Genomic DNA, 141,191 nt, shown 5'->3' with positions numbered 1-141,191 from the left:
CCTTCCACAGAGAAGTCTGGGGAAATTATTTTTGTTAGAGCCGGGTTTGTTGGGAAAATGCTGATGAAGTGAAACATAAACACATTGTGTTGGAATTTTCATGGGAAAATATTGCTGAAGGGTTTCAGCATGCCTGGAATGCATCTCTCCAGTACTAACCCTCTCACTCCATCTTGTATTCATATATAGCGCAGCTATAATATTCCAAAGGAAACATTTTAACTTTAGCCAATTAAAAATTAAGGTCAAAATGGAATGTACATGAAGTCTCTCAGTTTTCAACTTTTTTCGCAACCTGGGAAAACATTGCATTTTGCAACCTCAGTATTTCCTACTGGCAGCAGCTCAAACGTATGACCACTGCTGGAATTTCTGTTTGTCCTTCCAAATGAAATGTATTTATTTCCTTCTCCCTATCGTTACTAATGAATCAAACATCTCCATGATAACATGCTGTGGAATTAATTACTGAGTAAAAGAGCCAGAACAACGTAACATTTACTTGGTTTCCAAGTAGGAAACTAGTGGAATTTTACTGTCACAAAAATGTAGAAAATCTTGGAAGAACCTGCAGGTGTTAAGCTCAGAAGGACGAATGCAAATATTTGGAATAGTCTAGATGCTGTGTGGAAAAATTGCCCCTTAAATTCATATCCCCCAAAATCATTCTTGAATAGCATATGGTTTTGAAGCAGTGCTGCTTGTAATGGCTAGTACAAGACTCTGTCATCAGAAGATGAAAATCCTCAAGTTCTTGTTTTCATTTTTATAATAATGGAATGGAGAAATAAAAACCAGTCTGTAACTATCTAGCAAAGAAAGTGTGGTAAGGACAGCATTTCAGCTTATCTCCAAGTGTAGTGCCTTTCCCACAGCAGTGCAGGAACTTTCTAAAAATCTATTTTAAACATGAGCTCCTGGAGTTAGATGATACTTTCTGTGTAGGAATTTGTTCTGAGGTATATGGTCAGAACCTTTAGCAGCCTGAGAGTCGCCGATGTGGTCCTTGCTCTGAGCGGGCGTACATCTCTTTTCTCTTCACTGCGGACGTTGGCTGGTGAATAGACCTATGAGTGCGCATACACATATGGACACACACATGCACACACACGGTTATGGTGGATTGCTGCAATGTTATGCCATTTTTATATATGTGTGTGTATATAGATATAAAATAATATCTAATAGTTATATAGTTGCTGGAAAATTGCACAATCCAGAAGGCTGAGATGGCTCTTATCTCCTCTGAAAGGTACTGCTAAAACAGGAAAACCAATGCCCATTCTCCAAGACTTTACTTCCCTCTTGGCTAACACAAGGCTTGTTGGGGAAAAATTTGGCTCCAAATCCAGGTGTGATCTCCTTGCCAAAGAATAACTCAGGTGCAGCCAGCGTGAATAGGTTGGGTGAAAAGTGATGTGTGCTTCATAGAAACTATTAATAATCAACTCCCTTAGACTGATAGGTTTGTCATCTAAATAACTGGCAGAGCACAGGGATGTTTTAGTCATTTAGAAAATGCCAAAAATCCCGCTGGCTTTCCCCCACTGCTTGTGGTTAGATTGTGTATGAGGTTTTGACATTATTTTCCTAGAAGAGAGAGAGATTACATAAGAGGGCTGGCAGCCTATAAAAATGTCCTCGCTCAGCATGGGTAGGAACCAGGTTAGACTACTTTGAAGGCAGCTGAAGCCTGTAGCCTCACAGAAAAAAATTAGTCTGGGGAGAAATGTCCTCTCTGAGAGACATACTGTAAGATCACCTTGCAGAGGAGTGTTTCTAACAGCTTTTTCTGATAGCATTCCCAGTTGGACAGAAAGCATCTGGACCTCCTGGGATCATGAGGAAGACAAAGTATTCCTGGGGAGACTTCACAGGAAAAGGCAGCAAGTGGGAGAAAACGGCTGGGGAAAATGCAAGGATGCTGCCTAAGGCTGCGCATGAGGAGAGAAAGACGCAGGAGACAAAGAGGAGAGGGAAACTGAAAACCATGGCAGGCAAATTGCTAGAGGCTGTGGCTCGTGGGAAAGAGGCAGTGGAGGAGAAGGCTAGCAGTGAGGATGTGGCAGGGAATTTGCTGAAGATGGCAACCAGTGGGAAGGAAGCAGAGGGAGGGGCACCTGCAGGTAACCTTGAAGTCCTCTGTGTGTCCAGTCCTGGACCTTCTTGCCTTTCCCAGCCCTGCAGGCTCTTGTTTTCATTAGCGTCTGGTGTAGGTGCTTTACACTTTCCTCCTCCTCCTCCTTCACCTGAGTTCTTGTCTTTTCTGAACTGTACACTTGCTCCTCTGGAAACTTCTGTATTTTACTTTCCTTTTACCTCACAAGTATTTCTCTTTGCTGTCCTTATTTTAATCCTTGCAAAGACTCCCAATGTGTCCTGTGAGAAAGACGATGCACGTGTGACTGACACCCTGTCAGGTGTGACTGTACTGTCCTTCCACAGATGGGGAAAGGGAGGTAGGTTATACATGGGCCAACTGTACCAAGTAAACATTTCCTATGTGTTGCATGTGTTGAGGCAGGATGAGTGCAGCTTGCTAGACCCCTCCTGAGCAGCTTGCCCATTGCTTTGCTGAAGATCCTTGTGTCAACCCTTCTCCACTTTGTGTCATGCTCCTCCCTCCAGTTCTCTTTGATTTAATTCTTACTCCACAGACAAGGTATTTTCATAGAGGAAAGTTAAGATACAGGTGAAAGATAACGGAAGCCCATACTCTTTCATTCTTTACTCTGCACCCAAAGCTGTAGCCTGAATTGATTTCAGAGGTCCCACTTCTTCTGTCCTTGCTTACCTTTCCCTGGGTTCTCATCAAGTTTGATTTTTCGTCTGGGATCTGCTCCAGATACCTTTGGGCAAATCCTGTTAACCCTTTGTTGCTCAATTTTGTAATCTGTAAAATGCACAGGAAGAAAAAACACAGCTCTTTGCAGCTGTTGTGGGATTACTTTGAACTCTTAGTGGTGGGCTGGATGTGATGGGTAAGATACTTTGGTAAGATACTTTGGAAAAAAGCAGCAGTGAAAAACTTCTCCTTCCAGCTTCTGAACTCTAAAGATTTTGTAACTGCCTTGACGGGCTGTCTGGTGATGAGGGCAATGGCTCAGTCACCACAGCTTCTTGCAGATGTGGAAGTCATGGGGAGTTACATGAATCCCCTTTGTGAGACACTGCAGGTAGGTAGCCAACCTTCAGTTTTCATCTTCAGGCAAAATTGTATGCGTAGTTGTTTGGCCTAGTTAAAAAGCCCTGTCAAGGGAAAGCCCTGGACTGCAGTGAGCAGCTGTGGTCTACAATGAGTGCTCGCTGGCAGGAGTGAGATCCTCTGCATAGCCATGCCAGACTGAACAGGAGAGAGGGACCTTACAAAAGAGTTTGCAGCACTTTGGTCCTGCCAGGGTTTCTGTAGAGAAGACAGAGAATTCCTTCTAGGCTTGATTTTCAGCTGTTGGCTCTTTAAGATGATGTCCTTTCTCTAATGCTTTTCTTCTGGAAAAAAGATACTTTCCCTAAGGAAAGATTGTCATTAATGAACCTGCATTGCCCACAAGAGGAGGTCTACTGAGATGATGACAGAAAGCTGCAGAAGACTAGTTTGCAGGCTTAGTTAGCCTGGAGGGGAAAGATGAAGGAAAGAAAGAGGAAAGTGCTTGCCTTGAGGAAACTGAGAAGTGCTAGTGCTAGACCTTAAGCGAGGTGATCTTGAGTAGATCGTGAAGATTTTTGGGATACATGTAAAGTACATACTTCAGTAGTCAGATGTTGAAGTGATGGGTCCTACTGAGGAGTGAACAAAGTTGTGTTGTTACTCTATTGCAGAGGAAACCATCTGCAGATTCATTGAGCAAGGAAAATTTTTTGAAGCTTGTGATCATATTTATGATCTGGAGCATTCTGGAAAAGATGATGTGGGAAAGTCTGAATCACTTTATAGACTACTGGCTGAACGAATGTGGACTGTGGTGGGAGAAGCGCTCAGTGGAAGTGGTAGGATGTCCCTGGAGCCGTTGCAGTCAGTGGGGGAATCACTGAAGTGGGAGAAGCAGAAGGAAGTGGAGTGGCTTGGCAGCAGCCAAGATATGGAGTCTGTTTCTACCTGGAGTCCAAACTTCTGGAAGAAAGATCTGGAGGAAAAACTAATACAGTACATGATGGCCCAGATTGCACCCTTTGGTTCCTCTAGTAACACAGATGAGACTGCACTAAAACAGCACCTGAGTCACCTGGAAATGACGTTTCTCCCCAGCCTGGAGCACAGAAGTGGTTTCTTCAAGGAAGCAGGACTGCTCGTCACCTACGCCCGCTGCTGTCATGCCTCTTTGTCTTCTCACCTTTCCACCCTTACTGACAGTAACCATTTCAGCTTCAGCCAATGTCTTTTAGTTTATGAATGGGGCCTTAAAATGTACAAAAGGTATGTTTGAAGGACTTCTTTTTCTCTACATTTTTCTATGTCTGTTCTGAGCACAACCCCTGCTTCTTTTTGATGCTCAGGACTCTTACTGGATTTAGACTTGGCCACTGCCTATTTTACCTTCTGTGCTCTCAAAGCCTTTTTTCATTGTAGTACTGCCTCTTTCTAAATCCTTAGTGTTGGGCTCAAGGGCTTACCTGAGGTAGGCAGGTATTTTTCTGCTGGACTCCTGTTGGACATGCATAGTGTCCTGCTTTCCCGAACAATAACTTTTCTCACATTAAACCTTTTTTAGGAAGGTCTAGAATACTGTGATTACTCCAGAATAATTTTCTCTTGCCTTTATGTCGGCATTATGCTTTATGAACTTCTCTTGTCATCTCCTTAGTTCTCTTACTGCTTTATCTGGCTTGTAGTTTGACCAATCGTTTCCATATTTCCTGTATTAGTGTTCAGATCACAGGAAAAACATATAGCAGATCATTAAATTCCTGCCCAAGTTTGGGAAAACGGATGTGGTTTTCCCCATGATCTGAAGAGCAACACATCTGGGACATTTTGGCCCAATGTGAATTCAAAGCCTGTGGTTGTCATCAAAGCCTGAAGCTTTCTTGTGATTTCTTTTTGTGTGACAGTGGTAGATGAGGTGTTTGATTCTCTGTGTCCATGGCTACTTTGCTACTTGACAGCTCCAATCTACTTATGTCCTAATAGTTTTCAGCCTTTTTGGGCTATTTGATTGCTTCCATCCAAGCCTAGAGCTTCTCTGTTCTTTGTATTAATTACACTTCTAAACCCTCGATTAGCTCATAAATAGTTCATCAGGTGGGCTCTTCTCCTCACCAGCTCCCAAAGGAGGGAGGCAGGGTAGTGGGTACGTGCTGGTGCATACTGTCCTCAGACACATGGGAGATGTGGTGAGGATTCATCCCTTCTACTGCTGCTTTTATGGGTTTAAAATGGTAAAACTTTGGTTTTAGATAAGAGCAATGGATTGATGAAATACTGAAAACCTACATGAAATTGGAGGTGAATAATTACATAATGTAAATATATAATGAAAAGCTCAAAGGTAGGAAAAAAATGTGTTATGTAATTGCTGAATTCCTTCCAGAAAATAAAAAAGCAAGAGCAGCCTGTGATTGTATTAGGGTCAGAAGATAGTGAAGAAAGTAGAAATGAGAAGAGCAGAGATGCCAGGCTTAACTATTTGTATTTTCCTCTTTGAATACAGTTTCCACCTTAATGAAAGCTCCTGTGTGGATGCAGTTGTCCTGGTATATAGCTGCTTTTTCTTCAGCTCAGAGACAGTATGGGACACTTGTAAAATTGTGCGTCCATGGAAGTGTGTTTGGGTGACTCTGCCCAAGCCCGAGAAGGAATTCAGCAGCAGGACTGAGGGAAGGGGAGAGCAAAATGTGTAGTTTGGGCAGCAAACATAGGAAGACGGAAAAGAAACAGCACAAAAGCATAGCTGGCAAAAGGGCATGATAAAGATCATCTACCAGGTTGTGGCTGCAAACATTGTTGGGTGCTGGCAGGGCACACTGTTTGCTTAGCGTGAGGTTGTGGTGCCAGGCAGGGGGTGCCAGGTGGGCGACAGGCTGTGGACCAGTGGGAAAGGCCTCTGGTTGAGCTCTTGTTTCTGTACGCAGTGGCAGCGAGACATGTCTGGGACCCAAGCAGACCCCCCAGCACAGCCTTTCCCTTGGTGTACAGTGTCTTGTGTGGATTATTTTGAAGACTGAAGAAAAGTTACTTGCAGTCACCCGGGTAAGAACTCAGGAGTTTTACCTCGATCTGCCTTTTTTATTCCTATGGTTTTAAAATAAGGAATGTCATTGTTAAATTAGCTGCTCCCTTGCTAGCTGAGCCTGCTCTGCTCAGATGGGTATGAGCCCCAAGGTCTCCATCTTGGCCATGTTTCATTGCAGAGCCTAAGTGTGAAGATCCATGACTGTTTTCTGCCAAAAGGATGCTGCCCTGTCCTTGCTCCTTAGCAAAGAGATGCTGGGGCATTTGCAAATCTCTCTTCATCCTGTTGCTGCACCTTTATAGTGCTGCAGTCTAGTCTGCTCAGAAGCCAATGCATCTGGAGGAAAGGGAGGGTATGGGTGAAATCCACTTCCTTACTGAAGGCCATTTCAAGATGCTGTTCATCTTCTCTCCAGCTGTTAATGAGCCCATAGTGTGCAGCAGTTGGTTTTTTTATAGCCCCTTTGCCTCAGCTGTGCAGATATTGAGGCTGCTGGATTTGTCTGTATGTGGACCCCTCACAGCCCTTTCCAGCCAGCTGGACTGACATTGCTGAGGTTATAGCAAAGATTATTTCCAAAGCCCAGCTGAAGAAATCGTGCAGCTGGTGCACACCTGGCAAGGTTGGAGCAGGGCATCCTGACTTGAGATCCCATAGGAGACTTTAGCTCCAGGGCTGCAGGACCTCTTTCTTTTCTCAGCGAAGCTGCCCCTTTGAAGAATGCTGTCCCAGCCCATGGAATACAAATGAAGCAGGGAGGATGCACTGTAGTGATGAGGACCTCCAGACAAGACCATGCTATCTGGAAACTCAACGGGGCCTTATAGATTCAGCTAAAGCCGAAATGCAGCAGCAGGATTTACCACAATCATCTCTCTTGCTTTCCCTTTCCACTAGCCCTTGGGAAGCAGAGGAGGGGAAATTCCACGGCAAACTGCTGAATCACCCCACGGAAAGTACTCTAAATTGCAGAGATTTTCCTCAAGATCTATTCCTTGAAGGAAAATGTGAAGGTAGTCACAAACATGGAAGCAAAGGTGCCAGCTGGTGACAATATGCTTAAAACCTACTGATTTCAGTGTTTAACATTACACATCTTTATGGGCTGTTTCTAATCATTACCCTGGGGAAAACCACATGTTCTTAAGGTCTGTTTTTAGCATGTATTTCAGTGAAGGAAATGACTTTACTCAGGGTAGGGCTAGTGAGGTGATCTTAGAGCATGTCACTGAGTCATTGACAAACCCTCACAGATGCTGACTAACAGTGATGGAGACTTTAACTCTTTTTCTTTTTTTTTTAAGTTCCCTCTAATGTAATAGCTGGAGAAAGCCTTTGTTTAACCATGGGCTTTCTGCTTTCCTGATACACCATGCGCTGAGCAGGCTCACCTAGATCTGGCGGTGGTTACAAGCTTTTGTGCCATGCTGCCCTGAATTGGCTGCATTTTTTCATGCAGCCTTGGATCTGGAAGCATCACAGCTTTACATGGTGCTGCACTGTACATGAAGAACAGAGCTGGAATTGCTGGATAGTGTCGTACGGCAGCATCCCAGCTTGCTTCATACCTGGCCAGCTTAGGACCAGCTCCAGGTTCAAGCTAATGAGCTTAAGTGGATATGAGCTGACTCCATATGGAAAAATTATGGATGTCTCTTCACTCAGCTCAGTGGCATAGCTTATAAAACTGCTTTATCCCTCTATTTCTTTTTCCAGGATACTCCAGCCCTTCATTATTCTAAATATACAGGAAGCTGCTAGTGAGCAAATATCCTGTCAGTTACCCCTGAGTGACTGTAATACATAATTGTGACTGTAAGTCACATGGTGCGAGTTTTGCCACTTCAATGATGACTAAATTTTTCTAAGTGAAAAGGGACTGACCAGATTAAGCCATGGTCTGCTTTGCCTAGGAATACGTGGCTTGTCACTGGAAGTGCCAGCCTGGTATCTGTGCAAACTGAAAGCACTTTAAACAGAAATGAACAATGAGAACTGTGACCACATCTGAAGGTGCTGAGAGCTCTGATGCCACGTGGGGTTCAAAACCACTTCCAAACACCACTGTGGGGAACTCAGCCAGCTCTGCAGGCAGGCTGCATTCCCTCAGCCCAGACATGTCTAGGGCAAGGGGTCTTTGTGCCTCTTGAGGTTGCAAGATTGGTGAACTGGAAATGATGGAAAAGTGACTGGGTTGTCAGTCTGTCACCCCTGCCCTTGCTGTATTGGGCATTTGATATGAGTGCAAGGCAAACCTTCTGTACTGAGAGGTTGAAAATGAACCTCCTGTCCCCTGCTTCTGCAGCCTCAGCTCAAAACTGGCTTTGTCCAAAAATGGAGATGGCAGGACTGGACATACATACCTGGACAAAAGCTGGAGGAGAGTTTAGACTGACCTGCAAAGGATCACTTGGGTCTTTGTCTTCTTCCCTCCCTCCCTCCCTCCCTTCCTCTATTTTTTCAAGTAGACAAAGGAGGACTGTTCATGTGCTTTGGAGAATTTGGGTCAAGGACCTGTTGCTACCCAAGCTAATAAGGCTGTGCAGTTGTTCTGCCCACCTGCCCGTTGGTGTGCCAACAGTGTGCTCCCACCCATGTTAGCCTCTTTCTCTTGACCACACTTGATAACAATGTAGAGGTCTCATGGATGTTAAATTCTTGGATGTTTCAAAACAGCAGCTGGGCAGATGAGGGACCCAAGTTATAACTAAGCCTCTTGTATTTTCTGAGGGGCAGTGGTTGGCTGGGCAGTCAGCACCAGCAGGCTGGTGAAATTAAGAAACAGCATGGGGTACCATATCTTGGTCAGACAGAGAGGGACAAGGAGGAAACTGGAGGTTATTTATGGGCCTGTTTGTTACAGCAGAAATTCTGGTCCTCTCCATGTTGGAGATTTGGTGCCTGAGGTGCTGGTGCCACCGTAAGAGCTACAAGCTCTTGGTAACTCAGACACATTGCCTGATCTAAAGGAACTAAGTACCATGGCTCAACAAGTTATTGCCTTGCAGTAAATGCATGCTCTGTCCCATTGGGGAGCAAGACCTTCATGTTGGCTTAAGCTGATACATTTTACTGTGCAACTGGGGCAGGCTAGAAGTGTTTGTGCTGCTCAGCTGGGATGTGTTATCTCAGCACATTGTGTTCACACAATTGCTTACAGTCAGGTGATGGCACTCGGGAAGAAAGGAATTTTTCTTGGGTTGTTTGTATCTTTGATTAACACTTTTCAGTGAATGCGGCAGAGCAGTTGTTTTGAGTATACTCTTGATGGCATTCTTCAGTGACAGCCACAAATTTCCTAATTCATTAGTCAGAAAAGAACAAAGACAAAAGTGGAAGATCAGACTATTTCCTTGGAGGAAGATGCAGGAATGAAAGAATAAAGAAGCAAGCCAGGCTTTTAAGTTTAAAGCTTCTATAAAGGTCAGATCATGTTTCAAGCACAGAGTTCTTTCTCTGCAGTGTTAGTTTTGTTTTTACAGTCCATTCAAAATAACACAAGCCAGCCAAATCTTGGGAAATTTCCCATCATGCAGCCCCATGGAGCTCATCCCTCTGTGGCAGTAGCTCTAAACACTAACCCGACTCCTCTTTGCACTCACAGGTCCCTGGCTCAAGTGAGGGAATGCTTTTAATTAGCACTGGCTGGTTTATGTGGGTGCTGGTTGAAGCTAGGAAGGGTGGAAAACCTCAGCTACAGTAGCTGGCAGCAGAGTGTTGTGTCTAAGCGTTGTTTTGCTGTGTAGGCCCCTTCATTTGAGCCAAAATAGCTAGGGAAGACTGTAGATAACCCGAGCTGACGCTAGGATGAAAGAAAGCTACAAATCATTTAAACTCAAATAAACAATGTAGAACAAAACAGAACAATGTTATCAGGTCAGCTGGAACTGACTATCAGGTCAGCCAGGTTTTGGGTTAAACAACATGGCCAAAAAAAATAGAGGCAGAAATTCATCTAGTCCAAATGCATAATGAGAGACTGGGAAACCTCACTCATGATGTATCTCAACTGTTCTTTTTTCTTTTCTTTTAATATTTAGAAGGAAGTAGGGAAAGCCCTGAAAGAAGCATTTGATATTGGGAAACCCCCTTTTGCAGATGCTGCAGTCATTCAGGTAAATGTGGGGTGGAATTAAAAAGCTCTTGTATTTTGGGGCAACTGTGTTTTTGCACACAAGTATGTAGGTATTTGGCAAGACCCAGTTTTGCATGTCTTGGGCTAAGCTGGTGAGTTGAAAGATTGCAAGTTAGCTGCCATACTTAAACTACATCTGTTTGCTCCCAAACCTGTTTTTCCCTTGTGCATATGTGAAGAAAACTAAACTAAATAAAAAAGGATGAGCCTGAGATTAGCTGATTCAAGCTGAAGATGCAGTTTCATATATGCATTTGGATTTTCACATAACCTTTTGGAAAGTCATGGTGTATGTTAAACAGTCTGCTCTGTATGAGTTTTGCAGAGTACTTTTATAAAAGCAGCGAGAGTTGCCAAGCCATGGCAGGTCCCTATATCTGGCAGTGCAAATGCGGGTGGCTTGCTGCCTGCTTGTGTGCTGGGTACAGCTGTGACTGCTGCCCGGACAGGTTAGGCAGCACAAGAGACTACTTCAGAGCACGGCAAAGCCGAGTGCTTGAAGAGCATCGCAGAAGCACACTCTGCTGATTTATGAGCAGTACATACAATGGCCAGAGAGTGTTTGGATCAAGACCTGCAGAAGGCTTAAAATAAATCCTGGAGTTTATATGTGGACTCAAGTGATGCTACAGATCAGGGGCAGGCTGTGGCTGCCTTGACTGTATCCTTTTTCTCCACTGCCACCACCCCAGAGGCAGTCATGTTTCTGGTCATGAGAGAGGGAAGTAGCCCCATGGTCCTTTGGGATGGCAGACAGCATCAGGCACCCCAATGGATGCTGGTAGTAGGCATCACAGATCAACAGCAGCTGGCCTTCCTTGTAAGGACATAGCTTTAGCTGGGAAAAACTGGCTTTTCTGGTCCAACTCAGACCCAGGCACCAAGTGCAGGAGCTCACGAAGGGGACTGCCACCTCCTCGCCCTGCCCTGTGCCCGCTGGAGTGGTGGAACAGTAATGTATTCAGTGATGTACCTGTGCTAGGGTGGCTTTTAGCTACACAGCTGGCTGTTTCTTTTTTTTTCCTGCTTCTGGCTGACAGAGCAAAGGTTTCTAAAGGGGACCAGGCCAAAGCCTGATTTTAATGCTGTGGTCCTCATATTTGCAACATCTGGCCATGCTTCAGCATGGCTGTTTTTGCTCTGTTTTCTATGTCACTGACGGGTTTGAATGCTCTGGGATAGGTGATGGAAAAGCCTGGATAAATAGGCAAGCCTCATGAAATTACCACCTCCTCAATTTTCTCAGGCTGACACTTAAAGATCAGATAGAAAATGAACAAGGTGTCATGGAAACTCATCAGCCATAGTTTTCTGACATTTTGGTGTGGCATATTTTATCCTGTCCCTTTGGGTGAACCTTTACATCTGTTGTGAGCAGTGGAAAAACCCATTCATGGTGTGAGTCACCCTTTGTCTCTGGCTGACACTTCCCAGAGCACTGGGAGAGCACAGCATATGAGTCCATCTGTCTCCTTTTATCCATCTGGCTCTCCTCCCCTTGCAAGCTTTTGTTTCCACAGAGCAAATAATGGGCAGCATTAAGTTGCCACCTGCTCAAGCCTGCCCAATATGGGGTGGTTTATTAGCTGTCTGGCACAACCCACCTCCTGTAGGCACCTGGGCCTCCTAGCTGGGGCCAGTGGGGTGAGACAGGCGCTGTGGTGTTTAACACACATTGCTATGTCAGGCGTGAGCAGTGGTGGCTGGGAAGATGACACCTGTCTTCTTCAGACATCCCTGGTAGAGACCCTAGCAGAGGCCTAGAGAGCACTGTTGGAGCTGCCTAACCTTTTTTTTTTAGCAGCTGCACCCAAATTTATCTGTGAGGGTGAGTCACATAGAAGTGCAGGTGCTCCCGCAGATGTCAGGTCTTTGTATGAGCTGAGCTGCCAGGCTGGACATTGCTAGCGGAGAGCGTTTGTAGGGAAAGGCTTTCCCCTGAGTGCAGGACTTGACTCCAACCGCAATGAAAGCAAACTGAAACAGAAGTTGTTGCCTAGAAGGCAGAAAGATTTGCAGCAGGGTGAGGAATGGGTTGTATTCCTTTCACTGCTTAGGGAACAAATGGTTTTGTCCTGTTCTCTCATGCCTTGAAATCCACAGATACTAACAGAGAAGATGGAGGCTGCCTGGCATGTCAGTGAGAGCCTGGGCGAGAAGGTGGAAGCTGTGTGCCTGGAGGAGTGCCTGAGGTTCCTGGAGAGGTAGGAGGGATGCTGTTTTCCTCCTTGGCAATGTCCTCAGTGCTCAAAAGAAAGAAATCCTGATGACGCGACTGGCAATGCTGTATTCACCCAGATCTGCCATTGCCCCTCTTTAGTTTGATGGCTGTTTCCCATCAAGCTGTAACTGGAGGGACAGCACTTTGCTGCTGTTTATGTGCTCAGCATTTGCTGTCGGACTAAAGCTGAGGGAACAAAGTGCACCCAGACTTGCCTGGACAGGTTAAAACCTTGGGGGATGTTTATTCTAGAGAGGAGCAGACCTTAAGAACAACCAGAAAGAGGGGCAGTGACGTAGCTGGTGCCCAGGCTTGGCCCTTCCTACCCTGGCTGTGCTTCCCAGGCATGGTGCTTTCTGCTTCTCAGAGGATGATGAATGTCTTCTCATCTTCTGTCCTTTTACCACTTCTTTTGGCTCCCTTTATCTGCTTTTTGCTCTTGGGCATCTCCCTCCCTGTGTATACCCCCACAGCACAATATGCCAGTGCTGCTGGTTGTAGATGACTATTTCAGAAGGTGGTTTGATTTAAGATCCTTGGTCCTTCACATTATGAGGGGAAAGAAATTTCTGTAAAATGGAGTTGCCCAGGAGCCATCTGTGTGACTGAAGCTGTGACAAAGCAGTTGACAGACTTTGTGGGCTATTCATACACACTGAGGCTTTATTCTGCAGCTTTATCGGCAAAGCCTGAGATGCGTCCCAGAAGCAAGTGTTGCAGCAACAGCAATGGTAAAATGAATGTCCTGCATCTAGAATCCTAACAGTGGCACCCAAGCAGCTTGAGGGCTCTCCCTGTGCCACTCCTGTGCTCTCCTTCTTCACCAGCTGGGCAGGACAGAGACTGTCTTTGTCCTGCTTTAGATCCCCACCTTGGGGAGTGAAAATGTGCTGAGAAAACAAATAATCACAGAATATTTCTCCCATTTCGTGCTGGGCTAATGCTGTCAGGAGCATTACAGAGCATGCTAGCTTAAAGATATGTCTTCCTCTTTTAATTTAGCTATGAAAATGAAGTAAGAAGCTTTCTCCAGCTTGATGGCTGCCCTGGGATCTGCAGCAGCTTACAAATCCTGGAGAACTGCTGTACTCTCAGGTTAGAAAACAGACCCTATTGGCATGTGGAGCAAAACAAAATTTCTGCTGTCTGATCTTCTTCCAACTCTGCTATGGGGTCAGCCTTGCGTCCAGCTGGATCTGGTTGTCCAGCCCCATGCACACCAACACTTAAGCATGGAGGGAGCCAGCTGTGGTCAGCCAGACCCCTTCAGAGCTGCCCAGCTGCCCGGCAAGAGAGAGGGGGCTGGGACTGTGCTGTTGGCAGCCCGGTACTGCTGCTTCTCACCTGCTCCCAGACCCTGCAGGTGCAGGGGGCATGGCCTGTGGTCCACCATCTCCTTCATCCCCTGGTGCCCTGAGCAGTAGGCAGGCAGCAATGCCACGTTGCATGTGGGGACATTATCCTGCCCAGCCCTACCATGTGTTGCAATATGGTCCTCTCCTGGGCCTGATTCTCCCTCATTAAGAAAGCCTCATAAATGTTGCCCTGAGATGTGTGTGCTTGTGCACTTCAAGGTAAGCCCAATCTTAAGTGCTTTGCTGAATGAAACCCTGTCAAACATGCCAGGCTTTCTCTGGTGTTGCTAGGAAGGAGGGAGGAAATAAAGCACAGAGGGTGGGGGAGGCTGTTTGCACCTATGAGCTAATTTCAGAAGTGCTTGCAGTAATGGAGAAAACAAGGTTGTTTCTCTTCTTCCTGTCTAAAATTATCTGGGAATCTCTGGAGTCAGCAAAATGCCCAAATCCAGCATATGCACAGTGCTTACTTGACATTGGAACCTTGCATTGAGCCTAGGTAGCTGTTTTGTTTCTTTTATTTGCATGTTGCTCATGCTGGATCCTAGACTGAATAATTATGAGGCTCTTTTATGTAATTCTGTACAGTGATACTGAGAATGAAGTTATACACTGAGCTTTTCCAGAAAGTAAAATGTCCATTTTCAAGCTGGTGATCATTTTAACCAGGATTTGCTGACTTGAAGATTGTTCTGATGGAAGAAATTGTTTCTCTCGTATTTGTAGAGTGTTGGAGGCACACAGGATGCTCACCCAGCCTCCATTTGCCAAGGCCACTTCATTCCTACTCATTTTTGAAAATACTAGAATTTTTACTTATCTAATTTCACTAGTGGTGGTTCAAGTGGCATTCGTGTGCACTGAGCTTTCATGTCCTTGTGGCAGTATCTTAATGAGAGCTATCCAAAAGATGGGTGCACATAAGTGGGTTGCTGAGCTAGCCCTGTACCTGAGCATGTGTCCATTAAATTAAACAGGCAGTCGTGTTCGTTACTGTAGGAAGAGTTTTGATCTGAGAGAATAGCCTGATTTGATCTGATCAATACTTTCCATATTCCCCCCCACCCCCTTTTTTTTTTAACAGGACTGTCTGGCATAAGCTAACATACATTTGCAGTGCCAGCACTGGTCAGGATGTTAAGGTAAATGGATTTCTAGACAGGATGGAAGATGAGATTACAGAGCATTTTCTGCAGAGGGTCACTTCTAAAGTCAAGGTATGGGAGACCCATGTTAACATTGAATATTTTTAGACTGTAGGGCAGGCATGCACTTTACTGTCATGTCCTGATTTGGAGAGAGTGAAACTATAGTAGGATCTTCAGGCCCATTACCTTCCTCTGCCTTGACTGAAGCTGTATATTGACAGCTTCATCTTTTCCAGTTCTTGGGATCCCAGTTCCAATGTTTGTAGCATTTGCTGTTGTGCTACAAATGGGTACACCTTGCTGCCCCTGGGCACCCAGACATGAAGAGTTGAGCCTCACCTGCTACCTACTCACTGCCAGCAGCCCAGCATCTTCCTGGGGCAGTGATAACTCATGGAGCCCAAGGCTGTGGTGGGTAGTCAGGATGTAGAGAAGGATGACCAGAAATGTATCCCTCCCTTAGGCTAAGTTCCCCTCCCTTCACACTTTCTAATATTAGGCTATTAGCCCAGACACCCACCTTCATATCCTGAGCTCCATGTCTAGATAACACACAGTTGCAGGCTCCTAGTGTGTGGTGGTGTGCATGTCCTTGGGAAGCTCCCCTGAGCATCTTCAGGCTCATCACACAGGCTCCCTCGAGCATGCTGAAGGCAGCAAAAGGAAAATGACAAAAGAAACCCTGGGCACACTGTGCAGTTTTGATTTCCAGAGCTCACTGTCAGCCTGTCCCATGGGCGGGAGCTGGGGGTGGTTCTGACAGGGAGCACAGACAACCCTGGGGAGGAACAGGAGAGCTAGCGCTCAGGTTTCAGTCCTCCTCTGGCTGTGTCAACATGGGCTTCAAATCATGAAAGACAGAGTTTATCCCCTGCCTGCCTGCTAAATGGTCCTTATACTTTCCCATTGAATAAGAGGCAATGGCCATGCTGGGAGCAGGATGCCAGAGCAGAAGGGTGCAGAATGGCTGGGTCTTCCTGCACTCCCCATCTGTAGGGGCACATTTTACATAGACCCCAGATTAGAGCTATTGCCACCCATTTTTCATAGTTTTTGATCTTCCAGGTTTGGGCTTAAGAACTTAATACATCCTTCCTGAATATGAATTGTTTCTTTCTTTCATGTTTCACTTTTCTTTGAAATAAAGGCACAGTATGCTGCAGCTCATGGAGGAGTCTGTTTCTGGGAGCAGAAGGAGCAAAAGCACAATAACCTATGTCTGTCGTCTGTGTGGTGTCTCTACATGTGCACCCTTTGACTCTGTCTGTCCCTTTTCCTCAGGGAACACTGAAGGAGCACTTCAAAAAGTGTGACAGTGGTTTTGACCACATCCTTGAATCCTTAAAGCAAAGCTTTTTGGCATTAGGGAAGAAAAAACCAGACATGTATGAGGTAAGAAATAAGTAAGAAAAAGGTATTACTTAGGAAATCACTAAAACTAGTCCTTGAACCTCTGATTGTACAGTATTTTAACATTAATCCAAACGACAATTTTGTCTCTTGTTGGAAGGGCTTTTAAAGATCTAATTGTCTCATACCAGTTCCTCTATCCAACAGAGTTGGATACCTTCCTCACTGTGACAGCTAGGACCTTTCTGTAATCTCAGCAGAGAAACCAACAAGTGAAGAAATGTGGAAACCCAATGTAACTCCCAAATACAGAGCAGGAGCATTGGGCCATCTCTGATCCTACCACCGCCCCAATACCATTATATTGTAAATCTTCTCAGCTCCTCATGTGCTTCAACCTTAGTTGTAAGGAATATTTATCCCTTTGATGGAGATTGGACACAGGGAGAAGCGAAAGGTCCAGATCCCCAAAGGACATAGTGTCTCAGGCACTTAAATATGCCAGGGTTGGCAAAGAACAACCTCACAGAGTACCTAAGTTTTTTCAGCTTTATAGTAGCCTAAACAACTTGTCTAGGGTCTCATGACACCCTTGAGTCTGGCTCTTCAGCAGTGAGATTGGTACCTGGGCTATCCTCTTCTGCATGCAGGTTGGATTTGCTGCTGCTACCAGTGCTTCACATGTCCCCGTAAGCACTGGACTCCCTTTCTCTTACCCTCCTAGGTCTGCAGGCCCTTTGTCAGTGCTGATTTTAATTAACATTTTGAAATGTGGAAAAAGGTAATGGAACAGAAAAAATTAGGAGCTATTCTGCTGTTGTTCAGAGTCTGTCACTGGACATTATGTCACATTAGTGCTGGGGAAAGCAGCAGCTCTGTGGTGGAGTGCTGTGCCAGAGCTCTCTGTCTCTTGCTTTGTCTCTTTTGGACAGGGCTGGGGATTTCCTGTACCTTTGGACTGCAGCCTAAAACTGCTCTGATTTCAATTGCTAATGAAAATGAGCTTTCTGTGCAGCAGCCCATCTCCTCTTAGAAACACTCCCTTCCCCTTCAGGCGCTGCATTGTCTCGGCACCAGGGTTTCTCAGCAGGTAGTGGGTGGCTCAGAGATGCCCAGGTGTCTCTGTGCCCAGCCACAACTGTGTGCCCAAGGGTATGGCCCTGGGATGTGTCTAGTGGGGATGCTCCAGGAAGGCTGGATCTGGCTTTGTCTGTAGTCCAAACTGTCCCCAAGTGACGTGTTTGTCAGCCTGGGGCTAAGCCAAGTGTCACTGCTGTTCTGCAGTGTGAGTGACCTCTGGCTCAGCTAACTTGTTCCATTGCTTTTGCTTGGATGTCTCCACACTTATCAACATTTATGTCATCCACATACAGCTTGGAGGTACTCCATGTGTTAGACCAGACATTTTAAAGGGATACTTAAGCAGAGAAACAGGACACCCATCTGCATGGACCCTATATCCCCTGTCTACACAGGTCAGAGTCCTATAGGTATGGTCTGGTCCTTGCTCACTACAGGGAAGTTTATTTGGTCTTCTTTGCTCTGGAACAGGCTCTCGTCAAGGCTGTCAATGTCATCATTGTTACAGAATATGTGCAGGCCCTCCTGACCACTTCCAGGAAACCATCTTCTGTGCAGAGGAGGAGGATTGTCAGCAAGATGGAAGAAGATCATAGGATGCTGCAAACTGTCTTTAAAGAGTGCTTAGTAAGTCTTTGATATGGTTATGGTTTTCCTCTCTGTCATCAAGAACAGTACCAGCAGAGGAAAAGGCTCTGAAAGCAACAGAAAAGCTTAAGGCGTCTTACCACACTGGTATTCAGCTTCACAGAAATGACAATCAGATGTGCTGACAGCCCTTCTGATCTGCCAGAAGCTGTTAGTTTATAGTTTTGAAATGTGTGACTAGAGGAAGCAAGATTCACACTCCTGCCACTGAAATAAGAATAAGGCATGATCCTCTGAGTTGGTAAGACAGCTCCAAAGCTGTCAGCTCCCCCAGGCAAGCCTTTGGTACATGGCACAGGGGTGCAGAAGCAGAAGAGCTATGTTCCCCCCAGTGCTTTCCCTTGAGCCTCTGGGTTGATGGAGCACATCAGCTGCTCCACATCTTCCAGGGCTTCACCTTCCCTGTGGATTACCCTGTATGCTGCTCCTCCTTGGACGCGGGGTATGCATTGTTACCCCTCTGTCAGGCCTCCTCCCTCCCTGCAGGCCCTCCCCAGCCCCTCAGAGCTGGGCTGATGGCTGTGTGAGCCATTTCCCTGTGCTGCAGTGTTTCCTCATGGGTGGAAACATGCTGATGCTGTTGTGGTTGGTGATGGTTGCAGAGAGGAGGTAAAGATGCCTTGCAAAAGGGACTGGTCAGGTGTAAAAGCAGAGCCACACCTCTGAAGAAAACTTGTGGAAAAATGCTAGGTCATATTTGCAGAAGCAACTTTGGAAGCTTAAACAGCCTCTTTGCTTAATTTGTAATCTGGTGTAGCTGGCAGTGCTGCACACGGCATCTGTGGATGCCACCAGGCTGTCACATGGGTCCCCTGATTGCCCAAGGGCAAGGATTGCAATGCCAGCAGCATCCCCTCCTGCTGCTGCTCCAGCCAGAGAATCGCTGCTGTGCAATAGCCCCTGGCGCAGCTCTTCTGCAATTGCAGGCTGAGAGCACCCAGGCATAGCACTTTGTAAGAGGCTGGACTGAGTGTCAGAGCAATGATTGCAAAGGTAGTCTGGTAACAGGACTCAGATGTGACACAGCAGATAAAAAGCCTTGCCTTTATTGGTTTTAATAATTTCGCAAATTTGGAGTCATTCTTAGAACTTATGAATTTAAGTGCTAGGGACTGGAAATCTATTTTCTCCCAGCTGAGCCCCCCTGCAAGTCATTTTTCAACAATTCTGACCTCGTCCAAAGAATAAAATGAAATCAGAATGATCGTCTGTAGGCTCCTCTAAAAACCTCTCAGACCCATTACAATTAATGCATTAGTTTCATGGTGGAAAGCTGGAAGCTGGCAGTGCTCTTAGCTGAAGATCCACCTCTCCTGGAGTGATCAATCACCGACAAGTCAATGCTTTGAGCAATCGAGCCATTGGGAATAGCAGGAGGATTCTCTAATCTTAGCTCTGAAGTCTACCAGTAATGCTGTGCTCAGCATCAGCTTTGGATGTAATGTGCAAGGAAAGCTGGTTTTATAGTGTAAAGGAGATACAGGAAATCTAATTATGTACTAAAACCCTACATTGAGCTTGGGTGAAAAAAGGTCTGCATCTAGTTAGCACTGTTTCCCTTGCATCCCTGGCTGTGCACTTTCTTATTGATGTGGGAACACCGAAAATCTCAGGGAGGAAACGTATAAGCGATTTGCAAGGGACAGGCTGATACTCAGTCAAATGAGGTACACAGTTATGCATGCAAAATATGTACTCTGCTACAGAGTGAATTTATCATGCAGTTGCTGCAGAGGCTGCACCTGCTCCCTGCCCTGCTCTGCCCTCTCTTCAGGTTCTTCCTTCCCCTCCAACCTTAAAGCACATTAGGAAATACCTTGCTTCTCTCCTAAGAGCGCTACCTGTCAAAGGCACTTAAGCACTGCTGACAAGATGCCTCTTTTTTGTCCTTTTAGATTGCAGGCTGTTTACCCCTGACCTTGCCTGTCTATATAGCCCTTAACTAAATCTGACACCTTCAAATTAATTAGCATTTGTAATAGCGAGCTTGCCAAGCATGAAGTCTTCCAGTATCAGTGCGTTGGGAGCTAAGTACAGCTTGTGTGCTGTGCAGAGCTAGGCATGCTGTTTGTCTGCAGTGTGGAGGAAGAGAGGGAAGGCTGTCTTTTAATATTACTATTATTTTTAATTTATGTTCAATGCGGAGGTGAGCTGCACTGAGACTGCAGCCTGCTGTTTCTAATGCCCTGTGGAGATCAGAGGAGCCTGGGCTTCTCCTGCCCCAGTTTGGCAGCCTGTTCTCCAGGTTTGCTTTGTCACAGAGTCTCTGTTGACGTGATGGCATCAATAATTCAGAGAAGCAATTTAATCGCATTACTGCACTGATGAAAAATATGAACAGGACCTGAAGCTTTCTCTTGGAAGATCTTCCACATTCTGCTTCCTCCGGCTTTGCTAAAAATGCTGTGTTTCTGGATGAGGCTTTCTTCTTCTGTGTGCTCTAGTTCAGAGGGAGCTGACCGTATGCAGCATCTACCAGCCATGTCATATCCTTTTCAGTGTCCGGCCCTACTTACTCTTTTTTCTGTTTTTCTGTTAGGGGATCTGTGTCCCCTCACCCTCTCCCCAAGGTCACTTTTCTGTCCCTGGGCTTGCTCCAGGACAGCAGAAATGCCATCATGTTTGGCCAACAGAGCTTGTTTTCACTAGATATTGGGCTGTGCTTACCTCTGGAAGGAAACCACTTCCCAAAGGGTGACACGGCCTTGAGAGGACAGGTGAGGTAGGGAAAAATGAGGTACATTTGCCCTCTTTGTCAAAGAAAGTGCAGGAGGGGATTCTGCACTGCTGAAGGTAGTCACCCAGCAGCCCTGGAAGCAGTCTGTGGTTACACCCCAGTTTCTTTCCTCCTAACCTGGAGGGAAAACAAGCTTCTGTACGTACACAAACAGTCCTGCAAAGCTCCTAAGCCACACAGTGAGATCCCCAGTCTGGTACGAGTCCAGCTCATAATGTTGTATGCTGTGTCCCTTGTCCCGAGCACAGCTTTGCTTTTCTTCCCAGGGTCCTGCGGCTGGTCCCCTTAAGGATCCTATAAAAGCAATTTTAGAACTTATTCAGACTTCTGATGCTGAGGGGATGAAAATAGCCCTGCTGCCCATTCTCAAAGAATTTCCTGATCTAAGGTAAGGTCTTTTATTGGTTTGACTTCTGTAGTTTCTTAACTGATTACTTGCCACCAGAAGACCTATAGCAGTATTAGTCCCGCAATACTTTCTCTTTGCAGCATGCTGGGCCTGGCGCAATGCTTATCTTTGAATGCACTCGATGCTGGCTATTTGCAGGTGCTGATTAACATGGTTTATAACTTTGCCAGACATTAGCCAGTGGAGTTGAGATGTCCTTCTGTAAAGGTGAAGGATGGATGAAATGGCTGTCAATAAAAACAAAGCAGGAATGCTGCAGAAAAATACTACCTGAATAGACAATTTTACAGGCACATGTGTGCCAAATGTAGGTTTCAAGAACATTCTTAACTCAGGCATTTCATAACTTCCGAGCACTTGGCTGTTGGCCTTAAACCTTCACCAATCCTTTCCTAGGTATAACTGTTTCCACAAAATCCTAGGTGTATTCAGCAAGAATATACACTTCCATTTTTCACAGGAAGCTGTTAACAGAAATCAAACACAACTTTTATTATGAAGGTGAGATCTTAGCTAACTGCATTTGTTCCAAGTCTGTGGTTTATTACATCCATCTTTTGTTCTGATGTCTTGTCCTAGTGACTGTATTTTTCCAAGTTAACATGATTACAGTGTAGAGCTCTCTGTCACAGGATGCTGTGAAGGCCAAAAGTGTGAATAGCTTCAAATGGGGAGCAGACAATTTGTGGTAGATAATTATTTCAGTGCCTATTCAACATGACAGTCATGATATAACCCCCAGCAAAGGAAGTCCCTAAACTGCAGACTTCCAGAAGGGGGGAGGAAAGAAAAAAATGACAAAGAGACATCATGTTATGCTTTGTCTGGTTTCTGTATTCCTTTCCTAAGCATTTGCTACTTTTGAAGATGCGCTTGAGCTAAAAAGCTGCTTATCTGATACAGCATAGCAATTCTTATTCTCTTACTATATATATACACACACGTATAAAAATAGTTAAATATATATCTATAACTGTATTTTTATATATTTATGGTATAGGAAGTGGGCATAGGAAGTACTCAGGAGAACATTATTTTGATCCAGATCTTAGAGTTGGTCATCCTGGTGTGAGTAGATGCACCGCTTTTGATTTCAGCAGATTCCTGATTGTTTAAAACTGCTCAGATACACTTGCCCTGTTTGTTAATCAGATTAATATGTTGTGGCCCCATGCAGTGAAGCAATGCTATATAGAACAAAAATCCTATAGCCTTCCAGAAGAACAAGAAGTAGCTCCATTTGAGAGGAGAAAAGATACCAAAAGTGCTTCCAAATGGTCAAGTGCAGAGTTACACGAAACCTATTATGGTGAATACAGATCTTTTTCTGGGAGAAACCTGAGGTGAAGATTTCCAGTTTCAGGGGGGGTGCTGTGTGCACTGGGCTTGGGACCCATGAGCTCAGCCATATCCCACACAGCTCTTGTGATACAGCCTCCTCCTTGCTAGGTGGCCAGAGGGCATCAAAAAGCAGCTCAGCAGCTTCCAAGCCTTGGTCTGGCCCAGCAAAACTGAGTAATAGGAAGCAAGCTTTTTTCCTTGACTCTTTCACTGACCTGCCCTCTTATCCTTTTGGAAAGGAAGGAACATCTGAGTGCAGTGCTGGACATCAAAGGTTCACTCAGCCGAGAAGACAGAGCTGCTCTCTTGAAGGCGTTTCACGATAACTGCAGGGAATCAGAAACAGAAGCAAACTTGCTTTTTGCAGACATAGAAGTAAAATCTAGAAAATATGGACTCTGTGGCTGCTTCTGCTGTTAGAAAAGGTAGGTGTGCATGTGAGTGTGCTTGTGTGTAACATGCATACCTGCACAGCACAGGCATTCCTGCTTTCAGGGAGGTGGAACCACCCTGGCTGTAGCGTCACCTCCCTGAGGTCCTTGTTGCTGTATATGCTGGTTCTACTTCCCTCTCTCCACCTGCAAATTTCCACATCATGAAGCACGGTGCTGTAGGCAGGGCAGGGTGCTGAATGTTTAGCTGCATGATTCAGGTTACTGCAGGAACAAAGGATAAGACAGGGTTCTTCCTCCCTGTCCTTTGCTCCTGTCTGTGTGCGCCGCAGCTGCCCCTCAGCAGTATCTCCTGCCTCCCAGCTCCTACCGTGTGTGCATGGGCTGGGTCTCCCAGTTAAGTGCTGCTGCCTCCTGGGAGGGCATGCTGAAGGATTTTAATCCTGCATGGTCTCCCTGCTTTCCTGGTGCAGAGGGGAGGGGTATGTCGGCCCCACTGCTGCCCCCTCCATGACAGCTGTATTAATTAAACTGGGCTCGGTGCTGTCCAGGTGACTGTGCTGTGGGCACCAGAGGCCAGCGTGTCCCCTTTGTGCTGGCAGCAGGAGCAGCTGGTGGCAGAAGGTAGGAGGGATAAAAGTCAGAGGGATGACTGTCACTGTAATGTCTTAAATCCCCTTGGTGTGAATTGCCAGGGCTCATCTGGAGCACCTGCAATCTCCTTTCAGTCTCCCAAGTGATTCTTTCACAGTCACAAATTGGGAATTTTGGGGGGTAAGCTGCAGCACATCTTGAAACTAAGCAGGTCCTCATGGTTTAAAAATAATCCTTAGTGAAGAAAATTCAGCTGTTTTCTTCACTTGAAATAAACTGCAACTTCTTTTTAGTCCGAATTTGTCCAGCTCCAGCTCATGCCAGAGAATTTTATCTTTGTCAGGCCAGAGCCCTTGGCTATCAGAAATAGTCTCGCTTGGTTAATATTTACAGATTGTCATCAGTCTGTTGGATAAGCTGAATAGACTGAGTGTCTCAGGTTGAGAAGCACAGCCCCTTTCCACCTCCTCCACCACTCTCTGGTGTCACCATTTATTTATAGTTCCCATGTTAGCAGATCAAGAATGAGTTACGCAGGGCTCTGACCTGGGGCCTCCAGGCACAAGCAGACAGCAGGCTACCCTGTTAGCAGGGAGAGAAAGCAATTAAAGAAACAATTAATAAGCACACAAACTTTCCCTTCCTAATGAAAACTGATTCTGATATAATGAACTGGCAATCAGCCACCCACTTTTATACCCTCCTTTAAAGAAATTACCCATGGAACTGCCTTTGCTTTAAACAAGATATTCAGGAACATGTTTTTAAAACACTGTAAGTCACTGAATCTCCTATTTCCTGAAATCCCCTGGGTAAATAGGCTCCCAAATCCCAGAAGACCTGGCTATGTCTGCAGTGCATGTGTGCAGCACAGGTTGGTAGCCTCACCTGAGCTCAGGGGTAACAGCAACAGTGAAATCAGCATTGGGATGTGCTCAAAGGGAGGTAGCCTTCCTCCTTCATCCCAGTCCCGCAATTTTGCTGCCATGCACTGGGGTATGACCTGTAGGTATATCAGGAATCATCTGCTTTCTCCTAGCCAGGAATGCAATAGTTGCATGGATTTGTCCCTTCTGTATGCAGAGGTAGGAGGACTTTGGAAAATGTTTGGTTGTTTCATGTTAGGATGAAGTGACCTCCCAGAAGAAGAGTGGGAAGGTTTGGCTAGAGTGTTGAGGGAGCAGCAAGGTGCCCACGGTTGTGGGCCCATGGATTGTGTTAGCCAGAACAGGAGATTTTCAGCAGCTAAATGTCAATACAGCTTCATGCAGGAGTCTGTGCGTAGGAGGGATGTTTTTGCTGTTTGACTCTTGCACGTGTTCTGAAGAGTGCTATTTAATTACCCAGCTTTTTTCTTACTTTTCCTCAGGCCTGCTATGAGAAACTTGAGGTCTGGCTCCCATGTGGCAGCATCTGAAATCACAGCTCCTTGAAAGCTTCAGGGACCTGTGCAGCTGGATGCACAGAGAAGCCTGACAGCTATGGAAGACACAGTTCCTGTGCTTTTGCAGGAAAACCACGTGGCCCAAATCCTAATCTTCTATGTGAAGTCCAGGTGCAAGATGAATGGGATATGGCAGAAAGACATTCCTTCAAAATTTCCTAGAGATTGCTGCCTAGCTGAGTCCTGGTGGTTATTCCCAGGATGCGGCACATGTGGAGGAGGAAGAAGGTTCCCCCTCACCAAATTTCTCTCTGCTTCCATCCCTTGTTTCATGCAATCTCACAGGAAACCACGGACTGCTGCACCACATGGTGTTCTAGCAGATGACACGGCGTCACAACCTCTCCCAGGGACCCAGGACCCTCCATTAGGGAATCCTGCCTAGCCCATGGTGCTGGTGGGTGCCTCCGGGTTTGGGCACCTGGATCCAGCCCCCAAAGCCTGACCTTCACCAGGAGGGGTGCACACAGAGCTGCCTCTTCCCTCGTTCCCCACACACGAAGGCTGTGACCCGCTTTGGGGGTAGCCTGCTGTGGTACTGACTGTGGGATGTGGAGCTCTTCCCATATAAGTTTTACAGCTGGCTCTGGAGCCTTGCATTCATTTTTATACCTCAGTTACTGGAAATTTCCTCTTGGAGAGGGAGGGGAAGGTCTCATGGGAAGCAGGCAGTGAATGGAGCTGTTTGTCCCAGCCTCTGGGCAAGGTCTGTGCTGTTTTCAGATGTAAATAGGCAGTTCAGGGAAAACATTGACTTTTCTTCCCAGTTATCTATGGACCGGTCACAACCTCCTAGCTGGATTTCGTTCAAGGCCCTCCTTTGGTATTGTGTTAATATAGGCCATTGCCACTCCTTTCTGGCTGTATAAACAAGCAAAGAAGGCTCTGCTACCTCAGACGTGCCAGTGCTTTTCTGAGTGGCCACTCCCCCTCGAATCTGCTTCCCTAACAAGAAAAGAGGAAAATTTGTGCATAACCCATCAGTGTGTAAAGGTGGGGACTTGTCTGACCCTGGGACCCTGAGAAAGCACAGACCTGGGTGGGTGCTGCCGTGCTCTGCAGTGCCGTGCTGTCGCTCCAAGGGTGTGGGTGTCCTGGCTTAGGGGCAGCTGCTCTGCCTAGAGCCCATTGTGCAGATGGGGTCCTGTGAGCTTGACAGGAGCCGGGGCGGGTTTATAATTGTTGTGAGCTTTGCTCCTGGCACAGTGCTGAGTGTGGGGCAAGTGGCAGGGAAGCGGGAAGGAACAGGCTGCTCTGTCTCCGGGGAGTCCTCTCTGAGGTTTCAAGGCACCATGAGACCTCGGCGTCGTTGCACTCTGTCCCTCACATCATTAAAGGGCAAGGAGAGTGTACTGTGGCCTGCCTGCCCTTCCTGACCACACATCTTCTTCAAGGGCCCTGTCCCTGTGTCCCTTGCATTTTATAGCTGTCCATTGCAGCTTTGGTGAGAACTTTCCTGGGACTTGGGAAAGCTGGGGGAGCTGGACAAGCTGCAGCCTGGCCAGGTGGGCACGGGTCGGGTGGGCTGTGGGGCTGGGTGGACACCTGCCCTCCGAAGGGTGCCAGCCCTGCCAGGCATGCTGGGCCAGTCACCCTCCCCTCCCGCCTAATTGCACCTTTTTTTCAAGGGTGGGAAGGGATGACAGACGACTGCAACAGCAGGGGCAGAATCAGCCTCTGCCAATGGGGATTTCAAGCAACGAGTCTTCCAGAGAAAATAAATAAAAATCTCTCTGACATTTCGATTACCATTGGGCTAAAAATAATCCCACAGCATGTGGATGGCTCCTGCCATATATATGTCGATGGCTACGTGCATCTCTGCCATTTGACATTCACAGTCAGACGAGGGTATATTCTGCTTGCAAGCGATGGCTGGGAGCCATGGGGGTTGCCAGGCTTGCCGCTACTGACCCTGTGGCTGAGATGGCTGAGGACAAGCTCGATGCCATCACGGCTGCCGCTGTGCCTGTCCTCGCTGGGCAGGCAGGGGACGGGCAGCGCCTCCTGCTCTGTGAGTGTGCGTAGAGAAGCATCAAGTTTCTCCACCCTGTGCATAGCATCCACTTATGGACGGGGCAAATAAAGACATAAGATTTGGTGTGGAGGCAGATGGTGTGGGAGGGATGTCCTCAGCCACCCGCAAGTCGCCTGGCAAGAGCAGATGGTATGTGGGGAGGCCCCAGGTGGGTCCCTGGGAGAGGAGGTAGCGGCAGGGGGGATGCTGGGTTGATACCTGGGGCTATCTGGGGTGGTCAGGGAGGGGAGGGAAGGAGTGGGGAAGGGGAGTGAGGGATTTCCCTTCTTTGGGGGGATTTTAGCCTACTTTGCCACGTGTCCTGACCTTACCCAGTGACCCAGCCTCCTCCTTTCTAGCCTTCACCCTAGGTTGGGGTTAAAGTGCTCGGGTGGGATTTGTGCTGTGCTCTGTGGAGGGCTGGGAAGCAGGATCACACTCAGGATCCTTCCACAGGATTATCTCATGGCCTCAGGAAGTGATCAGGGGCAGCACTGCCCTTGCTATCAGCCTACCAGGGCCACCATGGCGCTGCAATGAGCATCTCCCACTTGCCCTTGTATGTGGCAGCCCCCACAGTGGTTCCACCACTGCAGGACAGGATTGCTCAGAGCTCAGCACCCAGAGGCTTCCTGCACAAAGACCCTCTCCCACTTCTTCTGTGCCCAAGGTTTCACAAGGATCCCCTTGATGCCAGGGTCATGTCACTGTCATGCTCATCCATCACCTGGACATGCCAGCCCTGGGGATATGGGCAGCAGGGAGTGACACACTGCTTCTGGTGGTGTGACCCTCTGGCTTTTTTGGGAGCTCCTCTCCATCCATTGCCTCTCTGGCTCTGCACCGGGCTGACGGGTTGTGTGGTGAGCAGTGATTTGTCACCCATGTACCCCACATTGCTCGGGGCTGGGGTTTGGCTTGTCACTTTGAAGTGCTGTGTGCGTCAGAGCCTCCCCAACCACCCCTGTCATTTGAGCTCCTGTCTCAGAGGGTCACCTTCAGTGCTCAATGCTGAAGACAGTGGAAAACAGATGCTCCTTCATTATGCTGCAAGGTCTGAGGAAAGACCTGACATTTGCTTAGGTGCCACCTGCACTTTCCTAGTTTACTTAGTGGCTTTGCCAAGGATATATGACAGTGAAGGGAGGGCTTGATGGCAAAAAAACCAGGTAATAATGAGGGTTTGGGACATGCTGACTTCTGTTGGATAGCAAATGTGCACAAGGAAGATCAGTCCCTAAACCCATGAGACCTCAGAAAGGGCAAGCCACTTGCTGATTGCAAAATGATATAGGAAGTATTTTATTCCCTTTCTTCCTCCCCCGCCAAGAGGAGCATGTTGATGCTGAGAAACTCGTACACTGATCCCAATGTTAACTGGAATAACTTGCAGGCACCTTTGAGGCTTTCCTCTCCAGCCCCAGGCTCTGCCAGCACCCATCTGGGAAGCAATGCCCAACCCACGGGTGGTGATGGGTCACGTGTGGGATTTACAGCACATTGCAAGCCACCACGGGTAATTCCCTCGCTGGGAAACACCCCAGCACAATGCTGAAGGTTTGGTTTTAAGGCTTAAATGTCTGCCTGTACCCCAGCACCCCATGGCTGGTGCCGGAAGGAGGAGAAGGAGGCACCGGCATGGGCTGAGGTCTCTTGCTCTGCAGGAAGGGTTGGGCTGGGTCTCCCCAGTTTCCCCCAGTGGCCCTGGGGACACCCCGGCCTGGGAAGGGTACACAACTGGTGCCATCTAGTGGCACTGGGACACGGAAATGGCCGTGGCTCTTTTATATTTATTATTTGTATTATTATTACGGGGTATTACAGGGGTATATGCCTGCATGACGTATCAGTAGTGTGGGCTGTGAGTGGCCCCTTACCGGGGTGCGAGACTTGCAGGAAAACAAAAAGTTGGGAATACTGATGTAAAGTAGGATGTGCAGAGCATATAGATATTTCTGCCAACAAAGTAACTGGCAGTTTTGTGGGAAGATTGTGAAGAAAGCGATGAGCAGAATTGTCAGGATGTGTCCTCTGTTTTATAAAAACAGCTGAGGCTTATAAAAACAGCACAGAGGAGAGGTTGAGAGGCAGCACTGCAGAACTAGGACCCAAGCAACTGATTTCTTCCCTCTCCACAGCAGTCACAGTTCCTGCTGCAGTGAAGGGCTTTAGGATAAGGTTTTAATTGGCTTAATCTGACCTAAGGCTATATTGGCACCAGAAGTTTGGCTCCTGCCCCCACCACCTCCATTGTATTGGCTTTAAGGGTCAGCTCCACTTCTGTGACGGCAAATTAACAGCCAAAATTAATAGTTCTGCATGGGTTTGCCTCTCCTCTTTCCTTCTCAGGGGCTCTGGGGCAGTTACCTCTCTCCGAGCTCCAGCTGCCAGCTCCACACCTAACTCTCCTGTCTCCTATTGCCATCCCAAAGCTTGTGGTTTTCAGGCTGTTCCCAGTCGCCCTCCCTGAGCTGCCCTCTTGCCCGCAGTGGACAGAGCTGTTCCGTCACTGGCAGTTTGGTTGCTGCTGCCCGCAGCATTGCGGAGAGTGTGGGCTGCGGTGCTGCCTGTGCCTGCCTGTCCTGGTTCATGCAGCCTGTGCAGGGGCCATTGCACAGATGGGCAATGGTTTTAAAGCAGCTGCTGGGAAAAACCCTGTGTTTCAGGGCTGGGACAAAGTATTTGCAAGGACTTTTGCAAGAGCAGACTGTTTGGAGCAGTTTGTTATATCATATATCCTTGCAGGGTTTTGAAAAATGTGAAGCAAATCTTGGTTCACAGATGAGTATCAGATTTTTTCCTTCACTGGATTATACCCTCTGAACTTCTCCACGCTGATCTTTTGTGCCTAACCAAACAGGCTTGTGCTATGACAAATGATGTCATTTTATTCCCCTCCAGACTGCCCAGTGCTGAGAAAGATTTGAATCTCCATTCCCAGACACTAGCTGTGGCCATGGCCCATTTTTCTTGCCAATGGCTGGGATCTGTGAGGTCTCATCCATCATGAATCAAACTTGAGAGGGAGCGCTGGGTGTGGCCAGGGCAAGGATGAGCCCACGCTGAGGTGTTGCAGCCCAGAAAGGAGATGGGGAAGCCGCTAAACTTTTCTAAACACGAGCTCTTCCTTAAAGCTCTGTGGAGGGAGGAGCAACTTCTGTGCCCGGGCTGAGGGCTGTGCTCTGCCTGTTGTGAAGCACCTATGTAAAGATCAGCGTGGAAGAAGCTTTGGCATTGCTCAAGCTTGCGTTTTGCAATCCTACCACATATGTCAGCGGCCTCACCCTTGCTGCACTGGTGACGACATACCAGGAGTGGCCTGGTGTAGGTGGCAGCACCCACCTGTGCGTGCAGCTCTGAGCTGCAGCTACCCCAGGGCTCCCTCGTCCCCCCTGGTCTGAGCCACTTGTTGCACCCTCACGTCTGCCCCCTGTGGCTCTAGGCAAGGCTGTTTGCTCAGGGCAGCCAGGGGCTGGTTTGGAGACGGCCTGTCAGTGGAGCTGGGGAGGCTGGGTGCTGCTGCCTGCCCTGGGTGCTGCTGTGGAGATTGCAATGGTGCCTGGGGCTGAGACCAAGGTGCACACCGCAACGGGCAGGACACAGCCACAACTGCAGCACTTGTCTGCAGCTCCATCCTGTGCACTGTGGGGGACAGGAAAGGGCTGATTCCCAACTGTGGCGATCATGACCCCTCTCCTGTGGGTACTATGACCTGCCTGTCTTGAGAGGTGACTCGGGCAATTCCTGCTTGGGAAGCTGGACATCTCCTGACCCCCCTGGTGGTTTGTACCCCAAGTGTGCACTGGTGACGCAAAGCCCCCGCTGGGGCCGGCTCAGCCAATAACCCACGTGGCGATGGCCTCAGTGGCCTTACTGTAGCCGTGTTTCATGATCCTTTCATGATGAACTGTCTTTTGCAGGTTGTCTGGGTGCCTGGGATGTGGCCCCAGGCTGGCTGCCAGGACACACAGGTGATGGGCTCTATTGGTTCACCTTCAGAGCAGCAGCTCAAAGATAACTGCAAAGACAGAGACCTCCCCCTGCCCAGGTGCGGCCCTGGGCTGGGGGTACTGCAATCTCCCCTCGCCTGTAATTGATTTCAGCTGTTGATAAGGTCTGGTTTTACCCCTCAACGCTGTGCTAGCCGGTCCCCGGGCAGAGGGGCTGCTCTCGGGCGGGCCCCAGGCACAGCCCTACGTGTAGTTACCTCGACCCCCCAAAAGCGAGGAGGTCTTGCTGCCCCAGCCTGAGGCCGAGCTGCGGTCCCCCCCTCGGATGCCTGCTCTTTGCTGGTGAGGCGTCCGTGTGAGGTTGGGACCCGCCACTAGATGGGGGTCAAACCTGCGGGAACAGCCGAAGCCGCGCGCTGCGGCGGGGCACGGCCACGCGTGGCGCCGGCGGCGCTGCGGGACGCGGCCGTGCGTGGGCGGCGCCCCCGGGGAGGGCGGCGAGGGAGGGGTGCCCGCCACCCCGGGGGGCGCTGGGGCAGCGGTGACCTGCGTGCGGGGGATTTCTCCTTCCAAACCCGTGCCCGGTGCCAGGCTGACTCTCGCCCCATTGCTAACTGGGAACTGTTGTTCTTGAGCCCAGCCCCACAGTCTTCCAGCTTAAAAACACAGGACAGCAAAGCTGCACTCCCTTGCAGGGGGAAATCTGCCCCGTGTTTGGAGCACTGCAGGTCTGATGCATACTCGAGTCCTGCCCCAACACCCAGTGCAGGCCCTGGGGTGGGCTCCCTGGTCCCCCAGCTCTCGAGGGGCTGCAGAGTCGCTCGCTGGCAGGGGCACCTCGTTTTCTCCTGCCTGGGTACTGCAGAGCAGGGCTCGGCAGCGGGAGCAGCTCTGCGCTGCGGCAGAGGGGTCACTGCGGGTGTGCTTACTTCTATTGTGCTTACACTTACGTCTCCTCTAAAATCCCCACCAGCTTGCCTGTCCCCATCCTGGCCCTGTCCTGTGGCCAAGCCTCACCTGATCCCAGAGGCTTTTCAGCTGAAGCCTGTTCCTTCCCTGCCCTGGGGAAAGCTCCGAAGCCAGGCTCCCCTGCTGCAGGGGGTTTGCTCATCCTGGGGCTGTGTCTGTCCTGGCTGCCCCTGGGCCCCTGCTCAGCCCTGTGCCCAGCGCACGGCACTTGCCAGTGCTTCAGTCCTGGGGGATCCCATAGCAGGTGTCTGTGCTGCGAGGGGAGAAATGCCACGAGAAACAGGGAGCACTAATTCGAAGCCTAAACCTACGGTGGTTTCTTTATAGAGGCTGTCCCCATCCGGTGGGGGTGTAACAGGGAGCTTCCTGCTCTGTTTTATGTCCCGCATAGTCATTGACAACCAACCCTGTCAGCAGCTCCTTCTTGGCTCCTTCTTAAACAAAAGAGGCCCAGGCAGGCAGAGCTCAGGCTATGAGATCATAGTTAAAAATAGTCACAGCCGAGATGTTTTCCTCAGAACTGCCTGATATCCACACGGACCGGGATTACTGTGTGGGCACAGTGGGAAATGTCTCTGCATATCAGACACTTGTTGCAGGGAGGGAGGAGAGGTGACAGTGACTGCAGGAGCCAAGTGCCCATGTCCTGTGGGGCAGATGGTGGGCTTGAGGCAGAGCCCTGGCACTGTTTCTCCTATTGTCTGCTCAAAAACCAGGGCCTCAGAGCTGTGGAGCTGTCAGCAAACCTTGTGCATTCACAATATATGAGGAAGCCCTGAGGGAGTAACTTCCTGAGAGTGATTGGGGAAGAGCTGCCATCAGGGCTTGGGATCAAAGCCAGCATAGAGTTGAATTTCCCTGAAGAGAGCCTTGCCTTGCCTTGCCTTTTCCCTATTGCATTTCTTTCTAGAAGCATTTTTTAACCTGTTTGAGGACGAACATCTTATCTAGCCCTACCATCTTTCATAAATTAAGCTATGTTGTTGCCTTCAACGCTTACTCAGACATCATGTTTCTGGATTGTCACTCATTCTCTCTCTTTTCTCTTGGACTCTGGAGTGCCAAGAGCCTACAATGTACAGTAGCTGAGCTCCGACAATGACAGCTGGAGCAGGGGGGTTTCTTTCCCTGTTGCCTAGGTGTCACTCGTGTTCGCAAGTCCCAGCTAGAGGTTTCCTTTTTCACAGCAACGTGTTGACACAACCCATTCATGACCCTTCATTACTCCAGAGTGTTTGGGTTTTTGCAGAGTTATTAGTGAATGGGCAATTTCCTCCCTGTATTTGTGCAGTTGCTTACTTATGTGTCGTTGCTGTATGGTGTTCTTGTTGAATTGCATCCTATTGATTTTGGTTTGGGTTTTTTTTTTTTTTTTTTTCTAGATAACTGCAAGGTCAGATCCTGTCCCCTATCCCTGGCCACCACGCTTGCAGCTCCAGTCATGAATCTCCATCCAGTTTTGTGTCTGCCTCCCAGGAGCTTTGCAAAAGCAGACCCACAGCTCGAGATCTGTATGCCCGAAGAGGTGTGCCATGCTTCCCAGACCTGTGCCAAGCCACAGCCAGCAGTGACACCCCTCCTGTTCTGCTGCTTCATCCCTGATGCCACTGTCAGGGGCAGTGCTTGGCATCATCAGGGACCATGGTCCCTACCTTGCTTATTTACACAAATGGTACTTGACATGGTGTCAAAAACCTTACTAAAGTCGAGTCCCAAAATATGCAGCTGCTCTGCTCTCAGGGAGAGGAAACTCCTGTCATGGAGGGAAAGCAAATAGATTTTTACAGAACAAATTTGATTAAAAAAATCTTGGTATCGTTCGCATTCTTAAAGCTCTTTAATTCTACCAATATATTTCCAGGAAATAACCTCAGGGCTTATTCCTCCCCTCTTTTAAGATCAGCACTGCTTCCCCGTGCCCAGGGAGCCACCTGCCTCTTGGCCATCCCGGGGGATGGCTGCGAGATGGCTTTGACCAATTTTCCAAACACCCTGTGCTGGGACAAGGTAGGTGGATGATATCCATCTCTGGAAGCCTCCAGTTTATTTAGGCTACAGTTAGAAGCACGGTTTGTTAGAATTATCTTATTTAATTTATTTTTCGGTGGTGTTGTTGGCGTAAGCAGCCTCCACTGCATGTCCTCCCCCCAGTGCTACTGCAGCTGTTGGGGGCTGAGAAGGGGGTAGCGGTCATGGGGGGTGACAGAGGCTGCTTAAGCCAAAGCTGCTGCTGGAGCAGACGCACCTCCCAGTACTTACAGTTGTGTTCCCCTGGTGCTTCTCATCCCTCGGTACTGGCATGTGCTTTGGCTTTCCAGTTGCTCCTCAGATGCTTGTGCCACAGTTTTACATGAATCCCCTGGAATTTTAAGAACTTTTTTTTGTTTCTGTAATTCTGTCTGGGATTAAGGAATTTATGATTCAGCTGAATTCCCATCACGCTGTACATCCTCCTTCTGCACTGGGAGATTTCTTTGTGAGTTAAATATTATTTCCTGAGGAGCTGCCTGCTTCTCTAAATTCCACTTTCCCCTTAGACCAACCTGCCCTGGGGTCTTTCCTATTGCATCTGTCTCCTGCAGCCTGCCCCACCAACTTCATTTTTCCATCTCCTCCTGTCCTGAGAGTCAGCATTTCTCTGGTGTCCCCATCCCTGTTGCCTACCTTCCTCTGCCCAGGGCTGAATTCCTTCTCCCACTTCATGAAGAAGGGGATCAGGAAAGCAGTGCTGAGTCCTGCTTATTCAGTGAAGGGGTGAGGAGCACTTCCCAAGCCATCCACGGAGGCTCAGGCTCGTGAAAGGCCCATGAGAGGGTAGAAGCAGGACAGCCCAAAGGTATGGCTAGGTTGAGCCTCTCTGGAAGGTGGGGGAGCAGAGCAGCGTGCCCTGGAAGGAAAAGGGGATTGGTCCAAAATAGAAGACTGGGGTGTATAAGAGGTCTGAGAAAGACAACAGCCCAGAGGCTGAGGGTAGCCAGGAGGCCTCATGCACATGGGTGCCTCTAATGCTGCCAGCCTCTGGCGCAGCACAGGGCTGTTTTGGGAATGGGAACTACCTTGAGTGGGTGAACGTCAGATAAATCACTTCTGTAGGCTGAAAAGGCTGCAGCATGCTTGGGGAGACCTTGGCATATGAGTGCATGGTCCTGGGAAGAGCAGCCAGACAACAACACTGTGCCTCAGTTTCCATTTTAAAGCTGCAGCAGTGCTGCTACCTGTCCTACATTTTGTCATGACTGTCCCAGCAGTAGAAAGGTGCAGGGTCTGTCCTGTCTCACTGCAAGACTGTGCAGGTAAACCCAAGCTGGTGTGTAGCTCATGTGTGACCTGGTCTTCAGCAGAGGTTGAGCTGCCAAACCCTCTGGGGTTAAGGTGTGTGTTTAGAGCTTTCCCTCTCCTATCCCAGCAGAGTGCTGGGGTTGAATTCAAGGGCTGGCACTGCTGGAAGAATGCAGGAAAAGCAGCAATTCTGGGAAATCACTCCAAGCCTCTGTATACCGTCAAGGCTGCCAGGCATGATGCAAGCTCATATTTCTGCATGCTTTTTTAAGGAATGTGTCGAAGCAAGGCTGTAGCTACCAAAGGCAGCAGAGCATGGCTGGAGTATATTTCATTGGAAAAGCTGTGTTCTTTCCAGAGGACCAGCTCTTCCATCAATGGAGAAATGTCAGAGTGCTGCCCCGAAGGAACAGCACTCTGGATTCGCTTAGACACCATCTGATTTCCATTTTCATAAATGTGGAGATGTTTATGTTAGCTTCCAATGTTTTGCACAATGCTGGACTCCCATAGTTTCAGCATTGATGAAATTCCCCTTTTGCCTCAGATAGGATGCAGCTGGGTTCCTCCCTCTTGGGGTTAAGTGAGGGCTGGGGACAAGTTTCTCTGCTGGGCTGCCAGCATAGGCAGGGCAGCACTGCTGCACCACTGAAGAGCTGTTACTAGACACCAACAGCAAAGGCCATTCTTGAGCCTGAGCTGCCACCTCCAGCATCTCCCCCAGGACTGTGCTGGGGGCCAAGGCCAGTGGGCTGGGAGACAGGGGCAGCAGCCTGTCCTCTGACAGCCACTAGTTTTAGAAAACCACAATTCCTGGCAGGAAGGATCTCCACCAAAGTCCTCCATGTCTGAAGACACAAGCAAGAGAGAGTTGCCCCAGTAATAGGTATGTTATAAGTGAGAAGGTCCAGCTGAGGCGTCTCAACCATGTGGCCAATGAACAGAGGTTGCAGAGGCTAGGCTTGCTTTACCTGACAAAGAGCAGGACAAAGGACAGTTTGATAGCAGCCTACGAGAAGGGTGGTTACAACACTGACAGAGTCAAGCTTCTCAGTAGCAGCAGGTGATACACCAAGGGGGAATGGACATAGGTTGTGGTTTGGAAAGTTCAGGTTCTACATCAGGGGAAAACTTCTTCCCTAGAAGGTGATGCAGCCCAGAGAGCTGGTGGACTCTTCTCTTAGAGGTAGGTTTTCAAGACTTTGGCTGGGCAAAACCGTGGGATGACCTGAGCTAGTACTGGTGATGGTCCTGCATTGAATGGGAGGGTGGACTGGAGGCCCTCAGAGCCCCTTTCTGGCAGTGCCATCACCCTGTGAGCCCTGTGGCCAGGCCAAGCTCACTTACAGCTTGTCTGAGTGTTTATGTGCAATGGATCATCACTTCTTACCTGCCTGAATAGACATAGGAGGTGAAGGCTCTGAGGACTTTGTCTGAAGAGTTCTTTTCCCAAGCATGGTATAACAGGGAGGTTGATGGAGCAGAGAGCCGGGGTGAAGAACACTCTTAGCCTTCTGTAATTTTTAAACATTGACCTACTCTACTCAGAAAAAGAGCAAATAAGGAGAGGGGAAACATAATTAAGAATAGACTAGAGGGGTTTGCATCTCCTCAAAGTCATGAGTCTGTTTTCTTCACCACACACCACTCCAGGATGGGGACAGATGGAAAGCCAAAGTCCCTGCCGGGGACCAGATAAGAGTAGAGTGGAAGGACAGGAATTTTCTTGTGCCACTGGATGCTCCTTCCCAGTCTGGAACTTGTTGGCATTGAGGACCTACATTTTTCTATTGCTTCCTGGGAAGCAAGACCTCCCAAGACCCTGTGGCAAGAGTGGTATTTCCCACAAGGCTCTGCTTTCTCAAGGCATTGACCCAAGAAGTGATGCTTGCTTGGAATGTTTGTTCTTGTTGACATGAATGGAGCATAAACACATGTTCTAACTGCACACAGGGACGGGAGGCAGGGCTCCAAACTCCCATGAAACCAGAACTCTGCAGTGAAAGATTTGGGAGTTTTTGGTAAGCTAAAGCTGACTTGAATTTATAAGTGCACTTCCTCTCTTGTAAAGATATTTTCTATATTTAACATAGCCTTGTTTTGTTTTTCTGCTGGGTCAGAAGAAGAAAATGCACAGAAGATATTTTGGGGGAAGAACTATGAGAAGACTGATTTACTGATCTGAATTCCCGGACTGCTTTTGAGCTTGAAAATGAGTGCGACTGAGGTTTGGCAGTCTGAGGGGTGACCTTTCATAGAGGCACTCACTGCTTCTTCTGAACCTCTGGGCACTACATCAAAATTATGAAAATAAACACGAAATTCAGATAGTATGGAGCCAAATGGCACAAGCCATGAGCCTCAAAAAACTGGGGAGTCTGGGAGCAGGTGCAGGATAGATGCATGGGTCAAGCCAAACATGTCTCCAGCACAGTGTCCGATCCCTGACAGTGGCCAGAATAGTCACCCAGGGAAAGCAGAAGGGATGGGAGAAGCATAATCCACCCCCATATACTCTCCCACACATCAGCAATTTGTGGCTTACACATTTTCCAAGCCGGAGCAGTGCCTGTATTTAAAAACCTTTGACGTTATTTTGTTCCTCTTGCCCCCTCTCTGTCCCTCTATGGCTGCTTTCTGCATACAGCTTAGCTTTTAGCAACCACAGCATCCTGCAGCAGGAGCTGCTGCAGCCTAATTACACAGTGAGTGAAAAAAGCTTGTTTTCTGTTTTTGTGTCTTGCACCTACTACCATCATCTGATACCTCTTGTGTAGGAAGAGACAGTTCTCCTCCTTCCTCCCTCTCTAGGCCTCCATTATTTTGCAGACCTGCATCCTCAGTTGTCACGTTTCCAGCCTGAAGGATCCTGTCCTGCTCACCCAGAAGCACTGTCATGACTCTGCTAACCCCACACCTCTGCTCTGGACCTTCTGCAGGCACATCTTTGAGATGGAGGGACCCAAACTGTGCACAGTCCTTGAGCTGGGCCTGCCATGAATTTGTGTTATGGCACAATTTATTGTTCCTGATCTGTTCACTTTTTCTTCTCATAGAAACTCCTAGCATTCAAATTGAGATTTCTGCCTACTTCCTTGCATTAGGTAACATTTCCACAGCCCTGTCTCCCCATGGTCTCATTTGCCTTCCTTGTTTTCTATGTAAAACAAGGATTTTGCATCCCTTTGTGTAGATCTCCTCTGCCACTTGAACACCTGCTTGCTCAGCCTCATAAGGTCACTTTTACTGCCATAAGTAATTTGGTGTCATTCGCAAATGGTAGGGTCCCCTGCCTGTCCACCGCTGCCCAGGTTCCTGCAGACACCCCTCCAAGGTGAAAATTGCTTATTTATTTCCCATCTCTTCTCTGTTACTCGTCCCTGTGAGGACCTTCTCACTCATCCTATTGCTTCCTGTCTTCTCTCAGAGACTCTGGCAACAACTTGTCAAATGCTTTTTGGAAACCTCAGTAGGTTACAGCAGCCACATCTTTGCGCTCCCTTTCTCACCCCCTCCAAGAACACCAGTGGGTTTGTGAGGTGCCATTTCTCCTTGCCGAGCAGAGCTGGCTCTTCCTCGGTGCATCACTGTGAGAAAGGTGACAAAGGCTCCTGCCAGGCGCCTGTGCCACCCGTCGGGAGGGTGCCAGGCTCTGTGGGTGTCTTCCAAGTTATTTGGAAACATCCAAGGGCTGCCCTTGCTGCCGGGGCTGTGCCTGCCACCATGCAGACCCTGTACCAGAGGGAGCCTGCCCCTGTCCCCGTGAGGAGACCTTCCTGGGTATGGGGCCACCATGCAAAGTGGGTACAGCTGCTTCGTGCTTCTCCAAGGCCCACCCAACAGTTTCACATTGGTTGATGCAGAAAATCCTTCCCACATGAATCTGCTGGAGAGATGGAGCTGCCAGCTTTCCTAAGGCTTTTACATGTGTCTGTCTGGGTGTGTCACATCCCTCCTTTCCCCATCCCCATGTTATATTTGAGCTTTGTATCTCAATGTGCAGGGGTCCCTCCTTGTTGTCCCCAAGGTTTTGAGATATGTTTCATGAAAACCACAGAGATGCAGATGGGGACGTGCTGGTGAGGCTGCTGCCTTACAACAGAGATGTCTCAGCTGTGGTCTGGAGGACAGCCCATGGGGAGATGGGGACAATCTGCTGCACCCATGATGATGGCCTTCCTCCTTCCTTCTAACCCTGGAGGTTGTTCACTCAGTTTCAAACAAACAGGATTTGAAGGTAAAGCTGGAAGCACAGAGAGGGGGCCCCAGCTCGCAGACCCTGTTGGGAGGTGCTTTTTTTTAAACTGGAAGATCAATATTTGGGGGAGATGTTGTGGCAGGCAGAAAGGGTGTCTGTGGAAGAGACACAGAGATGACAACTAAGGAAAAATCTCAAATGCTTTTCTGGAGTTACTTATTGGTAAAAACAGTCGTTCTAGTTGTGATGGGGAAATGGCCCAGTTGTGAGTGGGAGGGAGTACTTGTGCTTGGGGACACCGTTCATTTGACAGTCATCCTCTCCTGGTGTGCCCCACATGGGGCTGGTCTCTGACTGCTGCTGGCTTGCAGCAGTGCAAAGCCCATGGATTCAAGGGAGGCACTCCGGAGCAAGATGCAGACAACTTTGGATCCAGAAAAGTGATTTAAATAGTCAGAATTCCGGGAGATCCCAGGGACAAAATTGCCCCAGAGCTGTAGATTTTCTTCAGGTGGGTCCTGGGGTCCAGGCAGATGTGGAGGTAGGCAGCTGCCCTGGGGCAGGGGGTGCAGTTTGGGTTATCACACGTTGCCCAGCTTGGCCAAAGACACGGTGACTTTTCTCTGTCCCTTCCTTTCTGTGGCATAGTTAAAAACTTGCATGTTCCAATCTGCAAAAGATAATTTACAAATGAAGTAAAACCTGTAAGGCTGTGATACCCAGTCCTCAGCCAAAGTGACCCTTTGCTGGAATACACCAAAGTGTTCCACGAAGAAAATTCTGCCCCAAAACATACTAGTTGGCTGGAGCTAACCTTTTCAGGAAAAAGGCAGTGTTTCAAGACCTAATGGCCTTCTACACCGTGTTCCTTTCCTGGCACAGACAGCTTAAGCACATTTCCTGGCCCACGTGTCCAATTAACCTGTACTGGTTGTATTGCAGGTTCAACATGTGTCCAGCAGTGCAGGGGGTGTTGCAGGCATCCCAGCTCAATCTGAGCAGACGCAGTCAGGGAAAATAGAAAACTTGCTGTTAAATCCTGTGATATTAGTTCACTGGATTTGCTTGAGGTCAGAGGCTTTCAGATAGAGAAGTGAAAAAAGTAAAATGGGTCAAGGCAACAAACAGGAAAACCAAGGGTTATCTACTGAGCAATCAATGACAGCGACACAGGGAAAGTACAGGGGAAGTAAGCTGTTGTGGCAGAGCTATGGGCTCATTGCAATAATGAGAGATTGCGAGCCCATTACACGCTCTCTGATTCCCATGTCCGTGGTTTCTGCTAGTCTGTTTTTAAGGGTGAAGACTGGCTCTTTGGAGGCCTCAGGTATGCATCAGGGGGGTGTAGGGCAGCAAGTGTAGAAGGAAAATACTATATCTAGGTCCTTCTGCAAGGGCAGTGGGGTGTAGTTAACCGTGTTGGAGCAGGAACTGCTCTTTCAGGTTGACTCTCCATTTTGCACAGAGACCCCGCTATGCATCTGGTTACAAATGATGATAGAGGTGCTGGGAGGACAGGAGATGAACAGGGATGGTGGCAATATATGTAACTGCATCATCTGATGAAAGCCCTGGAATGGCTATTGTCTAATACAACTGAAATCATCCATGTACTGTGTGATTAAACTGGTTTATGTTATTCATCGGGTGTCCATTCCTCATGCACACTGCTATCCTTGCCACATAAGTTTTGCAACAGTTAAAGAAAAAAGCAAACCACCACTGGAAACAACCAGCCATTAGTGGTGGCCAGGGAAGGAATGTGAGACCCAGGCATGCCCACAGTGATGCTCTCTGCCACGTCTGGCCCCCTGCAGCATGTGACACAGGGACTTCCTGAGCCACAGCTTGCATCTTCTTGCTGGTGTCTTTTGCATCACAGTGCCATCAGTATTGCATAAGGGATGTCAGAAGGGAGGAAGGCAGGAGACTATTCTCCATTTCCAAACTCACTGCCTTAGCCTGATTGAAAATCTAAGCTGGTCTGGTGCCCAAAGAGTGAACAGTGACCTTTGGGCCTGGCCTCAAGTCTGCATCGGGCTGCAAGCTCACAGCATGTGTCCTAAGGCAGGTCACATCTGTGTTTCTTCTCCTGGTCTGTAAAATGCAGCTCAGTTCTTTTGCCTAGCGCACAGAAAGGATAAATATTCAACACTGGGCTGTGATTTTGGGCATGAGGGACCATCTAAATAGATGGCTGTTTCAAGGAGGAACAAGGCCAAATACCTCTTCCCCCAGTGAAACAGCAGTGTGGTTTGAGTCAGTTTGAGCATAATGTGAATTCCTTCAGGGTTATTGCTATGCATCTGCCTTGAAAAAAGTGCAGTCCGCTTCTTTAGGAATTCTTTGGCTTGACTCAACCGAAGCATGTTTCAATGGGACCAGGCAAGTGTGTTGTACTGGAGATATAAATCAGAGAGCGCACTGTAGTAAAGGCTTTTAAGCCCAGTCCTATCCAGCTTATCTACATGCTTAAATCTATGAAGAAACACATGACTCAAAAATCACTTGTGTGGTTAAAACTAAGTATAGTTGTAGAAATATGGACTCTATTATATTAACTCAACTTACAGGTTTTTGACTGAACTATGCAAGCTGTTTGGGTTTGATTTCTCCCAGCCATTGTTAATGTAATGAGATTTGAGATTGCTCAAAGTTCTCTTGCCAATGCTTTCCTGTAATAAGGGATAAATTAAAGCAAACAAACCCAAAGCAAAGCAAACACGATTCAACTGCGCGGAGGAAAGCCAATAAAAATAAAGCCTGATGTTCTTATTTTTTGCTTGATGTGGGCTGACCAGGTGGATGCACATTGTGGCTGTGTCAGCTGGACTGGAGCACAGTGAAATTTGTGCCTGCTGCTCTGCTGTGCTGCTGGAGATGCTTGACAGCTCTACTTATATTTGAAAAGCAGGTTTGGCTAGGCACCAAGCCAGCCTCACATGATGGCTGCTCCCCCAAAGAGTTACAGGCTAAAGCATGCATTGGACAGGAGAGAAAAGTGAGAGAGCAGAGGGCAGAGGAAACATGAGACCAAGGACTCAGGGCATGTGCATTCCTGGGGTGATGAAATCACCACCTGTCTTGCTTCTGTGCAGGGTAAACACAGCGCCCACAGTCCCACAGCGGAGGCTGGAGGGAGGCTGAGGACAGCACTTGCCCAGCTGCTGGTCTGATGGATGCTCAGCTGCCGTGGGTTCCCGACGCACTTCTGTGCTCCATTTGCCCACAATGATCTCTACGTAGTTCTTGGGAGGAGCAGTTTTTAGCCAAAGGTGCAACTACTACCCAGGCTAAGACCGCAGAGGTTTCCTCCTCTTCAGAGTGGAGCAGCCATGTCTGGGACTTCAAAAGGTTGCACAGTGCTGATGAATTACCTGTCTCCTCCATGTGATAAGGGAGAAAGACCGATCTGCTTTCTAGAGCTACCAGATCCCCTCTGAGACCAACACCATGAGTCCCTGACACATGGCTTCGGGAGGGAGCTTGGTGCGCATGTTGTCTTCTTGCAGCAAGAAGGCAATCTTTGTCCCAGCCCTTGGCAGGATGCACTCTGAGCTCCCCACATTGCACAAATACAGCTTATCCCTAGGTTTCCTTTCCCTCCCAGCTTAGCTTGGCTGTTGTCAGAAGTAAGTGAGATAACAGCATCTGTCAGGGCTGGGTGGGGATGGAGGTGGCTGATCACCACTCATCAGCTGTTGCTGCATGTGCCTGGTGGCCAGCAGAGCTGCTGGAGCAGGATCAATGCCCGCTGGGAGCAGTGCCTTTGGGGTCCCAGCAGACACAGCTCAGCATATTTCTGGATTGATATAAGTCAGGGGCACTTCTGTCCGATGCATGTGAACGCTCTCTTAGTCTGTGGTCATCTCCCTCTCCTTCCTGCTCCCCCCTCAACTGATCTGCATAATGTGCAGTGTTTAGACATTTTGGTCTGGCTAGAAGAGATGTGATGCTTGGTGACCTTCATTAATTATATTACTTTAATTCAGTTGGATGAAGGACAGACAATGATGGGAGAGCAGACACATGCTGAGCAATGCACTCCTCTACCATAAAGAAAATGCCTTCATCTGGGCAAACGGCAGCTACAATCAGAGCTAGGAAAGAGCACTGGCGAAGCAGCTCAAGACAGGCCTGTTTTCTGGAAGCTGTAGCTGAAGGCAGGGTTGAGTTTAGGACAGGACACTGTTGTTTGTGGGACTGGTCGCTCACAGACTGGTGAAGATGCAACTGCAGGGCTGTGGTTCCTGAGGCTGAGGGGCAGCAGAGGGCAGGGTAGGGTACTCCATCCTCCAGGTTCCTGCTGCTGTTTAGCTAAAGTTTGGCTCAGCACACACTGCTGCCTGACACTTCTTGCTTGAGAGCATTTTGGCCTCCGATTGCCTTCTGTGTGCAGCAGAGCTGTCGCTGAAAGCACCGAAGCTTTGCAGATTGACAAAGAAATCCTGGCTGGGAAAGGAAACCTCTGCCTCAAGTTGTGGAAATACCACGCCATTTCTTGGCATGCTTGGTACTATATAGCAGGAGGGAAGTAATGCATTCTCTGCTTGTTTTTTTCCAAGAGAAGCGAAGCTGCATTAAGAACTGTTGACCACGCGGAAACACAGGAGAGTCAGATGGTCTGAATCTTGACAACATATCGTCTGTCACTGACAGTGCTCATGTTACCTTTGGTGACGGTTGCCCTGCCTGCAGATCAATGGAAAACAAGTATTTGCTTCTAGCTAATTGCGTCACTGCCAAATATAGAACCACACGTCCTAAGCTGGTCATCGTCTGACCTTGAAGGCTGTGCCTCTCTGGCTTTCAGCTGCAGCTGTGACATCCCTCCCATGGCTCTGCCCGTGTCCAGGCACTTGCCCCCAGCTCATGCTGTGTACTGGAGAGCCACCAGGCCCCAGGAGACACCTTTGCTGCCCTCATGTGTCGTGACTGTGGCTAGGAGTATTTGGGGGAGCTTGATACTGTGTTATGGTGCTTCACCCCCCTGATTGTGGGTTTGCTGTGTCTTTGGAGGAGGAATGCCATCGTCTGTCTGGATAACCCATTGCTACCCAGTCACCTCACGCTGCAGCCACCCAAGCCAGGTTAAAGTAAGAGCACAAGCACGGTCAGATATTCATAATTTGTTCTTCCTCCTGAGAATACCTTTGCAAATGAAGACATGAAAGACATGCAAGCATTGCTGTCTGCGCTAATGCTACACCAGCAAGGTCCCCTGCCTCTTCCTGCTCCTGGCTTGTGCCTGTTGGGAGCCTCTGACAGAGACTCACCTGCAGGAATGAGCAGTAAAGAGCTTTTCTCAGAGACCAGTTCTGGGTCCCCCTTCCTGGTGCTGGTGTCAGATCACCTTCCTCTCCCATGGCACAACCATCCTCCTCTGACATCTTCCCAGCACATCCAGGTAAGTATCACCTTCCTCCTGGGAACTCTTCCTGTTCCCTCCTTATCCAGGAGATAGACAACCACTTGATTATGGCAGTGGTCATTTCCCATCCTTACATATGTAGGCAGGGATTTCCCTCTTGCAGTGGCAGTCCAGCAAGCAACTCTTTGCTGCTGGGAGAGGTCACCCTGCCCCCAGCCTGTGGGTGACTTCTCAGCCTGTTCGAGAGAGGAACACCTCCTTCACCAGACCTCACAGGCTGCCCTGATGACACATAGATGAAACACCTAAACAGAACAACGATGTAGCTCATCACTGGCTCCTGAGACCAGTCACATCAGCCTCTGCGGGCTGACGTCTGCCCTTGTCCTTTTGGGCATACCCTGCATATATTTGTCTTTGTCTACCAAAAGCTTCAGAATTCAGAGAATTCAGAATTTCAGGCCTCCCAGTTTGTCAGTCTGGAAGTAGAGGTAAGATCGTAACATGTTTTCTAGTTATTAAATTATTTTGTACATTAGGTGGGAATTGCATGAATGAAACACTGAGATTCTTGACAGCTCACAAACCTGGAGAAGACAGAGAAGTCCTCTGCACATTATTTGTATTCCTTTCATAATATGTCAAAGCTCCTACAACATTGTGACCTTGCATCGCCTGATTTTTCTGATGTTTTCCTTCAAGGAAAGGTTACCATGCTGGGAATCATCTAAGCACACACTGTGGCAGACCATAGGAAGAGGAAGGGGGTTTCACATATTGGCACAACTAGCTCTCAGGTCTTAGGCTTCATGGTTTGAGTTTGCCAAACAAAATACCCTGATTTGGCCACTTTCTGTGGAGAAAAATGTTGAATTTCCAGAAAACAGCGTTCTTTGAAGGGCTGAAACTGGGCAAAGGGCTGGATACAGAGTGTCTGTAAGAAAAACAGTTGTGATTGTTGTGATTGTAGTAGTGTCTGTGTGGGGCCACTATGTACATGTGTGATGCAGGAGTCTTAGGCTAAGAAATGATCTAAGTATCCATTACAACTCCAGGTATTAGCTCTCAAAACCCTGTAGATTTTACTGCCTCCATTTTTGTCTTGAAAGCACCCCTATGAAGATTTTTTTCTGTGTATAGAGGCAGACAGATTGCAGAAATCTAATGCAGAATGCTAATTTGCATGTTAACATGGAAGCATTATTCGTCTACTACTGAAAGAATAAATTTGTTTTTCAAGTCAAGCTATATTGAAATGTATGAAAATGGACAATTAGTATCATTTTGAATAATAAACTGAAGCTTGTGGTATAGAGTTGTTCATATGAGACAGTAGAAACTTACACTGGGAAGAACAACATCATACCTGGGTAGAAATAGTGTTATTTTGTGCAGAAATAGGGTTTTGTACAGAAAGTTTTACATGAAAAGATAGGGTTTTGACCCTTGTGCACAGGGGACACGGAGGCTGAGATTTTGAGGCAGGGAGAAGGAATGTAGAACCTTTTCCTTTTCTTAACTGTGGTTTCTACCCAAGAAAAGTTGGCTTAAAAGGTTGTTCTGGACAATGGATGAATCTGGTCTTTCTTCAAAAGCTGCTATTGATTTCATGCTGTACGTGCTGATCTAACAAAATGTTCCCTAAGTAAATACAATTTGAGCTCCTTGACAGAGGCTCTGTAGAGTAACCAAATCAAACAAAAATGGGAGCTTGGACAGTTCATGCATTCCACAGTAATACTTCAGTCTTTGTGATATTTTAATGGATCAGAAGGGGATGCTGAGCTGGGCAGTTAAACAAAGACTAACAAAAGACTTTTGAGTACAGCCAGAGACATGGCAGGTACTTGAAGGCTGCTCTCCCACCTTCTCAGTCTCTACTTCTGCAGCCTTGTTTCTCTAGGGCACCTCCTATGTTTCTCTTACTGATATACAGCAAAGGTTATCTGGATTACTGCTCACGCTGTGTTTTGCCAGCTCCAGGATTAATAGTTTTACCTGTGAGATCTTCACAAGCTGTCAAGGTTCCTCCAGGAGCAGATCTATCCCACTCAGGATGTGCAAGAGTTGCCCTGGTTTGGTTTGTGCCCCTTTTTCAGTAACTCTTCTGCAGGTCTCTTTGCCCCATAAGATCACAGGGTTGGTCTGTGGATCCTACCTGCTCCTCTTGAGTTACCCCAAGCCCTGTGATCTCTCAGAGGAAGAATGGGATGCCCCTTCCCAAGCAACCGGGGGGAGGGAGACGAGACTGCTCAGAGCTGCTTTCTGCAAACCACCCACCTCTGAATGAAGTGTGGCCTCTGCAGATGACATTTCCTTCATACCTGCTTGCTGACCAAGGGACCTCAAGGCAGGTGTGGTCCCAGAGTGCCTGCACAAGCTTGTCACAGGCAAGTGGCTGCCAGGATCCTGCTGGGATGAATGCCTTTCTTGGGGCATTGGAAATACCTCTGTCACTCCCCACATGCTAAACAGAGGGAGTGTGTAACTTCAGCCAACCTTTTTGGGTCTGTATAACCTCATGCATATTGCAAAGGGGCTGTGTCCAGCACGTGAAGTTGGGGTTGGGACCTTCCTAAAGACAAGGGGTCCACTGTGCAGGAGTGTGAAGATGACAGTCCCTGCCCCACAGCTCAGGTGGCTGTCACCACTTCTTGTAGGGTAGAGGGAACTGCAATGGAACCAAAGAACAGAAACAAGCCTCCATTAACTAGGACATAGCACTATTAACTTTATCCTGATATTTTCTCTAAGCTGTACTCTTGGTTTAGCTCTCAGGCTGCACTGCTCTTCCCAGTGGGACTTGGGGGTTGGCCTCCAGCTTTTGGGATAGGGCTCAAAAGCTCTTGAAGATTCCAGGACCAATATTGTTCTACCCGAGACTTTGTTATAATCTCCTCCCTTTCAGAGCTAATCTCTTCCCATCACAGCTGTTCCAACATTAATGAGTACTTTTGAGAGCTCAGCTTTTCTGCTAAATGATAGGTTTTCCTCTTTTATTAGTCCATTAGGAGAGTTATTACAGCTCAAGTGCTCTGTCCTATTTGGATGAAAACTACTTAGATAAATAGCAATGAATTCCTTGTCCTCAAATTATGGTCTTTCTGGGTGCTCGTACATGATGTGCCCTGGTGTGTCCCATCTGCTGAATGAAGGGTGGGAGGATTAGGAGAACATAGTCCAAGGGCAGTAGTGGGTAGTGTTGGGAGGGGAGCTGGGATGAGCATCTAAGACCTGTGGAGAGGTGAAAGAAGCAACTGAAAGCCTCTCAGGGGACAGGACCCAAAGAAGAGATGAAAAATGGGTTTGTAGGGAAGCCTCCAATCTGGCTGTTCAAAAAGATTTTTTTTTAAATCTGATTTCTAGAGGAGAAAGGTAGCAAGGAGAAATGGTGTCCAGCAGGTATGAACATTGGCTTCACAGTAGCCTTAAAATCTTCATATTGCTTTGAAAAATGCAATTAACCTCCTCTAGTAATGTGCATTGAAACAGCCTGATGTGTGTGTCTGCTCTATTGCATTTCCTCTGGTTTTCTCCCCAGGAGGTGACATTTGTCTCCGTCCCCAGCAGTGTGGAGTCGCACCTTTCCTAAGGGGGAAATCTGTGGTTGCTACACTGATGAGTAACTCTTGAAATCCCCCAATGTTGGCTGCTATCTCTACTATTTTGACTACAAAGAGCTACTTTGTGTTTCGAGGATATCAGTATGGGTGGTGTGGCCACATCCTTTTTTAAGTCATGCAGGAAGGCTGCAATTACTCTCATGAGTTTCAATCTGCAGTGTGGCAAAGCACAATTTTGCTAGTGTCACACCCAGTCTGTAGCCCGTTCCCAAAATATCCTTCCTCCCCAACGCTCAGTGATGCTGACTCCTGCCCGTTTGGTCCCCAGCACTGGCTTTTGTCCCAAGCTGTGCAAAGTGGAGGCAGGTGCTGGGGCAGCCCATGAAGCTGTGCTGGGAGATGCAGGACCTGCAGCCTGTGAGCCCTAATTCCCCTGGGGAAGGAGGCTCTTGCTGTCCACACTCACTGCAGGTGCACCTTTCCTTTGAATGCTCCACGCATTGCCAGACTTCACGGTCTCTTCCCACTGGATTTGGGTTTCCAGGTTTTCTCCTATTGAAGTTCATACCAGATAAACTAAATACAATATTTGCAAATGGAGCTCAGCAAATTGCTGCCACACCTTTTGTCAATATGTAATTGCACATACCCCTTGTGCTTTACATCGGTTCGTAGGTGAGGAACTGTGTCTCCTGTGCATGTCAATGAAGCCAGGACTGTACAGCTGGCGATGTGGGCTGAATTCAGAAAGGCCCAATTACCAAAGCATTTTGGTCTAGTGTGTCTCTCTTAAAATCTGCACGTCAATAAATCCTATGGCCTTTAGTCCAGTGCTGTCATCTCTCAGGGGCTCCTGGTGAGAAGATCCAGCCTCAAAGGGGAGGCATGGCAGGCATTCTGGTTTCTTAACTCTTCACTTCTAGTTCTAGACAGCCCAAAGTTTCTCAGCAGGTTCTAGCAGAATGGTTCTTCTTTTTTTCATCATGCCCACCCTTGAGAGGAGCCCAGGAGTTCTCTGGCTATTTCTGGCTTCCCCTGCAGCAAGGGTAGAGGTTCCCTGGGTGTCAGTGGGGGCTTGGCATACAGCAGATGGCTTCTGCAGGAGCAGAAGAGGCGAGCAGAGCCTTGGTCCACCCTCTGATATGCTGTGCTTTGTGCCCCTTTGTCTTTTGCACCACAAATTGCCAGTCTAAAGCCAAATGATGGAAGTCCCTAGTGGGATAGATGGGTAGGGAGCAAGGAGTGTGCATGTATGTGTGCACAGTCCATGTCCAATGCTGTGGCTGTTGCAGGCTGACGTCCTGGTGGCACCGGTGACAACAGACTCGGTGAGCTGGCAATGCCACAGCAACTGTGCCCAGGAACCAGCTTTCTGAACTGTTTATAAAGCTGGATTTATTTTTTTAATTTTAGCTATCTGCTCTGCCTCCAAGGAGGGGCTGAGAGAAGCATCAGCAGAGGTTGCGTGATAAAGAATATCCAGCCACACTGACCTCAGAAAATTTTATTTAGTTAGTTTGTAAGAGGGCTATTCATCAGTATGAATCTAACACTTATCAGAAAACATTCGTGCAAACTCCTGAAAGTACCCGGTTATGTTTAATATGCCACATATAAAAAAATGCCATTGTAAATGTTGAGTCATATAGGAAGATAAATATATTAGTTTAGTGGGCTCATTAGAGCTGAAAGCTGGGCTTTTATAGCAGGATGAAGAGAATTGCACAACACAGTTCCCTATGGCTTATGAAATGTGTATGAAAATCATTTTCGCCTACCCATCCTAATTATGATATATAAATAGATTAACTATTTTCCCTCAAGCACTTATGTAGCTGGAGTCTTTTTTTTTTTTTAAAGACCAGCACAATCACTTGTATGATGCATTTCTGTAGGCCCTTAACAGATATCTAGGTTAAAATGCAATGATTTATAGCAATAATATGACCTTTCACTAATTGGGAAAGAAAGTGTTGCACAATAGGTGACAGTTGTCATGAGTGCTCAGCACTTTCAGAAGTAATTTTAAATTATGTGTATATATGAGGTTTTGTGGGAGCGTGAGTGTGCTTATGGAAGGGGAAGGAGATTTGCACTACCCATGGCTAGACAGCAGACTGAAACCAAAGCACTGTTTTTCACCCAGTGTACAATTTTGTCACATAACCTGTTGGCAGAGGACTCTGCTGCATCTGTCTCACCGCAGACAGCAGCAAAGCCACAGGTTTGATAGCAGCTGCTAGGAGGGTAAATGGGGGCCAGCAGGGCTGGCTGGGGCCGAATTCCGGTGCTCTGTATCTGCTAAAGACTCGTATGAACAGGAGGAGACAACTGAGATGGAGGAATGGGGGCTCCAAAGCAGTAAGGATGAGACGTATGGCAAATATATATCTTTTTATTATTCAGCATTGAGACTGTGGTAGTGCTTATAGGCTGATGTTTTGGATCTTGTTATACCAGATACCATAAACACAGTGCACATGATAGTCCTTGCCTAAGAGACTAAGGAAAGCCAAGCTATGGAGCCTACACACAGCACAAACAGAGTGTGCCTTTGCTTCTCCAGCTTGTCTGTAGTCCAGCAAGACCCTCCGTACCCAGAACTGGTGGGTCACATTGACTGGAGCAGGCTGGGAGTAGTGGAAGAATTGGCTCTTTGAAGGAGTACGTAGGACTACATGTGGCAACGCAGTAAACAACAGCTAGAGACAGAATAAATGCGTCAGTTCTCTAGCATATTTGAATACTGTTTAAATATAAACATTGCAAATGAATATCTCTGAGAAAATAAAATTGGATGCAAAAATACACCAATGATATACTGTATACGCGTATAAATACATTATATGGTTTGCACAGTCATTATGCGTCTTCCTTCTGGACTGACTTTCTACAGACTGATACAAAATTTGAAACAAAGGAAAACAGAAGGGAAAGCTCTTCAACTAAACACATTGTTGTTTTGGCAAGTGATTTGCTTCCCAAAAAACTGGGCTGTAAAAACAAAACAGTTTCACAACAGACCCATTTGCGTTTTCACATCATGTCTACCTCACAGCAAGAGGAGAAAGTGAGCAAGGAAACGGTGATGCATACAGGATGCTTGATACATTATAATGGCATTTGAGACGAGTTCCACCACCCACTCAAAGCCTATGATGTTAAATGGGGTCTGGAAAAGTCCCCTCCTTGATGAGGAGGGCTTAAGTAGTTTCCAAAGTGCTTTACTAGATGCTGGTGCTTAGCCCACGCGACCCACTGCAGTAGGCGGTTTGCTCCTAACCCTCTGTTAGCAGGGTGCCACTCCAGTGAGGGTGCACTGGATGGGGTCACTGCAGAGGGGCTAGCGGCTGCCAGGGATGTTGGGTGCTCCCACCTCATGGAGGTGAAGGAAGCACACGCTGCCCTAGCCAGACTGCTGCTGCGGGGCCAGCTGGCTCTCTTCCAGGGCTGGTTCAGAAGCCCTGATGCCCCTGGGCTGCTGTATGGGGCAGAGCGTGCAGCCGGGGCCACTCCAAGCTCCAGATCTGCGGGTGCTGCAGCTCAGTGGGACAGCAGGAGTCCCAGTATGGCTGAGGGACAGCTCCTCCTGACCAGAAACTTGGTGCCTCTCCCATCAGCCTAACGCAGCCACCCCTGCCCAGCTCAGAGGAAGGCAGGTGGGGTTCAAGCATGCTCACACGGGCCTTTTCCAACATCTCTAAATTTTGGCTTCAGTTTTTTCTTCCCTCCATATCCTTAGAAGACAAAAAGCTACATAGAAGGTGCCTGCTCAGTCTGGGCTAGCTGGGGAGTCAGTGACGTGGCCTTCGCAGCACCCTGTGAGGTAGACAGAGGTCAGAGCACCAAGGCAGTGTCCAGGCAGAGAATGTGGTGGTACCCAGGAGATCTTGGAGGGAGTCTGTGAGTGCTGCGAGGAGCAGCGCCAGTCCTTGCAAGCACTGCTCCTCCTATGGGTGCCCCCTTTACCCAGCTGTGCGTGGAGGACAGTGATTCCCACAGAGATGCTGAGCACCAGTTTAGGTCAAAGTACTTTCCGTAGGAAAAGGCAGTGGTGTGTGCTGTGCATCACTCTGGGGGACTGTCTCCATTGCCGCATAGCCCACAGTCCGGCACAAGGGTGTGCCAAGGGGTGCCTTGGCCTAGGACACGTTTATGTTGGAGAAGAGCGGGACCACGGGTGGCGTGGATGCTGTGCTGTCTGCCAAGTAGCCCAGGATGCTTTTGAGTTCACCACGTGACAAATTGGCTTTGATGTGCAGGAACGCTTCCAGGTGCCTTTTGCTGTGGAAGAGAAATGGGCAGGTGTTATCTTCTCCTGCAGATCTCATCTCAGCGTGCCGGGTCCCTTGTGCCGGGATGCAGCCCCCAACCTGTGGTGGGTGCTGAGGTCCCCGGCAGATGCCAGCTCAGCATCTGGCGATCCTACATGGGATCCAGCACTGCCCTGGGAGGTTTGGGGTAGAGTAGGGAACCTCCAAGACAAAGGAGAAAATCAGACCAGAATTTGGAATATATAAATAGGCCTTTTTTAATAGTTTACTTTGGTGTCCAATGACACTGGAATTGTCACAGCCTGGCAGGCAGCCCCCACCCATTTTTATAGACTCAGGCTATATGAACCTCACCTATACTCATTCCTGGCTCAGTTAAAATTATATATGAGTACCTGCAAATCTGCTTCAGTATCTCTTACCGGATATCTGGGTATGTTGTGGCAAGTGTTGCAACTTCAATTTTAATAGCACCTAAATCCTGAAGTCGGATTATTTCAGCCAGTTTGGGGAGCGCTGAATTCAGCCACGTGGCTTGAGAACCCTGCCAGAAGAAGAAGCAGTCAGCAGGGCATCATGGAGGTGCAAACCTCTGCCCAGCCCAGGAGCTGTGTTTCACCAGGGGTGCCACCGATCCAGCTCCTGAGGCTGTTTCATGGTGAAGGGGAAGGACACAGCAGCAATTTTATGTGCCTCCTTATTTTCAGTGATGTTTCTAGTTCAGTTATTGCCTGCTACAGCCTTGGAGAAATTGGATTAGTTTTGTGGTGGTTTTTAATCCTCTTCCACAAGTGGTGTAGGGTTTGCTATAAAACTGAGGTTTCTGCATCCAACTTGACAGACTCTCTCTGCTCTTCCCTCCCATCGTGTTTTCTTTTCCTTGTGTTTCTATGCTGCCTGGTGTGTGTACAAGGTCTGAGGGACAAGGTAATGCACTAGCCTGTGCTGCTCTCTCCCAGCTCCACACACAACCCTGCCTTTAGCATCTCCAGGCATTGCCAAAATCCTTTCCCTGCCCACTCAGGTAAAAGCCCCAGCTGGACCTGTTATCTGGCTGTTGGATATCCCAAGGCTCTGGCTGCCTGACTTCCTGCCCACACCAAGTGATGCTCAGGCTTGTCCCTTCTCCTGTCAAACATGCACGGGGTGGTGGAGGACAGGGCTTGACTTTCCTTTTTTGCAGGTAAGTTTAGAGGCGTGAAAGGAGGGATGTGATCTCAGAGGATAGAGAATGGTGTTTCAGCCATGCAGAAAAAGCAAGTGTCTCTGGTGGAGGAAACCCTTGTGTACCAGAGACCCCACACTGCCCACTCCAGCCCCTGCCTGACCTAAAAGCAGCAGATTGAGGGAAATCGAGGGTGAAGGGAAAGAGTTAAAACCCAGACTCCATGTAAGTTTTACTGAAACCGGAGAACTGCAGTGTTTAGCTAAATCTTCTGACCCTATTAATATAAATCTTCAAAAGGAAACCACTGCCTACAGGACAAAAGAGGATGAAGTCATCACTCTCCCTCTGGGGGAGGGCAGGCCGGTGGCAGGGGAGCCTTCCTGCCTGCAGCCACTTGAAGACCTCTTTCTGCCTACGGTCCTTTCTTCCAGGAAATTAAGCTGAGTTGGAAAGCTTAATGGGAGGCATTGGAAAATTTATTTTCCTGTTTTTCAGTGTACCCATGCTCTGTGCTGGTGTGGACAGAGTGAGCACTCACGTACATTGCTGGTGCAGAAGGCTTCCAGGTCGGCAGCGTTCCTGGAGATGTGTTGGGCCAGATTTTGCTGTTGTGCTGGAGTTTTCAGGCAGACTTTCCTCTTCAGCAGCCTCACGATGTACTCTTTAACCAAACGGGCATGGATCTTCTCGACAATAGCCTGTTGGGAAGGAGAGGAGGGATGACCCGTCTATTTTTTGCTTGGGGACAAAAAAAACATGGGTGGATGGAGGACAAAAACATCTTGGGTGTTGTAAGACATGCCCCACCAAATGCCTGCTGCTGATCACACCTGAGCAACAGTGCTGGTTGCCAACCTCCCCGTGACTGGTTATGTGACATCCTAGATGCTGAGGATTCCTTTGTACTCAAATTAATGAAATGTGGGAATTTCCAAATGTTGTTTCTTTCTGGGAAGCACTGAAGGCATAGAAAAGATAACTTGTTAGAGAAGAAGTAGCAGTGCTCCAGAGAACAGGAATTCATCCTGTTCCTCACCCTAATATACAAAATATCATAATTTTGTTTCAGCTACTAAAAAGACAAAGGCAGGAAATCAAAGATTTTTTTTTATATGTTGATGTTTCATATATAATCCAGCACCACTGAAAATGTGGTTGTGGCTCAGTTATCTGGGATTTGTCCCAGTTGCATCCGTCTCCTCTGGTCCTTAGGGCAATCAGAGGAGCCATGAGACAGAACCATGCGATTGTATCCATGTTTCAAGGTTGCTAAACCAAACCCATACATAAATAAAGCCATATTTTGGGTGATCCCTAGAGCACTTTCTCTACAGCAAGGGTGGTTTTCTCTGTAAACACTGCAGCAGAGCTACAGAAGCCTGCTTCTGCTGGAGAAGAGTAAGATTTATATGGCTAATCTAGGTAAACTGCATGCTGATGGAAATCCTACCCGAGAGAGCTCTCTGACACCAGACCAGAGCATCAGCTTAATGCAGGTCGAGGCAACTCCAGTCACAGAGGATCAGAGCTTAAAACGCAGCCTTGGCATCCCAGAATCCCTCTGATACTTATCTTGGACTTACATGGTAGAAAGGGTCCTTTAGGGTCCGGAAGTCTGAAATATGTTTGCTGGTGGTGTTAATGATCTCGTTCATAATTTCATTGCTGGAGTCCCACTTATTTTCTGTAAACTTCTTATAAATTGGCTGAAAAAAGGAAAATCTGCTTAGTTCCCTCAAACAAATTCCATGCATACATATATTTAGCATTTCTATATGTACAGTATCCTACATAGCGACAGCGTGGGGTGCAGTCCTGTGCAGGGACGTGTGACAATAACTTACAGGGCCAGGGGAAGAGGGGACTGTATTGGGTTTGTGCCCTGTTCTTGGTTCCTCATGATAAAGGAGGCTGTGGGCTTGAAAGGCTCATATTGGAGATGCTTTTTTTATTTCCACATTTTTAATGTGTTGTCCACACCATCTTTTCTGTTTAGAGAATTATGGAACCATCAGGGAAAAAAATGAATCATTATGAGATGTTTTCAGTCACAATTTTTCTTGGCTACAGTAAATAAATATGAAAATAAAAAAGCTCCCCTGCTCTGTCAGATGCCTTCCAAAAGGCCTTACAGAGAAGGCAGGAAAGATTGTGGCTGAACATTTCTGACTCCTATGCCTTCCCCTCCACCACACTTGCTTAACTTAAAAAGCCTGTGTTATATCTATATTAAAAAAAAAAAGGAAAAAAAAAAGGAAATAAAGGACTGAAACCAGAAGTGCCTTTCAGGCTGCCTTTATGAAGAAGCCAAAAGCTGCGTAATTGCTGTTCGTGTCGTTTGTGATTGCTTCCTAGTGTTTGGCGTGTAAACAGTTGCAGGTTGAGACTCTCCCTCCTGCAGCAGATATCTTAGATGTGATCAGCATGTTTTATGTTTGCCTGCACAGTCATGCCTATGTAGCTGCACCCATTTTACCTGCAGGCGAGGTGATTCAGACTTTCCTGACTGATGCTGAGAGGTGACCTGCCCCACAGCCCTTCTGAACTTTGCTGCATTTGAATCGGACATTTGGGCAACTGATAGCGCAGTGAGGAACATGCCTGGCACTGGCACAGGCTGGGCCATGGGGCAGGAGGGTGTGGGGCGTGGATACAGTACCTTCAGCTGGACAAACAGTTGTTGAAGCAGCACATCAAAGCCGCTGTTTTCAATGTCGCTGAGTGTACTGAGGATACTGGCTTTATTGTCATCCTTTTCTGCCATGTTTTTCTCTGTGTAGTCTCTGCAAGGAAATATCAGCAAGGTGAGAATAACCTGTCCTCAAGAGAGACATTTAGAGAGAAATTCAGAGGTCTCCAAACCTTCCTCTGCAGGCAGGTGGACCTTCCTCTGCCCACTCTGGAGTACCTCTCCTCTATCACACTATTATCCATTGCCTGCAGAGGAAGAAGCAAAGCCTTTTCTTTCAGACCCTTACCTAAAATTCCAGCAGTTGTTAATATTTGCAATCAGTATAGGCTTGTAGTATCTGTGCTTCTTGCTTTTCTCCTTAAAGTCTTCAAAAGCATCCTTGTAGCTGGAGGGGAGATGGGAAGAGGAGAGGTGGATGAGTGTGAGCCCCGGGCAGCGCTGTCAGCCCTGCTGCCCGACGCTGCCTTACCGCACCTTTTCAGGAAGGCAGGCAGCTCCTTTGACAGGCGATGCGACAGCTCCTCACCCACTGCCGTGCTGATGTCCTTGGCTCGCTTCTGGCCGCTGTAGATACTCTAACAAACAAAAAAGATCCATTTTAAATGCCGCCTGCTCCAAAAATGCCAGGTTTGCTGGTTAAAAAGGCTGCAGCTCCTTCTATGTATTATTTTCCTTTTTATTCTCATTTGTGCTGTGGAGGAGAGGCTGGGAGCAGTGGCTGGAGCTGCTGGCACCAAGGCAGGCAGCGAAGCAGCCACTGTGGCTGAGCCAGTGCAAGGAGTGGTACGTACACCCAGCTCTCCTGCATCCCCCCCCAGGACTGAGCCAGGGACTGTGCAGAGCAGCTGTACTTATTTGATGGGTTCAAGCCAATTTTGAACCCCATTTTCAAATGGGGAGAAAGTTGAAGAAGAAGCTTAAAAGACTGTCTATAAAAATAGATGAGAAAGAGGAAAGTGACACTTTCTGCCTTTTTTGCTGGTTGTCATATGATTGCATTAAAAAAATTTAAGCAGAACAACCTTGATATATGGAAAGTTTATTTTTTTTTAAAATAAACTCTACTAATCCTCTGCAGCCAGAGGAGGGAGAGCATTGAGCGCAGGGAAAGGATGTGAGCGCTCGGAGAAGCTCTGCCTGTTAAAGTCTCCCTGGGATCAAGCAGGGCAACAGCATTTCACTGCTCCCTCGCTCGGCTAAACCTGTCTCTTTTCTCTCTCCTGCTACATTATCTAGTGCCTAATGGCTTGGCTTTGGCTGGGGGTGCAGAAGAGACCACACGGGGAGAAATGAAGGCAGCTTTCCTGCTCATTTTGCTTACAGAGAAGTTTGTTTCCATCACGTGCTAGACCGGGACCGTACCAGACCATGTGTTAGGGCTCTGCTATACCACCCACTTCTACTACCACCCTACACAAGCAACTTGGCCTTTTGCTTTCCCAAATTGACTCATTAGTCTCACACCCTATATACAGGCAGGATGCTGTTGTTTATTTTCAATATATAACTTTATTACCTGGATAACAAATATTGCTAGTAGTTCACTCTGAAAATGTCCATTTAGTTTCTCTGGTTCTTTGTCTTCTTTCCATCTTTGGATTTCTTTATCTAAACATTTGCTGAGTGAATTTTTGATAGTAGCCTTTAGGGAAGGAAGAACAACAGCATTTACCACAAAGCGGATGTAGCAGTTCCTGCCTTATGCAGGTTTTACTCGCCCACCCACCATTTCTCTGGCTGAGCAGACTTTTTCCTCAGCCTTGGCTGAGAAATAAAGGCTCTTTGTTAGGAGACGCCTTTTTCACAGCTTCACGGCAGCAAGGACAACCCCCTCACAATATCTGCCTATGCAACAGCGAGTTGAATATTTCAGGGTAGCAATGAAGATCAAGATCTATGTCTGCCCACCACCCCACCACGTCAGTGGTGATCTCGAGGGCAGGGGAGGGGACTGGTGGCTAGGAAGGTTGCAGGCAGCTACACCTGCCAGAGCCCGAATTCCCCCAGCCACGCACTGCCTGCGCGTAACACTCAGTGCCACCCTCTGGGCCTGGTTTTGCAGTCCTCTTTCATAAGCAGTTCTGAGGTCTTATGAGCACCGGAGAGTGAAACAAAGTGTTCTCAGGTTTCTTCTGCTCTGACCCCTCTTGCGTGCACACTGTGCAGCAAGGCTTTGGAGATGGTCTGTACAGTGGTGGTGTCTGTCTTTGTTCAGCAAGTGCCTTGTTCATGTACTTTGCAGCTCTCACACCCATCTCTCCCATCTGCAAACCATTATAGGCTACAGCTAAACCTGGAACTTGTCATCTCATTTTCCAGGAATTCCAGCCCCAAATGCCAGAAACACTAAGCTATGGGAGTACTGTAAAAGTTGCTTCTTGTTTCCATTAAGGCAAGAGTGATCCAAACACCAGAGCAGTTGTTATTTTCTGCAGACCGGGCTATTCTCCATCAAAGAGACAGATTTTTCAAGACCAGACATGCATGCTCTGTGCTCACCCAAGGTCTGGCACTGCTGCAGAGACCAGAAGTAATGCTGAATCCATCATCTGTGAGAAGGAGCATAAATTCCTCTGGGGATTTAGTGGAAAACTGGAAAGCTACCCACAAAGATCTGTTGTTGGATTTTTTGTCCACCTTCCTACCATAGGTTTGCAAGAACAGAGAGGTTCTTTTCTGAGGGCTCCCAGGGCAGAAGGGCGGGCTAAGCAGAACTTTGCTCTGCAAGCCCCATCTAGCAGAAAGCCTGCCTGTCCCCTGAAAAGAAGCATTCTTGCTTTTGCTTCCTTCTGGAAGGGTGCGTGACTCACAGCTGAGAAGTGTGCATGCAGGACAAGTCAGAGTGCCTCTGAGGAGTCATATGGGAGCAGTCACAGTGAGAGGAGGGGCTGAACAGATTCTCACCTCTTCGCTGTCAAGGTATTTCCTTTCAAGCTCTTTGCTCAGACTTGATGGCAAAAGGCTTCCAAGCTTAAGTTTTTCCAACTCTTCTGCTAAAACATGTTCTTTTCTCATATCTCTGGAATGAAAAAGCCAAACAATCATTTTCTAAGGGCAGTGTAATTCAAGACAGCTGTTGATGCAAATCACTAACACTTTTTTAGGTTATCGGTGAAAAAGCAGATGGAAAGGTATATTGTCCTTAGTCCAGGCAGGACCTGGAGGAGCTGAATCTGTGCCAGTGGTGGGACCTGTGAGGGTGGAACCCTGAGCAACCAAGGGGCATGGAGTCATGTTATGCTGAGCTCCTGAGCACTGGCCACTGCGCTGAGTGTGGGGAACCCAAAGCAGCAGAAGGGACTAGTCCCAGGACACAGCCTCTCTCCATAAATATAGAGAGGTGATCAGATGAAAAGCTGGCATTTTGTGGCTAGTTGGGAACAGAGCAGGCAGTTTCATACCCTGTCGTCATGTCCCCACCACATGCTGGCTAAGCTAGGTGCTCCTGAGCAGCTTTGAGGGCAGGGACCTGCCAGCCGTGGGGGGCTCAGGCCAGTGCTTGTAGGAGGGCTGATTTGGACAGCGTCTCCATTTGGAGCTGCAGAGAATAACCCTGAGCATCGCCTGATTCTTGTGTTTGCACGTGACCCAGGTCCATGGGGACACACCACCATGCTTCCCGCACACAGGATGTTTCTGATATGATGCTGGAAGCTGGGGCCAGGCTGTCGTGCAATCCTCCTCCTCCTCATTGCTCCCTTCACCGCTGGCTGTGGAGGGAGGTGGTCCCTGAGCAGCCACCTGGGTCTGGCCTCTGGGAACACTCTGCAAAGCAGCCGCTGCCCTGGCCAACACCCTCCCCAGCACCGGGCTGCGCAGCTCTGCCTGAGCCCTGCTCCTCGCAGGATTTCCAAATACACACTGGTTCAGGCCAGAATACCCTGACCTAGACCTCAGCACTGGCTCTGGAAAACTTCCAGGATCAACAGTGACTCATTATACCCCATCAGTGAAACATGAGGAAAAAAAGTGGAGGCGAAGGTTGACTGGTTTTAAAACAGCAGAAGAAACACTGCTGCTGTATTTACTGGTTTTCACCTAAGAAATGAGAGCCCTCGATTCTCTATCCAGTACTATAAGCCACAACAAGTAATATATTCAGTGTTATAACATATAAGGCTTGCGAGGATGAAGGGTGACCCTTGGCTGATGATGTCCTCTCACAGGGGCGCACCCTTTGGTTTCCCAACCCAAAGGAGAGCACAGACTGTGGGTAATGCCTAAGCAATAACAACTGCATCTCATGTTGTTCTATTTATTGTCTGCCCTCTGGTCCAGAGGGCTGAAATTTCCAAATTTTCCAAGAATGAGTTCAGGTCTGCAACTGGAATAGAGATCAGGGCAATGAGTCTGCCCAATTTACGCCACAAGTGAAGCCCTAAATATCTGTGTGCATGTCTGTTGCCCAGAACCCTGAATGGTGGGGTGAGCCCTTGGTTTACAGTCTAGCAGCTTTGAGCGTGTCCCTTCCAGCTGTCCTGGCCAACTGGTGTACAGCAGCACGATGCCAGTGACACTAAAACCTAGCCAGGTACCAGATTGCATGGCAGTGATACCGATTCATAAATCAAAGAAATGTCTGGTTTGCAGCCAGTAAACCTGTGTTGATCACCAGGGATAAACATGTGTAAAAGCCTCACTTACTTTGGATAAATGCTGTGCACCCATGAGAGGAGGAGGTAAATATCCTTGTCTTCCAGATGAGACTCAGCATTTTTTGTTGCCTGGGAGGCAAAATAATTGTGGTAGAGTTCTGCATATGTGCTGAACACATTAAACTCAGGAGGATAAAGCTGTTTCATGTACTTTACAACTACTGTCAAATCTTCTCTCATTGTCTTCCCCATGTGCAGGAGGTTCTGACCAACTGTAGAGAGGTTCTCAGTTCTAGGAGTATGGCTTGTGTCTTTCATTCGAGTCTCTACTGACTCCTTTACTGTAGCCATCCAAAGCTCTTTCCATTTTCTAGGTCTAAATTGCATGCTTTGGTCAGGTGGATTCTCCGACATGTAGTTCTGATCTTCTTTCTCCTGCTCCTTCAGTGCCTCTATTGCCTGCTGCAGCAGTTCTGGGTTTGTTTTTGCTAGCAATAGGGAGTCTTTCAAGATGCTGAAGACTTTGTGCTTCAGAACTTCGTAGAGGGACTCGATGTCTTGCTGGCTGGCGTTCAGTCCCTCCTCACTTTTGCTAGACAGGCTCTTCTCCAGGACAATTAGATGCTGAGCGGCATCAAAAAGCTTTTGCTCTTCAAGCAGATCAATGACTTGTTTGACTGGTGAAAAAGAACAGCCTTTCTTTACCCAATAGCGAAGATTTAAATTTATATTTTATATGAAGTGATGGCTCTGGAATACTTTGAAAAAAAAAATGTTTGTATTTCTGTAATGCGAGATCTTAGGCTCCTTCACCATATAGAAAATTGTGTTCATTTAAAGATCAGATTACTTCTAGCCTGCTTCTAACTGGGGCAATGGACATTTGAATACCTAGCACCAGTGTGTTTCATATGGACAGACACTCATGCGCTACCCATCATTTTTCCAAAATTTAGATTTGTGGAGGTTTATTTATTTATTTATTTATTATCCCCCTTCCCATTAATATGACCTCAAGTAAGAAGCATGGCTTTATTAAAAAATGTAGATTGAAAGATGTAGCTAGATAAGATGTGCTAAAGGAAATACCATATGGCTTTTCCAGAAATAGGTTGGCACAATCTGACCTGTGAAATTGTTTTGGAGGACACATTTAGCAGGCAAGATAAATTAAATTGAACTATCTTATCTGAAGTACAGCCAGTTATTCAATATGGTACAATCTGGGGAATCATTAGTTAACTGGAGGAGTTATATCCCAAAATAAGTTTTCTTAGGTGTGTAAGGTTTGTATGGAAAACCCTGGGTGGAGAAAGCTTATGTTATTCATGAAACTCGTCTTGCTTCATATTCTCCTTCGAGACTGTGGCACAAAAGCTGGGAGTGCCTTGTTGGCATCTGCTGATTACACAAAGTTCAGACACATTATCAAAACTGAGGGCTTGGTGTATTATAGAGGAACAATGGGATAACTTGAATAGCAAAAGGGCTGAAATTTGATAGCACAAAGTATAAGACACAATTTCAATAGTACAAAAGTTACCTAGCAACGAATAGGATTTTCTGCTGCAAGCTGGATGTGAATCAGCTTGAGTTGGAGGAGGAAGAGAGATGCCTGGAGAATTAGTGAATCATTACTGTGAGAAGATGGTGAAAATGTCAGATATGACCACAGGATGTGTCCAGTAAGGAATGTCCAGCTAAGATAGGAAAATGGTAACATATTGTCCCAGGCATTGGTGGTATCTCATCTGGAATATTTTCTGCAATTCTGATTGCTTTATTAAAAAAAAAAAAAAAAGACATTGGGAATGGGGCAGTGCAGCAGTCAGAACAGGGGCATCAAGGGCCTGTTTTCAGTAGACTTGGTTTGTTTAGTTGAGCAAATTCAAGGCCAAAACCAAAAGACACCAGTTAGGGAAAACATTTGACACATGGAGAAGGAGAAGCCAATTGGCCAGGTAAAGGCTTGCCTGGAAATGAGATAATATGCACTAAAACAGTGAGACTTTGGAAAAGTCTCCCAGTAAAGGAGGTAGGACTAAAAAATGAACTTATTTTAGGTACAGCTTGCTAAGTTTATGAACTAGGTAACATGATACATCACCTCAGATGGCAGGTGAGCCTTGGAAGTGCCAAGGGGCACTTTCCAGTTCTGGGTTTCTCTGAGCAGGTATTTTTCTATCTCTCTAAGCACTCTGCAGGGATGGTGCCCACAGCTGGAGGAGCTGTAAATTCATATATCAGCCCTGGGAAAGATCTATGTGTGCTGCTCACTGCTGTCTGTGGGGGAAGAGGAGATTTCACAGGAGATTTCACGAAGGAAGAGAGCAGAGAAGTATGCCTTAGTTTCTTACCCACCCACAGATCTCTGTGCCGCCATGAGAGGTAGAAAGAAATTTCATTTTGGACAGAAAACTCGCAAACTGGCAGTTCCTCAAGGAGTGTGCCCTTGGTACCAAAGGACCAGGACCTGAGGTCATGTCCCCCCTCAGCCCATGTTTCCCAAGGCTACTTGGCCAGGTCACTTTAATCTGTCAGTGCCCTATTTCTCAAAGGGACAAGTCTCCACCTCGTGCAGGCCCTCTAGAAATAACCATGGCCTATGAGGTGTTGCAAGGAAGATGGAGGAGCACTTACCACTGGGTGGCTTGCTCTTTTTCATCTTCTTAAGAGCACTTGTAAGGATTCCCTTTATTCCTTTCTTCCCTTTTTCAGGACTGTCCCCAGCAGAGGTGCAGCTCCCATTGCTTGTGATGGAAGATGCGCGTGAGGGTCTGCAGGCCGCCTCTGGCCTTTCACTCATCTTCTCCTGGTCCCTGGACCAGATGTCCTCTCCAGAAGGTTCAGGACAGGCAGGGACTTGCTCAGCTACTGATGTCAAAGGGTCTTCAAGCTGCCTGTTTGCACCAATGCAACCCTCTGATCCATTGCGTATTCCAATAGGACCGCTTTGGAAAAAAGGTAACATTTTCATCATTTTCCTTCTAGCCTGTAAATTTCAGAAAGAACTGGTCAGATTATAACTGTTTGAATGAAAACTACCATGGCACAATGTGGCAAGATGTATTCCCGTTAATAAAAAATAATTTTGGAATGAGTTGTCCCTGTGCGGGAGGTGTGGAGAGCACTACACACATCTGGTATGAGCACAGCGCTGCAGGAGAGCTCCTGAGCAACATCACCTCAGGTAACGGAGAGGATGGAAGCAGCTCTCTGGTCTATTAAATAACTTAGAGAAAAATCGATCAATGATTTTAAGGGCGATTCAGATGTTCTGATTTGAGACCTCGAGCTTGCCTGGATACAGGAAAGTAGGGCTTTTCCACGGGATGCTGTGGGAATATGGACGTGAGCATGGATGCTGCACACGAATGATGTGCGTGGGTAGGACAGGCATCCTGTGCCTATTCAAAGCAACCACAAAATTCTGATACTTTTATGTGACATTGGAATGAATTCCCACCTTCCTCAGGGTCTGTTTTTGCTGATGTCTGCTCAGTTGGCTGCAGATATGTTTGTGGAAGCACCCATGTAGCTACCTGCACTCTGAGTTTGCAAGTACAGCATGAAATTGAGATGAGCCTACCAAGCCAGGTATGTGCCAGTCTTTGCTGAGCAAAAGTCCTGCTGGTTTAACTGTGTCCCCATTTAAGTCAGTAATAAAATTCTTAGCTTTATTGAGGAGAGCTCCCAGAGAAGGTGGCTGAGAGTTCAGAAACATCAGGGATGTGAAAAACATGGTCAAAAGGATGGGAGTGTGGGAAGCACAGCAGTATCTCTTGATACGAGTATCATGAGGCTTATCACTTTAGGCCCAAAAATCCCAGTCAGAAGCACAGCTTCAACGCTCTACATGCCACCTACATCTCTACAGTGGCAGACATAAGCTCAGGGAGGTATATGTATTCAGACTCTTCAAACCCACTCACTGTCTACGTAACCTCATTTTCAAAACTGTCCCAGGGTGACTATGGCATCCCAAGATAAAGCAACTTTAGCACAGCTTATTGTAACTTCAGTGTAACTTGTTGGGTGTTTTCAGATACCTGAGAGCACTTTTCATGTCATTTGTTTACACTGAAATGTGGGGCTGTAGTGCAGGCCATGGCTTGTGCCAGAAAATGCTAGTGAAATGGGGTTGTGGAGGGGACACCTTTCTGATAGCAGGGACTAACCAGACTGGACTTTTCCCAGAGCTGCCTTATAAAACTGGTGCTAGTGACCAGGGCTGCTGCCTGCCCAGAGCAGTCCTCACCTGGCTGAGGGGCAATAGGAACAAGAAACGAGGATTGGGGTGGTTTAGCCTTGTTTAAACAGGCATTATCCTACCAGAGTCCTGCTCTACCACCAACACACCTGCACTACAAATAATGATAGAAATCCGTCATTGTAACATCTTTTTAGAATTTATATGTAGAATTATTTATGTACATGTATAACTTAATATATTGCTATAGATTTATTTGCATAATTATATTCATTTAGATAATTGTGTAATTATTGTAAATAAAGTGACTCATAGCTTCCAATCCTTGTTCTAACAACATTTATTTTAAGTGACTTTCTGGGAGACCAGTGCACTTATGTATGAAGAACCCTCAGGCTTACTTCTACTGCGTAAGGGCAGAGGAATTCAGCTCTAAATAAAGGAAGAATTTGGCTTCAGTTATAAGGCCACAATGTGGTGATCTTCCAATACCCTTGTTGAGTTTATATTATTGATATGTATCATGCTGCTACAAACTGTGATACTTAGCTCTGGGCAAACTGGTTGGAAGACTGTGTCTTTTTGTTTTAATTGTGATTCCTCCTGCTGGATCCCAGCAGCTTGGAGAACTTTGAGGCATCAAGTCAGTGGTATGAGCCAGGTGGTGCAGAGAGCAGTTAGAGTCTGGCACTGCTGAAAGCTCTCCTCCTCTGTTTTGTCTGTCAGGTCATATTCAGGATTAGTAATCCTATTGCTTTTAAAACATAATGAAGATGAAAACTTATTCAGGAAGGAAAGAAAGGGGTGTGGGTGTGCATGATCTGGCTGGCTTTCAGCTAAACTGGTGGTCTGTGACACAGGGCGAAGCACAAAGCTATACTTAAGGTGCTGCTATGGCTGAGTGGGACAGCGGTGGCTGCTGGAGGTGTTGTGTCGGAGCCCTCATGCCCCAGGGCTCAGGGCCAGTTGTGTGGGCGAGCAAAGGGGGCCCAAGCACCAGAACTGCCCAGCAGCAGCGAGCCATGCTTGGAGCCACACACCTACCTCTTCCCCTGGCACACTTACTGGGGAGGGAGGGAGGAAAAACCCTTGCAGTTCGGTCTGGCTACTCAAGTCAGGATGCCCCATTAGAATCCTAAACACTGGGAGGAAGAGCTCCTTTTTCTACATTTCCATTACAAAAACATATCACGGTAACAGGGTTTCTCTGTAAGTATTTGGGACTTTCCTAATTTTTTAAGGCTATTTTCCTGGCCTGCATTTCCCAATACGATGCTATGTTTATATTCATTCTGCCAAATCCCTTTCCTGTTTGTTCAAGCACAGACTCAGCTGAGTCATTTCTCTCTCTCCTATTATTCCAAAGAAATTTGTTTAGAAACAAAAACAAAAAGAACAATAAAGAAATTACCTTTCCCTTTCCTATAGTCAAAGGTGACTTTCAGCATCTTTTGCTTTTATGAATGATGATCAGAAACATGGATTTCAAAATGGTTTTGCTTCTTCTTCAATACTAAGATGAGTGTCATTTATCTTTGAAAACCATTGAAATGACACTACACTTAAGAGTCCATAAGGGAATGATTTGGCTGGTCGAAAGCTTAGTTTTTAACAGCTGGCAGAACTTCATCCCAGTAGTGCTCTGAAAGAGCCAGGCACAGGGGCTGGTGATGCCCAGGAGGGAAGCAGGTAGCTGGGCACATACTGACAGGGGCTGCAGCCCAGGTGAGCCCCTGCAGTTCTTCTGTGCAGCGCACCAAGCCATCATCTGCAGCATGTCCCTTCCTAAAAAAGTCTCACAGCCAAATTAGAAGAAAGATAAAATCAGCTTCGGAGTTTTCACCCAGGGGCTGCACATCAGCAGCATGAGAACTGTTGGCCATACTGGCATGTCAGGGTGTGCTTTTTCATCTTGAACTAATAAACACCGACAGAATTAAGCATCTGAGTAAGGATGTCAATGCAATAGCTACCATGCTTACTCGAATTTGGCCAGCTTGAATGCTTGCCCAGCTTTTACCTGTTTGAGGCTGCTGGCTTGCATATGTTTTTATCTGCAGCAGGAAACACCAGCAAACTCTAGCTCCCAGTTCTGCCTTGAAATGCAGCCACTTGAAACATCAGTCACTTATGGCAAAAACTCCCCCTCTATCTATTCTCTTTATCATTAGATGACCAAGCACTTACTGTAAGAAATACCTGTAAGAAGCTTCCTGTAAGAAACCTTCTTATAGAAAAAAAAAAAACAACCACTTTCTATAATAAAGACTCGGCTAAAAGGAAGTGGCACGGGTAATGGCTGGAAGCCACGGGCACCAGTGCTGCTCCTTGTGCCTCCCCAGCATCCACACTTGCTCACTGTGGCAGACAGGACATGCCAGGAGCGCAGCTCTGGCTTGGATGGCCACAGGCTGCTCCTGTATGCCTGTGTTCTGCTCACAAATCAAAACTTCTTAGAACTCCAGCAGGCTCCAAATTATTTTAGCAGTTAACACTTTGGGAAATGCTGAATCATTTCCCAGGCACAGAGCTCAAATTCAAGTCTTGTGAAATTTAATGATTTAAGGTCAAGACTTGACATAGATCCTAACTCATTATTATCACTAATTTACTGTTACCGTCATCCTCATCCTCATTATTATGTGGCACTGTAGTTTGTCGTGGAGGAGTCCAATTATTTTTGACGTAGTATATTCAGCTTATGGTTTCCAACCAGAAGAGCAGCACAGCACACATAGCATCCTCTGCTCCCTATACAGAGGGCCTGTACCATTAGGGCAGCAGTGCTGTTGATGACTGGGGTGGCTGGAGAGGGATGCTGCAAGCTCTCCACACAGTGCTGATCACAGCACGTATCCCTGGGCTGGAGCCTTTACAGAGCGGGCAACAAGGGCGAGGGAAACACCTGGAGCAGAGCCACAACACAGAGGGACACAGCCTGATCTCTGGGCACAGTGGCTTCCCATTTCCCTCCTCAAAAAGGAAACAGCCTTCACACCACACACTTAAGAATGAGCTTATTCACAAGGGACGGCTCATGGCGTGCCAGAGAACCCTGAGGGGAACAGACTTACTGATGACCCCTATTTTGAAATTTTTGCCGATCTTTTTCTTGATTTCTTTTTCCTGGGCTGCTGCCAGTATTAACAAGCATTTGTTTGGATTTTTAGTCCTCTCCAGCCTGCTGACATCCTAGGTTACAAGGATTTATGTCTCATTTTAGTGGAAATCCCCCACTCTCCCATAGCCTCTCAGAAATCCAAAGTTATTTAGCAAAGTTTGTTCTCTGCATTTCCATCAGCCTTTTCTCCCCCGCCGCCGCTCTCCATGGAAGTGGGGTCACCCCTGCCCACATGAGAAAATTCTACTGGGTCAAACCATCTTTTGAAGCAGTAAAGCAGTGCGACCAGTCTGAGTATAGTGTACCTCAGCCTATGCAGTGACACCTGAATAAGGTGCTAATAAATCAAAGCAAAGAGTCTGTGGAGATGCCAGCCCCAATCTGTGCAAGTTGGGAAGCCCTCCTAGGAGATGGTATGTTTTCCTACCAATTTTTGTTAGCTGGATTGGGTTCTAAAGCTGGAAGCTCCCACGTGGCTCTGCCTGGGAAATTACAGTCCATAGATGAGCTGGGCCACCAGCACCCCCACCTTGAAATTTTACTGTGCCACTCAAAACCATACTCCTGTACATGGACCCCTACAGGACACCCACCACCCCATGTGATCCAGCACCACACTGAGGGTGGCCAAGTTCTGCTCCTAATAGGTTCAAAAGCTGAGGGGAAACAGAACCTATGTCTCCAGCAAAGAAGGCAAGGCAGAAGCAGAGCCTCGATCCATGTGCCTTAGCAGTGCCAGACACCCCGTGGGGCTGGGGGTGACAGGGGACCCAAGGCACCTAGGGGAATGGCAGTGGCAGACCAGGTAGAGGATCCCAGGGCATCTCACCTGGTGCGAGGTGCTTTAAACTGGCATTAAATCATGTTATCACCTGTCTGAGAACAGCATAGATAGAGCTACACAGTGCCTTGGTAATTTTTAAATGAAAATTTGGTTTCTCTAAATTACTGAAGCACAACTGAAGACAGCCCTGTAAACCAGCATCTCCTGTTGTTAGTGAGAATTTTTCAAACAGCAGAAGAGAAGAGAAAATTATGCATATATGTTGTTATTGGCAAAAAGCAGAGAAAATGCACTGTAATATGCTCCTTTTTCTTCTTGCTTAAAATCTGAGCAGCATAATTTTAAAATGCTGCTGCTGAAAGAGAAACCAGCTGCTGCTGTCTAGGATTTTGTTTTCCTATTACTATTCCCAAAGCCAAATCCTGCATTCAAACTTGGAGTTTGCAAAGCTCACAGTTAGAGCTAACAGTGACCAAGAAGATACACAAATTCTCTGGGAGCCAGTCAACGAGCTCTGCAGTGCTTGCCTCTGCTGGCGCATTCAGACTCTTTGGTTTCCAGGCCTCTTTTTACAGAAAAAGTGACTGAAGCAAACCCAAACCCAAGTTTTCCAAAGCTTTCTGCTCCCCTCTGATTAGCTGTGTAGGAATTGGCAAGCCTCAGCCTCCCTCAGTGGGGGCAGGCAGTTGAATGCTTTGGAGAATGAATGTTTCTTCAGGTTTTCTGCTCTGAACTTGGGTGTGATGGCAAGGGACCATGGCTTCTTGATCAGTCATATGCTCCAGTCACAGAAAGACTTACTTTGGAGAAGCCTCAAGAAGAAATCCTACTTTAAACGCACCAAGGATCCTAACCCTGAGGCTGGACCCTTCAATTTGCGCCTGAGGAGCTCACGCAGTAGATGTGGGATAGCTGCCCAAGGATGGGGGGGAATTTCAACAGGGTCTTCAGCACTGTGGGAAAAGGCATGTCCTAGGGGCAGTGGGAATTCCCTGACTGGGACAAAAACAGTCACAACACGGTGAGCATGGCAATGCAGAAACATGCCAGCCTGGCACAGTGACTGCAGCAGGGTGCAGGTTACAGAGGCTGCCTGGGACTGTACGGGGTCCAGGCACTGAAACGGTCTTTCCCCAGTGCAGTCAGGCTGAGTGAATAATAATCCAATTATTTCCCTGTGATTTGGGAAAAAACCACTTCCTTCTGAACAGAGACAAAGAGGAGGGGGTGGGAACTGCCACATGAGTCTGGATCCCGGTGCCTGATCTGGGTTTAGGATGCTTTGGTGCCCAAGACCTATGCCCAGGTCTTAGGGAAGGGGGTAGTGGTGGGGTAACAGGAGTCACGGCTCACAGCCTGTGTTCATTCTCTGAAACCTGGGGACTGAGCAACAAAATTCAGACCCAGCTGTCACAACGCAATTGCCAGACACTTACTCTTGCGGCCCCCAGCCCTGGGATGCGTCTGGAGCTGCTGTCCTTCTCGCAGCAGTTCACTTTATTCTCTATTCTGGTAATTACAAGGTCGGGCTGAAATCTGTCGCTTTGTCCTGGAATCCATCCTTTAGCACCTTCCACTTATGTTTCCCCTCTCCCAGAGACAAGAGAGCCTTCACGCTCCCTAGCCGTGCAACGAGTGAGCCGGGAGGGAGGCGGAGGCGCGGGAGAAGCGGGACAGACACGGGCCCGGCGGGGAAGGGGAAAGCCCCGAGCTCGGCAGCACGGACCGGCGGCACGAAGGACTTACTGTGCGGCGGCTCCGGGCGGGCTGGCGGGGCGGCGGGCGGCGCTGGCTGCGGGGCCCCGGGGCAGCCCGGCTATAAGGGGAGGGCGCGGGGGCGGGGACCCGGCGGCGCGGGGAGCCCGGGGGCTGGGAAACTCCGGCTGCGCCTCCCCTCCGAAGATGGGTTCAAGCCAAAGGGAAGCGAGAAATCCCCTCCGACGGTGAAGTGCCCGCGGAAGGGGGTTGGCTGGTCCCAGTGGTGCCCGCATCTGCCCCAGGTTGGTCCCTGCAGAGATGCTGAGCGCCAGCGTCACGCCCTGATGGACGGGTGGATGGGGTGCCCAGGCCACATGCCCCAGGGGCTTGTATATACGATGTGTCTGTCCCTCATTGCAGCCTTGGAAAGCCAGCGTTAGGGATGGAGCAGATGCCTCCAGAAGCTGTGGTCCCTGAGCAGGGCATTGCCACGGGCAGGCTGGCACGGATGAGGCACATGAACCTGCATGCAGCGATGAACCTACCGTATCAGGGTCCTGCACTGTGCCCAAGGTGAAGTGGCTTTCCTGGAGTGGGGCTTGCAATGCTCCCAGGAGACACTAATATCATCAAGCACCTTCAGTATGATGGTTTGAGTCCGTGCCTCAATGAAGACACAGGCTTAATTCCTCACCCCAAAGCCTCTGAACCTTGCAGAAGGGTCTTCCCAATTTCCTAGGCACCCACACCCCTGGCTGTGGAGGTGTGGTGAGCCAGTTACACTGGGGAAGCATGTGTGCTGCTGCAGCACAGGATCACTAGAGGATGGCTGGGTAACAGCAATGGCTGTGGGGGGCTATTAGAAAGGATCTGTGAAGTCTGCCATGGCTGTGCTGTCCCCTGCCTAGATAGCCTTAATGCGGAGCATCTTCTGCATCCACATGGGTGAGATCTGGGCTGAAGCAGCTACCCTGCAGACAGAAAATAAATATACTGTGGTCCCGCAGAACCTGACCTCCTCTCTCCTTTCCTGGGAAGCTCTTGTGGGGCAGGGAGGGGTTGGCCAGGTCCTGGTGTCTGGTCACTCTGCCCTGAGCAATTTCTTTTCCGCATCTGATAGCTGTGATCTAATACAAAATGCAAAAAAAAGGTCCAGAGACTTAGAGCTGAGTGTGAACCTTGAGCTTTCATGGCGCTGCTGATGCCCACACTCAGCACGTGTGTGTCTGCACAACTTTGGGAGGGGCTATGCAGGTCCAGCATGGGGGCATGCCCCAGCAGCAGATGTGGTCTGGGGCCAATGCTTGTGCTGGAAGGAGGCACCTGGCTCAGTGGGCAGGTGCTGAAGAGCAGATCCTTCTCCCAGTCTGTGCCTTTCAGCAGGCATCCTGCCTGCCAGGGCCACTGCTTTCCCCTCTGGGACTTTCTCCCCAAAAAGACCATGGTAGCAGGGAAAAACTCTCCCCTCCAACAGTATCTGCCAAAAACAGGAAGCAGAAGTGGCGGGGTCACCCTGATGGGCAAACCCATGGTGTCTGGTCTCTGGAAAACACTGATTCATCTCAGGCCATCCTGCAGCTGAGCTGGGCGGAGGGTCCCCCTCTGGGATTGCCCAGCGGTTGTGTCCTGTTGCTACTTGACAACTGGTGGCCAGAAACAACCATCATCATGAGACAGAAATATCGGGTGCCACATCAGTCTGAAAATCGTTGGAAATGTGGGAGTTTTGGCCCTGAAGTGCAGTAACATTCTCTGTGCTTCATCTCCTCCTCCAATGGCAATATGAAGAGGAGATGAAAGGTTTGCCATCTGCAGTTGCAGCCATTTTTGCAGCAGCATGGTGCAGCTGGACTTGAGCTTGGTGCTGCATCCAATGATCCTTTTGAGCAGGAGGCAATGGGACATGCTTCCTGGAAGACACCAGGAAAGCCAGCATGGACCAGGGGTTACACACACACGTAGCTCTAGGCACGGCCAGGCAGACAGCATTTGTGGCTGTCTGAAAGCAGAAGATGCTGTTCTGGAGGCAGGGAGGACCTTGGAGCTGGTTCTCTTCTCATGTCCTCAGTTATGTGATCTCTGCGGGATGCAGGGGTGTCTGTCCCCACGTGTGCTGCGAATCTGCAGTGGGAAGTGGCTCAGGGACAGATGTCTCAGACCCACTGAAACTTTTTAAAAAATATTCAGGGGGTCTTTGCATTTGGCTCAGCAGCAGCGCTATTGTTTTATGAGACCATTGTCTCACCCCTAGATTAACACAGGAGGCCCTGACTGTAGGAGACTCCTGCAGCGTGCAAAGTGGTAAAGCCCAAGGGAATCCGATGCTCAGCTGGTGTTATCAAATTGTAGCTGCAAATCTGCGGGCATTCTTGGTTGTCTTCTTGTGTAAATGTCTGTACAGAATTATCTTTGTGGGATCCAAAGTAGATTCACATAGTTAGTTCTGTTGCTGAGCCTTGTCTTTAGCTTCTGTAAGTTAACCTCAGCGGGGTCAGGGCAATTCTGCCATCGGACAGGGGAATAAGGAGCCTTAAATTAAAAATCTAGAGCTTAGGTATTATCATTCAGGTGCCCTTATTTACCTGAAACAAACCTATCACTGCAGTTCGCTTTGCCTGTCTATGCAGCCTGATTTCTGAGACTGACACCTTGTATTTACTTATATAATATTGGGCAGTGTCTGACCAAGTTATACCAGTGCTGCATGGAAATTTTTCTGTGGTCTGTAACTACTCAGAGTGTATTGCATAGGGCTACACTGATGTTCTGTGGTTATAGTTTATGCTATCTAAGAAGCTATCTTAAGTCTGTGATTTTGATAAATCGGGATTTTACGCTTAACTTCCATAATATGCACAATATGTTTCTCAGCTGCAACCTACACTTAAAAGAAGGGTGTACTTCAGAGATTTGTAACTTAATTTTGCAGATGCTTCCTTAAATTTGAACAGTGAATTTTCATGGATTGTTCACCTCTTCTATACTGAGCATCGAAGACTTTCTCACTAGCAGTCTTAATATCCAAATATAGCTGGGCAGAGGCCTATGAAAGGGATGTGTCTCTGCTAAAAAAAAAAAAAAAAAAAGTTGTGAATCCTTTGCACAAGACAATGAAAGATTTGTCTTACCTGTAAAAATGAAGGGACTATAAACAAGAGGTGTTGATAAGGAAATTATTTTTGAAGTGAAATTTTAATTTCCTCTTTCAGTGTGCAGAATAGCTGTTATGCTTCCTTGCCAGATAAAGGTGTGACAAGAAGCAGATTGTTATGGGGGTAAAGGTTTTCTTCCTGGAATCCATGAATTCAATATGCTTATTCACTGAATGGTATTTGAGATTTTTTTTTCAAGTTTGTTTTAATTACCTTTATTACCAGACAGGGGAACTATTTGTTTTCTTGTGGGATTTTCCATGAGCTTAACTTGTTTGTCCTAAGTAATTTCAGCTGTGCATGTTTTGATGATAGGAAAGCAGCAGGTCTGGGTGCAGGTGTTTGGCAGGAGCCCCCTGAGTGAACAGGCACCACCCTGTCACCCTCTGTGAGGCATTTAGGGACCATTTCCTGGAGCTGGTGAGGCATACAAGCCCCAGGAGAGCTGTGTGAACTGGAGCTCAAGAGTCAGAAAATGTTCTCAGTGTGGGACTGGAAAGCCAGGGTGAGGTATTGTCCAGCAGCTTTTCCCACCTGGGATGGGAAACAGGGTGCGCAATAGCTCACGGAGGGGGATGAGGAAGGATGCCACCATGGTGGCTGAGCTCCCTGCAGTGCTGGGAGAGGCCCATGAAGGAGCATGTGATGGGATTGCATTTGCTGTGCCCTGAACTGCTTGTAGCTGGTTGCTTCACTGCTCCTGTGCACAGAAATACCTCTTCTATTTCTGCTCACTGTGGGGTATTTTGATAGAAGTAGGGGCATGTGCAAACAGGGTTAACAGGAGAATTTGGGGTCCTCCTTAAACTTTGGGATAAAAGTCCAAGAGGTCATACCAGCCTCATTTATCCACCTCTCTCCAGAAGTTTATAGAGTTTGTGGTCAGCAAAAGGGCTGAAAGTTTGAATTCTGAAGACTGACTCAAGTCTGCAGGCCAGAGCAGCGGCATCTTGGTCGTGAGAGGCCCCAGTTCCTCTCCCTGAGTGGAAGGACATGGCAGGTCAGTAAGCTGTGGAAAAGCTTCCTGGTTCAAAAGGCACTGTCACTGCTCAACAGCTGGTAACTGGTGGGAGTTCTGGAGGAGATGGATCCAGCTCTCAAGACTGTTGTACATTTTAACTCAGACCACTCAGATTGTAAAAGGATTTATTGGATGCTGTGCTCACCAAAATAAGCTACTTCTGATTGATTGAGGCGTGTTCCATCCCAGTATTCACGACAACTGCAAGTAATGGAAAGAGCTCTTTTTCTCCACCAGTGACCAGGCTCAGAAGAGCTGTGATGATATACCCAAATATTGGCCTTGTAGCATAAGAACAGGCAAGTTGTGAGCAACAGGAACACAGCATGCCCATCGTGTCACACAGTACTAACTACTGTGGGAAAAGTTACCATAGCAGGTGATGGCTGATTCATGTAAAAGCCTTACGTAAGTAGTGGTTAGCAAAGATGGAGGACCCAGGACTTATCTTCCCAGACAATATCAGAAATCACTTGGATGAAGTTTTGCTTCCTCTTTCTGTTTCTCTATGTCTCAATGAACTGAGAACCTCCTAGGGTGCAGCTAACTGGACTTCTTTTAGAGGTCCTACAGCTCAGCTTCAATGGGTGAGTAGAGTACCTCCTGGTGAGGAGAGTCCTGCTGGGACACAAGTCTGAAGTCTTTAAGGCTGACAAGACTTGTTTCTAGCCAGTCTGGGTCATGCTATAACCAGGGGAGCTGTGGAAAAAGGGAGGCACAGCCGGCAGAAATTAGTGTGTGCTTGGTCAGCGCTGGAAGAGCCAAGTAGTTAGCAAGTTCTCTACAGTATTTAGAGGAACATCTAGTTTTTGGATTGGACTTGTGTGAGATGACAGGATGTAACCTCTCATTTTTCATCTTATTTCATCAACTACTTCCCTGACCCAAATTTGTTTTCATTTGTGCCCTGCAACTCTTGAAAATTATGCATTTGCAATGAATTTCTTTTGCCTGTAGACACCCATTAAGATATATGGTTATAAGTACAATATCCCTTGCCTTTCAAAATGATCACAGAAACACACCAAGGGAGAGACTTCTGCTGTTCCCTTCCTCTTGAAAAATCCTTTGTCCTGTCCAGCACGGGCTCTGTTGCCCCAGGCAAAAGCTTGCCTTTGTGCTGGAGAAGATTGCTCTGCTCAGGCTTTGCTGAATCTAGATATGAAAGCCAGGCAGGACAGCCTCCACCAACTATATTCAGCAGCACCAGAATATTTTCTCCCTTCTCTTCCTCACCAAATGGTGAATACCTCTGTTTTTACCCAGGTCTATTTGAGGGAGGTTGGTGTTTGAGGTTTGACCCGCAGCAAAGCTGTAGTTTGGTAGCTTCAAAAGTGTGAACCCCTTTTGAAAACTTGGATTCTGATGGCACAAAACTGATGTGGCAATAATTTTGCCATCTCCAGCCACAACTGAACTAACCATACAGAGCTTTCCTGGTTTTGGTTTCTACTGGCATCAAAAATCCTACATGTCTGAGTAATGGACCAGGAATTCAAAACTGACAAGAACGTCCTAAATCTTTGTCAAAGGCAGGGCTTGTATGCAAGTATGGTCTTCATCCCCACCCTAATATTCCTGCTTGAGGAGTGGTCCATAGCTGAGGCTGATGACACCTTCGCCATGATATTTCTGGTAGAGGGGGCATCCGTCTCTGAGGCCACTCTGGCATCCTCCCTCTGATATTTGTGCGAGGGAGGTGTGCATTTTTGAGGTTGCTCTGCCACCTTCCCCCTGACAAGGACACTGGAGGAGGGGTCCATATCAGAGGTTTCTGGCTGGGCCCAGCTGTCCCTGACATGTTCACAGTGGGCAGGCAACGTCATGTGCTGAAAGTGAGGTCCCCTTGTCCTGACAGCTGGACGTTCCCAGTTTGCTATCTCTGGACCTTTGGCCAGACAGCTTTGCAACCTGGGACTAATCGCCCCCATCCTGAAACGGAGGTAGTGATATTATCCCTGTGTTTGGAGTTGCTTGCAGACTGATGGGCATCCTCAATATCTGCTGTGTGGTGACATGGGGAGGAGTGGCAGGTGCTAAGGGAAGTGTGTAGTTTTTTCTCTTTGCCTGGAGGAAACTAGAAGTGCTTTTTTTTTTTTTTTTTTTTTTGGTTGAAGTCCAGTCACTTTAGCACAATTCACTCCAGAGGAGCGGGAACTCACACTTCCTGCCATCCTGTTCCTGTTGGGAAATGGAGAGTATGTTGTGGGGCCACAGCACTGGGCTCGGGTCTGGGACAGGGGCTGAACGAGGTGCTCAGAGCAGATCTGCAAGAACTTTGGGCTGGGGCAATCGGGGGGTGTCACATCTGCATGTATCATAGATGTTTTGGGAAATACTGCTGCTTTGGAGAAGCCTCAGAGATCCTCTGACTGAAAAGCACCGTTGTGTTTGTCACCCTATTTTTAAGATACTCCAGCACTTGCTTCCCCATAGTTCTTCTTTGTTTTTCCCAGCTTACTCTTGCTTCTCTGTTTACAGCTCTAAAACACTGCTTCTCTGTTTGTAGCTTCCTAATGCCCTTGGCTGGGGCAGCATGAACACACAAGGACCAGCTCTCTGTAAAGCTATACAAGCATATGTGTGTATGTGTATGTACTTGCAAGAAGCACAGTGTTTTTCTCACAGTGCTCCTGTATTAAAAAGGGGTCACTAAGATAGGCCCACTTTTGCCTTGGGTGCACTCAGAGGTCTGCACAGCCAGGGGCAGAGGGAAGGTTAATGGGAACTGCCTCACTAGTTAAACTACAAGAAATGATGCAAAAAGCCACATCCTGGGCAGCACCAGGCATCCATGCTTTCCACAATGTGGCTTGGTACTCCTGGATGTGGCAGCACAGCCGTGCTGCACAGCACAGGGATGGGTTGCTCACCTCCTGGTCCTGACGCGCCTGCTCTGCAGCGTTAGTCCTGAGCTTGGTTTTGTATTCAAGACCTGACACTTGCACTGGGCTGCCTGTAAGTCAAATGAGCCTCAACAGCTACTGCGAAACAAACCTTGCCAGCTTCCAGCTGAACCCTGGCACTGCCAAAACCACCCTGCAGCAACCAGAGCTGCTTCAGCCATGCTGAAGGAGCCGCTCAAATACTTGCTGCCCACGGGTGTGGGAGAAATGTGCCCATCCATGTTTAAAAGCCAGGGCCAGGGCATGCCTGTCCTCACTGACACTTAGCTCCTGGGTCCTCCCCAGATGCCAATGGCTGTGCTCAGGCTGACACACAGCTTGAGTGCAGGGGGTGAGAAGCCTAATTTTAGATCAGGGAATGCAACAGTGATCCCAAAGGTCACTGGATGGTACCAGATCCCAGCTGGCCCTCATGATGGTAGCAACATCATGTTTAGACCTGGTGGGACTAATCAGGACACCTTTTCACTGCAGTTATTTCTCTCCTACCAGGTACCTTTTCTGTCCCAGGACTTGCCGCCTTTGGGTGTCTCTTTTTGCCCAGCAGAAAAAGCTGCCCATAAACTCCCCATTACCATGTGGTGGAAAGTACTGGGGGGAAAACACGTGGGAAATTGCAAAAGCAGTACTCCCTTTTGAGGTCTTGAAAGCAAGACACCAAGAAGTTCTTCTGTTTTGAACTTGAACTTCCCTTTGGTTCCTCAATGTTTGCCCATTGTTCCCAGCATCTCTCCTGCTGGGCTATTCTCGTGTGTCCCAGCAAATTCAGTTTTGGTGAGTGGCACAGAGGGAAGTTTCCAGGGAAAATCCAAATGGCTGTGAGGACTCAATAGCCTGTGTTTCAAACCCTCTGACTCAATAAGGCAATCATTGTTTATCCTGCACTGTTGAAATCAATGGTTTTTGCTATCGAATTTACTGGCAGTACAGAGAGGCTCTTCATCTCTTTGTACACAGTGGCATATGTGTGAATGAGATTCACAGGTCTCCCAGGGACTGAAATTCCCACTGGCCTTGCAATAAAATATCCCTTTTTCCTCAGCAAACATCTCAGGAATGCTGCTGGCTCTTCAGGATGATAACCTTTTTCTTTGGCTGCCCCCGCCCTGGCAGAGCCTGCACTGCTGGGCTGGGTAAGGTGCTTTGTACACATTTGTTCTCCTGGGAGTTGTCCCAATAGTGCAGCAGCCAGACACGGATCCTTCCTAAACTACTCCAGCACCTGGTGAGGTGGTTGTAGTACTTCTAACAACCCCTTCACAGAACAGCAGAAAAGCACTGAAGTAAGTAAAGATGAGTGATGGATACGAAGCCCAGTATTGCAATGCCTATGTAAAGGCACTGTTTTGGACACGGTATTTGAAGGTAAGCCATATGTGTATTTTTTAACTCCTTCAGGCTTCTATCCACCTGCATTAGGAAGAAGCAAGTTTCACTGAAAAGAAGGTGAAAGGGCAGTTATATATAGTATTCAAGATTTACTTTGTTAACTGTGGAAGAGAACATCCTTTGAGGGTTCTGTTCAGTACACCTCATGCAAGCATTTTCCCAGAGCTGTAAACAGAGCTGTAAAAGCAACAATGCAATTTTTTGTGTTGTGACTAAAACAATGGCATCTAAATCCACACGCCAAGGCCCAAAGTTACCCAATTGTTGAGAAATAGCAGTTTTTGTTTGCAGTGGATTGTGAATAACTCTGGGAAATTGAACAATATTGCTGTGAGTTTAGCTGTCTGTAAGCAGCTTTGTTAACTCAAGATTTTCTCCTGCTCTGGATGTTTGATAGAGCAAAACTAGGCATCCATTCAAGTAGTCCAGCCCTGCTGCAAGCCAAATGCTTTTTTTTTTTTTTTTTTTTAATAAATTCACTCAGAAGAGACATCCTTGAGCTGTTTCAGTATTTAATCACTTGCAAAAGGCATTTTGATGGAAATGAGAAATCCCAAACTAAGGGTCAAGGCCAAAAGCGTAGGAAATGGTGTGTTCAGATTCAGCCCCCTCCCTGTGGGCAGCACTGAAACGTCATGTGTGGGACTCCACCATGGGCTCTCTTGCCGTGGCATATGTAGCCCTTGCTGCAACCTTGAGTGCTGCCATGCCAAGGGCATGCCCATCCTGGGAGGGTGCTGCAGCTGCTCCGAGATCCTGGCCAGCACTGCAAAGGCAGGATCTTCTCAAGGGTGGCTTTTTTCCTTGCACAGAATATTTGGGTTAAAATTTAGGCCACAACTTGATACAATCCCATGGATCTATTTTTTCTTGTGCCATGGCTGAATTTGGCTTTGTGATGTTTCGTAGTGAAGAAATGAACAAAAGTCATATGGTTAACAAAAAAGGAAAAAAATTTTTTTTTTTTTTTTTCAGGTAAAACAGAGTTGCAGAGAGGCATTTCACATGTGATACCACCAGGCTGCACATCCACGCTTAGGGCCAGAGGCACTCCTGGGACAGAAGGGGATGTAGAACCAGAGCTGTGTGCATGCCTCCTTCTCCGTTACCTTTCCCAGGGCATCATCTCCTGCTGGGCAGAGGCAGGTGGAGGGCTGGGCTGCAGGCTAAGTCAGGGGCAGAAGATGTATGGGACAAGCAGCACAAACCATTTTTTGGTGCCTCCCTTCCCTGCACCTCGCTGCCTCCCCTTCACACCTCACCCTACTCCACCAGGGCCCAGTTATCAGATCCAGAAGAAGGTCTCCTGAGTTGGTGCATTGTCTCATCCATCCTCCAGCAGCCACAAACAATTGTACTTCTAAGTAACAGCTCTTCCTTGAGCTTGCCGGGAGAACTTCTTATCACAGGCAAATCGAGTCTGACCCTTTGGGCTGTTATTTCTCTCTGCGCATCCCCTTGAAGACAGTACACGTGTCGTCTGGTGAACTGCCTTTGTTTTGGAGGGTGAGTAACGGCTGCTTAGCAAGAACACGTGCTGGGTGGATTCAGCCTTGAGATCACCAAGGGAAAGAGTCACTGTGGGCTTTCACTAGTACTTTGGAGGGCCCAGGGCCTGTTTGTTTAAAGGGCTGTCAAGGTGGAAGTATGTGTAATGCATTCTTGCGCTGTAATCAGGGCTGCAAGGGGAAGAAGATGGTCCATGCGTGCAAGTGACATGCTTTTGGAGACAAAAGCCACTAGCTTTTTTGGCCTTGCTCCTAATGCATCCCTAATGATCCATGACTGCCTCTTATCTACCCAATGAGCTTCTGCTTATAGCACAGTTCCTTCAGGAAATATTTTTTACCAAGTATTGTAAAGTTGTGAACTCCCGGACTCAGGAAATGATCCCCAGCACTCTGTGCCCTGCTCAGAATGCCAGACTTTTATGATTACTTTGTTTTTCTTTAATTTCTGTTCTGGGATTACCCATGATGAGCGGCAGTGGAAAGCGCTGTTGGATATGTGCGTGTGAAAGCAAGAGAAACTCCCTGGTTTTGCTCTTGCTGCTGGTACTGCAGGACACTGAGGATGTAGCTCCTTGTTGTAGGTCAGCGTCCGAAAGTAAAACAACCCCCTGGGGCTGGTTATGGCCCCATGGCCCCTCACATCACTACAGCCCTAAAGAGCCATAGCATCGGTGTCACCGCGTGTTATCAGCCTGGTGGCTCAGGTCACCAACACGCCCCTGCTCCTGTGTCTGTGTGAGCACGCAGCCCTCCTGGAAGGGACTCAGCACGTCTGTCCCCACTGCAGAGCCGGACCAGCCATTCTGGCACATTTTTTGCAGGTATCTGCCTGGCCTGCCCCTAAATGCCACTGATGGTATGGATGCCACACTGTCCTCAGTGCTTCAGCCCCATGAGCACTGGTGTTGGTTTTGCTGCATCTACTTGCTGTAGCAGAAGTTTGTTTCTCTATGCCTGACCCCCACAGAAAATGGAGAGGAGCTTAACCTTCCCTTTTGCAGCAATTTTTTAACCAACTGGAAGACGATTATCGTGTCTGTGCTCTGTGTCTTCCCTGGAAGTCCATAGACAGAAAAAAGCTGAAGGCCACTGTTCTGCACTGATAAGTGTTAAGCAAACCTCACCTGCTCTGTGGATGCAGCTTGCAAGATCATTCCTGTTTCCTGGGCTTTCTTCTGCTAATCAGCATCTTTCTCCCAGCTGCAGTTTGCCAGCCCCTTTCCAGGGGCTGAGTGCAGCCAGGGGATGGTTTGGCAAGCTGTATAACCACCCCTTTCTACCTTCTGGTTTGATTTGTTTTTCTGTACTTGTGTAACCCTGTTCACAAAAAAGCAGTTCTGTCTTGCCTGATGAAAGTCTCCCCACAGTCCTGGGAACCAAGGCATAATCCTGCATCGTGTAACAAAGCCCATGGCAGCTCCCCAGCCCCACGCTCATTACAGAGCTCAGGCTACAGACCTACTCGTGCTGCCAGGCACAATTTCACGCAAGGCCAAACATAAACTATGCCTGGTCAGACATCTTGGGACTTAGGTGCTCGTCTTTGATCTGCCATTCACTTCTTCTGCCTCATTTAGCAAGGGGTATAATTGCTGTGCAGCTAACAGAGAAACACTTACACAAGCACTTTGAGAATCACACTTGGGTATTATCAAGATGGCAAAGATGCTACAACTGTCTTTTCCTGGAGGTTTCTCTGCTTTACAAGTTACTCCTTTTCTGGCATAATGTATTTGAATGACTTGATGTTAATTTACAAATATAAATGGAGAGTGCTACATTGGAAGAGTACTACAGGCCATCTGCAGTGCTCTGTGTGACGGACGAATACAGGGAGGCAAGGTTCACGTTTGCAAATAGTTATGTGGCTGTGGGACTAAAGGAAGTTCTTGTAGTTCTTTAAAAGTTAATCTTAATCCACCTTTGCCACACATTAATTTACATCAGTCTCTACCTTTTCCCAATACTGTCTGATTATTGTAACAGTAATAGTATATAGTTTAAACATGCTATAGCCTATAAATGCTCTGGCAATCTGATCGATCTTTTGCATGGGTTTTATGGGAGAGGTGGGCCGATCCCGGTGCTAATGTTATGTCATCATCATCAATATTAAATAAAAATGGCCTTAAGGGATGGAAGAGTACAGTGATGCTGAGCAGAGAACTCCTGTATCTGCCAGTGCCCAAAGAAGTTAAATGACTGGCTTTGGGGCAGTAAATCCAACCACAGCAAGATTTCATGGAGAAACGTGCAAAATATAGAAGATAAATATTTGCTAAACACTGGTAATTTGGAAAACTGTGGTGCATAATTACTAAAGTAGTTAAGCCTAAAACTAATACAGCTTTACTTTTCAGCCACCCTTGAGATAATAACGCTCTGTCACCTCTTTTCTTCCCAGCTGGGTGGTGTCAGGCCACATTGCCCAGCTCATACAATGGATGTAATACTGCAATCCACTTCTCACTGAATATCCTTAATATTTTAACCCAACTGAGAGCTCTTTGCTGAAAGATACCACATGTCAGGAAGATAAACATTTGTCTGGAATATTTTGAATGATTGATTAGGATCCTCTGTTCAGGCACAGCCTCCTGTGCTTTCACTGCAGTGTCTTGGTATTGTTCCTTTCTTGCTTGGAGTGAGCCTGTTTTGCATATCTTCCTTCCAGGAAAGGACAATTTCACCAGGCAAAATTGCTGAAACAATGGCACTTGAAGGCTGGTCTCAGATGGCAGCCCCCAGCCCATGGGCCACCCTGGCTGCAGGCACTGTTCCCTTGGACAGAGAGTACTGGAAACACTGCTTTTCCCCCCAAACCAGAAACAAATGATATTGTGAAACAGCAGAGACCTCAGAAACAAAAAAAATCTGTCACCACCCACACAGTGCTGTGAGCTGTGCCAGATCCCACCCTGAAGTGCAGTGTTCACCCCTGAGAAGCTAAATCTGGAGAGAGTTTGGCTCATCCATTTAGTTAGGTCCTTTTGAGAAAGCCTTATTCACTGAGGGATGTATCTGCGCTTGATAGCTGGGACCCGCCAGGGTAAAAGTGAGCTGTGTCTCCTGGTGGGGAACGTAACTGTGTGCAGAAGGAGCAGGGCTGATTGTGGAAACCACAGGGCTTCCAGGCTGCAGGATGTGAGTGTCCCAGGAGAGGGTGTGCCAAAAGGCAGGTCATTGTGCCCAGCTTTCCTCCATGACATCAGTGTAGCAACTTGCTTTTATTAGAAAATGGAAGCTGAGTGCCTTATCTAATCCTAGGGCCAGTCAGCTGGAGCCTGAGGAAAGGCAGCTGCTTTGTGGAGAGACTGCCAGTAAAATAGTAAGATTGAAAACCCAGTATACGTTTAATGTACTTGGGAAAATTTGTGTGCCACAGGTACCTTGCGTGAGGTGCTTGGATCAGAGATGCATACAGGGCAGAGGGCGATTTCTGATGCACAAAAACTCCTGCTGAGGCTTTAGTGCCTCAAATCCTGTGCTCCTCTGAAAATCCAGTCTTGAATGTCTCAGACCAAGGATGCAAAAGTTGAAATCTTCTTTTTATCTCCCCCACTTAGTCAATGCTTTTGACATTAAATGTAAATCTCTCAGTGCTGATGCACTTCTCTGTGGCGATGGGGGATGCAGCTCACACACCCATGGGGGTGCCATCCAGGGCTCCCTGCTTGCACCATGTCTCCAGGACAGGGAGGAGGAGCTCCTAAGTGTTCTTGAGCTCCGCACACATAATGGGAAATGCAGATGATATTTTACTTCTCCTTCTCCATAGCAAATACAGAGAGTGACCAAGCTGAGACTTTGCAGGAATTGTCACGAGCTGTATTGAAGAATGATACAAGGCAGAAAATTCCTCCCAGGATCTCCTGCCTCAGGCTCTTAATTTATACCTGATATTTCAAAACCATCTTTAGAAAGGCACATCATCTTGGCTATGGAGGTAGAAAGTCTACCTTAGAAAAGTTTTCATATGATGATTGTGAATTAAAGGTGCACTCCATATTTCTTATCTGTCAGAACAGCTCCCTTGGCCTGTCACTAGCACCTGCTGCTCATCTGGGCTGAAATTTATACTGGTGCAAACTTGAGCAAAGGAAACAAAAGAGGCTCACTACTGATGCTTTCAACTCTGCAGCAGACAAATTAATATTCAAGGCTATACTATGTCCATATTTATCACATTAATTGATAGATCATAAACATATCTTTGTACAGTTTTTGGATTAATTCCTGCAGAGGGCAACCGGAATGATAAATTAGATTAAATATAATCAGATTTGTATGGCTGTAGGCTGCTGGATATATCTTTTAGTCTTCCCTGCAGATGCTGGATGTAACACTTTGTTCCCTCATGGAGTTACACTGGCGGTGGTTTAACCAGTGGGGGTTATCAATGGGGTGATGCTGGTTTACACCAGATGAGGATCTGATCTGTAGCACTATCCCTGTCCACCTCACATTAGGTTTCATACTGCGGTCAGATTGTACCAGATTTGTTAAAATATATTTGAACATACAAGAAAAGGGACTAGGGATATGGTGGCCCTTTTCCCTGGGGCAGGGAGGACTTGGAGCCTCCCTCCACATGGTACTTCTGATCCAGACATGTCTGCCCACGCAGAGAGGCTGTGATGGCATGAACAGGTCTTCAGTCCAACAGGAGTTTTACAAGGCAGCGCACGAGTGAGGAAAATCTGCTGAAACACCAGAAGGGAGACGGGGTCCATACTGGAGTACAGAGTGGTCCATGTGCTCCATGTCCCAGCTGTGGGGTTTGGTTACTCCAAGGTTTTCCTCCTCAGGCAGGTAGTGGTTTGTGGCATCAGGTCACAACATCACTGACCTTGTGTTATGCCAGCTCAGCCAGCTGGTTCACAGGGGAGGAAATAAGTCTTGGGCACTACCACATCCCTATCCAAGTTCTGGCCCGTGGTTGCTCAGAGACACTAATTATGAAGAAGGCTCTTGCTCTGTGCTGTATAATTATGCAACACGGAGTCCAAGTCTAATATAGCTCTGAGCGAGCTCCTTTTGGTTTTCTCCTGTTCTCTGAGAAGAGACTCAATCTTGGACCAAACAACAGAGCAGCTTCCTAGCAATAGAATCTGTATTGAACACAGGTTGGATGCAGTGCCTGGGCTGGAGTTGCTGCTCAGGGGTTCTTGCAGAAGGTCAGGGCCTTGGCATATCTGTTGCCTTTGGTTTCTGAACTCAGGGTAGCAAGTTCAGAAAAGTACTCCTTTTCCCACTGTAGTCAAAAGTTGCATTGCAGATGGGTGAGGCAGGGTAGCAGATTTTGGATCGTGCTGTAGAGGCAGCATAGGAGGAGGGAGGACTGCTGTTTGGGTTCTGTTTTAGAAGCAGCTGATGATCACCGGGGCATCGATTTCAGCGAAGAGAGTGCTGCCCTCCCCACCGTCGGGGCTTTCCAGCGCACGGTAGCTTTGCTGCAAAATAGCCGCTCTCCTGGTGCGCCCCAGCCCCCGGAGCACGAGGACAGCCAGGACGTGTTCCTTCCTGCAGAAACCAAACAAGACCTCGCTCAGTGCTGGCGAGAAAAACCAGCCCAGAGGTAAGCAACCAACAACCATTCTGGGGACAGAGTGAGGCCATGGCAAAGCACTGGGGAACATCCCCTCACCGCACTGTATGAGCCACCAGGACAGGGGTCTGCAGCCTCTGGAGGTACTGAGCCAGTAAGCATCAGCTCCTACCACCCTGCACTGGTGGGACACCTTCCTGCTGCTGGTGCTTCAGGGAATTTCCTCCTCCGTCTCCACACACGTGGTGTCTTTTGCAAGTTTTCCTGAGAGGCTGCAGACCTTTTATTTAATGATTATTTTGAGCTGAGTAATGGGAGTACTAATATTTAGGAAGCTGACAGGCACTAATTAGATTAGAGCTAGGAAAGCCAACTTGGAAACATACCCTGTTCCAGTAATCTCAGTATATACAAATTCAGCAACATCTCTGAGAGTTCAGGGGAAGAATTAACAGAGACCTGAACAGGAAGCAATACAGGTCCAGCAGGTCCCACCTTGTTTTCCAAACTTAATTGTTAAAAATAATATTACACAATAATGGAAAGCCAGGAAATAAAACAACCAAGAGGATGAGCCTTAAAACCTGGCTTGGGTCCAAGGCTAATGTTGAGTAAGTACCACAAATCACAGCCTTGTAAATGGCTTTTCTGCCTGGAAAGTTGTTTTCAAATAGCTAACCCTGACTATCCATCCTTTATGTCCCACATCCTTCCCAGAATGGACAATGCCTCCTTCATCAGCTTAGTCAAAGCTAACCTTCGTCACCTTTATTTTTTTTTTAGGATAGGTGTGTTCACCTAGGGAATTATCTGGGAAAAATGATTCTTGTTCAAGTGCACGTTTTGAATTTCCCCACACAGATAAGCCCAAAGAATATCTGACTCACTCAAGTTAAATTTTGAGCCTCAGTTTTGGGGAGAGGAAAATAGATTTAATGTAATTTTTTTCTGACTATTTGAGGGTCCACTTCAGTGTTCTGAGCAATTTGTTAAAGTTATGGTTTATTCTGATTGTATAAATGTTATCCAGCAGGAACTGTGTAACCCAGTGCAAAAACCTTTGGTCTTTTCCTGAAATTACTCTGATGAAATGGTATTTTTTTGCAGGCTGTACCACTGATATTCCTCCTCAATGGTTGGTAGAAGGGCTGTAGAAGAGGAAGTAACTTCTGTTACACAACTGCTTAGCCATGCATAGAGCTAGTCACTTTGTTTACTTTTCCAGTAGCCTTAAATTTTGCAGATGCTGCTTTGGAAGAGCAAATGGAAAGTACAAAAGAAAGAATTTGTAATTTATTCCAAAATTTAGTGGTTGTGTTGAGGCCCTATCAGAAACTGCTGCTGAACTGTGTCAGTATTTGCTGCACTTTGAGGTCTGAGCCTGGGAACAGGAGACAAACTATTTGCTCCAAAGCTGGAGCCTGCAACTTGGCAAGCTGAACTAATACTGGTCGTGCACTGAAAGGCAACCTGGAGCTTTACAGTGATACAAGGTTCATTTGGAGCAATAAAATGGTATCCAGCAATAGGATGCATGGGAATGGTTCAAAGCTGCGCCAAGGCAGGTTTAGGAAGCATTTCTTTACCAAAAGGGTGGTCAAGCACTGGCACAGGCTTCCTAGAGGGGTGGTCAATGCCCCAAGCCTGTCAGTGTTTAAGAGGCATTTGGATAACATGCTCTTTAACTTCAACATGCTTTAACTTTTGGTCAGCCCTGAAGTGGTCAGGCAGTTGGACTAGATGATAGTTGTAGGCCTTTTCCATATGCAATTTCTATTCTATTCTATTCTATTCTATTCTATTCTATTCTATTGAAAAGGCTTTTGAGGTAAGTTGCATGCATTATAAGATCTGGCAGATGGGGGAAAAAAGAGAAAGAACACAGCCATGAAGAAAAATAAGGTGGGATTCCCCCTGCTGCCGGCACCTTCACCTCTAACGTGTGGCTACCAGCAGAGAAGAGAAGCTGAAGAACTTGGCCAAGGCATGGGGCAAGCTGGTGCTATTTGTGATGGAGCCCAGCAGTTCTGGCATCTGCTGTTTCACGTACTTGATATCTGGGTAATCCTGACACAGCTCCTTGACGCACTCCTTGATCTTGTCTTTTTTCTTCTCCCCAATGATATTGGCTATGTGATGTATGGCAGGAAGGAGCCAGTTGGAGTCAGAGCCCTGTGAACGAGGAGGCATATGAGGACATCAGGGAGAAGCGCAGCACCTACCAAATGCCTTTTACCTGAAGGGCAGAGCATGGCAGTGGGTCACTTTTCCTGCTGTAAGACAGTCCTGCTGCAGGCAGGACAGGCTGCCCTCGGGCAGGCAGGGTGCTGCTGCCGGTGGAGCAGCAGGGTGCTGGCTGAGGCAGCACTGGGTGGCAATGGCAAGGCACCTCCCGCAGCTCCACTGGGGCCTGCCTCTGCACTCCCAGGCGCTCACAAGCACCCCAGTAAGCCAGACCCTGAGCAGGGCATTGTAGCTGTGGTCCAGCACAGCAGCAGATGCTAGAACTTTCATCCCTGCACTGCCTAATAGTTTCATGTGCCTCGCCTCTGAGAAGGATCTGCCTCAGCCAAGCAATCACCCTGGTGGGGTTCAGTGCCCCCCCGCACACATGACCTTCTGCAAAATCCAACTAATTCATCTTTGGCTTCCCCGAAAATCCTACACTGATGTTGCCTAGCAAACAGCAATTTTCGCCCCATCACCCTCCTGTATGCGACTGTGTGCCTGGATGGACCCTCTCACTGGAGTCATCTCCATGAGCTGATCCCAGGGCAGGGATCCTTTGGCGGCAAGGTATATCCCATGGCTCAAGGAAACAGGCCCAGGAACAAGTTGCCAAAGGATGAGCTTGATTCTACAGCATGTAACCTACCCTATGCAAAGTGCCTGTGAGCCTGGGAGTGTGTTAAAAAACCAGGAGCTGCAATCAGAGAGCTGCCAGCTGAGCAAACGTGCTGCCACTGAAGAGTAGCTGCCAGGCTGGAAGTCCACACTGTGAACCTGCAGTAACTACCTTGCTTGCTCTCTTTTAAGCACTTTTATGTTTCTTGAGGCTTGCTCTCCTCAAGAGCCTGCCACCTCTGTCCCCAGAAGGCCAAGCATGGACATTGCACCTCCAGGAACAGGGCAACTGGGAATGCCATGAGGGAACTCACATACCTGATCGATGAGCGTATTATTAAGGATTCTGGCTTCCTGGTTCATCTTTTCACTCACTTGCTGCCGTGCCTCCTTATTAATTTTCCGTCTGGATTTGATGACCTCCGTGATGTATTCCCTCACCACATATTTATGAATGTCGCGTAGAAGTTCCTGGTTAAAAAAGGCAAACCTCATGGTTTTTCTGTGGTTCTCTTGCAAGGCCACAGCAGTGAGAGAGGGCAGGGGAAGCTCTCTGATCTTTAGCAGGAGACCAGGGTGTAGAGGAAAGCAGGGCACTGGCAAGCACACACTGCCCGTGCCAGCTTTGCTCCTTGGCACAGACTGTGCCCAAGGGAATGCCATGGAAATACTCCTCATCCTGAAGCTGCCCATGATTTTGTGTTGGCAATTTGGCCCTCAGTAACAAAGGGGTCTATTTAGGATTGTTTTAAAAGTATGTTTTGATGGTGCTTGCAGATTTTAGATATAGAGCTGTTGTCACCTATGCATTTATTTCACAACCGATGTCATAGATGTATAGATTTCACACGCATACATGTGAAAGGAGCATATAAGCCCGCAACTCATGGAATTATAATGTTCAGTGGTAATGTTCACCAAAACTTGTTGTTCCTCCTTAAAGAAATCAATTCCCATATTTAAACTACAGAAAGGAGAGATGTTGCTTACTTTCATGTGGAAGTACAGTAATAGCTGAGCTCCCCCACATCAGCAGTCCCCAAGGTTATAAACAGCCTGCAGGTCGAACCACAGCCTGCAAATGACAGTGGGACGCCCCAGCATCACTGCCCCTTGGCACGGGACCAGCTGCCTACCTGCCCCATGGGCTCCCTCATGTGCTGCAGAGGCTCAGAGAACTGCGATACCGCCGATGCCAGTGAGTCCGGCCTTTCTGTTGCCAAAATCCAGTCCTTGGTCAGGATTTTCTTAAGGAGTGGCTGAAAAAAAACCCACTCACTGACGGCACTGGTAATAATCAGACTGGCTGATGGAGTAGCTGAAGGCACCCAGCATCTTCCTGCTCAGGGATCTTGAACCGAAAAGGACAGAGCACTGATGGTGCACCCACTCTGTGTGAAGATGCACAGGAGGTGGGTTTCTCTCTCCACCCCAGGGAATTCAGAACCCTGTCTCCCATTTCTGCACCCTGATGCAGGCAAAATCACTCCCCGAACAGGAGATGCTTTGTCATTAAAGGCTTGCTTTGGTCAACTCATTTCCTTGCTCTGTGCCTCCTTTTAATCCACCAGCTGTATTTCTGTAGGTAAATAAACTGGTATCCCCACTGTATGGATGAAGAAAACAGATGTGAATGCTAACCAGAGGAAATTCAGGCATGGCTAGAACAGACTGTGACATGCAACCGTGTATGCTAGAGTTACATGGGTTTGTACCAGCTATGGACATGACAAGTCACTTGGTAGTGAATCTGTTGGAAATTAGCCCAGTAATCCATCACCTCTCCAGCCTTCTCCACATGGAAATCAAGCTCATCTTGCTCACAGCACTTGCAAGGGGCTGTCTGTACTCCCTGCAGACCCATGAGTGTGCATGAGGTCTCAGCGGGATTTTCCTTCTGCTCAGTGCTCTGGCATGGGGGCTGGGGGCGGGGGGCAGAGGGGGAGAACAGCAGCTCAGAGCATCCCCAGCTTGATGCATCATGGCCAGTGATGACAGTGGAGTGATGGCACTGTTTCCCATCTGCCCTGGGTACAAGGTGCTCTGACCAAACATCCCCAGCAGGCTATTTCCCTTACCAGGTCCTTTAGAACTAAAATGCCTCCACATGGAAGCACAGCAGTATCTGCTAAAGGCCTCTGGTGGCACCTGGAAGAGACACCCCTAAGGGCCAAATTCAAAATATCCTTTGTCCGGCACATCTTCTTTGTACTTTTCTCCTCTTTGCTCTCAGGATCTCTGTCTTTAGACTCCTGGCAATTTCCTCTCCAATTATTTCCCCAACTTGAGCCCTCCTGCTGTGCTCCCAGCCTGCTGGAGGGCTCTTTAGAAATACTTTGCCTTGGCTCCTTTCAGTTCTCATGTCAGTTCAGCACTTTTGCTCAATGGCTTGGCTTGACTCCTTCCTCGCCTACCCCTTAGGCTCTGAGACAAGCTCTGCAGCCACTGGAAAGTCCCCTTGGCCAGGCAAACTTGGCTTAGATTGGAGACAGTTGCGTGACTGTCTTAGTTTCTGAAAGTTGTGCTCAGTAATTTAGAAAGTGAATTAGGATGAGTGAAAAGGGATGGGACCAAAGGCTTTATTTCCCCCATCTCTCATGTTATACCAGCTAGAGCTAGTGGACCACCAGCTGGTGGGGAGCAGAAAGCCCCATCTACAGCACCTGGGAAGCACAAACTGCATTGCAGTACGTTGCCTTTTAGGCCTTGTAACACAAGTTAAGCTGATGCCAGAGCTTTATCAGCCAATACCAGAGCTTTAGCATCCTCACACTGAAAGAATCAGTCTTTCTTCACCATGGAAACAGCCTGGACAAATCACCTCTACCAGGATGAATTTTCTCCTGTCTGAAGAGGTTGATAACAGACAGTGATGACAGATGTACTAATAAGTAAGAGTAAATCAAAGTCCTGAAAAATCCAAATGTTTTGATAGAAGGAAAAATGTCCCATTGGTGTTGTCCAGCTGACTTCCCCGGTGCTTCACTATGGGTGAGGTTTCCCCCCACTGCTTTGCCTGAGGTGCTGGAAGCCACTAAATACCCTTTTATTCTTGTTGCTGTTGTACTAAATAAACATCTTGACAAATATATCGTATATCAGTGAAAAACTTCCAGGACGCTGAAAGTGTCGCTTTGGGTTAAGGAGGATTTGTGCCAACGTTAGGCATGATGTATTTTGGAGGGACCATAATGTCATGCACTGCAAAATGAAGTCTAGCTGGTCAGACAGAGAAAGGGTCTCAGCTGCTGCAGTGGTCCTGTGCATACCCCTTATATTTAGGAAATAATGTGGGCAAGATTCTCTTACCTGTGTTTTTGCTCTTAATTTATTTAAAAAAATATTTGTGAAGTTCCTTGTCAGAGCTGCCAAAATCTTCTGCAGTTCCTCAATGTTGACTTCAAATGCTGTTTCTAACCCTGACCTAGAGAGAGAAAAACACATCACCAGTGATTTAATGCTAAAATGTAAACTATTGCACTGCCCTAAGCATTTTAGCCAGATTGGCATCCTGGCCATTATTTTAAAATAATTTTGCATATCCAGTGCTTTCTCTTGGAAACACTTAATGGGTCAAAATAATGCCTATTTTGCACAATCCCTGTACACTGATAATTAATCACAACTGCGTAACTGTGCTTAAAAAAACACCTATTTCCTCATCAGGTGGGACAATTCAACCACGTGGAGCAGTTGCATAGGCTGGTTACTTTTTCACTTGAGCAACACTTCTGCGAAATGATCTGCAGGTATCTGATAGAGCACTGAGGGGCTTATGGGGTAACAGAGAAGTAAATAATAAAGCCAGAGAAGGGAAAGCTGCCAACCCTGCATCCTTCAGAGTGCTGCTGACTCACTCCGTGCAGTGTCTACTGGCAGTAGGTGGGATGGTGAACTACAGAGGTGGAAACCTGTGGAGTTTCCTAGGGACAGTGCATATATCTGCAATGTTTCACGCTAACAAGGAAGAAAACACAACTTCTAAGAGGTTAATGAAATCCCCAGCAGTATGTGTGGGTTATGGGGGAATTGCAAGCTCCTGGTTTTCTTCTCGCTTTCCATCTCTACCCCACTGTAACCTGCTCTAGGGGGAACTGAGGCAGCACCACCAAAATGCCAGTGGTCCCTGAGCATTCCCAGATGTGCTATTTCCAATGCTGTGACCACAGAGCATGCTGCGTTCCTGCTACTGCTTAGTAGCTAGTTTGCATGCCTGAGGCTGCCCAGCCAGGACTACAAACACATAGGAGCAAACCTTTCACCCCAGGCTGGGGCTCGGGTCCATAACTCCTGCTGAACACCTGAAGTCTGTGTCCGGCATCCACAAAATCATGCTGTCAGGGCACCTACCTCTGCCCAGCAACTCATCACCCCAGGCTGCCAAATATTTAACTCGATGCAGGAATAAACCCAGCAGAGCTAATCCACCACCCAAATGCCTGCCAGCTCTATGCCTGGGGCTGGCTTCTCCTTTCACCACCTCTCCAGTCCCCAGCAGGGAAGTGGAGAGCAATTTTCTGCAGGGACAGAAGGGAGAGAAAGCTGGCTCCTCTGCAAGGTTAGCATTGATGGAGAGACCGTGCCATCTAGAGACTTCCCGATGGTAGTGCTCACTGCGGCTGGAGCTGTCAGCTCCTGTGAGACACTGCAACGCAAAATCTTCTGCATCCCCTGAATAATATTTGGCATATAGCATCCCTGCTGCAGGCAGTGCCAGGCAGCGATGCAGCAGCATGGGCTGGAGGTAACAACCCAAGCTTCCTGGTGGCCAAACCCCAGGTGTTAGCTGTGTGTCGGCTCGCCGGGTTGGCCTCTGAAGCACCGCATCTGCATGGCAGAGATGACCCCAGATGCTGAAGAGCCCCTGGGCCTCGGTGGGCCATGTCCCTGCATGGCTGCTGACCATCCCCCTGGGGCAGGTGCCATATGAACAGCCCCAGTTTCCTGTGGCACTGGCACCAGAGGGCCGGCAGCTGTGCAGGCAGATATGGGGTGTGAAGCGCAGGGTCACCGTGTGCCACAGCACTGGCTGATGGACCAGACCCTGGGACACACAGTAACTGGCACCATCCTACTTACGGGAAGAGTGCCCCTCTCCTGAAAATACTTTTTAGTCAGAGCTGGTGGGCGTACCTGTTTATCAGAGGCCTTTGCAATGCATGGCATTAAATAAATAATTCTTAACACATACAAAGCCCTAGAAGTTCCTCCTGCCAGCGGCCATGGCAGGGGTTTATTTGCAGGTTGAGTGCTTTCAGAGTTTCCTCCAGCCCAGTGCCAAAAGCAGCCGTCAGACTGTGTTGCTGGGTTTATTCTCCTAATCTCCAGAACAAAAAATGGAAAAACCCCTCCTCTGAGATTGGAAAAGATGGGCTGAAAATTACTTTAAAGCTTTCATGCAAGCACCAGATCCATCCCTGCACCGGATCCATCCCCACCTCTGTCTCTTCACCCTTTTGCCCCAGTGGAGTGACTTTTATCTGCATCTCTTGGGCAACATCCCCCCCATGAGGTGAGGAAGGGCTGGAGGCTGAGCACTCTGCGGGGCACCCCCAGGAGACCTTGGTCTTTCCTTTCCAGATGGTGCCACCCTCCTGGACCCCAGCAACGCAGCAGCTCGGCTCAGGGGAGCAGACTTACTTACATCAGGTCATGGAAACTGTTGATGTAGGCAGCAAAATACGGTGCAAAGATGGGGCTGTCCTGGGCAGTGCTCCACACCACAAAGTCCTCCCCGAACCTGCAGGAGAAGACACACAGGTAACACTAATGGCGGGGGGACTGAGGATGGCTCATCTTCTGTGTACACCATGATGTCAGGAGACACCGGTGACTGGCCCAGTCTGTCCTCTCTGTATGCGGACATGTTTCTTCTGGCTGTCATAATGTGTGTGTGCATTGGAGGGGAATAGATGGCAGATAATGATGGGTTTAGGGTGTGCTCACCTGAGCAGGTATGCAGCTCTTTTGGAGAGATGCCAGGGATCTCAGCACACCAGATGTCTGACTTCTCCTCATGCAGAGGGATTAATTATGGCCGTGGTACTCTGGCCTATCAGTCTGGTCCTTCATTTCCCTGGCTTTTGGGGCAATATAATACGTGCCCTCTTAAGCACACAAGGAAAGGTACCTCAGGTCTGATTTTATAACAGAAGATGAATAGGAACAGGGCAGCACATGTACATTTCCCCCCCCATGACCTCAGCGTGGTGTGTTAGGTAGCTGTTTTCTGTGTAGCACAGCTTTTCTGGTTTTGACAGCTGTTTCAACGCCAGGTCAGTGGTGCTGGCGGGAGGCTGCATGCTCAGGCAGGCTTTGACTCCTAGTCCCATTCTTTGTCAGGGTAAAGGAACCTGCTTCGGCCAGCCTCAGACACTTGTATCTTGGGTTTGTTTAAGAAAAACCTTAAGTTTCAGTGACTCATCTGGGAGCACTTGCTGCCCCAGCTTGCATTTTACACCAATTTTGTTTTTAAAAAAGAGAACAAAGAAAAAAAGGAAAAGAGAGAAAACAAAGGAAAAGGGGGGGGGGGGGGGGGGGAGGAAAAAAATAAAAAGAAAGAATGGAACATCAGTACTGCATTTGTCCTCAAAAACCGAGGCAGACTTCAAGGCCAAATAGCTGGTTTGAACTACACTGCTTGCTCAGAGTATGGGAGACAAATGTAGATCACTGGGCTATTAGAGATGAGGGTTTAGAAGGAAAAGCATTGCCTTCAGTGCACTTTGGACACCTGCCATGCCCCAGGTTCATGATCTGAGAAAGCAGTTCTTGGGCTCCCCACGCTCGCTCCTGCAAAATGTCTATTAGCAAACTCCCCACTCAGCGCCTGCTGGAGGTGGGAAGCATCAAAGGTTAATGCGAGATTATTTTTAGTCTCGCTCAGAGTTGATTCACACTCAATGGCTTTGCTTCTCTGCAGATCGCTGATCCAGGGAGCAGCCACAACCCCCCAAAACACAGCCACGCTGGCAGGGAGGGACAGCATCTCTCTGTGCTGGGACCCTCTGAGAGCCAAAAACCTTCTCTGGAGCATCCCCAAAGCATGTAGCAGGGGGGAAGGTGTGAGGCTGTAAGTCAGGGGCTACCAAGCAGAAAAAGATTATTTCAGCAGAGTGGCACTGGATAAGCTATATGACTTGCCCAGGTATAACCGGGAGGGTCCCATCAACCATTGCTATGCCCATAGACATGGGATGCAGGAGAAAACCCTCTTGGCAGGACTCACCCTGGGACACCTAGATGATGATTTGGGCAAGCAGGCTCTGGATCTGGGGCTCCATAACTGCTGCTTGCTTGTGGCTGTAGCTGCAAGTGACGAGCATCCAATGCCACAAAGGTCCTGGATGGATGGGACTGCAGTGGTCCCATCCCTTTCCAGCCAGCAGCTCCTTTCCAGCTCTGACCTCTGACCTCAGATTTTGGGAAGGGACTCGCAAGAGTCCCATCTGGGTCTGTTTATTACTTCCTCCAAGTTGTTTTGCTGCTTGCTCATTTTTGGGCTCATTGTGATCTCTACTTCTCCCGGGAGCAAGCCCATGCTCGCCTGGTGCCAGAATCTGGCCCAGTGCATGGACCTTTTCCCTGCTTTTTTACCAATGTGGGACTCATGTGGAAGGAATGTGTTGCCCGGAGTGGCGATGACCTTTGTATGAATTCATGCAGCTCTTCCAGGCACAGCTCAAGCATTTTTGTTCCCAGGCTTTTGCTGATTGCTCCAGATATCTTCACGTGCTCCCCGATGATCTAGAAAAGGGCATGGAAAAATGCCAGTGAATAGGACATGCACGGGAGAAACATCTTTTGCAAGGATCTCGTGCATCTTTGATTAATAAAAATGACTTGCTTAGCAAAGGGGGAAACAGCCAACTTGTTGCCAGGCCGTTTTCACTATTCTCTGGCAGTTTTAAAAATAATAATCCAGAATGGACCAAGAGGCACAAACTGATTTGTGGCATAATCATTCATCCCTCATGGCCCATGTCCTGCTGTCTGAGCGTGAGCTAGACACGTGTCAACTGGAGCCCCAAGCCACCCTGGTGCTGTCCTCCTCTTCTGGGGGGATTCACGCGAAGGATCAATCCCCAACCCAATGGCCAACGGAAGCTGAGCTGCCCCTGTGCCCCATGCTAACGGCAGCTATAAGCACCATCCATGGGGGCCTGCACAACTCCCCTCCTCTGGAGCAATACTGCATGGAGGGTCGGGCATCCTGCTGAAATCTTGCTTGCATTGGGGCCCCTCCCTAATTCCCATTCCCCCAACCCCAGCTGCCTCTCCGGAGTGAGGCAGGCTGCAGCCCCGCTCCGGTGCTTCCTAAGGCATCCTACCTATCTGGTAATCCAATTCAGACCTGTCTTCCCAGTGATCACACAATGTGTAATATTCCTCTATGGAAAATGAGTCACGGCAGCAGGCAAAACTCTTTGATTTTCTTTCTTTCTCTCTCCATCTCTTTTTTCTTTTTTTTGGTATTAATTGAAATGACTCAACCTTTTGAGTGATGAGAATGTATCCAAACCCCTCCTGGATTTATCACACTGTAGTCCCTAAAGCTAGTAGGAGCTTTTGTTTTTTGTACTGTTTAAATTGTAGTGGCTGTCACTGCCTACGGCCTTTCCATGGCTGCTGCAGCCCCGGGACAAAGTCTCTCTTTCAGCCAAGGGTTTCTTCTAACAAACCTTTTCTTTATGCCTTTTTTTCCCTTTCTCTTTCTTCTTTCTAATCAAAGAGATTTCAGGATTTTAAAATCAGTTGCCTATTATGTTGCTGACACAATTGACAGCAGGTTTAATTTGCAGCTAGAAGGCAAGCGGGAGAGCTAAAAGTTGTAATAAATGGAATTTTCTGCTCTAATATATTCTGCCAGTGCGTGACTAACATAAATTATCACAGGAGGTGGTACCTCCACCCCAGAAGGTAACAATCCAGTTTCCTTGGAGCCCCGGAGCCCCAGAGCCCCCCACACTTTGCCCCAGCTAATTAAATACCGTTTGAATATCAAAGGAGAGCGAGGAGTGGTAGAGGTTTTCCTTCACTTCTGGATGAACTTCCTTCTCCCACTTCTCTGTGACCTCCAGTCTCAGGATGTTTCCAAAATAGCTTTTGATTTTCCCCTAAATGTTAAATGTAGGAAGGAAACACGAAGCTCAGCATAACGAAGCAAGCATGAGTAAAGCGGCTCACGGCATTTTGCTCCATCGACACGTGTGTAAGGCTCAGATATGGGGCACGGAAAGGTAAGCAGAGTCAAAGGTCTTGCTCCAGACCCTGTCAGTCTACACAGGATCCTGGGAAAAACCAGGACCTGTGCTGTGTGGGGACAAGGTTCTCCCAAATCAAGGGAGAATCATTCTCCTGGCAAGGAAATACTGTGTTAGCTGTTTGACTGCTTGATTGCAAAGTCCTCCAGCATGTGTAATGCACAAGGTCAGGATTAAAGATCAAACTGGTCCTTTCTCTTGGTACAGCTGCTTGTGTAAGTGGCAGCATTGTTCAGTACTGGCTGATAAATCAACCTTGTTGCCAGTGAAACAAAATGATCCTTGACCAGCACAATGGAGCCACACCAATTTTATTCAGCTGGGTACCTTGAGCTCACCTTCAGCAGCACCCTGTTTCAGAAATGGTTTGCAAGAAAATGTCTGAGCCCACCAAAGACCCAGGAAAGCATGTTGTCTTACACTGGGTCCCAGCCAAGCACATCAGAAAGACAACTGCAGAAGGGGCTTCCTAGGAGGAGCTGAACCATGGGGAGGTCCCCTGCTGGGGACAAGCCCAAAGTTATCTGGCTATAGCAAACATCTGATGTGCTGAGGGAGCTCACACACCATTAAAGCAGCTGTTAAAATGTCTTTATACCTAACTTTGCAATGCATTCAATCTGATGAAGCCCAACTATGACCTTTTGGTATGCCTCTGCCATACTGTATGGGTCCAGTACAGTCTTTTTAGCTCTGTGATCATCCCGGTTCAAGCTCATAGCTTGCTTCAGTCCCAGAATTGGTGTTCAGCATGTTTTGGTTTTGGTCAAAGGCCATTCTGCATGGTGCTGGCAGGACTCAGCACCTGGTGGGGCTAGGAATGATGATGCAGCCACCCAAGACCTCTGCCTGGGAGACTGGGGCTCCCATACTCTCCCTGGGGGCACATGGGGGCAAGGTCAAAACTCTCACCTTTGCAGAAGTGATGTAGTCATTCTTCAGTTTATCCCAATCAGCTGGTGTTAACAGCAGGGACAGGTTTTCTGTCTTAAATTCTGGTTTGAGATCAGGGTGACCCAGAAAGAGTTCACTGGAAAGATTCAAATGAACAAATTATATTGCCTCAAAGTGTGAATAAACTGATGGAATATTCATGTGGCATGAGCTACACAATTACTAAGCTGTGAGAAATATACTTAAAGCTTAAATTGCAATGCTTGTTTTCAAGCTTTAACAAGAAAATCTTTCCTCGCTATTCAAAATCCTAATTATTCAAAATCAAAATGATCTAAGGTTCCAGCCCACCTTAGAAATCATGAGACTTCTGAGTTGTTTGGACATGAAAAGTGCTATGAGAATTTACTTTTTTAAAAACAACCTGAAGCTGATTAATTTGACTAGAAGCCTGCAATATGCCTTTCAGGGTAATTCCTGTAGCAGCATGCTGCTTTGGAGTTAGCCGATCTCCCCAGCTCCTCTCCGGCATCACATCACAGCTTATGTCAGCCTGTTATTTTTCCGTGTGCATTATCCCTAGCAAGGGGAGGTGGAAGAGCAGGTCCTGCTCTGCACAGGGCAGCCTCTGGTAGGCACTCCCATACTTGGGACACAGACCATCACCGCACCACAGTTCCTCTGCAGATGGAAGCGGTGGGTGGACATGCAGCTACAGAGTCTGACTCCAAAGTGCGCTCAGCTGACACACGACTTTACCACCCACTTTCCTCTGGATTGCAGTGTAATCAGGCCAGCTGATTAGCAGGGAGGCAGGGAAAGGGAAGGGAGTGCTTGCGCTCCTCCCTCTGGGGTGAGAAACCCATTATTAGCCTGTACAATTGAAGGTTAACCCCTGTGATCTGCCATGGATGGTGGAGGCATTGCATCTTTCAGGGTGATGAAGATGGAGAGGAGAAAGAAGAAAACATTCATGCACTTGAATAAATTGCAAGCAGTCACCTGGTTAGCGAGGAACACAGCTGCAATGCCCTACACACAGCCTGTTCAACCACCTAATAGGGTTCCCATAAGCAAACCAGTGCTGAGCACATGGTTAGGTTTCGATCCAAGCGAGGATTGTACTGTACAAGGTCAGGCTGGTGCAAAATGACTGCTCAGCAGAAAAAAAAACTCAGCCTGCTGATAGTGTCCTGGAGTCAACGTTCCCGCAGTCATGGTTGAGATTTCCCGGAGAAGTACATCTGCACATGTGGAACATTGCACAGCCCAGCTGCTGCAGGAGTCAGCTGCTCATTTAAAAGGACACCACAGATTTAAATAAAAAAATCTCTGCCGTGACTGAAAGGACTGGCTCAAATGTATACCTGAGGAGCTTATTCCCTCTCTTTTTTCCATTTGTTTGAACTGTAGCATTGATAATGAGTTTGGGTCAGACAATTTCTTCTTTTTTGGGATGAGTCCCAAGAGGGGATGAAGTTCTTTTAGAATGCAAAAATCAGATGGAAACATCTCAACGCAGCAAGGTGATTGCAGGCCCTCAATAAGCTCTTTCACAGCAACTTAGATAAATATGATGGGGGCATTTTTCTTTAGTGCAGAACCTGGCTGACGAAGCTCATTTCTTTCCCCCTCTCCTGCAGTGCTGGGGTTCAGTACAGTTCCCAGGGGCTGGGGACATGCAGGAATTTCCCTCCAGATGCAATCGGCAGGGACACATGAGGTAGAAGGGCAATGGGTGGGAGTTTCATTCCCATAGCGGTCCAGACATAACTTTGGTCAGCCAGTGCCCTGATGCTGAGGGGGTTACACACATCATCACAGTTACCACACCATAAATGGGGTTTTAGGAGCAAATAGGCAAGTTCACTGAATAAATCTGTTGAGGGCTATTCAAAACAAAGACCATCTGCGGTCCAAATGGCCTGAGCCAAATGCTACGCCAGGCTAGGAGTGCTCTGGGCAAGTGTCACTACTGCTTGCCCTGCTCCACCACTGCCCCCTCCCCAACCATTTTTGCCCACTGCTTGACTCAGTGTTGATACTCTGAGTATCAACAGGGACAGGACCCAAGGGAATGGCAGGAAGATGTGCCAGGGGAGGTTTCGGCTGAATATTAGGAAAATGTTCTTTACCCACAGGGTGGTGGAGCGCTGGAACAGGCTCCCCAGGGAGGCAGTCATGGCACCAAACCTGATGCTATTGAAGAAGCATTTAGACAACACCCTCAGAGACATGGTGTGAATTTTGGGCTTGTCCTGTGCTGGGACAGCAGTTGGACTTGATGATCCTTGTGGGACCCTTCCAAATCAGGACATTCTACAATTCTATGATTCTACTCCTGCCTTGACTCACTTTTTTGTTTGGGGAGTGTCAATAAGTTTGCATCCATCCCATCCTTGGGCATTTGGTTCAGACCATTCCTGGAGACCATCTATCAGGGCAGACATCATTTTGCTTTGATGTGGCTTATTAGCAGACCCATCTTCTGTGGATATTGCCTCCCTCCTCCTTCCCACCCCATTGTGTATTTCTGTTGGGTTTTAGTCTGGGAGCTCTTTGGGGCTGGGATGATGGGCTGTTGTCTAGCCCAGTGAACAACTGAGGACACACAATGCCTGGACCTTCTACAGGTACCTTAGATGTCTCCTTTGGCTGTTAGAGGGTAATGTCCAGCACCACAGTTTTTGCTGTTGTTGTGAAGAATTTCTGTATTTACTGCGACACACACAGGGTGCCCTGAGGATGGTGTTTTATATATCTATGCAGCTCCTAGAGTATTTGTCACCTCTGAATTACAGGCAGCTTAAGAGGTCCTAAAAACCATGGACCTCCCATTCAGCTAGTGGGCATGTCTGAGCCAGAGCCTTTGTTTTAAAGGTGGCTAATTCCACATGGTGATGTCTTGGCACCTTCTTGAGACAACTCTGACCTCCGAACGTGGAGAGTAATGTGGCCTGTTTCCAAATGCATTACAGTTTTAATTAAACAGGAAGAAGGCAGGGCTCCCCCACAGGTCCTGCCCTGTGCCTGGAAAAGTCACCAGAAAGCTGCTGGACCTTGCAAAATATTTGTAGAAAGGGAGAAGGTTTATCAAAGCTGCAAGGAGGAGCTTCCTGGCATGAGTGAACAGCAAGTGGGAGAGGGAGGGGAGAATAAACCTTTGTCCCCACCTATTAATAGATTAGCTATCTGGCTCTACTGTGGAAGTGACTGTGTCTCTCTTGCTTGCTTAGGAAACTGAACATAGCTTGGTGCTTTCAAACCACCTTGTGGCCCTGCCACTCTCTGGAGGAGGCTGAAGTAGTGTAGCAAGCACAGGATCTTACCTGCGGTAGATGTTGGCCACCCAGTCAAGCAAGGTGTAGAGCTCATTGAACTCCAGTGGTCTCTGGGAGAGATATTGCAAATGTGAGGCAATGGCCTTGTGAAAAGCCTCCACATACACGTCACACACCTGGTACTCCTCTGGATAAGACTTTTTTACTAATAACTTGATTTTCAATAAGTCTTCACCCAGGTATTTCTGGAGGAAATGTAAGTGGCTATCAAGCCAAGAACTCTCTTCTTCCTTTGATGCCATGGGTACCCTCTGGACTCTCTTTCTAGTGCTCTCGTTGACAGCTTTCCTCCACTCTTCTCTCCACTTTCTGGGTGTGCCGAGCAAGTCTGACCCAGGACCAGCAGCATTGCTGGTGTTAGGATGAGCTGCTTCTTCAAGGGCAATTAAAGTCACCAGGGAAGTCAACATGGTATCCTCCACAGTAGGACACTCCAGTGTTCCCACCACAATGGACTGGATCGCATTCGTGATGGAGTTATAAAGCAAATCCACATCCTTTGATTTCCTCACAAGCTCCTGGGGGTTATCTTTGTATTTCTCATCATTCCTTTCAGCTATAGTCTCATCTTCCAAGTACTTGATACTTGCAAATGCTTCCAGAAGTTGCCTTTTCTGAATAAGTTCATTGATTTCCATTACTGCAGAAAGAAGCGGGGAAGGGATTTGGGCAAAGTCACTGTTAGGTGATTGGCAGGTTGGTAACAGGACAAGGTGCCCCACAGGGAGGCCTGCAGGGCTGCTCTGAGCAGTGCCCCTGAGACTGACACCGCCAATCTCTCTAACTCCTGTTTGACACAGGAGAGGAAAGCAGTGCAAACTCAGTCACTGCAAATTAAGCCACATCTCTAAACTGCTGGTTTCAGAGGTAAGAAATATCTGAAAACTTGACTGTAGCCCTGCAGCAAAACCTCAAGCAATGGCTAGTGAGGCTGCACCGAGGAGCACTGGGATCTCAAGCTGTATAAAACCACCCCGGCTGTGAGTCTCTGTTAGTGTGGAGCTGAAGTGGGACTGGCAGCGGGAGCAGCTCATGATACATTTTGGGAACATTCCCTGTTCAGATATAACCCTGGGCGAACTCCAGGCTCCCCTCCTGTCCTGCGTTTGTACATTATCAAGTTTTCTAAGATATGCTCCCAACTAATGTCACAGCTAAACTGTCTCCTGCATTTCTGAGGACTGAGCAGAATGCCAACACAAACTGCAGAGGCTACTGATGGTGATTTGCATTATGTGGACTCCTCAAGATGCAGGGATTGAGGCAGCAAGCCAGACACTAGCCCATCCTTGGCTGGCCACCCTTTCCAGCCTGTGCCTACCACAGCAAGTGGCCTCTGAGGGATGCCTCTTACCTGTTCCAGACATATAGGAGATGTTCTGTGAATGTTTGTGGTCCTCAGCCTCCTCTCAACCAAAAAGAGGGACTTCTAGATGACCAGAAGCCACAGCTTCTGAGATATACAGTGATTGCAATCTGCAATAACCCTTTGGCTGGGGAGTGAGTAGAGTCTCTGGGATGGTGGTCTCAGCAGGAAAAAAAAATATGGAGAAATGCCAAAGTAAGGCAAGTATGTGAAGTTCACCCTCCTGGGGTGGTTTAGGGTTGGGTGACCTGGCTATTCACTACCTGTATATAAACCTACAGTCAGATGCCAAGCGCTGCCTCTTACCACTGTTTTCCAAGCAGTGAGCGCTGTTGTCCCTGGATGATTTGGGGAGGCGTGTGCATTGGAGGGGGAATCCAAACCTGTGGGTGCTTTCTCCTGGTGTTCACATCTCATGTGGGTTTTCCCCACCTCCTTTGCTTTTGGCAGCCACTACCAGTACTGGCTGGCATTGGCTGAGGCTGGGGGAAAGTCACCAAATACTGTTACCCCCAAAGTAGCTGGGGTCTTTTGCATTTCTTTTTTGAAGCCTCGCTGGTGCAAGAACCACTGCCTATTTGCCAGTAAGAAGAAGTATTTACCATGTGTTGAGGAGATCCAAGAGCACTGTTTGCTTTTGAGAGGCACTGGGAAGCTCTCACCATCTCCAGCATCATAACAGATGCTCTGAACAGGGGATCCCGCTGATATTGGGCATAAGGCAAATATTAAAGAGGAGATGGGAAAGGGTATTTTTTAGGTTTGTGTGGCCACCGCTTCTGGGACATATGTGTATAAAAATAGACAATAAAATAGGAGAACATTCAAAGAAGATATGAAGGACTGGTTCATAGCCCATCATTTATGCCCTTTGGCTTGTCTACACACGGATTTTGTACCATATGCACCAAATTATCCACAGCATAAAAGTATCTGTATTAAGACAGAAATACACCAAATAATCCAAGTATTGATGCAGCATACAATGTTTATAACTTTGAGTGCCTATATGGAGCTACAGTTGCTTCTGCACTCAGAGGGGAATTTATCTAGTCCCTTCTAGATAAATTAATATAAAACCTGTGTTTGCACAAGTACTTGCAGAGACAGACTAAAGGAATACATTCTGTTCTGTTTATCAAAGTGAGAAAACACTATTTAATCACCATCTAGGATAATTATTCAGGGAGGTGATGTTGGGTGCTAAATGGATCATTAATTTAGCAATACGAGATCAGCCAGCTGGTAGTTGAAGGAAGACAATTGAAAGGCAATTAACCATTATGCAGCTTAATGGTACACATGGTGAAGTCTCCATCACTTGCCATTATCTCAGGATGGGATGTGTTTCTGACAGAGCTGCTCTAGTCTAGGCCAATCACAAGTTATTGGGCACAGGATAGGCCTTATTTGTGCAGTTTTTCAGCTTGTTTATCGCAGGACATGAAAAGGCCTTATGATAACATTTCCTGTTTCTCCTCATCTATGACTCTTTGAGAACAGGCTAGCAAAATGGATGAGGTGGGCCCAGATCCATCTTGCCAACCTCACAATAAATCAGTGCAAAGCAGTAAACTTCATGGCATAATAGAGCACATTAGAGTAGTGTGACAGCATCAGGCCTTCTATCTGATCCCCATGACATCCTATGCAGTAGATCAATTATTTCCTTCTAGAAATTTATGCTGAGGAAACATCAAGCCATGTTGACCCACCTCAGTCTATTTCCTGGTGGATGCACTGCAGTACCTCTGCCTTGAAAAGGTGGAGAATAGTGCTCAAACCAAGATCAAAGTCATTGCACTCTGCCCACACTTGGGGAAAGGTGAGAGCTATGCTTGAAAGTAATTATCATTTGAGTAAGACCTATCTATATAATGCTGACAAAATGCATGAGAATGACCAGCCTGAGGAAGCCAAACCAAATACTTGCAGCATTGCTGTTGTGAGGAGAATAGATGGAAAGTCAGCAGAACAAAGTAAAAGCATTCACAGAGGTCCCTTTGCAAGGCAGTCTCTAAGATTAGGAACCAAGGTGGAGGTGACCAGACAGATTAGATCCAAACCATCTTTTTTCCCCTTCAGGCCTTGTAGCAACCTACAGAGTAAAATCTGGGGACCATCAGTCCAAGAGCTAAAGAACAGAAATTATCTAGAAGTGTAATGCAGGCAATGGCATAGGAATAGCCCACATTGCACTTCTCAATACTGTCAGACCAGCAGTTCCCAAACTGTGCTCAGCAGATTGGGAACTAATATGTACAATGCACAATATGTCCACTGATATGTAAACCAACAATTGATGTGTCAATTGTAGGTAGGTTATAGATATGGCAAAACTAACATAGTGGACACCACAAAGAAGCCTGTTCAGTGACAGACTACCAGCCAGGCTGGGCCAGGTAACACCCAATAGGTCTGTGCAAGGGGTGACAGTTGTCTCTGCCCTGTAACAGATGTCTGGTCCTTTAGCATCTCTATTGGGCCCAAGACTTGCAATGTGTAAATTACTTGAAGGTTACCTATATTCTGCCAAGCAAATTACACTGATGGTTTTGCTTCTTACCTGAAAGAGGTTTTCCTTGAATAGGCTCTGCTGTTATCTTCTCACTAATCTCTTCCACGCCATTACAGGTTGTGCTTTTGTTCTCATAGGTCTTGGAGAATCGCAAAGAAATTCGTTTTCCTTTCCAAGTACCTGTACCTTCCTTACCTTTCTCTTTGTTCAGACTTAGTTTTGATTTCCGGATGCTTAACATTGTCTTAATACTTCTTTCAAAGAACCCACTGTCTTCACTGTGCAAAGTTGGGCTGCTCAGTTCAGAAGCAACTTCCATCTTTTCCTCCCCTAGGCTGTTTGTCAGAGAGGCTGGTTCTGAGGTTGCACTCCTTGTGACTAACTCTGTATTTCTATTTATCTTGTTGCCTTTCAACAATGGGTTTTCCAAACGGGTTGACAGTAATCACTGAAAAGCACAGAACAGCAGAATTAGATAAGAGTTCATAACTCTCCGAAGTCATTCCTAGACTGAAAATCTGTCCTATCCCTTTCCTGTGCTTAATACAAGGAAAGAGCAAGTTGTTCTAGCCTGTAGCTACTGAAATGATCTCTCTACCCACAGACACCAGGTGCTGGTCTGCTTTTAGCTCTAGAAGCCTCTGCTTAACTCCTTAATTCATGCAAGTGGCAGCTATTTCTCCAGCACCAAGGAATCACAAAACAGAGATGTTGAAATCTGTGTAAACATACCATTTTGGTTGGTAACAAGGTAACTTTCCATTCTTCTAGGTGGATTTCCTGCCATACAGGAATGATAATCCTTCCTGAGTCTCACTGAGGTGTTGCTACTTTCTGGTGTGGGTATGGCAATTTTGGGTCATGCTATTGCTTCTGCCCTGCTTAAGCCCCGACCTGCTGCTGCTGGAAGATGGCCCAGGGTAAGTGGCCCTCAAGGGCAGGAAGCTCAGCTCTGCTCTAGACACAACAATCTCTGCATTCCAAATCATCATGGTTACAGCACGGGAGGCTGTACAATGCAGTAAAGGTTCTCATCACTCATCACGCCTCAGAGCACTGCATCCTGGCATGCTGAGAATGGGTATCTTAAGGGACAAGCAAGCCTCTGCATGAGCTGCAGGGAACATTGCAAGAGTTTTCAGATTTCCACAGAAGTGCTCCTGTGCTGTAGTCACATCCCCAGCACTTGCTCAGCTCCTGCCCTGCTGCAAACAGATCGACTCCCCTCTGCCCACTCTAAGGGGTGGACCAGGTGTTCAGGAAGGAGGCAGAGGGAGAGGTTTTGCCTTCCTTTCCCTCCCTTGCAAAGGGCTCTCACCGGCTAACATGGCCCACCCACAGGGACACTGTGTGTTGCAGGGCTCTGAGGATGGAAAATGCTGCATTTCCCCACAGCAGGCTCAAGGCAGCTCAGCAAAGTCATTAGAAACAGGTATTGCTTGAGGTGACACAGGAACTGCCTGTCTCAGGTATGATCAGCTCATAGGAGCCAGAGATTGAAATATGGTTGTAGTAAATAAACATGTTGGGACTCCGGAAATACATCTCAGCCTTCCTCGATCTGAGTTTGGCCAGATTTTCACTCTCTTTTGCATGGTTATTTCACAGGTTACAAACTGCATGGACTGTGCCTTACCTGTGACTTTGCTGAACTCCCACAGCAGGGTTCAGACCCTGCCTCACACCCTCTCGGGGGAATATTTAATCATTCATTGCCTTACTTAGGAGCTGACCTCATCACAGCTCATACAGAGGGTGGGAGGGAGAGGAGGGCACCCCATTTTTCAGGGATTTCAGTAGGAAGGGGGCTGAGTTCCTAGATCAAACCCTGCATGGGGGGATCTACAGCGAAAGCAGAGCAGCAGCTCTTGAAGGGGTGAACTGTGCAGTAGAGAGAGACAGGGCAGGGTGACCGTAAGATATGAGCCCATAGTCAAGGGAAGAGCAGGGATACACACCCTAGTACCGACTGAACCTCTCTGCAGTGAGCTGGGATAACACAGTTGTGATCCACAGAAACTGAGAGCAGCTCCGTGCCACGGGAAATCCCGGGGAGATGCAGGTGTGGGGCGCAGGGGGCAGCTCTGCAAGGCAGGGGTCTAGGTGAGTTTACCCACCTCAGCTGACTGGAGCACTGTCCTGTACACCTGTGCTGGCTGAGGGGCTCCCTCCAGGCATCGCACTGCTCTTCATCCTCCTTTGCCTTCTGGAAAAGGGTGGTTGGAAGTGGGGGTGTGTGTGGAAAAAAAAGGCCTGTCCCCACCTACATAAGACTTCCAGTACCTTTGCTTGTTTGCTTCCCTGGAGATACTGTAGCACTGTTTCACTTTTATTATGTCTGGGCATTTAAAAGGGAAGAGGCGGGGAGAAATGCTGAATGAGCTCCAGGTATTCAAGGTTAATTATTTACCCTACAGACAGAGAGGGAGTGAAACCAGGGGCTTAACAATGGGGTGAGCTGCTGGGCTCAGCCAGCCCTGGGGCAGCTGGGGGTAGGAGGATTTTGTCTTCTGGTTCTGGTCCTGCCCCAGCAGGGCGAAGCCCCTTGGTGTCTGGGTGTGAGGGTTCAAAAGCAGCCCCAGAGTTACTGACTGGGAACGGCTGCATTTCACCCCCTTCTGCCCTGTTTCTGGAGGTCACGGGTGGCTCGGTCCCAGTGATGATTGCCAGGCATGGGGAGGGCTGTGTCTGGTGGTTATACATTTATATATTCACCTCCCTGTTTGTCACTTTGCCCCAAGGGCACTTATTTCCATGGGGACGCTGGCCCTGGATCCTTCCATCCCCAGAGCATTTGGGCACCTCAGAGGGAACTCAAAGGAAGAAAAACGGGGCCTGGAAGGTTTAAATGACATTGAACAGGGTCACTCGGCTTGTACGGAGTCATGTAAGTGATTTAAGCCTGGACACCCTGTGGCGCCCAGATGGAGGTGAGCCAGGATGTCTGGCTGGGCACACTGGGCAGTCCCAGGCAGCAGAGACCCCGATGTAAAGCAAGAGGGGTAAATCAGGAGGTGCTGCTGTGCCATGGGCAACATGCTTTGCTTTGCTATAGGAGCCTGCCAGTACATTGCTTATCAGTGTGATAGGGGAGATAGAGGGTTTTGTGAGGGATTGATGCAGTAAAATAAAGTTCTGTGACACCTGGACTTTCTGCTGTGCAGAGAACAAAGGGGTTCATAACTTCCCTAAGCTGGGAGAGGCTGTGTGTCCAGGCGATGGAAAGTGTGTGGGGTGGGAATAATTGTGATCTACTAAAAAGGGAATGGTGGCAGTGCAGACTGGTGGGAAGATGGCGAGACAGAACTGGGCAGAGCATTGTTTGGGGCTGCCCCATGGTGCAGGGGCAGTCCTGTCTAAAGCCTCCCCCAGCCAGGTGGGCCAGAGCTGAGCTTTTTCTCCTCAGGCTCTTCAAAGCCACGTTTAAGCCAGAGACTTTCCTGCCATGCTGGGGAAAACCATGACGGGTAACGCTTCTGCCATGCTGGCAGGGTGACAACAGGGACAAAGGGAGGCAGCTGTTTACTCAGGCACACCCTGAGATGCGGAAAGCCCCTTCTTTCCATCTCAGTCAGAAAGTGCCTCCTCTGCCAGACATTTGCAGGATGTTAGTCACTGAAGACGGGCTTGCTGTGGTTGGAGTGCAGCCAGAGCAGGTGGCAGGTCTGGTATGGATGGGGTCTGATCTGGACCTCCCTGGGAGCTGTCAGACACCCAAAACACAGGGCCTAATGGGATGCTAATAAACACCACCCTGGAGGAGCTCTACACCCCACAGTTTAGGTCACCTTTCTCCCTGCAGCTCTTCCTAGTGCTTTCTCCCAGTACCAGCTCTCAAGGAGCATGCCTGCTCCTGGAAATCCCATCAGGGCAATGCTGATTCCAGGAGTCTGGCCCCAAAAGGTCATGAGAATTTAAAAATTTACTACATTGTGCAGTTGTTTATCATTTTCCTTCAATTTTGCTAGAAGATCATAACCCTCAAGCTAGCTGTGAGGGTTATTTTTCTTTAAAAAGGAAACCTAAGGGTCTCCTTATTCCAGCAGGCGCCTTCAAAGAAGAAAAACCCACTGATTGTTGTGAAGTTCAGTGAAATGGAGAAGCTGGGAGGTGGTATAATACATCTTCCTATCCTCCATAGCCCCTGGAGAGAAAAGTCTTCAAGAAGTCCTGCTCCCTTATACGCCACCGTCATCAGTCCTGCAGTATCAGGTATATATTTTCTCAGCAGTACCATGGTGGAGCTGGTGAGTGTTCAGAGAACTTTGCACTAAAAAGCTCATGGTCCTTAGTGCCGTGGGCACCGCATGGACACCACCCTGTCCCCAGTGAGCTGTGGGCCACTCAAGCCAGCCCTGCTAGGTGTTGCAGGCCCATGATGCTCCTCCATCCCTCCCAGGCACCAGGAAGGCATAGCCCTCCAAGGCTAAACTCACAACCATGCTCTTAATTTGAAGTGGATGAGTGAACTGGAGAGAAAACCCAATCCTTGCAGTAGGTGGCCTCCAACTGTTTTTCCCCAGCAATACTTTGGGTTGTCTTCGCTGAGCCTTTGCTAATCCACCCACTGACGCAGCGACAGCCACTCAGCATCCTGACTGCACCGTACGGTTGTTCAGCCCTGCCATCAACAGGAACACATGTTCCTGAAAAGATCTGGCCATCTGGAGGAAGCATCATGAAATTACCTTCTACCCAGCAGAACCAGCTTAATTGCCTTTTGGGTCTCCGGGCACAGTCATGAGAACAGATTAATCACCATCTGGGGGTTTGAATATCGATGCTCTCAGGCTGAGCTAGCAGCAGGCTGGTGGACCAGGCTAAGCTTGGACCTTCCCACCAGGACAACTCAACCGGGGAGAAGAAAACAGAAAAGGAGGAAAAAACGGGTTGAGAAATCATGAGTAAGAGAGAATCTACCAAATCCAGGTGAAAGCACTGGTGCCTCAGAGCTGTGGTCAGGGATCTTGTGGCAAGGGACTGCTGCAATACAGTAGCCGATTTTTGCAAGCTACATTCAGTGGGAAATTTGCAGCCTGGCTTTAATGAAAAACCAGGCTCATTCTTGGCTGCTTGGCTGTGTGATCGCAGGTCCTTTTTCTGACTATACTTCATCATGCAGCAGTGACAAAGTGTTCTCACTCTATATTTTTAGGGTTAGCCCAATTACTGATACATGCTAATGGCAAGGAGTTGCTGATGTCCAGATGCCAGGCTGATGGGGATGCAGAGGTGCTGAGCAAGATCCAGGCATGAGGTAAGGATTAGAGAATGATGTACAAACTCCATGTCCCTAAATACCTGGATATTTCTGGAAATGTTGGCACAGGGTGAGAACCAGGCCAGGACTGGGGCGGAATGGAGGCTTCTGCCTCACAGGCTTTCAAACATGCATGGCTTTCCTCACACCATGGCAAAAAGTGGCAACCTTGGGGGTTTCCACAGTGACCCAGCCCCATTCCCCATCCATTATGCTCAGTTGCGAGGAAAAAGAATCTTCTTTTTTCCTTCTCACAGCAAATTAATCCTCAAGTCTAGCACATCTCTCCCTGGTTTCCATGGCCATGATACATGCTTTCACACTGTTGCCACCCTGTCCCAGGATGGGACAGTCCCAGCCTGCTCTCCCTAGGGGCCTAGTCCATGGCAAAGGAGATATATTTGGAGATATCTCCACTGGATCCTGCTGCAGAACTGCTCACTGTAGCCCATATGGGGCAGGACCCCCTCCAGCCTTTGCCATGGCTATGCACACCAGCTTGCAAGCAGAGACCTGCCTCAGCAGTGCTCACAGGAACAATAAACACTAAAATCACCCTGACGTGCAAAGCCAGCTCGTCCTCACATGATAGTTTACCCCTTCTTCCAGCACGGCTCATATCAGAACTCAGAGGTGTAGCTGGGGTGAAACGTCAATTACAACGCAACTGATGCTTGTCAAAACAAAGTTCTTCTGTTGGCGTTTATTAGAAGAGAAGGGTCTGATCAGTGCAAGAAGTCTGGTCATCTCAATGCAACCTTCCCAGCTGACAGCAAGGACTGACTGAAGCTGCAGGAATGTCCCATGTGTTGTGGCTCCCCATGAAAGCAGGATTAATGTAATTCTTTTTACCCTTGATGAGCTTTGAGTCTTGCAGCAGTGAAGTCCACCCATGCGCAAGCAACCTTCTCCACGTGGCTTCTGCAAAGAGTTTTGCAAGTTGTAAGTGCATAAAACTGGCTATAAATAGGGCTGGAGAGAAGCGGGGTGGAGGGGGTGCAGAAAATGTCACAGTCATTCAGGGGGTCAGATCAGCTTTTCAGAGATTTAGAAAATAAGGCCTGTGAAGAGGAATTGAATGCATTGGGGTTGCTTCAGTTAAGAGATGCCACACAACAGGTTTCAGCTACGGAGGGGACTGCTGAAAAAAGAAGGGAATAACTTGCCCTCCATCTGCAATGGGGAAAGGACAGTGGTTTTCTGCCTGTTGAAGCTGTACCACCTGAGATCATCAGGATGGACTTAGACAAGTGTCTGTGAACAGCGGTTTAGGTGCAGGGTTCCTGTCCCATCTGCCTTGTGCATGGGGAGATAACCCTCTGGCTGTGGCCAAAGAGAGGGCATGGGGTCCCCTGCTCCCTCCCTTCCTCCATCCCCCACCTCCCTCTGGGGCTCGAGGTTCTCTTCCCAGCGGGTATTTGTGCAGCTCACAGATGTCTCTGGCCCCTGTGTTTGCTTGTCCTGTCCTTGCTTTGGCTTAATCTGGGTTTAACAGACACAGATGAAGCAGGACAACCTCCAGAGTACGGTGCTGTGCCTTCTGCCATGGTTTCCCTATCTGTGAAATGCAAGTATTCAGTTTAGCCTCCTTGGGAGCATCATATAGATGAGGTGTGTTGGTTGATCTCTTGCTATGAGAATATTTCCTTAGCCATAGTGTGAAGAACATGCATGGCCCAAATCTGCAGGGGCGTTGCTGGCCAACAGCTCCCCAGTGCCCTGCACCCACCATCCTCTGTGAGGCTTTCACACTGCTGCTTTGCCTCCTGACCCTTCTGAATATTTGGGTTGAGGCTTATATGCTCCTTCTTCCCTTCTTTGTGGTTATTACTAATATTTATTTTCTTCCTGCTTATTTCTTTTCTTGCACCTAACACCCGTAGAGCACAGTGGAAGGCTCCAGAGGCACAGTGCTGCTCGGTGGGGGTGAGGGGCAAGGAGAGTGGCATGGGGGGCTCCCACAAACCACTCTGCAGCCCTGAGGTTTTCATCAGCTCCCAGTGCCAGGAGAAAAACACATTGCTGAGGCCATGGGGGAATATTGTCCCAATGCACCTGCAGAAAGCTGTGCTGTATCCCCACACTCAGCTCAGCAGCCCAACCAGCATGGCCTCTGCAGGGTGTGCTATGACCTGCTCCCTTTCTGCATGCTTCACTCACCCCATGGTGGGGCCAAAATCTCAGCCCGTGCAGGTGGAGGAGACCCCAGAGCTGCAGTGATTTATTACAGTGAAGAAGCTGGCCTGATATTTTTAACAGCATCATTGGTAATGGATGAGGCAAAGGCGTGCTCAGAGGCTGCATGTGCCTATGCAGCCATTGCCTCCTGGGGGGTGGTTTGCTGTGAAATGAGATATATTTTTTCACCTGCAATATTTTTCTTCCTGGTTTTCAGTTGTAGGGGGTAGGTGGGGGTAGGCTGAGCCTTAAGCTGAAAAGTCCTTTAGTAGGGAAGAAGCAGGTTGTGATTTGGAGATTGGCTTTTTCAGAGGTGATGCTGGCCCCTGGGCTTGAGTGGAAGCATTTGGTCTGCAAAGCACAAGAGTGTTGCCTGGGAGAAGAGGGTGCTCCAGACCCAGGGGAGTCAGGTGTGTGACGGCATCCTACACTTTCTGTGTAGCCATGGAAGGAGACTACTGGGATTAGTGAATATTACACTGGGGAACAACACCATGAGTGCTCACTTCATGGCAAAAAGTTGGGCCAGCAGGATTTTCTATGAGAGCCGCTACTGCTGAAAAAGCACATTCCAGGTGCTTTTGAAGGATAAGCATCAAAGTTTTCCTTCTACTCCTCCCAGAAAGAGTCCTGTGTGAGCAGGATCTCTTACACTGTTTTTATTCTTTTTTGATATAATGAAAATTTTTAACACTTTCAGCAAGCCACCAGCCCTGTGTGCTAGGTCAGGAGCTCTGCCGAAGCATGCCCGACCTCACATGAGGGCAACAGGGATGGTGTGGCTGGGAGACAGGCTTCCCCGTTCCCCTGGTACTGCCTTTTGAGCTACAAATCCTGTGCTGACCACTCGCTGCAACAGCTCCACAAGCACGTTTCACCAGCATGGCACGGACGGGCCCCTGCCAGCCCCAGTGCTGTGTGGTGCAGCCGGGGCCGGGGTGCAGTGCCCGCACGCTCCCCTCACCCTGACGGCAGCTCTGCTCCCGGGGATGCTCAGCTGGTGCATCAAGGACACGTTGTGGTGCCGTCTGCCGAGTGTTTCCTTCTGCTTGTTTTTCATTAGTGGTGAGCTGAGGAGTAGATGGATGGTAATTGCTCTTCACACTAAAAAAACGAGCTGTCCAGTTTGTGTGCTCGGTAGCCCGTTAGTTTGCAGCAAACGTCAGCAAGGCCAGGGTGGAGTCTATCACCCCAGCCCTTGGAGCAGCCTCAAGATTGAAATGTCACAGCTCATTGACTTCAGAAAGAAGCTGCTGTCCTGCCGAGCAGGGTGTCCTCATCCCATTCATCACAGGAACTGCCAAACCAGACCTTGAAGAGCAGAAGTGCTTTGTGCATGACAGTGACCATGGATTATCTACATGATTATGCCTCTATTTAATGACACTATTCTAAACCAGTCCTAGTAGTTTGTCCTTTATTTTATTAAATGTGTAATCCCTATGGAAAACTGGAGACCAGTAGAAAATGGTGCCAGAACAACACCGGAGCAGTGGGAGCATGGCAGCTACTAAGGAGATCAGTGGGAAGAGCCCTTGCTTGCACCCTGGCTGTATATCACCCATGCAGTCAAGTGGCTTGAGTGTATAATTTGAGTATCCACAAAGCACTCACCCCCAAGGGCCATCTGTCGATCCTGTTTGTCCACAACTCTTCCCAAACAGACCAGTTCTCTGGCAATTTTTTGCTTTTTCAGCCCGAGGGGATTTGTGTAGCTGTGTTTTGAAGCCTTTTAGTGTGCAGGGCTATAATGAAGTCCTAATTGCAGTAGCATAACAGGTGCTATTGTAAAAATGCCGTTTTCTTTTTTGGAGCATTTCGTTTGATTTAAAGCAGTGACAGGGACACAATGAATCAATCACACGTGCTGGCAGATTTTGCCCCTCCTCCTCATGGCTTTTGCAGAAATGGGTGCAAAAGCAGCATATGGCAGCACATGTGCCTGCCAGAGAGGCTGGCAGTGCCAGCCGGCTGCCATGGCCAAACTGAGCCCAAGTTGCAGGGGCACAGGTGAAGGAAGCCCAGTCCTGTACAGACACCCCCATGGGGACCAGCTTTTTGGGGCCGTGGGCCACTCTGCTGCAAAACAGGGACAAGCTGCTTGGGGAGAGTGTGGTCACTTGCATTGCCCTTCCCAGCTACCCTTCATGGCCACCCTTCGCCCACAGGCTCCCACGCATCTCCTCCCGCCAGGCAGCAGCAGCCTGGTTCCTCCAGCATCGCTCCACTGGCAAACACTCTGCAAACTGCTCAGCCATCCCCTGCCTCTGCATCCCTGGCACTGCCTTCCTTCAGCAAGACAGGGCTGCCACCGGCACAGGGAGCTGGCATGGTGCAGCAGCAGCGATTTCCCCCACCAATGTGCCCCACAGGAGTTTTGGGACTGTTGCACAAAATCAGGCTCCGTTGCTCACCCCGATGGGTGATATTTGCATTTTGCATGTGCCGTGTGGCCCTTTAAGAAAGCCTATATATCACATTTTCTCAGGGATAAAAAAAAAAAAAGGATGCAAGTAGAGCAGATGTATTTCTGCAGTGCCGGGTCTGACTCTGTGCGTGTGTTAGCAGGAAGTTGTGATTTATCCAGGGTGAAACAAGGAGAGGCTGCCTGGTGGTGCACTCCCCTCCACCACAGGGTTTGTGCTGCTGGGGGAGCAGAGCTGTCATTGGGGTGTGTGGGTGTCCCGGGCTCCCAAGGTGCTCTTGCAAAAGCCTCGCTGCACTGGAGCCAAAACCAGAAAGTAAAAGATCTGCTTAATTGCCTCTATCTGCTCCAGCATAAAAAATCTGCTCCAGCATTGGACCTGGGGAGGCAAAACTGACTGTCTTCCAACTTGGGAAACAAAGCCTTCAGATTTACTGATGTTTACTTACCTCCACATGCCATTATGTCACCCCAATATGTGCTGTAATTTTAACCTGTCCGCATGTGCTTGCATAGACAGGCGTGTTCAACACACGCATGTATGTAGCTGACACCAAAGGACCACAGGCCATCACATCTCCCTTCATATGAACTCTTGCAAGGCACATTTCACCCTCCTGTAGTGTTTCTCTCTGCTTTCTTCCTCCTGAAATGCTCCAGTGCTGGCAGTGTGAGGAAGATTAAAGCACAAAATTATTTTTATTTTACTTTCTGAATCATGTTGGTGGGAAATCTCCTACTTCTGGGTCTGAAAGTCAGTCTGCCTCTGCCCAGCGAATCTTGCAAGAATGGAATTAAATCATGGTAACAGACTTAAGACCCAGCTTTCCTCTCTGCCCCACTGGAAGGGGATGAAATCCAGCACTTGCAGAGGCAGGAGAGGGCAGGGTGGAGATCTCAGAGGGTCACATTTCCCAGGGTCCCTGTACCCTGCCAGCCCAGACCCTACTGCCATCCTAGTCCTCATGTGGGTGCAAAGAGCAAAGCCCAGCAGCCTGGCTTGGACCACTTTATCCCTTTCACTGCCAAGATGGGGCCAAGTGTCATGGCAGCACAGCCATGACTCCACCCCTGAGCCCACAGAAAACTCTTCCAAGCGATGCTTGGTTCGTGCAGCACCGAACACGCTGCAGCGTGGCTGAGGTTGAGCAACCCGTGTCAGCCTGCACTACGTCCTAGCTGGGTAAACCTTGCCAAACTTTCTTCTTTTTTTGCCAACAGACATGGTTTAATTTGACCTAACGCTATTGACGCAGTTTTGAGAACACGACATGCCCTACAAGCCACAGCATAGCCTTGGTATGCAGAAAACTCAGGTTCACATCCCTCCTAGGACTGAGCCAAACTCATGTGTGTATCGCTGAGGATGTGCTGGAAAGCCCCGGGCACTAGTTGGAAGGCTGGAAGGTAGATGAAGCTCTCAATGCCATGGTTATGCCGCCCTCCTCAGCTGTGCCACTGTGGAGCTGGGCTCTCCAGGGAACATTGCTCCCTCTGCCTGGCAGCTGTGTCCTGTTGCCAGTCCCTCGGTTTGCAGCAGTGCCCATGCCCCTGCAGAGCACATCACCGTGGGCACAGCACCCCCAACAGCCCCAGGGACAGGATGCCCACCTGGGAGTCTGTGACCCTCGCCGCTTCTTGATGCTGCTGGCACTGGATGGGCTTCCCACTGCCACTGCAGGAAAGAAATAATTTTAAAAAAACCCACAATTTTGAAGGCAGCAGAGAGGAGTGAGCTGAGCGTTCTGCCTGTTTCTATGGAGCCCCACGTGAGGCCCCAGCTCCCAGTGGCTCTCAGCACCGTCCCTTACTGGAGGGAGACTTTTTCCATTCTCCCCGCAAAGAAGCAGCAGCTCCGTCCTCTGTTCCCAGCCACTTCAAACCTGCGTCCCACACACCGAGCAGTGCTGCAGAGTGCTGCCACAGCCACATGGATGGACGCCCTGGAGCTGGGCAATCTCAAAGACAGCTGCAGCTTTAAGAGCGGACTGGTGCCTTGCCATGGGGTATCCCTCTTGCCTGGTTTCCCAGGCCAGCAGCCACACCAAGCACATTGTGGGGGCAGAAATCATTCACAACTCATTTTTCATTTTTGGGGTTTCTTTAAAGTGTTTTACATGAAACCTTGCCTGAACTTCCCCGCCCCTCTCCCCATTTTGCTTTCAGTTATCTGTTGGTAGAAATGGATGGCAGGAGGTGGCAGATGATGCTTGGTGTCCTCTTTGGTGTCCCCTGTCATGCAACGTACCTTGGCCAGCCAGACCCTCACTGAGGTATGCACAAGGTTGCCCAGCCAGAGGTGGCTGCCCAGCCTTGCTCCAGGGACTGCTCTGCCACTGGTGCAATGCAGAGCAGGCTCTGAAAGGGACACTGGCACCCTTCTCCCAGGGCAGTGCCTGGCAGGTAGGAGCTCAGCCCTACCAGGGGTTTTGGGACTCCACAGCCTGGCCGAGCACACCCAGCTACCACCCAAAACCACCCCCAACTCCAGTGACAACTTCACCAGACCCAGTCCTACCTCGCTACTGGTTTTCCCCAGCTGAAGCTATTTGGAGAACCCAGCCCTAGGCTGTGAAGAGCTGCCGGGTGGTGAGGATCACCTCGTCGGAGGTTGCTGCTCTCTGAAAATACCCCATGTGCACCTGCATGGACAGAAATTGCATTTCCACTCTGAATTCCTTGTTTTACCCTTCTTCAGCGTTTAGGTGTTTGCAGGAGCCCACAGGTGCATGCAGCTCTGATCTAAGTAAGGCTTCAGACCTCTCTTATGCAGGAATTTGGATTTTAGGCCATTTCTAGCAGTTCCTCAGAAGAGCCAGCATAGATGTGTTTGAATTAACAAAAGTCCAAGAACATTCCTCTGGTTTTCTGCATTCTTTGTTTTCTAATCAGCCATTTGAGAGACCTTTTTGTGGAAGGGGAGAATGAGGGTGAGAGAAGATGGCACTGAGGGGGAAAGGTGTATAAATCCTCCCTCTCTATGATTGCAAAACAGCAATGGGACTGATAAATCACGTTTTAAATCCAAACACAAACGTCTTCCCCAGCCTGCTTAAAAACCAAAGGATAAGCAATGAAGTAAAATTTGTATTGCTTATATGGCTATTGCACATTTTGTCTCCCGCATTTTAATTTTCTCTCTGGATTCATCTGCTAAACTGACACTGAAAAATGTTTGGCCTCATGATGATTATCATTGTACTACATTGCAGAGGAATGTCAGTCATCTCTTCTTTGACCTATTAAACACTTATTTCTAATATATTATTGACTTTATCAGGTAACCAACAAATATTTTCAAATTTCCCTATTAAACTTCTCCAGGATTTTGTTGGGTTGGTTTTTTTTTAAAACATCCTATTCTGAAATGCAATTCACCCTCTGCTCAAGCTGTGATTGTGGGCTCTGAGTTATTCAGTGCAAGTGCTGTTTGGTTTCAGATTTACTACACACTGCATCACATTGTACAACCCGCCATGCTACGGCACTGCGCCGAGATGAAAATAAACCCCCCACAAGCCATGATTCAGGTCATTATGTGCAAACCAGTAACTGTACCAGTGTAATTCCTCGAATTGCAGCCTCTAATCTTTCCATCCCTTCAGCAGCACTGATACGTGGTGATAGTCCTCATTCCTGTGAGCAACCTCTACAAAGTCTAAGAATTGCTTCTGCTTGACCTTGTTACTTCTAAAATATTTCTTATATCTGGGGGTTGTGTGTGTGTGTGTGTGTGTATCAGGTGGAGTGAAGTCGGTGTGGATTTACCTCACGCCCACCAGCCTCGGTGGGAGCAGAGCTGGCAGCCACTGGGCACTTTTGGGAAGTCCCATTATGCATCACCAAGTCAGGCTTTCATGTGTTACAGGGTCCAGTGGTAACAGGAAAAGTCAAACAGATGTGTGAAACCTGACCACAAAAAGCCAAGAATCAGCGTACATTGCATAATATTAGAACTGCAGTAATTATTCATATTTACCTGCTGCATTGTCTGTGAAAAACCGAGGACGACCTCTGGGTGGCCTGTCTTCACCGTGCTTGACCACATTTGAATACAATGGTCAACAGCCAAGATCATTATACAAGATACAAAGCAGGACTTGGCCTTGGATGTTGACCAGGACAAATTAATGTATCCTGTTTGGTGCTGGCTGCAGCCAGCTGCTGAGTCACGACCCATATCACAACCTTGAACTTAACTGACCAGGGCTGTGAACAGATAAGCAAGGTAAAGCGATACAAGGCGAGCCGTGGAAGAACTTTCACTTGATACAAAGGTCTGTGCCTAATTTTTCTGGTTCACATAGAGGTCTGAAAGAAAATAGAGTGAGAAACTAGTGCAAGTAGCTGTGCTTTTTCTTTCTTAGGAGGTAGAGCTGGCTCTTAGGCAGTGAAGGTAAACCCTGGATTCAAGTGTCTTCATACAACAAGGGATGTAAGATCTGGACCAAGATCTGAAAGTGGTGGCTGGTGTCCCCCTGTCCATGTCTGCTGCAGGAACAGTGAGTGCCCGGACCCCCTTGCCCTGCCATGGCCAGCAGCTCAGGGACCCCTGCCCTCCCTCCCCCCGGCAGCCACGCAGCCTCTGCCAGACACCCTCTCCCCATCGCCTCTGTGTGTCTTCCAAACAAATGGCAATGTTGACACAACCAACTGTCGGGTGTATGGGCATGAGTGGCTCCCACAGTGATCCAGCTGAGCGCTGCGCCAAGGACTCCTGGCTGCTGCCAGGAGGCAGTGCCAGGAGTGGCTGCATTTAACTGAATGCATCTTTTTTCTGTAGACTCTCAAGAGTCTTGCTGTTCCTCAACCAACAAGCCCTAAGCAAGTTCCCAAAAAGGTGTAGAAAGCTGGTGGTAGCATCCTACCCCCAATCTCTTCCCTGCAGCCCCTCTCTTTTCATATGTCCTACATCACTGTATTTCCCACAGGAGAGGCTGCAGCACCTGTGCTTCTTGGACCTGGGTGGCTTTTAATCCCAAGGCAGAAAGCAAAGTGCATTAAATTTAGGCAAACTTTGGACTCTGGCTCCAGCGAGGTTGGGCACAGCAGCACTTTGCTTTGTCAGGCAAAGATTCACTCATGTTCACGCTGAACTGGTGCCTATCTGAAATTGTTACTGGTATGGACAGCTAATTCCCTGCCTCCCAGCATGATGCTGGTGGCACCCACATCTGCTCCCCTGGGAGGGTCCATGCTCTGCAAGGGGGCCTTATAGGTGATAGGGAGCAGAAGTGGCAGCACCAAGTAGGGGAAGAGACAGAAATATAATCTGCTTTGGGAAGGAAAACAAGCAAAGCAACAGAGAAAAAAGGAGAAAGTTTTGTGGCAGAAATAAAAATATTTCCAGCAGAGGAAAAGAAGACAGATGGGAAGACAGGAGAGGAACAGTGAACAAAGAAAGAAGTGCAGAGAAGTCAAGGAGAGGTTGGGGGAAGGCTGTACAATCATTTGGCACCAGTTCCTCGCATTAGCTCCCTGAAAATTGTGCAAAGCGGGGGCAGAGAGCTGCAGATTACTGAAGTGTAGCACCACAATATCGTGGGCTGGCCACTAAATTACCATTCAGAGAGTCTCTTGGCTTAGCCTCACTGCTGCCATGAGAAGGAGAGGGATGCATGCTGAAAAACAGATCTATGGGGAAGAGGGTTGAGACTAGAAGTTGCATTATATTCTTGGCACTTTGACATTTTTCCTCCCCTTAAGTGAAATCTCAAGGGAGCACTGCCTACTCTTGCAATAATAATAATAATAATAAAAAAAGGTAGCATATGAGTTGGCATGGTAACTTCATCTGCTAAGTAACTAACACGTAGGATTTGCTTCTTGATCTAGAATAATAATGTCAACAGCCCCCAGGAAGATGCTTTCTTGTGACTGCCTGCCTATTGCCGACTGGATTTCATGCTTCGCTCACGCTTGGTGGCCTTGGTGATGCTCGCTGTGTTGCAGGGACAGACCTGCGCTACTCTGACACTAAGGTACATATTTTCTGGCTTCCTCCTCTACACCCTTCAGGCCAGCATTACTTGATCATGTCCAGACACCAGTTTGCATTTAATTACTGTTATTCTTCAGCTTTTCTGAAAGGTCTTTAGAGAGGATCAAAGGTCTGAGAACTGAGCAAACTGTTTCTGATGTGCCCATGCTGGGAGCATCATGCTGCTGCTGGTATATGGGGCCAGTAGCCCCAGTAACTCCTGCTCCTGAACCCTCCTGTGCCCACAGAAATTGGCTGGGGGGCTCTGCTGCTGCTGCTGAACCTCCCTGGGCAGGACAGACAACCTCGGGTTGATGCTGGCCAAGCAATGTTCCCTTTCATGCCTCCAGATTGGGTACGTGCAGTGCTACCATGGAGGGCCTAGCTGGGGAGACCTCAGTGTTTAGGAAGCAGGAGCAACACGGGATAGAAGAAGTGGAAACTCCTTGCTGTTGCCATTAAAAAAAAAAAAAAAAGCTTGATAGTTTGGTTTGCTCGTGTTTATGGCTGAGGATTAGCTGTACAGTTGGACTCCACGCATCTGGGGGAGTTGGACTCCTCCACTGGGGGTTGGTACTTCAAGAGAAACAAGTACAAAACACAATGTGCAAACAAGGCTTCCCGTGAGGAGGGGGACAGTGGGTCCCCAGCCTAAAAAGGAATGTCTCCATTCCTTTCCATATTTTTATGTCCCTGCAAATGGATTTCCTTCTGGGCCTGGCGGGGGGACTGACCGTCCTGGTCCAGGAGCTGGCAAGCTGCAGCTGTCCTTGTCAGGGATCAGGGAGAAAAGGGAAGGGCCAGGGGATCATCCAGAGAAAACTTCGCTTTCTGTGGCTGCTCCTGGGAACTGGCTTCTCTTCTCACTTCCTATTTTAGATTCCTGCATCCCTCAGCCCTTCCTCTACGCAGGTCCCACGTAGTTTATTTTGGTCCCATTGAACAGATACTGTCATACTGGTGTAAAGATGATTTGGATCAGCATGGCTTGTTTTAAAAGAGCACAAATGTGACTGTATCAGACCTGGCCATAGGTCCATCTAGCCCAGCACCCCGTCTCTGAAAGCCATCATAAATGCGTGCACAGAGAAAAGTAAGAAGAAAACAGATATATCAGATACTTCTCCAGCCTCCACACATTTTTGGCTCAGGCGCATCCTGGGCTAAATGTGGTTTGCAGCATGCATGTAGCAACCCTCAGCAGGTTCCTTTTCCAGGAACTTCTCCAGCTTCCTCTTGAATGCTTGCAAAGTTTTGTTTATCTATATCTACATGTTCATCTGTGTATATACAATACTTATCTGTTTATCTACATGTTTATTTATGTGTAAATGTTTAGTATCCAAAACATCATGCAGCAAGTACTCCCGCATGGCCACCCGCTCTCTGAAGAACCACTTTCTTCTGCTTGTTTTGAAGCTGGGCTTCACTTTGAAGCAGGCTTCACTTTCTGCCCCTAATTCCTGTACTGGAAGGGACAGAGAACGTTTTCTTCAATGTACAGGTGAAAACTATTTCAAAAGACACCTTTTAATTACTGTGTGGCCTGAAAAGTGAGTTATGCTACTTTAGCAACGGTGATTTTAGTTCAGTGCAGCTAAGCAGTGCTGAACAGGCCGTATAACAGCCCTTTGTGGTCCCCACAGCCTCTGCAGACTCCATCCTTGTTCAATAAATTAACACAACTGCAAAAAAGACAAGTCATAGGGTACCCAAACCCTTTCTGGGCCAGAGTTTGTCCAGTTTTTCCAACATATCAGCTGTTATGATAAAAGATATATCTTCTTGCACTCCTTACCTCTCTTGCAGCCTTAGACTGCCACTACCTTAACTCAGTTGTGTCTTGCTAACTGTGCCAGCTTTGCAATCCCAAAGAGAGTGCAGTGAATGCAGAGATACCTGAGTGAGTTTTATATGAGTAAACTTTGTTCCTGTTAGTAGTGGCCAGCTAATCCCACCAGCTCCAGCAGCCTTAAGCCGCCACGTTTCTGCCTGCTGCAGCACCCAGTGGTCCCGGGCTGTGCTCTGCCCGTCCAGGGCCAGGCCAGCTCCAGCAGGGTCTGGCCCACGTGCTGGCACCCGGGGTCTGCTAGGGGTCAATTCAGTCTCAGCCTTCTGTTTGAGCGGGGGCCTTCATCCATGACAGCACATCGTTCATTTCCAAATGCGGGCCCTCGCCTCCCTTTTCAATGTGAGGGGTGTCTGACTTAAGGATTTTTGTATCACACAAAGCTATTTAAAATGGCTGAGTGATTACCTCCTCAAAGGAAGATTTATAAATGTTTGCATCCAGTTCCCAGTGGCACAATAAAAATATATTGTACTTTAGGTAACTGCTTTGCCTAGGGGAGTCCCAATAAAATCAGTGATCCTGCTTTTTTATTTTTTCTTGAAGTGAGCAAGAAGCTCTAAGGCTTTTTATTTCCTTCACTGATCAGTGACTCAGAAATATTCTTCAGTGCAAATCTCTTCCCCATAGAGCTCCCTTTATCTTTTCTGTCTGTGCTGGAGAAACAAGCTATCAAAAGGCAAAAGCAGCTACTGTGTGAACTTTTTTCTTGCTTTATCTAGTCTCTAAAGTCTGAGGTAAGCAGGGTTTTCTGAGAGTTTCTTCAGGGTTTCCAGATGAGCTTTGTAAATGCAGAGTGATCAGTCTCCATTTGCAGCCTTGCATGGGTTTCAAACCCTCCAGCTTGACTCCTCACCAGAGGTGCCTGCGAGGTGCTCCCGTTTCATGGTCCCCTGCCATCGCCTTGCCAAGGGACAGTCACAGATGCGGAGGGGGAGCAAGGATCCAGCAGCATCAGTGTGGGAAGCAGTGAGCAGAAGTGGGGGGCATCCTCAGGGTGCTGCCTGCAGACGGGGCGATGGCGTGGGTTTGGTCTCCTCAAGAAAAACATGGGCTTGAAAAGGAGAGATGGACAGTGTGCTTTACGTTTCTTTTGTGAGGATCACATAGCAATGCAAGGAAAAAAATAATGACTCATGTATGTCATGGTGCCTCCTCCTGCCACTTATAAGCACTCATCGGTGCTCCCGGCTTCAGTGCTGGGGCTTGGTGTGTCACAGCAGTGCTCAGAGGCACCACGCACCCTCCGCACGGTGATTCAAAGCAATGACGGGGAGGTAAACAAAAGGAAGCTCAACTCTGGTGATTTTTTTCCCCTCGCACAGGACAGGGAAGAGGCCACAAGCAACCTGGCTGTGCCCAAAGCCCTGCTGCTGCCAAGGGAGGGGGCGAGGGAGGTGTCATACCTTGGGGATAGAGACAGACTGCTGGTGCGATGTGCTGGCGCAGACTTCTGCTGTGCAGGTAACCCATGAAACAGCCCTGCTGAGGGACTTCACACCTCATTTCATGGGACACCTGTAAAACACCACAATGTCACCAACAGCGGGCGGCAAAGGGCCCCACTGAAGAAGAGTCATTAAAGCTACATTATTTTGGAAAGTGAGAAGTGATAGAGAGCAGGTAAAATCCCTTCACAACTTATTTTGTGTTACTGAGAGCTCCTTGGGTTTATTTTTTAAACTGATTTTAATGATAAGTAAATATTGCTCATCAGTTGATAATTTCCAGCTGAAGCACGTGAGCTAACAAAACTCCTTAACTAGGGTTAATGCCAAGCCTACTATTTTCTCCACAGCTGTGTGCAGTATTGCTAAAGCAAACCAACCAAGAGGTATCTTGGAGGCATTGAATTTGCACTTTGGGGTAGTGTTAGGGTGAGGTGAGCTGTGATGGTGCCTGCTCCCCAGTGGGTGATTCTCCTCTGACTCTCCGGAAGGGCAGGGGAAGCTGGAGGGAAGGAGAACTGAAGCTGAGTGTGGGGTGTGTGTGAGTGCACAAAGCTCCTGAAAACGCCTGTGTGAGAGGGCAGATGACCCAGAGGGCCTTGGAATGAGAAAGTGACTCCAGCCTCAGCTGGGATCTGGTCTGCACATTGTTGTGTTGGTGCAGTGCTCCAGCAGGACCTTCTCTGGCATGGGAAACATCTTCCCTGTGGTAACCTGAAGCTGTTAGGTAAGACCACTGGAAGCCTGCTTTTATTCTTTAATCTGGTGATTTTCTATGGTGTTTGCACTCCTTGGGGTGGGCACTTCTGGAACTGCAGTACCTGAAGCACTGAAGTGCTTTGGAGCTGGATCCTGAGCTACATCCCCTAATTGGCAGGTTGCTGTTAGGTGTGCTTGTGTGGAGAGGCAGCTGCTGTGAAGAGTGCCTTTTCTGCCTCTCTTGTGGGTCTTCTGGGTCCTTAATGTCAGACAGCGTAAGGAGGCCCCAAGCTTCCATAACTGGACTTTGAGGTCTGCCTTTAAGTAGTTCTTGCTCTAGAGTCTTGCATAGTTATTTCACTCTCTACCAAGTACCTGTAAAAGTGGCAGCAGAGACTTCACCACAGCAGGTTTCTGCCTCTGAGCTGCTGCTAGGAAGAAGTCTTCCCACATCAAGTGCTCCATGTGCCTATTTTAAAGGAAGGTCTTATCCCTCAGTAGAAGGGAAAAAACCCAAAACAAACCAAAAAACAAACCCCACAAATCAACCCATCCACCAACCAACAACACAACTTGTTTTTTGCTTCTATTTTGTTTTGTGTCAGGGTCACAGAGACACTGAAATGTCATGCTGTGGACATTTTGGTGTGTGTGTATCCCCATGAAAATGAAATTATGCTGAAATTTTGCTTACTGCTGTCTATATGCTTACTTTTGAGTTTATTTCAGAGCAACTTCTTCCTTTCTTGCTTAAGCCAATGTTTTGCCAGAGATGCTCAAAATGTTCTGTGAATGAGCCCAAGGAACAGATTTCCTGGCTGATGGAAACTGGCAAGGCTCCTCTAAAGTCAGGCGATATTAGGATACAATAATTTTGGATTGCTATTAAAAAGCTTACAAGTCTCTAAATTATTACATGAAGTTGTCTAGCAATCTTATCTTGTGCATTTATATAAGCCTGTAATAGAAAATGTTTTAAAACTTGGCTCCCTTTGCTTTCCTAAGGGTAAGGCTATACTATGAGACACAAGTCAAAGTAACATTAATGTACCAATCCAAAGGCAAAAAGGTGCATTACATTTAATGCAATTTTAAAAATAAAATTAGGCCTTTTCACTACATGGGTCAGCTGCATGAACAGCTGAGACTCCTTTTATTACAGTATCACTAATGTTGAGTGTCATGGGACACAGGCTTGAGGCATCACAAAGCCCAAAAGCTATAGTAAGGAGGGTATAGCAAGCCAGAAAGATCAGGCAGTGTGTAAGGTCCTTGCTTATACCTCAGGGGTCATGATACTTGGGATCTGTTTGGTTCTGATGCTCCTGGTAAGCTCCAGTCCAACCTCTGGTCATCATGATGCATGCCTCACCTGCCAGGTGCAGGAGGCAGAGCAGGTCCCTGCCAGGCAGCCCTGTAATGGACAAATGCTTTTAATTTGCTCAAACTGTTCCTTTATGAAATGACTGTTGTAATTTTTATATTGCAGGGATCACACTAGGCTGGTTTTCATTTGGGTTTGCCTGTGACGGTTTGTTTAGAGACACTGTTGCCCAGCTTTTGTAGGACATACCCAAGACAATTCTTCTTTCCTATGCTGTTTGTACAGCTGTGGGTGGAATTGTGCACTATAAGATCTCAGCAGTTTTCATTATGTCTGGCCATTTTATTCTGAACATCTGCTGCAGGCATTCCTGATAAAAGCTATTTAATGGCTGTTGGCTGGACTTACCTCCCTTCTAAGACTCGGACCTATGCTTAGTGCACTATTGCTAAAGAGCTGTAGTGTGCTGCTGAGGGTGCTGGAATTACACTGCTGATCTTGCAAAAAAAGTGCTATCCACTGTGGATGAAGCCACCAGATTTAGGAAAACTGCTGCCTAGGTAAGTAAATGTATCAGAAATCCTCAAAGATCCTGTTACTAGGAGATGGTATGAGGACACACTGACTCTTTTCCCTCTGATTTTAAGATTTGTTTGCTGCTAGCTGGTTCTAACTAGGCTCTCTGTATGCTGATGCATCCTGTTTGTCACTCTGGAGATAACTGTTGTTAGAGAAGTGCAGACCGCCAACCATGCTGTCCAAACCTGGAACTGTAGCTGCCATGAAAAAGGCTAGTTTTTTTCAGAGAAGTGAGTATTGAGCTCAGGGAAGGAGAAACATCTGGTTTTGTTACGCCGTAGTTGCACTGAGCATTTCTTATCTCATGAATTGAGATCACATTTGGTGTCTGGATGATTTCCCTAGATCTAGATAACTAAAGAGTTCAGGCAGTCCACAAATCTTCAGTCTGGAAGAGAGTAATGGGAATGTAAGAGAGGTCTATGAAATCGTTAGAGGCAGTAGAAGAGTGGAATATGGGATGATCATACCCTTTTTCTGCTAGTACAAAAAATAAGGATCATCAAGTGTAATTATCAGGAGGTTGGCTCAAAATGTAAGAGGCGTTAGTGTTTTTCTGCACCACACAGTTCAGCTGTGTATCGCATTGCCAGGAGATGCTGTAGATGACAGGATTTTACAAGAGTTCACAAAATGAGTAGATAGTAATGGAAAATGAAAATCCTTTGAAGGCAATTAAATACAATGATGGTCTTCTAACCTAGTAAGACCTTGAGCTACAGATATTTGTGGGTAGGTTCATTGGGGAATGAAGAAAGTACACCTGGGGAAAAAAATGTAAAATCGCTGATGTGTGCTCCATACCTATGTTCTTTCCCTGAACATCTGCTGTTGGCTGCTGTTGGGACAAAGATGTAGGACTAGACGGACTTTCAGTGTGACCCAGTGTGACTGGTCTGGCATTGGTGAATATCTGCCATGGAAGGTCTCTGTCTGTCCTGTCAAAGACTTTCTGAAAGCCAGTATAATATGGACACATGATAAATGCTATTCTTCCATTTGTTTAAGTGATGTGGAAAATATGGTCAGTGCAAGAATAGGACAAAACCCAATTTGCATTGGAAGCCTGTTCTTAACAGTGTTGCGGGCTCTACTTAGTGCTGTTATGCAAAAAGAATTGCCTTGGAACAGGCAACAGCATGTTTCCATCCTGATTATTACAGTAGTTTAAATCTCTCTGCTGAGGAAATTTTGAACATCTTTTTTTCCCATCCTTAGGGGTAGATTCCTTTCCGAGGCTCCGCTGAGGAGATGGAGCTTTGTTTCAAAGATTTCTTTAAAGAGCTGCTGGAACAAAATGGAAGGAATTTTATCTTGGTGTGTTGCTCTGTGAGTCTTTAGTTGGTTGGCAATTGCTTTCATAGATTCATAAAATGGTTTGGGTTGGAAGGGACTTTAAAGATCACCTAGTTCCAGCCCTCCTGCCATGGGCAGGGACACCTTCCACTAGAACAGGTTGCTCAAAAACCTGTCCAGCCTGGCCTTGAACACCTCCAGGGATGGGGCACCCATGTTTGCTTGTGATTAATATAAAAGTCTACCTTTATGCTGATAAAGGTGAATATTGTTTCAAGCAATATCTATTCAACATAATTAATAAAAAGTTCTACTCGATGTTTTCTTTGTCCTTCATAGCTAGAGACATTTCCATGTCAGTTTTGATTAAGTCGCTCTAGTTGCATCTCTTTCACTTCTAGGTCTCTGGGGTATGGAAGGGATCTCACATACCCTTTTGTGCTTGCCTCATCATGCTCCTGGGCAAACCTGTCAACAATATTTATCTCTTTTCGCTAGCTGATCTTTTGCAGGATGAGTTTGGAACATATCTTTCATCAGTGTTCTTCTCCTATCTATTAACAGTGAGGACACTAAGAGCAGCCTTTTTATTTTCATGAGCACTTCTCCTATGGTATTTTGACATAAATTTTACCTTTTACTTCCTATCCTCAGGAAATCACAAACTGCAATATTCACACCATGTGTGCCTGGCATACATTTTTGAGGTTTGGATTCCATGTGGATAAGTTGTTTGAGGACTGAAGTTCAAGTTCTCTTTTATGTCTTAGAAGTTTTATTTGTTTGCTTTTTATAAAATTACTGGGGGTGGGGCGCGGGGGGGAGAAAATTTACTTTTAATTTTTCTTGAGGGGAAAAGTTAAGAGTTGCCAGTGAATTGTTGGCAAAGATCCTGTCTTTATTTCTAATGTATGATGTTTCATACATTAGTGGGCCCCGTGGCCCACTAATGTTACTTATTTCATCCTTATCTATCCTTACCTGCACAGTCACCTTGTCCGTGAAAGGTTTGGTATTATAACCTTGCTGTAACAAAGTCTTTGATGACATGATAGCGTTTGTCTCTGTCTTCTTCACTGCACCCTTCTTGTTTAGAGGTAGTGCTGGATGACTTTCAACAGCATAATCCACGTCAAAAGTCTTGCCCCTACTGCTGGTCACTTTTTGCACAGTGCTGCTCAGAGGTAGGGCAGTGTCCCCTCTTCCTCCAGGTGGGGTGCTTCAGAGGTTCATCGCTTTCTTGTCCTTCAGTTTGATGCAACCTGCTCCTGGCTGTCCACACTCACTCATGATGAGAGATCATTGCTCTTTCCATCTTGCCTATGACTTGAGCTGATTTTCCAGCTTGCATCATGGTAGGTACATTCTGGAAACCTATCTGTAATGAGACTCTTGCTCCAGTCTTGCTCTTTGAGGTCCTGACTCCTTGCCAAGCAGTTTGGTCAGTAGAGGATCACTAACTGGTCCAAGGCTCGTAAATAGCCATCGGCATACTCTTTCCTCCACCTGAGAAATATCTTCTGACAGGCTGAGCTGTCAGCCTTATTCTCCATCTAAAGGCTCCAACCCTCATCTCCATTTCTAGACCTGAGAAACCAGTTTTGCCTGGCCTGTATGCTTGTATCTCCTAGATCCCTGTCACCTTCAAGGTCAGAAATCCCCCTGGTCCTGTGCACTGGGAGTATGAGGAGGGTGAGGCATCTTGCACTGCAATTAAGTAAAGTCCCATGTCTTCCTTTCTCTTTTGCAGTAAAAGGAAGAAGTAGCAAAGAATGTGCAAAGCTAAGGAGAAATGGGTGCTCAGTCAACTTCTTTGTTATGGGAGGATGGTATAAAAATTGTTTTGTTTCTTGTTTTTACATTAGCAATTCAGGTCTTGTCTTCCCTGTTTGTTTTTTCTTCACTGGAGAACTAATAGTATTATGACAGTGCAAGTAAAAGCTGACAAATTTTGAGTAGAATTGCTTTTCCTACAAAATGTTTTAAGCAGTCTGTATTTAGCTAACATTTATCTAACTCCACTCCTAACCAACAGTTGGAAAAGAAAAATCTTTGCAGTTCAACACCTCCCCCTCACCCCCTTTCACTAGAAGCTGCAAAACCTCCCACTCCACTTCTCTAGATCTTCCGAGGAGACCTCTGCCAAAACACAACTTGATGTTTGATATTTTTTTAATGTAAGAAAAGCAGAAAACAAAACACTTCCAGCCCCTCATACACAAAGAATCAGAACAGGGCATGGATCCAATTTATTTATCTTCCCATATTTCCTGAACATGTACTCTTGTAGAGGCAACCAAGGCACTCTGCTACATGGCCTACCCACCAGCTTTGCTATGACTTTCTGGCAGGAGCAATCTATCTCCTATGTGACCCTGTTCTTCAGGGTGGGTATCTAAGCAGGGACTTTCTAAGGCTTCTGAGCATTTGGCAGCAAATGAGATCCTGTCTTTGACAGCTTAGGATGAACTTTCCAGCAATGCCACCAGCCCACATTGAAGACTCTGGGTATCCCTTGTACTCATAATTTCTGCAGCTGTTAACTTTCTCTTGCAAATTGTGGGTGTGGAGGCTTTTCTCGAAAGCAGAGCATGGCCAGGCTTCCCACAGGCTTGCCCAGGAGGTGGCAGGCAGAGAGCATCTGCCCCACAGTCACCTGCCAGCATCAGGGAGAAGCTGTACTGGAATGAAATGGGCTGTGCCCAAGCCTTGGGAACTGGCTTCCTCCCTCCATTGCAGGCAAAGTTTGCATGAAAGAAATGGAGGGGGCTCCCAGCCCAGGGTCCCGGCCAGCCCATGGGCAAGGTTGGGGCAACTGAACAAGCCGTGTGCAATTAGATCCTGGCCAGTGTAGAGTAATGCCTGTGCCAGGGCCACCAAGCAGTCTGGAGAGCAGCAGCCTGCGCGTGCCAGCCCAGAGCCAGTGGCAGGAAACTGGAATACATACATTTGGAGTTTTGGTTTTTTGGGTTTTTTTTGAGAGCCTATTTTGCTTCTCTTTCCTGTCTAGAAACTCTGTTCCCTAAAACTTGCTGATCAGTTAGGAAGCTTCACTGCAGTCTCCTAACCACTAACAGCAGCCAGGCTGTCTTTCTTCCTACCATGCGTGAGAAGTTAAATCCTATTCCAATTGACAGGTAGGCAATGTCAGCTCTGAGATGGCAGAGAAGGCCTACAAAAGCTTTTTTTCCACAAGTTTCTTTACCTAGAAGACCACAGTTTCCAGGAAGGCTGCTACCTCTTTCCAACCTTTGCCAGCACAGATAAGCAGCAGCTCTGGCATCTCACTCATGCTGCACAACTGGTCCCTGCTCAGCTGAAGCTGCAGGGACAGTCTCAGACAACTCAAAGCTGTTTTGTTTGGGAGGTGGGCTGTCCTTGTTTTGGCTCGGATAGAGTTAATTTTCTTTCTAGTAGCTGCTATAGTGCTGCCTCTTGGATTTAGGATGAGAATAGTGATAACAGACTTACGTTTTAGTTGTTGCTAAGCAGTCAAGGACTTTTCAGCTTCTAATACTGGCCTGCCGGTGAGAAAGCTGGAGGTGCACTAGAAACTGGGAGGGGGTATAGCCAGGACAACTGACCCAAACTTGCCAAAGGGATATTCCGTACCACATGACGTCATGATCAGCACATAAACGGCAGGGGGTTAGCTGGGGCGCGGCTGCTGCTCAGGGACAGGCTGGGTGAGCAATTGTTCTTCATTTGCATCACTTGTCTTTCTTGGGTTTTATTTCTCTCTCTTTTTGTTATTTCCTTTTCACTACAAATTATTATTATTATTAGTGGTAGTAGTAGTACTTATTTTTCAATTACTAAACTGTTCTTACCTTTATCCACAAGTGTTCTCACTTTTACTCTTCTGATTCCCTCCTCCATCCCGCTGCAGGGGTAGGTGTTGAGCAAGCTGCTGTGTGGTGCTTAGTTGCTGGCTGGGGTTAAACCACCACATGGGCTTACCTCTTCCTCATTTTCAGTATCTAGACATCTTGAAGGATGTCATAGGAGGCTTTCTGGCATGAGAAACCTGTGATAACACCTATGGGTTGGCTTTCTAATATCCTCATCTTGCTACTCGTCCCTCATAGGGCCACTGCAACCATGGTTTGACTGATGGTCAAGAAATACAAACACTTCCAGTTAACTCTTAAAAAAATGACATGAATCCATTAAACTCCCATGAGAGACCCTCATCAGATGCTGCAAAGTAAAATGAAAGCTTCAGCATGTGGTAAGCAAGGGAGTGTGGAGTCCTAGTGCATCTTTGAATTGAGCATGTGTCCAATTAGCAGTGCCTCTACTGCTAGAAAATGAAATGTCTGCATCTCCTTGTCTCTTCCTTTCTCCCCAAATACCTCTTGGAATCCCATGGTCCTACTATGGGAAACCTGCTTCAAGCCTGACTTCTGTAATCTTTCCATGAGCAATAGTGCAGCCTACCAAACATCCCACATCTCTGAAACCTGTCCCAGGACAACTCAGATACCACTCTAGGGCTTGCAGGCTGAACATACAGATCTTTCCAGAAATTTCAGTACTTTAGGAAGCACGGGAAAAAAATCCCCCAGGCACTGAAAGCTTGTGCGAGTGGTAAGACCCTTCTTCCTCATCATGAAGGCTCTCCAGAGATGATCCCTGCAGAGTTGTTTTCTCTGAAGCTGCAGTTTGCAGGTTGGGTGTTACACAGTAGGTGGTGGCTGCTATCTTTCTGAGTTGACTAATCTCTGGAAATTGTGCTGGTAACTACATTAGGAGGGCAGTCCTCCAGAACTGCAGCTTTGCCCTGTCCTATTTAACTTTATAGCTTGCAGAGAAAACCTTGACAGCTTGCAGGTGTAGATGCTGGGAGAGTGGTAACTCATGAAGATGACCCTGATACTGAGTGGAGCCTCTTGGTAAATTAGGTTAAAGAAAATAGTTTATGTCAGCACAGCTGAATATAGCAACCTCCATCTGAAATCAAAGAGTCGGGGCCAGGCATACTGTGTTGGAGGGTTTTTCAGGGAGTCCAGCACTTGTGAAAACTTCTGGAGAGACAGAGGAGAAGGTCACTGTGGACAATAAGATGGGGGGGTGTGGATACATGCTGTGCTGATGACCAAGAGCTAACACAGTTCTCCAGTGCATAAAGTGGAGAGCGAGTGGGAGTGGTGAGACTGTGTTTCCTCTGATGCTGGTGCAGCTGCTCTTTAGATGCTGCATCCAGCCCTTGTTTGCCTGTGTTTCCTGATCTGTCCTATGCGCTGGGGGAAGGCAGAGAGGGGAACAGGGGAAAAATAGGAGACTGAGCCTAATACTAGGCATCAAATTATGGTCTTAAAGGTAGGAGCGGGGCTGCCTTGTATAGTTTGTTAAGAGAGAGAGGGTCCCCCCCGCTCAGCCCTGAGAGAGTGCAGGGCACACATAGTTCTGGCCAGGGCTCCCTGCTCAGTGCCTAACCCAATGTGCTCAGTACAGTGAAGGGAGGATGGCATCACACTGCACATACACCTTCACTGGGAGCAGGCTGCTTGGTGGAGGAGGTGACAGATAAGTGAGTGCCTACATCCCTCCACTTGCCATTGCACTGCCCATGGTGTACTGTGAATTGAATTCCCATTAACCTCTGCACTGTTAACTGCCACTTGTCTATCCTAATTACAAGCAGAAGGGATGATGGCGCCTTACAGAGGGGGAAGCAATGAACGTAGCGGTTCAGGAGCACAGCAGCTTGAATGTGGGTTTGTCACAGAGTTGTCTGGTTTTGATGGGAAATTCTGTGCAGGGCTGAAGAAGAAGCTCCTTCACAGGCTTTAATACTCACAGCGGAGTATTCGCTGGGAAGGTGATGTTTCATAAGCATGTAACTGCTGTGTCAGTTTTTGATTATTTTAATTATATTTTTTAAATGGGTAACTCAGATTCCCCCTTCGCCCTCCTGTAGGGTGATGTGCTGTGAAGACTGCGTGATATGGAGACAGATGGAGGGAAGGAAACATCTGTTTGACCGTGTGGTTCTTGCCTGTTGACTTTCTCTTTTCAAGAAAAAAAGGTCAGTTTCAAACTAAAAATGCTGTTCAGGCACTTTTTGTCAGAAATGTTGAGCTAAATCTTTGTGGTTTTTTTTTTTCAAAAGTACTTTTTCTCAGCTGGAGCTGTTGACAGTGGACATCGTAAAAAGAAAAGACGAGTGCTTGAGGTGGGTGACTTTCAGTTGAAGGGTACTGAGGCACCCGTCTGCCGACCTGACAGGGAGTCACGAGAGGTATGCTGCCTTCCAGAAGCCAAGGTCCGAGATGTTGCCGAGAGGGTGCCACAACCCATCAGAAAAACAGACTACTATCCACTACTGCTGTTTCATGTAGGCATGAACGGCACTGAGAGCCGTAACCAGGGTAAAATCAACGAAGATTTTGGTGCCCAAGTGATCTTCTCTTCCATTTTGCCAGTTCGAGGGAAGGGAGCAGCCAGAAACAGGCACATAATGTATATCAACTCCTGACTACGTGGCTGGTGCCACCATGAGGGGTTTGGCTTTTATGACAATGGGGTGTACTTCAATGACGACAACATGCTAGGGAGGGATGGAATCCATCTGTCTAAAAGGGGAAAGGGAATCTTCAGCAGTAGGCTGGCTAACTTGGTGAGGTGGGCTTTAAACTGAAGGACTTCAGGGGTGGGATCCGTTGCGAAAACGCTCACACCAGCACGTCCAACGGGGGAGTAAGTCAGGCCAAGCAGTGTGGTGATAAAGGTTCCTTAGCTGTCTCCCAAAAGGTGAAACAGAAGAGTAATCACCTCAAGTGTATGTAAACAAATGCACACAGTCTAGGTAACAAACAGGAGGGACTGGAGCTCCGTGCCCACTCAGAAGGGTGTGACATCATAAGAGTAATTGAAACATGGTGGGACAACTCAAATGACTGGGGGATCGCAAGTAAGGACAGGCAGGGTAGAAGAGGTGGAGGAGTTGCACTCTACATCAAGGAACACCTTGAATGTATCGAAGTCAACTATGGTGATTGTGACTGCTCTATTGAATGCCTCTGGGTTAAAGTCAAAAGGGTCATCTCCAAGCAGAACCTCACAGTGGGCATCTGCTATTGACCTCCTAACCACAATGACGATGCTGACGAAGTTGGCCAAAGCAAGCTTCTGGCCAACAGAACCTGGTCCTCATGGGGGACTTCAACTACCCAGACATCTGCTGGAAGAACAATACCACAGCTCGCATGTCATCCACCAAGTTCCTGGAATGTATAGAGGACTTTTTCCTGATACAAATGTTAGATGTGCCAACCAGGCATGAGGCACTGCTGGACTTGCTAGTCACAAACTGAGAAAGCCTGCTTTGTAATATCTCGGTTAGTGATAGCCTTGGCTGCAGTGACCACAATATTGTGGAGTTCGGAATCCTGCTGAGTGTGCTGAAGGTCAGCTCTAAGACAAGGGTTCTGGATTTTAGAAGAGCAAACTTCAGTTCACTCAGGGCTCAGTTGGGGGGGATTCGATGGGAAGCTTCCATGGAAGACAAAGGAGCTAGTGAGTGCTGGGAGTTCTTCAAGAACTCTCTATTGGAAGCACAAAGCCAATTTATCCCCTACAAAGGAAAGAGAAGTAAGCAGAGCAAGAGGCCCCCATGGCTCAACCATGACCTCCTGGGCCACCAAGATGATCAAAGGACTGGGAAGCCTGCCATATGAGGATAGGCTGGGAGAACTGGGTTTATTCAGCCTCAAGAAAAGGAGGCTCAGAGGGGATCTCATCCCCATGTACCAGTACTTAAGGGGCAGCTACAAAGAAGCTGGAGACTGCCTTTTTACAAGGAGTCACATGGAGAGGACAAGGGGGAATGGACACAAGTTGCTCTTGGGGAGATTCCGATTGGACATGGGAGGAAAATTCTTCACACTGAGGACAGTCAACCATTGGAATAATCTCCCCAGGGAAGTTGACTCAGCCACATTGGACACCTTCAAGAGTCGTCTGGACAGGGTGCTGGGCCATCTTGTCTAGAATGGGCTCTTCCTAGAAAGGTTGGACTAGATGATCCCTGAGGTCCGTTCCAACCTGGGATTCTGTGTGTGATTCTGTGTGTGACTAGAACTCATCGTGTTTCATTCAGAGCAGTGCAATGTATCAAACTTAAAATTCAGTGAACGTTTTTCTGACCTGCACTGACTAAAGAGCCTCTGTCCCAGAAGCTGATGAGGCAGGTGAGCAGCCCTGCCCCCGGGGACAGCTGGGATGAGAGTGCAGCAAGTCACAGCACACCGCCAGGACAAACAGCTCGCGCTTGGGGTGACTGGGGTGGGGGGGACAGTGGGTATTGCACGGGCTTATGTTCATCACCTTGATGAGTGACCACCAAGGGAGAGCAAGGATGGAGCTGGCAAAGCTCTGAGCATAGGTTAGTGAGGGACCAAATAAGACTTAGATGAAAATCAGTGTTGAGCAAGGCTAACTAATGGCTTTTTGGAAGATTAATTTGAAGTGTTTACACTTTATTGGGTTTCCCAATTAACTGTGAGAGCCTAACGAGAAAACAAACCAGCACATTGCTGCGGATGGCCAGCTCTGGCTCCCTGAGCAGTAGTGAGGAAGGCTCAGCGAGCAGGGTGTTAGGCTGCTGAAGGGATGTGAAAAATGAGGCTGAAAATACACCACACTGCAGGATTTATAATGGCTGCAGTCAAGCGGGTCTTTGATCTTTATCCACAGGCTGGTAGGGGTGACGGATGTGCTGGGCACCTCTTTCCCCTCCAAGAGCCTGGCACAGCTAGGTGCTGTCACTTGATGGCCAACACGACCAGCAAGCACAGCCTTGCAAGTCGAGCCCAGGCCAGTGGGAGCCTCATCCAGGGAAACAGTGAATGGCAGCGCTTTTATTTGGGATTTTAATCACCAGGTCAGAGGGATTAATTAGTTATAGCCTTATATGGTTTAGAAAGAAAGCAGAAGAAATAATTCTGCTGTCCATCAGGGTTAGAGCTCATTGGGAAAGCCAGATCTGCTAATCATGTGCAGCTTCGCACAGCTGAAGCTGATGCTCCTATGGCATCCATCCTGGCATCCTTTCCCACTCCTTCACAAACCCCCTCACAGTCTGATCAGATCTTACATTTCCTAGACAAGGGGGCAGCCCCACATCACCAGGGCTGAGGATGGCAGGAGGCAGGATGGCAGTTGCCTTCATTTATACAGTTATAAGCTGCCATGGAAAACGGCACCTTTAGCAAATGGGAGCAAGAAAACTGCTCTTTTTGTTGTTGTTGTTGTTGTCTTTTTTTGTTCTTCCATGCCTGACAAAATTAGACTTGGTACTCAGTCACCATAAATAAACAGAATTGCACCTGGGACACATCTTAATTTGATTCTTATTTTTTCCAGTGAAGAAACAACCCTATGAAGTCCTGACTATTAGCTAATAGTTCACTCCAAGAGAGTAAGACTATAATAATGCTATTAAATAACTTGCTTTCAGTGTTTACCTACAACTGGGTGTGCAGCTCCATGACCATGCTTCCAGCAGGTGCACCTCAACCAGTCTTCTGGAAGTAAACGGGATGGTCCCAGGCTTTGCTTCAGGCCAGGCTTCCCGTCTGGTCTGGGCACCTGTGAACATCAGTGGAGGCAGATCACGTCTCCAGAGGTGGCAAAGGTCTATGCTGGGAGACTGCCCCGTGTCCCTGTCTCAGAAGGTAAGTGTGAAAATGGGACTATAGACCGTCAGGGCGGGCAATAGGTGTTTAATGCCAACCTGTACAGAGGAAGCAAGTTAGAAATAATTAACCTTGTGTAATGAAGCTGAAAGGCAGTACACATAAAACTGTTGAAGGGAAACAGTCTTTCCCTGGTACATTGGCTGTGGAAGTAATTAACTCAGCACTACGGTGGCAAGTCTGAGAGCAGAGCGGGTAGGTGCTGCCCCTCATCCCTGCTGCAGAGGCAGGTTTAGGCTAGATTATGTAAGGACCCATTTGAAAGTATTGCTATGTTTTTTCCATATACTGTAGAATGGCCCATAACTAATATTGAATGCTAAAGGTTTCCACACAAGTTGCTCTCACTGATGCAGAACTTTAGAGATTCAATTGCAGTTGTAGGAAGGTGATTTCTTGGGTATTGTTGGTAAGGTTAGTAGTCAGTAGGGATATTTGAATACTAGACCTAAGAAGTGGTGATGTGTGGCTGGTCTAAACTGGGCAACCTCGTTACACTGCTGGGTGCTCAGCTCCACCCCTGTGGTGGTGAGCTGCTGGCCTGGAGGGTTTTCAGGGCAATGCTCACTTCCATGCTGACGTTTCAGCTGGTGCAAACGGCATGAAGTCATACTCTGTTTAATGGGGAAGATCATGTCTGGGCACTGTTTCAGGCTCTGCGTGGTTCCCAGTTGCTTTGGCAAGTGTAACAGCTAGGGGATGATGTTTTCATTGCAGTTCAGGCTGTTGAAATAGCTGTGTCCTGATGCCCCTGCCCTTACCCACGGCAGCCCCAATGAAGGCAGAACAGCAGGTTGGGGGATTAATCCATAGTGCCTGAGGGTTTTTAATTTTGATTGGGTTTTGGGTTTTTTGGTTTTGGGGTGTTTTTTTTTCCTTTGTCTCCTGACTTTGTGCACCTGCTTTTACAGGAATGTGACAGGGCTTTTAAAATATGGATGGCAGATGTGGAATAGAGCTGTATGACTGGATATGGCTTGTGTGCAGGCAAAGCTGGTTCAAAAAATTCTGGAGGTAAATCAAGCATGTGAAATTCTAGATTTTGTAAAAAAAAATTGGCTGAGTTTGCAAACAGTATAGTTAGCTTTAAAAAGACTTGAGGGTTTTTTTGGTCTTCAAAATAGCACAACCAGATGGCAACAGGCTATTTCTGAACTTTGGTTACATAATTTTGCTAAATATTTTTCTTCCCTCTGCATTTCAAAATTATCTGTAATTCGGACTGTGCTGGTGCTGTGTGTAGTAGACTTCTGATATAAAGGCATTCATAATGTGGTCTTTGTGTCAGTGAGGAGCCAGGGCCAGGATGCCTACAAGGGGAGTGGAGCCGGGAGCCGAGATGGTCCCGGGTAGGACGTGCCCGTCCCAATGGTGCTGTCCCCTGTGTACCAAAGGCACAGGCAGAGCAGGTGCTGGTGGCGGGGTCCATCAATTTTCCCAGATACAGCAAGCAATGAGCCAGGTCCAGGCAGGATGTGGGTCCCAGCTGAGGAAGGTCAAGGCCGGGAAGGTGTTTTGGTCCTCAGGGAGAAGGTGCATGGAGCATTCAAGCTGTCCAAGGGGAACAGCAATGTCTGGGAGAAGAGGAGGTGACGGATGTGTGATTAAAAAGGGCCCCAAGGGGTCCATAAATGAGGCCAATGTAAAGGGACAATAAATGCTGCTTTAGGGGAAGGCATGAAGCTGTTTGTGCTCCCCATACCATTCTCCCACATGAGAATATGATGGTTTTTGGAAGAAAAAACATTTTTTTCCCCTAGTCTTAAGCATCTATTGCCATTACTTG

The 141,191-nt window shown here is 47.7% G+C and overlaps 3 protein-coding genes and 1 long non-coding RNA gene across 7 annotated transcripts; 1 reads left to right on the top strand and 3 right to left on the bottom strand.

Moving 5' to 3' along the window:
- The first annotated feature begins 3,894 nt into the window (after positions 1–3,894).
- Positions 3,895–26,780, top strand: LOC142062064 (exocyst complex component 3-like protein 2). Its single transcript, XM_075103982.1, has 11 exons — positions 3,895–4,414; positions 6,070–6,187; positions 10,211–10,285; positions 12,409–12,509; positions 13,529–13,621; positions 14,966–15,098; positions 16,311–16,421; positions 17,931–18,086; positions 21,111–21,232; positions 22,834–23,019; positions 24,950–26,780. The coding sequence occupies exons 1-10, from the start codon at positions 3,951–3,953 to the stop codon at positions 23,012–23,014; spliced, it is 1,554 nt and encodes a 517-aa protein (XP_074960083.1). The 5' UTR covers positions 3,895–3,950; the 3' UTR covers positions 23,015–23,019; positions 24,950–26,780.
- On the bottom strand, positions 19,152–24,657 carry LOC142062065 (uncharacterized). 2 transcript variants are annotated; one of them, XR_012662362.1, is made up of 3 exons: positions 24,469–24,657; positions 22,810–24,162; positions 19,152–21,138 (listed from the first exon to the last, which is right to left on the bottom strand). It is a non-coding gene; the product is annotated as an uncharacterized LOC142062065 (long non-coding RNA). The 2 variants fall into 2 exon arrangements; XR_012662361.1 differs by lacking the exon at positions 19,152–21,138 and having other exon boundaries at positions 21,721–24,162.
- Positions 26,781–49,951: 23,171 nt separating the features above from the next.
- Positions 49,952–73,930, bottom strand: TNFAIP2 (TNF alpha induced protein 2). Of its 2 annotated transcripts, none has more exons than XM_075103980.1 (12): positions 70,962–73,930; positions 63,741–64,051; positions 61,150–61,777; positions 59,410–59,524; positions 58,022–58,147; positions 56,980–57,080; positions 56,792–56,890; positions 56,473–56,596; positions 55,397–55,519; positions 54,356–54,511; positions 53,068–53,189; positions 49,952–52,655 (listed from the first exon to the last, which is right to left on the bottom strand). In XM_075103980.1, the coding sequence occupies exons 1-12, from the start codon at positions 71,204–71,206 to the stop codon at positions 52,514–52,516; spliced, it is 2,292 nt and encodes a 763-aa protein (XP_074960081.1). In that variant the 5' UTR covers positions 71,207–73,930; the 3' UTR covers positions 49,952–52,513. The 2 variants fall into 2 exon arrangements, with proteins under 2 accessions (XP_074960081.1, XP_074960082.1); XM_075103981.1 differs by having other exon boundaries at positions 63,741–64,092; positions 70,962–71,033.
- An 11,456-nt stretch (positions 73,931–85,386) lies between these two features.
- EXOC3L4 (exocyst complex component 3 like 4) lies at positions 85,387–108,986 on the bottom strand. Of its 2 annotated transcripts, XM_075103978.1 has the most exons (12): positions 108,784–108,986; positions 106,715–107,114; positions 102,771–103,422; positions 99,460–99,577; positions 98,275–98,400; positions 96,930–97,030; positions 94,929–95,024; positions 92,594–92,708; positions 90,421–90,543; positions 89,603–89,755; positions 88,491–88,612; positions 85,387–86,415 (listed from the first exon to the last, which is right to left on the bottom strand). In XM_075103978.1, the coding sequence occupies exons 2-12, from the start codon at positions 106,983–106,985 to the stop codon at positions 86,253–86,255; spliced, it is 2,040 nt and encodes a 679-aa protein (XP_074960079.1). In that variant the 5' UTR covers positions 106,986–107,114; positions 108,784–108,986; the 3' UTR covers positions 85,387–86,252. The 2 variants fall into 2 exon arrangements, with proteins under 2 accessions (XP_074960079.1, XP_074960080.1); XM_075103979.1 differs by lacking the exon at positions 90,421–90,543.
- Positions 108,987–141,191: the final 32,205 nt, after the last annotated feature.

Source organism: Phalacrocorax aristotelis, chromosome 9 (genome assembly GCF_949628215.1).
Source record: "Phalacrocorax aristotelis chromosome 9, bGulAri2.1, whole genome shotgun sequence".
Taxonomy (NCBI): Eukaryota; Metazoa; Chordata; class Aves; order Suliformes; family Phalacrocoracidae; genus Phalacrocorax; species Phalacrocorax aristotelis.
Note: the sequence above shows the minus strand (reverse complement) of the source record. Positions and strands in the feature narration are given on the sequence as shown.

Coding starts and splice junctions, on each gene's coding strand:
- LOC142062064 (XM_075103982.1), top strand. CDS start 3,951: ATGTGGACTGTGGTGGGAGAAGCGCTCAGTGGAAGTGGTAGGATGTCC. Junction 4,415..6,069: donor GGCCTTAAAATGTACAAAAG/GTATGTTTGAAG, acceptor TTCTGTACGCAG/TGGCAGCGAGACATGTCTGG. Junction 13,622..14,965: donor GAGAACTGCTGTACTCTCAG/GTTAGAAAACAG, acceptor TTTTTTTAACAG/GACTGTCTGGCATAAGCTAA.
- TNFAIP2 (XM_075103980.1), bottom strand. CDS start 71,206: ATGCGGGCACCACTGGGACCAGCCAACCCCCTTCCGCGGGCACTTCAC. Junction 61,778..63,740: donor AAAGAGCAAGCCACCCAGTG/GTAAGTGCTCCT, acceptor CTTTTTCACCAG/TCAAACAAGTCATTGATCTG. Junction 55,520..56,472: donor AACTGTTTGTCCAGCTGAAG/GTACTGTATCCA, acceptor TCCTTTTTTCAG/CCAATTTATAAGAAGTTTAC.
- EXOC3L4 (XM_075103978.1), bottom strand. CDS start 106,985: ATGGAAGTTGCTTCTGAACTGAGCAGCCCAACTTTGCACAGTGAAGAC. Junction 103,423..106,714: donor TCAAGGAAAACCTCTTTCAG/GTAAGAAGCAAA, acceptor TTCTTTCTGCAG/TAATGGAAATCAATGAACTT. Junction 98,401..99,459: donor ACTACATCACTTCTGCAAAG/GTGAGAGTTTTG, acceptor TTTAACATTTAG/GGGAAAATCAAAAGCTATTT.